This window comes from Pleurodeles waltl, chromosome 2_1, assembly GCF_031143425.1.
Source record: "Pleurodeles waltl isolate 20211129_DDA chromosome 2_1, aPleWal1.hap1.20221129, whole genome shotgun sequence".
NCBI lineage: Eukaryota > Metazoa > Chordata > Amphibia > Caudata > Salamandridae > Pleurodeles > Pleurodeles waltl.
The window spans coordinates 146,199,419-146,343,597 of NC_090438.1; positions in this window are offsets into that span (position 1 = coordinate 146,199,419).

The following is a 144,179-nucleotide window of genomic DNA, read 5'->3' on the forward strand; positions in this document are numbered from 1 at the left end:
TTTTTTGTTATTCTGGGCACTGTACTACTGCTATCCAGTGCTAAAGTGCAAGTGCTCCCATGTAAAATATATGTCTAATAGGCTTATCCATGACTGGCATATTTGATTTACTAGTAAGTCCCTAGTACAGTGCATTAGAGGTACCCAGGGTCTGCAAATCAAATGTTCCTAGTGGGCCTGCAGCACTGGTTGTACCACCCACTTTAGTAGCCCTGTAAACATGGCTTAGACCTGCCACTGCTGTGTGTGTGTCTGTGTGTGTAGTTTTAAACTGTCAATTCGACTGTTTGTGGAGCTATCCTGCAGTTGCTGCTTCTGCTTTTGAAAGGGGACAAAGACTGGGCTTCCTTCTTGTGAAGAATCTCCAAGAGCTTGAACTGAGCTTGCCTCCTGTTGTTGAAGTCTCAGGGCCATCAAAGACTTCCCCTGCCAGCACCTGGACTCTCTGCTGAGACACCTGTACTGCCAAGTGGTGCCCTATCCAGTTCCGGGACCTTTGAAAGGTGAATCTGGCAGACAAAGACTGAAAATCCATGCACAGACCACCGTGCCGGGACATTTTTGATGCACCTTCCGTGACGCTGCTGATAAATGACGCGCTACTAGCTTCGCTGCTGAAATCAATGCTCCACCTGCATCGGCAGGAAGTTCAACGCAACGCGGCTGGAGAAACAACACGCAACACCCGCTAACGGATGCTGATAATGGTGCAAAACCCACGCAGCGTGGTTTTGTGATACCGTGCAACCGGATTTTCAAAGCAACACAGCTGGGTGCGGAAAAACAATACAAAGCCTGCCCGGACCCGAGGTGCCTGACCAGATCAATGCATCAATCTCTTGTGGGAGAGAAGAAACAACGCACGCCAACCCGACCGGAGGAGAAACGAATCACTCTCTCGCTTGCAAGTGAAAAATCAATGCATCACTTACCTTTTTCGATGCACACTCACCCATGCAGCTTTATTTTGACTCTACCCAGGGACGTTTGAGCACTAAACTCATTCTCACTCTTTTCTAAGGATTAAGGGCCAGATGTAGCAAACTTTTGCGAGTCGCAAATGGCCCGAATTGCAATTTGCGACCCCGCAAATTCGGAAATGGGATGCAAAAATCCCATTTCCGAATCGCAATTTGCGACGCGAGCCATTACCGACTCGCAAAAATAGCGACCCCATTTTGCGACCCGCAAATAGGAAGTCGCAATTTGCGAGTCGCAAACCATATGATATAGCCACTCGCAAATTGCGACTAGTCGCAAAAAGCCCATTTTGCACTTCCAATTTACCACTAACTCAGAGCAGGTGGTAACCAGAACCAAAGTATAAAAGGAGACCCAGAAGGCACCTGGGCCACTCAAGATGGCGGAGATATATGTGATAGCAAGGAGGAGGAGAGCCCACGCCGCACAGCAGATGAGGAGGAGGAGCCAGAGACAGGAGAAGATATAAAGAACCTGACAGACACTTTTCCAACAAACTGAGGAAGAGATATATGATAAATACAGACTTAGCAGTGCAGCAATACTAGATTTAATAGATCTACTCAATCCGCAGCTTCAACGCCAGACTGTGCGTGGCAGCACCATCCCCACACATGTACAAGTGCTATGCTCACAGCACCTCTTGGCCTCGGGTAGCTATCAGGGGGTCATTGCCGTGGCAGGTGGGGTATCTCAAAGTGCACTCTCACGGTTCTTCAGATCATTCCTAGATGCCATACTCACACACATGTCCAGATACATATACCTACCCAGGAATGAGGCAGAAATCAACAGCACCAAGTTGGAATTCTACAGGATTGCCAACTTCCCGCATGTAATAGGGTATGTAGACGGGACACATATACAAATATGCCCTCCTGCAAATCTGGAATATCTGTTCCGCAACCGGAAGTGTACCCACTCACTGAACATCCAGGTGGTATGTGACGCCCATTATGTCATCACTGACATGGTTGCCAAATTCCCAGGGAGTACACATGACTCCTACATTTTCAGGCACAGTGGGATACACCAACGCCTAGAACGTGGGCAGTTTGGAGACGGATACCTCCTAGGTATAGCTGAATACACCTTGCAGACATACACACAGGTCAATGTGGAACCCATCTATGCCCAGCTAACATTGTACATTTTGTGACAAACAGGTGACAGTGCATATGCACTACGACCATGGATACTTACCTCATACTTAACACCCAGCAATGAGACAGAGAGGCGATACAACAGTGCACATAGGAGGACCCGAAATATGATAGAGAGGACCTTTGGACTGTTGAAGGCAAGATTCAGATGCCTCCACAGAAGTGGAGGTGCCCTCCAGTATGCCCCATTAACAGCATTCAAGATTGTTGGCGCATGCGCTATACTGCACAACATTGCCACCAGATGTGGGCTACATCTCACCCCAGAAGACCCAGATTCGGAGGATGACGAGCAAGAGCTACCACATCGCCATCATGGGGATAGAAGCATTGCAAATCAAGGCAGACAGAGACGGGACCACATTGCAAACCAATACTTTGGAAGGTACGTGGTAACTGTCACCACACACACGAATGTCACACACAAAGGGCCCAGGTGTGAAGTGGAACAAACAAGAACTTTAATGATGTGAACCAATAAACTATTTACAGAAACTACTGATCAGGGGCTGTAAAAGTCCACCTGCTATGAGGACACATTAACCTGATGTGCCTCCATTGTATGTCAGTGCGTAGCTCACACCCTACGCCGTGCTCGCCCAGCATGGCTGGTTCCTGGAGCATCTGCAGTGCCCTGCCGAGCACTTCCACTACGCAACACCCTGGTGTCTGTGGCTGATGCACTACTTATAGTAGAGCCCTCCTCACTGTCTTGCGGCGTGTCTGCCGCACCCCTAGCCACCTGTCGTGCCTCCATCATGTCGACTGCGTGGCTAATGCGTCCCAGCCCACGAGCCCCATCGCTGGCAAAGTGGCCCATGTCCACCTGTAGGCTGACTGTGCGGCGTGAGAGCACTGTGGTGTTTACAGCCAGCGGGACGATGGAGGCAGCCATGCGGTCTAGGTGGTGGATGAGCTGCCGGTCACGGCGCCTTGCACCCTCTCTCTCCGTGACAAGTTCAGACACCAGTTGTCTGATTGAGAGCGCAAGGTCACCTACATTGCTGTTTAGATGTTGTAGCTCTGTGTGGACCTGTTGCAGCCCTGTTGTTTGGTTTCTTTCCATGCACCGCATGGCCCCTGAAATAAGTCTCATTTCCCTTGTCTGCAGGCGCTGACCATGGATGAGTGCAGCCTCGGTGGCGGAAATGGAGGCGTCCCCTACTTCTCCCTGTTACACTGTAGGGACAGTGACATGTCGCCTGCGACGCAGTGGTGGTTCTGTGTCCTGTACACTGGCACTGTGGCTGGGACCGGCTGCTGCCTCAATCTCCAGTATGGCCACTGGTGCATCTGGAGGGCACTGTGGTTGGGTGGTGCAGGTCCCTGTGGTGGCTGCTCCTGGGTCCTGTGCTGCCTGGTGGCTGACCTGTGGCCCCTGGACGGTGTGGCTGGAGGTGGTGTATTGTGGGAGACCTGTGGGACATAGGGAACACACTGTCAGTATCTACCATCTGTTATATGCTTCCTAATAAACTGTTGCCTATCAGCTGCCTACTTGACTACATTGCCCATAATGCACCATTCAGGTGGTTGCTACTCTGAAATGGAGCTATTTTGGATGTGCATGCTGCTGTGTACTAGGTGGGTGGGGTTATGGCAGATATGGGTGTACATGCATGTCTCATGGTACTCACTGGTTGATGGTCCTGGCGCTGACGTGTTCATCTCTCCTATTCCAGACACTGCCTCTGGCTCCAGGGTCTCCTCCACTCTTTCCTCCAAGGGTGTGGGTGGTGGTATGGTAGATGGTCCTCCTCCAGTGCCCCTCATCCCCCGGAGGCGCTCTGCCACCCTCTCCTTGGTCCGGGAGTGCAGGTCATACCACCTTCTTTTGAGTTCCTCAATACTCCTGTGGCTCACACCCATTGAATTTACTTTGTGTTGGATTTCACTCCAAATCCTCCTTTTTTCCTGCTCTGGCACACTGAGGGCTGTTCTCCCAAAGAGTTGATCATGGTGCTGGCAGCATTCGTCCGTCAGCACCTCCAGTTCTTTTTCAGCAAATTTTATCTTTCTCTTCCTGGCTGTTTCTTCCATTGGAGCTTCTGTTCGTCCTGTTGGCTGTTCAGCAGTTGAAAATGGGTGTGGTCCTCCCTCCTCCCAGGTGTATTAGTAAACTTCCTGGCTGTGATGTCATCATCAAGAGCCAGAAAGTGTTTTCCAGAGTGTTCTGCTGCACCTGCATTCAATTTGCGGCACAGTCGCAATTTGCGTGTTCGTTTTTAGCGCGGTCGCAAAAAGTGACCTCGCAAACAGCGGACTCGCAATCTGCGGTGCGACTTTATTTGCGAGTCGCAAAATGAAGTCGATTTTTCTTGTTGGATACCATATTGCGAGTTGGAAATTGCGAGTCGCAACTACTCGCAATTTCTGACTCGCAATTTTTTCGCTACCTACATCTGGCCCTAAGACTCTTATTCTTTGAAAATTTATAACTTGACTTGTGTATGTTCTATTTTTGTTGTTTTGGTCTTGTTTTGTTTAGATAAATGTTCCCTATTGTTCTACACCTGTGTTGTGTCATTTTGTAGGATTTTCACTGAGTTACTGAGTGTGTTGGTACAAATACTTTACGCATTGCTTCTGAAGTTAAGCCTACCTGCTCATGCCAAGCTACCAAGGGGGTGAGCGGGAGTTAACCAAGGGTGATTCTACTTTACCCTGACTAGCGTGAGGGTGCTTGTTGGACAGGGGGGTAACCTGACTGCCAACCAAAGTCCCAATGTCTAACAATGGTGATCAGTGGTAAGGATTGGACTTGTGTTTGTAGTTGACATACAGTGATTAAGTGTACACTACTGTTTTCAGTGCCCTTGAGTCCTGAGACTCCTTGTGTGACGTAAGTCTTAGTACATGGACCAGTGGGATGCATTTTGCATGACATGATGAAGGGTAGGTACAGCGTCCCTGCACCATGGGAGGGTAGTGTCTGCATTCCTGTTGATAGATGGTGGAGACCCATAACTGAAGTGAGGGAGAATGGAGAAATAGGTACACACAAAATTTCTGTCTGGTCCTTTGTAGCAAAGGGCTACTGGTTAGTTCTTCCCGAGTGACAACAAAGGGTCTATGGTAGAAGTAAAAGGTAGGCCATAGTTTTCTCAATTTAAAGGTGTCAACGTTTCTAAGCAGGGCTGTCATTTTGTCTCTGCCTGATAACTTCTCAGAAAGAGTGATGACAACCAGGTGCTGAGATCTCATTCTTTATTGTGCCCTTGTTGTGGATATTTCCACTTGGAACCAGCACTATTGTCACTGCTGTGAGAGCCATCACCCAGCACAAGGGCTGCATTTGAGCTACTGCCAGGAAATTATACTTGAAGACAAACACTACAAATCAGCTCTGAAACCTCAATAGTGGATCCTTATGTCTAGGAAATTAGTGTTAACGTTGAACTGTGAAATGATTGATCAGTACGTCACATGAATGGAGGTAATAACATTTCTCTGTTTAGTCTTATTTCTTACAATATTTGTAATAAAATCAATGAATAAACATATCTGTGAGTTTCTTTTCCTCTGTGCCTTTGATGGCTACATGTCTTTCTCTGATTTAATGGAAAAATTCATTTAGATTCCAATTACTTTTATTTCAATTAAGAATAGCCTGTGGTTTCTCAACAGAAAGCTTCACTGATGGCCCGACAAAGTATGGGCTGTGAAAGGAAAGATTTTATACCATCTACCCTATTTAGATTAAAACCTGACTGTGAGGGACAAGAAAGAAATAATGATCCTGTCACTCTGGAGGAAAAGTCCAATCATGTGGGGTTATTTGCTTTATTGTTTTCCAAATACAAGCTCCTGCTTTGGGAGTTTGTTTATGTAAAACAAACTTTTTTTTAAAATGACTCGTAGCTGGCCATCATGTCTGACTGTGCTGTTCTTCAAATGTTTCATGCATAGACAGGAACTGCATTGAAAGCAGTTACTGTCAATGTAGGAAGTTGCTCACAGGGCCAGCGGACAACTCTAAATTTTGCATGTGGATATACCTCAGAATGTCCGATGTATTGTCCTCGGCCATCCCGAAATAGTGAAATCCACCCTTGAAACTCAAAAGCAGGTCCATAATTGTTCTAACTTTTGTCATGAGATTAGAATGAAGCCTCACAGTTTTACTGTGTTTGTCACTTCATAGGTGACCTAGGCAATTCTTTCTATTTTGACAAATAAACACCATAAATATGAGATGGCCCTTGGTTACTGGATAGCAACATTTTTATTTCTTGGTTTGCTTTTACAATTCATTGTTTTTAGTCTTATTTATTTCATTGAACTGAACCATATAATTAAATTTGAACCAAGTAATAATTCCTTGATGCACTGATTTACTGCAGAAAAGCGGGTGTTCTCAAAGCATGAAGCATTTTGCTAATCCTATATCTGCCCCTTTCACTATCCCATGGCTTTGTGAGAAAGGGCAGCGATATAGCTTTAGAAGAACAAAAATCTTTAACTAGCCTTGTAAAGTTTCTAATCATCTTTATTATTAGTCACACCTGGAGGTAAATCTAAATGAGAAGGAGCATTTGTGGAGCACAAGACAGCTCCATAAAGGTTTACCCAAGTCACTATGTCATGGTCCATGATGTAATGGGGTGGCATTCTGTGCCATATTTCTCAAAATGTCTTCAAAACATTCAAACATTTGGGACCTTTAGATCTATTAGTGCCAGCATCTAAGCCAGTTTTAGCACTAAGGGCCTAATTTTTTTGCTTGAATATTTTATTGTTTTTACTGTATTCAGAGTTGCATTACAAGCTCATAAAACATGCATATTGTATCAACAAACATTGTAGTGGGAGACAGCTTATAACACATAGGGGGTCATTCTGACCCTGGCGGTAGACTACCGCCAGGCCAACGACCGCGGATGCACCGCCAACAGGCTGGCGGTGCATCCATGGGCATTCTGACCGCGGCGGTACCGCCGCGGTCAGATACGGAAAACTGGCGGTGTCCCGACGGTTTCCCGCTGCCCTGGGGAATCCTCCATGGCGGCGCTGCAGGCAGCGCCGCCATGGGGATTCCGACCCCCGTACCGCCAGCCTGGCTCTGGCGGTTCTGACCGCCAGAACCTGGATGGCGGTAACGGGTGTCGCGGGGCCCCCTAACAGGGCCCCACCAAGATTTTCAGTGTCTGCCAAGCAGACACTGAAAATCGCGACGGGTGCAACTGCACCCGTCGCACCTCTTCCACTCCGCCGGCTCCATTCGGAGCCGGCATCCTCATGGAAGGGGGTTTCCCGCTGGGCTGGCGGGCGCCCTTCTGGCGGTCGCCCGCCAGCCCAGCGGGAAAATCAGAATTACCGCGGCGGTCTTTTGACCGCGCAGCGGTATTCTGACGGCGGTACTTTGGCGGGCGGCCTCCGCCGCCCGCCAAAGTCAGAATGACCCCCATAGACCTCTGCTAGGAGCATTCGCCGCATCATGTTTAAATGTTGTCTAGAGATGCTCCCACAATGAACAGATCTGTTACATAGCATTTTATAAAGGTAAAGATTCAGCATTATTAGTATGGGAACATTGTAACCACAACAACAGTTAACAACTCCATTTCAAGTTCCATCCCACCTCCCAATCCCATGGATTCCGCACATCTCACCCATTCAATTCTCTCCTTTGTGACCACAAGGGTTGTTTCCCTTCCGATCCACCAAGGCATCATCCCCTGCAAAGAGTAATGTAGACAGTGTATGTGTGTATGTGTGTCCCTAGAGGTACATCAGCCAATTCCTGTGTGCAGGCAGGTCATCCAGTCATCAACGATGCGTCATTGACCACAGCTGTTTCCCTGTCTGCCCTCCGGGCCAGCTCCCGCAATTTATTCAGCATCACATGCCAGCCAGCGGCCAGGGGATATTTAAGTAGGCCCAAGTTGTCTTTCCTACACAGTGCCATGCCCTCAGCCTCCGCCCACACTACGTGTGCTGCCAAGAGACCAAGATTTGGGAATCTCGATGCGGCTTTGTGTTTCTTGGCTCTGGGGAAGAGGCCTAGGAGGCAGCCTTCCTATGTGGACAGAATCGGATGCGACGTGTATTCCGATAGTCGTGCCGTGATGCAGCGCCAGTAAGTATTTAAGGAGGGGCAGCATATGGAGCAAGTCTGCCTCTTCCAGCATACAGCGGGTACAGGCGGCGTCTACTCGGTGGAAATATTTATTGAGTTTAGCCGGCATGAAATATAGCTCCTGTGAAGGATATAAAATGGGAAAAGGAGAAACCTAGAATTGCGCGGGTTGTTAGTGTGGCTTGACAATGTTACGGCCCATTCCCTGTCAGGATAGGCCCTGGCCAGGTGTACTTCCCAGCTGGTACGCAGCACAGCGCAAGTGCGGGCTGTGTGTATTTGAAGGGCATCAGTGAACCAACGTGCCAAGTGTTTGCCTTGCCCCATGACTGGCATATATTGTAAAAATAAGTGCGTAGGCGGCTCAGCTGTCATGTCTCCCCAGTGTCCTGATAGTATCGCTATCAAGGAATTGTATATTAAGAGCTGCTCTGTTGAGGTCTCTGCCGCCAACTTAGCAAATGGGATGAGCGTGCCCATGCTGTATAGATCCGCCAATATATGCAACTCTGCTGCGTTCCAGGGTCTCAGCTCAGCACCGCTCGTGAGCCACGAAACTCGTGGTGTGCCCACCAGTGCCAGGACAGGCACATAGAGGAGGGTTGCATGAATGAGGAGCAAGTTTCTGTGGTAGCAGCGGTGCACCACACCCACCAGGAGTTCCTCTGGCGTTCTTGGCTTTGCAAGAGGGTGGAAGAGGTGTAGTATCCCAGACATTGCCCAGGGTGGCGTTTTTGTTGCCATGTCAAACAACTGGGGACCGCAGAGCCACTGAGCCACTCACTGAAGCTGGTAGGCCAGATAGTACTGCTCCATAGTCGGCACCACTAGTCTGCCCCGATCTAGAGGCAGGTACTGTTTCTTCAGCGCTACTCTACAGTGGCCTCTGTTACAGATAAATTCCCTGATTTTAGTTTCCAGCTCCCTAAAGAATTTGGCCAGAACATAGTAGGGGAGATTGGAGAAATAGTAGAGCAGGTGAGGGAGAATCACCATCTTGAGGAGGGCAATTCTTCCCATCACTGAGAGTGGTAATATTTGCCAGAAATTCATCTGGGCTTGGATGGAGGTTACTGACCATCTAAGTTTGCCATCATGAAGATCCTCTTCCATGTGAAATATGTTGATGCCAAGATAGCAAAATGTTCTAGGCTGCCAGGGAATATGTGCCCAGGAAAGGCAAAGCACGGATCTGGCAGGTCTGGGTTGAAGGTGAACAGGCATGATTTCACCCAGTTGACCCATAGTCTGGTGAGTGCGGTGAATTTTTGCAGTATATCCTCAATTCCATCTGGGATGTTGTCAATATCACTAAGGTGTAAAAGGAGGTCATTCACATCTAGGAATACAGTATGTGAGCGGGCACCTAGTGGGATACTCCAGGACTCTTTCTGGTGGAGTTCAACTGCCAAAGGCTCCATTGCAGGGGAGAATAGCAGTGGGGAGAAGGGACAACACTGTCGGCTTCCTCTGTCAACCTTGATTGGGTCAGAAATGGTCACGCCAGTCTTAACCCAGAGCTTTGGTCGGGTGTACAACAGTTTTGCCAATTGCAGGAAGTAGGAGCCCAGTCCGAATGGTCACAGCGCCTCAACTATGTAGGGCCATTCCAGTAAATCAAAGGCTTTTCCAGGTCAAGCACCAGGTAACCTGCCCGAGGCCAGTCCTGTGTTGAGTATCTCATGACCCTGAATGGGCACCTGATGTCCAGGAATGTGTTGCAGTGCCGCCACAAAGCCATCCTGGTCGGGATGGAACAATCGGGGCAGCAGGAGCACTAGTCGCATTGCCAAAAATTGGGCCAGGATTTTATAGTCTGTGTTGAGCATCACAAGAGGTCTGTCGGAGCCCAGTTCCGTTGGGTCTCTACCAGGCTTCGGAAGGGATACTAGCAGCGCCTCTCGCTGTGATGCTGGTAGAGTCTCAATCTCCAACTGCTCTTCATAAAGGCAGAGAAGACGAGGTGCGATCACTGAGGAGAATGACTTATAGAACTCTGCCGGAAGGCCGCCAGGGCCCGAGGTTTTGCCTATAGTCAGTTTGTGTATACCGTCCTGTATCTCAAGAAGTATCAAGGGTGCATCTAATTCCTCCCTTTGTTCTTCCGTCAACTGGGAGTTTTGCTATACTTTTGACTGAGCCAAAATATACACACTGAAAAGAGTCAAAAAGATTCTCTGGAATGCACTTCTTAATCCGAAGAAGACATTGATTATAACTTTTCGCAAGGCTTGTGAAGGAAGGCTTAAATAGCCGAAAGTGTACTTTTAAAATGTGCAACAATGAAGTAAGACCATGTAAAAATAATCTTCAATGTATAAACAGCAAATATATACATGCAAAGATACAAACATGCATATTGATATATGTATATATATATTTATATACAATGCAAAGCAAATAATTAATAAAAATGCATCACCGTAGGGCCAGTCAGGTTCTTCATCTTTTTCCTGCCAGCAAGTTCAACTGCGAGAAAGAGAGATCTCTAGCCTCATGGGAAATTTATCAGACATTCGATGTCTAAAATCCTGACTGAGGTCTCTGAATCTCCTACTGTCGATCTGGGTCTCTTTCATAGCTTAAAGAACTGAAGAAGGAGCTTTCTCCTGCTTGCACAAGAAGTGTTAAAAAATGCTGGCTATTTTAGGTCAGGGTTGGAAGAAACAAGTTGAAACTGGACAGTTTCCCAAGGTGTCTCTCGCAAGCCTAAGCCGTTCCGTACTGTACTCTCCTTATTGTGCTGACTGACTAACTCCTCCATATTAAGTACTAGCTCTTTGGTGATAATATGTCCTAGCTCTTCGGTGAGAGCAGAATAAAAAACACATTGCATAACTGTTTGAAATAGGGTCTTTTGGTTGGCAGTCAGGTTTCCGCCTGTCCAAGCCAGAACCCTCACTCTAGTCAGGGTAAATGAGAATCACCCTCAGCTAACCCCCTTTAGCACATTTGGTAGCTTGGCACAAGCAGACAGGCTTAACTTCAGAGTTCTTGGTGTAAAGTAACTTAATAAAAACACTACAAAATGATGCAACACAGGTTTAAAAAATAGAAAATATTTATCTAAACAAAACAAGACCAGAACAACAAAAATCCAACATACACAAGTCAAGTTATTAATTTTTAAAACAAAAGAGTGTTAAATCCTTTAGTAAACAGTAAAAACACTGTTAGCGTTGAAAAGTACCTGGGTAGCGTGAAAATAACACGCACAGGGAAGTGCGACAAAAAAGATAAGCAGTGTGTCAAATTCTTACCCATAAGCGAGACCGTGCTTTGTTTCTCCTTCTCTGATTGGGTCGGCGTGCATAGTTTTTCCTCCCCGCAGTCTCGGGTCCGGGCAGGCGTTGCATCATTTTTCTGTGCCAAACATGGTTTGCGTAAAAAATCCTGCTGCACGCTATGAGCAAAACTGAGCAATGTGGGTTGTGACGTTAGCAGCCTCCGTCAGCGGGTGTTGTGCGTCGTTCTTCCAGCTACGTCTATCGATTTTTCAGCTGCGGTGCCGGTGGAGCGTCCATTTCTGCAGCGAAGCAGGCAGCGCGTCCTTTTTCAGTCGCGTCTCGGAAGGTGCGTCAACACTTTCCCAGCACTGTGGTCTGTGCGTGGATTTTCAGTCATGGTCTGCCAGATTTACTTTCCAAGGCCCCAGGAACTGGTTAGGGCACGAAGAGGCAAGGCAGGAGTTTCAGCAGAGAGTCCAGGTACTGGCAGGAGAACTATTTGATGGCCCTGAGACTTCAACAACAGGAAGCAAGCTCAGGACAAGCCCTTGGAGATTTCTTCACAAGCAGGAAGGCACACAAAGGCCAGTCTATGTCCTCTTGCACAGGCAGAAGCAGCAACTGCAGGATAGCTCCACAAAGCACAGTCTCAGGCAGGACAGCACTTCTCTGCTCTTCAGCTCTTCTCCAGGAAGAGGATCCTCTTGATGTCCAGAAGTGATCTAAAGTCTGTAGTTTTGGGTACCCTTCTTCTACCCATTTTGGCCTTTGAAGCTTACTTCAAAGGAAAGGATTTGTGAAATCCTGCCTTGCCCAGGCCACGCCCCAGACACACACCAGGGGGTTGGAGAATGCATTGTGTGAGGTCAGGCACAGCCCTTTCAGGTGTAAGTGACCACTCCTCCCCCTATCTTAGCACAGATGGCTCATCAGAATATGCAGGCTACACCCCTGCTCCCCTTGTGTCACTGTCTAGAGAGAGGTGCAAACAGCCCAACTGTCAAACTGACCCAGACACGGAATCCAAAAACAGGCGGAGTCACAGAATGGTTTCAGCAAGAAAATGCTCAATTTCTAAAAGTGACATTTTCAAACACACAATCTCAAAATCAACTTTACTTAAAGATGTATTTTTAAATTGTGAGCTCAGAGACCCCAGACTCCACATATCTCTCTGCTCCCAAAGGGAATTGACGCTTTAATCATATTTAAAGGTAGCCCCCATGTTAACCTATTAGAGGGATAGGCCTTGCAACAGTGAACACAAATTTCAGCAGTATTTCACTGTTAAGACATATAAAAACATTAGTACATGTCCACCTTAAGCATACACTGCACCCTGCCCATGGGGCTACCTAGGGACTACCCTAGGGGTATCTTACATGTAAGAAAAGGGAAGGTTTAGGCTTGGCAAGTGGGTACACTTTCCATGTCGAATTGGCAGTTGAAAACTGCATACACCTACACCACTAGTGCACTGTACTAGGGACGTACCAGTAAATCACATATTCCAATCATGGAAAAACCAATCCGCAAAACAAGTTACACAGACAGCATTTGCACTTTAGCACTGGTTAGCAGTGGTAAAGTGATCAGAGATCAAAAGCCAACAAAAACAGGTCAGAAAAAATAGGAGGCAGGATGGAAAAAGATTGGGGATGACCCTGCATAAGGAAAAAAGTCCAACCATAACATGTTTGTACGGAAAACTACTTGTTTCCTTAACAGCAGTGAAGCAGTGAAGCAGTGAAGCTAAGGCTAAGCCGAATAAAAAATGGAGTCTGTAATTGGTGATCACTAACATGACTGTGGACAGCTAAGGCAAGTGAAAAGTGGTGTGCCACCAAGTCAGTGGTCAAAATACAAATATCACTACACTGGGGGAGAGTGTTCAGGGAGAAGAACTTGTCATAGTCTGTTGAATGGGCCATTGCTGAGGAGCAGTATAGGGCAGTGTAATGGTGAGTAAACTCAGTGTGTATCTCACTTGGATTGTCGAGTATAGCACCTGCCGATGAGCGCAGTCCCACTATAGGGGTGCAAACTTGTTCCTGACAGATCAGCCAGGCCAACAGCCTGCCTGATCGATCAGTCACGGGGTGCATGTGGGCTGAGTGGGCAGAGTAATTAACGCATCGCAGCCTCTCTAATAGTGACACGTTCTGCTTGAGCGGACGCTAGCCTTCGGGCGTCTGTGGGGTGCTGTATGTTGTTATGTTTGTATGATGGTAGGGACCTTTTCACTCGGGTTAAGTCAGGGCTCAATGGATGTACGCAGGGTACATTGTGTACCCAGACAGTGCCCTCTTTTGAAGACCTTCAATGCCTCCCATTCAATAAGTCCTGACAATGCGGAACCAGTGTTGTGTTCAAAATACTCCAGGATCGCTATGTTCAACGATGCCTTAAACGCGGCATCGTCCAGGATCTCAGGTCATAGTCACCATATGGGGATGACCTGGGAGATGTGTCCTAACCCAGCTGTAGAAGCTGGAGATTATGATCAGAGTGAGTACGGCCTAAGTAGTCAGTCCTCAGAACTGCAGAGTTTCCGGTTGGCTGTGCAGAGTATTCTATCAAGCCGTACATGTAACTGATGGGGAGCTGAAAAAAATGAGTAGACCCTAGTTTCAGGATTACGCTGCCATCATAAGTCCAGCAGCAGCCAATGCTGGAGCCATTCCCGTAGCGCACACGGTGCAGAAAGATAAATTTGTTGCGAACAGCTGCCCTCGCCACCACTGCCGCAACCTGCCAACCTCTGACTGTGTAAAGTGCGTTTCCTGTAAAAGCTCTATGTGAATTGATGTCTCCTAAGGTATGAATATAATGAATATCGGCATGCTGACATGTGCATGCCGTTCACATTCCATGTAAGGATGTTGGTAGGAGTCAGTGCTTGAATGGCTCCCAGGAATCCCGGTCTCGGAAAGGTCCAACCCTACATGGCTGCTAGATCGGGTGCAGGGGGAGGGGAGGACGGGAGGCGCTCGAACTCCAATCGAAAGCAAAAGTACACAGCTTAAAACTAACTGCTGCCACAACATGGCAAAGGAAACTTAAATGCTGTAGAATACCATTAGAGCAGATGGACAACTACCAAACTATGGCCCTCATTCTGACCCTGGCGGTCGGTGATAAAGCGGCGGCCAAGCCGCCAACAGGCCGGCGGTCTAAAATATGCAATTCTGACCCTGGCGGGAACCGCCAACACAGCCCGCCAACTTAACACTCCGACCGCCACAGCGGTACAAACAAACAGCGCGGCGGTTCCCGCAAACAGCCCGGCGGCAGACAAAGTACCGCCCACCCTATTACGACCCACCAATCTGCCACCTTTTCCGGGGCGGGAGCACCGCCGATAAGAACACGGCGGAAACAGACTACGAACGTGAAAACGCTCACCTCTACGCACTCCACGCGAGATTCCGGCAGTATGGAGCCAGAGTTGCAGGTCATCCCCGCACTCCTATTCCTCCTCATATACCAGGAGCACGCCCGGCGGCGCGGAAGACATCGGTGAGTACGGCACCTACGACACAGGGGAGGGAAAAGATTACCGGCACACACCCACCCACCCACACCCACTACAACACACACATCAATGCATTCCCACAGATCACTGTCACAACCCACAAACCACCCCCCTCCGAAATAATGCAAAGACCAAAAGAAGAGATCATAAACGGGCAGATATATTGAAATATGTACACCATTAATCCCAATAAATAAATAAACTATGTACAAAATATATACAGCTACTAAATGTAGTCCAACCACTGTCCGTGGATCACAGGGGTCCTGTGCAAAGGGGCAAGGCCCAGTCCCACGACAAGAACTCCACGGAGAGAACACTGCAGGGGCATCAGAAAGAAAATAGGACAGGCACCTCAGGGGGAAGGGAAGGGGGGGCACCTCAGCCACTTGAGTACACGACGCCAGATCCACGAGGGGACTCCATGACCACTGGCCCATCCTGGGGAGAGCAAAGCCACAGTCCAAACAGTCCATACAGTGGGTGGCCTGCCCACTGGGCCATCCTGGGGAGAGCAAAGCCACAGTCCATACAGTCCATACAGTGGGTGGCCTGCCCACTGGGCCATCCTGGGGAGAGCAAAGCCACAGTCCAAACAGTCCATACAGTGGGTGGCCTGCCCACTGGGCCATCCTGGGGAGAGCAAAGCCACAGTCCATACAGTCCATACAGTGGGTGGCCTGCCCACTGGGCCATCCTGGGGAGAGCAAAGCCACAGTCCAAACAGTCCATACAGTGGGTGGCCTGCCCACTGGGCCATCCTGGGGAGAGCAAAGCCGCAGTCCATACAGTCCATACAGAGGGTGGCCTGCCCACTGGGCCATCCTGGGGAGAGCAAAGCCACAGTCCATACAGTCCATACAGTGGGTGGCCTGCCCACTGGGCCATCCTGGGGAGAGCAAAGCCACAGTCCATACAGTCCATAACAGACCCCACTGCCACTGGAGGAGGCAAGTTGGCCAGAGGACATCCTGCAGCCCTGCCCGAGATAGATCCTGCCCTGCCACGTCTGCCAAAGGGCCAGCGGTTCTTGCCCTGAAGGGCCCAGTTCAGCGGTTCTTGAGACGGCGGGGCCCAGTTCAGCGGTTCTTGAGACGGCGGGGCCCAGTTCAGCGCTCCTTGCCTTGAAGGGCCCAGTTCAGCGGTTCTTGAGACGGCGGGGCCCAGTTCAGCGCTTCTTGCCTTGAAGGGCCCAGTTCAGCGGTTCTTGAGACGGCGGGGCCCAGTTCAGCGGTTCTTGAGACGGCGGGGCCCAGTTCAGCGGTTCTTGAGACGGCGGGGCCCAGTTCAGCGCTTCTTGAGACGGCGGGGCCCACTTCAGCGCTTCTTGCCTTGAAGGGCCCAGTTCAGCGGTTCTTGAGACGGCGGGGCCCAGTTCAGCGGTTCTTGAGACGGCGGGGCCCAGTTCAGCGGTTCTTGAGACGGCGGGGCCCAGTTCAGCGCTCCTTGCCTTGAAGGGCCCAGTTCAGCGGTTCTTGAGACGGCGGGGCCCAGTTCAGCGGTTCTTGAGACGGCGGGGCCCAGTTCAGCGGTTCTTGAGACGGCGGGGCCCAGTTCAGCGGTTCTTGCCTTGAAGGGCCCAGTTCAGCGGTTCTTGAGACGGCGGGGCCCAGTTCAGCGGTTCTTGCCTTGAAGGGCCCAGTTCAGCGGTTCTTGAGACGGCGGGGCCCAGTTCAGCGGTTCTTGAGACGGCGGGGCCCAGTTCAGCGCTTCTTGCCTTGAAGGGCCCAGTTCAGCGGTTCTTGAGACGGCGGACGGTCTATGGCCAACTGCTAATTGCCTGGTGGTGCCCTCCTGGGCAGCGGGGATGGTGCTCCTTCACTGCCCACCTGGGCTGTGGGTGGTGGGGCCCTCCTGGCCAGCTGGGCTGGGTCCTCCCTGGGCAGCGGCTATGGGGGTGGTGGGCTCTCCCGGGGCAGCTGTGCCGGTTCCTCCCGGGGCAGCGGCTATGGGGGTTGTGGGCTCCTCCTGGGCAGCAGGCCTGCTGCCTGACCTCTCCAACTTGCTGCCCTTGCCCTCCTTAGTCGTCGGCCTGTGGCCCTTTCCTCCCTTTGGAGCTGTGGCTGGTGACTGTCTCTGGGTGGTGTCCGGGGGGGATGTAGAAGGCGGGCTCCTGCGGCGCCCCTTCCGCCTTCTGCTCCTCTTCCCAGGGGGTGGGCTGGCTGTCCCCTTGCTGCTGGGCGAAGATCCAGACATGCGGGCTGGCGGGCTCCAATACCCCTGCACCCATGTCAAGGGGGCTGCAGGGCTGGTGGTGGCTGAGGTGCTCTTCTTACCCCGACGAGAAGGAGGGGGGGGCTCAGGGTCAGGAAAGAAGTTAGTAGTGGCGAGGAAGAGCTTCTTGGGACAATGGAGAGTGGTAGGTACAGTGGGAATGGGAGTGGAGGGAGAGGATGTGGTTGTAGGTGAGTCACGTTTGCTGTCTTTGGGTGCAGGTGCAGGAGGGATAGGCTGTCGTGAGGTGGATGGCTGTTGGGTGGGTGGGTGGCTGCGTTTGTGTGGTGTGGAAGAGGGGGTGACAGACACAGTGGGAGAGGACACAGGGGACGTGTAAATGGCAGTGGGGGTGGTGACTGCACGTGTGCGGACTGGAGTGGAGGGTGTGCTGGTGATGGAAACACTGGCTGATGGTGAGGTGAATGGAGGTGTGAGTGTAGACGTCACAGGGAGTGAGGAGGGAGACGAGGAGGTGGGGGTCACAGAGGTGGTAGTGACTGTTGGCATGTCTGCATCGGAATGTTGCGTGTGTGAATGTCTGCGTGATCTGTGGTGCTTATGTTTGGATGAGCTTCTCTTGGGTGTTGAGGTGTGTGCAGGCTGGTCTGATGGTGTGGGTGGGACAGGCAGAGGAACAGGAGACTGGGAGGAGGGAGTTAGTAGAGGCAGGCAGGAGACAGGGACAATGGCTGCCGTCAGTGCTGAGGCCAGAGCCTGGAACGATCGCTGATGGGCAGCCTGACCCGAATGAATGCCCTCCAGGTACGCATTGCTGCGATGAACCTCCCTCTCCACCCCCTGGATGGCATTCAAAAGGGTAGTCTGCCCAACAATGAGCGTTCGGAGGAGGTCAATGACCTCCTCACTGAGGGCAGCGGGGGTAACAGGGGCAGGGCCTGAGGTGCCTGGGGCGAAGGAGATGCCCGGCTTCCTGGCAGAGCGGGCACGGGGCGAACGCGGAGGGGCTGCTGGGAGGGCGGAGATGGTGCGCTGGGTGGCGGCTGTACCTGTAATGGCGGGGGGCACGGATGGTGCCACCCCCGCAAGGGAGCCCCCTTCCGAGGACGTGTCCGTGTCGCTGCAGGCTCCAGTCGTCCCCGTCGTGGAGCTCCCCTCGCCCTCCGTCTCACTGGTCCAGTCTGACTCTGTGGCATGGCCCTCCTGGGCCATGTGAGATGCAGCTCCCTCCTGCCCCGATGCCACTTCTCCTCCGCCTGATGATGCTGATGCACACAAGCACAGAAAGACAAACAAAAAGGGGGGGGGAGAGAGAAATAAAGGGATATTGAGTACATGGATCTCCGGTACAGTTAGCGGACATGACAGACACAGATGCCCCCTGCACTAAGTTGCGCACTTGGGGTACGCTACGCATTCCGTGGAACATGGCCTACACGCCTAGAGTTGACAACTGCACCCATGGATGACACGGCCCAGGGATGGCTGTACTGACAAACTACTGAGGGTGGTGGCTGGGGACACAGGGGCTTACGGGGGTGCCCAGCCTACAGATATCGCCCTGGCCTAGGGGGACCCCCAGCCCTCCTCCCCCACCCAGACACCTCCACTGCGCGACAACAGAGTAGATAATGCTTGTACTCACCCCCTTGTGTCTGCTGTGCTGCCCTCACGCGCCCATCCAATTCAGGGTAGGCCACCGCCAGGATCCGGAACATCAGGGGGCTCAGTTGACGGCAGGCACCCCGCCTACGTTGGGAGGCCATCCCCAGCAGAGACTCGGCGGTCTTCTTGGTCCCGCGGCGGATGTCCTCCCACCTCTTGCGGCAGTGGGTGCCCCGTCGATGGTGGACCCCCAGGGCCCGGACTTCCTTGGCGATGACACGCCAAATCCCGATCTTCTCATGGGCGCGGACCTATGTGACACGTACAGGGAGGGAGAAATACCACATTCAAGTTTCTCAGCATTTTCCTTTCCATTGGCCCAACGCCCCCCATCCCCGCCATGCCCCCCGCCATGCCCAACATGCCCCCCATCCCCGCCAGGCCCCCCGCCATGCCCAACATGCCCCCCATCCCCGCCAGGCCCCCCGCCATGCCCAACATGCCCCCCATCCCCGCCATGCCCCCCGCCATGCCCAACATGCCCCCCATCCCCGCCAGGCCCCCCGCCATGCCCCCCGCCATGCCCAACATGCCCCCCATCCCCGCCATGCCCCCCGCCATGCCCAACATGCCCCCCATCCCCGCCAGGCCCCCGCCATGCCCCCCGCCATGCCCAACATGACCCCCATCCCCGCCAGGCCCCCCGCCATGCCCCCCGCCATGCCCAACATGCCCCCCATCCCCGCCAGGCCCCCCGCCATGCCCCCCGCCAGCCCCAACATGCCCCCCATCCCCGCCAGGCCCCCCGCCATGCCCCCCGCCATGCCCAACATGCCCCCCATCCCCGCCAGGCCCCCCGCCATGCCCCCCGCCATGCCCAACATGCCCCCCATCCCCGCCAGGCCCCCCGCCAGCCCCAACATGCCCCCCATCCCCGCCAGGCCCCCAAGCCAGCCAGTGGCCCCAAATCCATATTGAATTAAACTCACTTGTTGGTCTGGAGGACCGTAGAGTAGCGCATACTGGGGGAGGACCCCATCCACAAGTTTCTCCAACTCCTCTCCAGTGAAGGCAGGGGCCCTTTCCCCAGTCGCAGCAGCCATTGTCCCTTCCAGACCGAGGTCACAGCAACACTTGCAGTATAGGTCCTCTCCTGTGAAAGTTCAAGTCGCAAGTGGATAAGTAGATAGAAAATGGCGGTCACGTCCGCGGCGGTGCGTACCGCGGCGGTGCGTCCCGCCACCGCCGGCGCCCTTCGCCATTGGCTCCTGAAACCCATAGGCTTCAATGTTAACCAATGCGGCTTCGCGCCGCGGTCTTCGCCCGCCGCCCGCCGCGGTGTGCCACGCCAGCGCATTGACCTCACATCCCATTGTCACACTTCACAGGTCAGGCAGCCGCCATTTCCAGGGCCCACATGGCTCAATTTCAACTGCGTCACACAGGCCTAGGCCTTGCATAGCCACTCAGACACGCCATTCACTGCATAGAGAATCGTATACTGTGCTAGCTGTGAGTACGTACCTGTGGGTTGCCTGACTGTGTGCTCCATGTTGTCCTTCCTGGGCACCGTCCGCTGGGTTGGGCGAGGAGACGGATGAATCCTCCCGTGTACCGACCGCTGGTGGACCTGTCGACAATGGAAGAACGCCACATTATCCTGACCTACCGTCTTAACCGTGCCACTATCCATGAACTGTGTGCCCAGCTGGAGCCCGACCTGATGTCCCCCATCCGCCAACCCACAGGGATTCCCCCTCTGGTGCAGGTCATGTCAGTACTACATTTCTTGGCAAGTGGGTCATTTCAGACAACCGTGGGAATTGCTTCCGGGATGTCTCAGCCCATGTTTTCGAAAGTGTTATCCAGAGTGTTGTCTGCCCTGATGAAATCCGTGAGGAACTACATCATTTTCCCTGAGGTGGGCGAATTGGCTACAGTGAAGGGTGATTTCTACGCCCTTGGACATATTCCCAACGTAATTGGTGCCATTGATGGGACCCATGTGGCTTTGGTTCCCCCAAGAGACAGGGAGCAGGTGTACAGGAACAGAAAAAATTACCATTCAATGAACATCCAGGTGGTGTGTTTGGCTGACCAGTACATCTCGCATGTAAATGCCAAATTCCCAGGGTCAGTGCATGATGCCTACATCCTCAGGAATAGCAGCATCCCTTACGTGATGGAACAGCTACAGAGACACCGTGTATGGCTAGTGGGGGACTCTTGGTACCCCAACCTGTCGTGGCTACTGACCCCAGTAAGGAATCCCCGGACCAGGGCAGAGGAACGGTACAATGAGGCCCATGGGCGTACTAGGAGGGTGATCGAACGCACCTTTGGCCTCCTAAAGGCCAGGTTTAGGTGCCTGCATATGACCGGTGGATCCCTAATGTACTCACCTAAGAAGGTGTGTCACATCATCGTGGCCTGCTGCATGCTTCACAACCTGGCTTTGCGCCGCCAGGTGCCTTTCCTGCAGGAGGATGGTCGAGACGGTGGTGTTGTGGCAGCGGTGGAACCTGAGGAGAGTGACGAGGAGGAAGACGACGGGGCTGAAACAGACAACAGGGACAGAATCATTGAACAGTACTTCCAATAGGACACAGGTAACATTTCAAAGATAATTTAGTAAATGTTAACTACTCTGCAGCATCTCTGCTGCCTGTCTATTTGCCCCAGTGTATGATGACTGAGTTTTGGCTTTTCCCTCCCTATTTCAGATCTGGGGTCCCCACTACGAGTCCTGTGCTTCGTTTCCCCATGGACTACAGCTTTGTGGCAGCTGTTTGTTGACTTCACCATGTACAAGGACATATTTGCACTGTCATGTCAATTACAATCTATTGAAATCACAGCCAGACTCCTGATATTTTGGTGCAAAATAGGTGTTTATTGAAGTGCTCAAAATGGGATGGGTGGTTTCAAGTGGGTGGGGGCTATGGTGAAGGAATGTCCATGGCAGAGTCCAGAGTAACAGTCACACAGGTGCATTGTCCAGAGGCCTGTGGAGAGATGGAGCATGGGCAGTTCAAGGATGGACAGGGTGACAATGTGGGACAGTGGGATGACATCAGGTGGTATCCTTTGCTGGCGGGGGTCTTGACATCCTACTCTGTCTTCTTGCGAGATCTCAGGGCCCTCTTGCGGGGTGGTTCTTCTCCTGCAGGAGGTGGGGGTCTGGTGGGCTGCTGCTGTGCGGGGGCCTCCTGTCCACTAGCGCCGGCGGAGGTGGATGGCTGTTCTTGGTCCAGGCTAGTGGCAGGGGCCCTTGGGTGTTGTTCAGTGTCCGCCCTGCTGTTTACGAGGTCCTGCAGCAGCCCTTCCATGGTAACCAGGGTGGTGTTGATGGCTCTGATGTCCTCCCTGTACCCCCGATAGTGTTCCTCCTGCAGCACCTGGATCTCCTGGAACCGGGCCAGTACCGTCGCCATCGTCTCCTGGGAGCGGTTGTATGCTCCCATGATGGTGGTGAGGACCTCGTGGAGAGTGGGTTCCCTGGGCCTCTCCCCCCCCCCCTGTCGCACAGCTGCCCGCCGAGTTGCCCTGTTTCCCTGGGCCTCTGCCCCCTGGCCGGTGTGCCCACTACCACTGCCCCCAGGTCCCTGTTGTTGTTGGGGTGGTGGGTTATCCTGGGTGCCCTGTAGTGGTAGACACACCGCAGATTGACGCGCCCTGGAGACAGAGGCATGGGCCCGCTGGGTGGGAGCTGTGCTGGTGTTCCCAGAGGGGTTAGGGTCTGTAGTGGCCTGTGCCTGTGTGAGGGGAACCGACTGTCCAGAGGTCCCCGATGGTCCGGGCTGGTCATCGCTGTCCAGATCGACAGAGCTGCTGTCATCGCTGACGGCCTCTTGGGTGGGGGGTGTGGATAATTCTGGCCCCTCCGCCGCGGTGTGTTGACGGTCGGGTCCTGCAGGGGTATAGAGGTATGGTTATAGTTTCAATGTGTGGCATATGGGTGTATCTGTGGGTTCCCGTGTCCCCAAGTGCTGGCATTCGTGTGTGGGGGCTTTGGTGAGGGTGGCTTGTGGGGGGGATGTGTATATGCATTGGGCATGCTTTGGTGATGGGTGTCCATGCTTAGTGGACGCATGCAGGCCTAGGTTTTGGGATGTGTGGGTTGTGATGGTGAGACATTGGCGGGGAATAGGTGTGCTGGGGATGGTGGTGGGGGTGAGGATGGTGGTGGGGGTGAGGGTGGGGGTGAGGATGGGGGTGGGGGTGAGGGTGGGGTTCGAGGATGGGGGTGAGGGTTGGGGTCTGATTTGGCATGCAGGTGGGGGGGAAGCAGTATTGAAGCTTCAACTTACCAGTATCCATTCCTCCGCCGACTCCTGCGAGGCCGTCAGGATGCAGGATGTTCAAGACTTCCTCCTCCCATGATGTGAATTGTGGGGGTTGAGGTGGGGGTGCTCCGCCAGTCTTCTGCACGGCGATGTTGTGCCTGGATACCATGGAACGCACCTTCCCCCGTAGGTCGTTCCATCGCTTCCTGATGTCCTCCCGATTTCTGGAGTGCTGTCCCACTGCGTTCACCCTGTCGACAATCCTCTGCCATAGCTCCGTCCTCCGGGCAATGCTGGTGTATTGTATCTGTGTGCCGAACAGCTGGGGCTCTACCCGAACGATATCCTCCACCATGACCCTGAGTTCTTCGTCTGTGAAGCGGGGTTGTCTTTGGGGTGCCATGGGGTGGTGTGTATGATGTGTGGGGTGGAGTATGTGTATTTAAGTGAGTTGAGTGTGGTGGTGTGTGTTGTTTTGTGTGTGGATAGTGTGTGGGTGATGGTGTTGAGTGGCTGTGGCTGTTATGTTTTGGATGCTGGTGTCTCGCTCTTGTCTTCTTTACGAATTTTTAAGCGTAGGGGTTTGTGGGTGATGTGGGTGTGTGTTTTATATTGTAGTGTGTGTGTGGGAGTGGTGTGTGTATGTGTATCAGGTGTGTGGGATTCAAATCGTCCAATGTGGCTGAGTTTTGTTCATTTGTGTGTATTCTGACCGCGCCGGTGTGTCCCGCCAATGGAATACCGCGTTTGAATGACCGCCGCGTGGATTCGTGGGTCGTAATGGGATGGGCGTATTTCTGTTGGCGTGGCGGTGGAGGTTTGGTCACCTCCACCTTTCCGCCGACCGCTGGTCTGGCGGTCTGTTGTTGCGGTCGGATTTTCGGAGGTTTGCCTTCTGCGGGTCAGAATGACCGTGGCGGGTTTCCGCGACCGCGGCGGGATTATGGAGGATTTCTGACCGGCGGTAGGCGCCTTTTACCGCCGAGGTCAGAATGACCACCTATGTAACTTGCTTATCTGGCATTACAAATAAAGGACCCACAAACAACGGGGTGGAGGGGGGGCAATTGTTGGTCAGCAAGCTCTAGGGCTGAGGCCCCTGATGCGTTTCAGTCATGGGCAGCCAATGGGCATGCAGTGCAGCACCTAACTATCTAGCCGTGTGTTGCTCTCTGCCTTCCGGTCAAAGGATGAGGGCAGCACAGCACAAAAATTCACATAAGCAATGATTCAACTAGATCATGTGGAAGCATGGACAATATAGAGCGCAGCACGGCCCTTTAGTCATTTCTTATAACAACATTTCGCATAAAATTGCAGACTGAAAGTTCTGCATTTGACGGCTATAGAATCTAAGATTATATTGACTGCTGTCTGAGGTGTCACCGCAGGGGGGGTGGAGGAGCCAGTGTCAGAAAGCATATTGACGAAAGACCCGTTCTCAGCATCAGAGTCAACTAGTTCTGCTTCTGTGTCAGAAGTGGCCGGTGGTTCACTGATAGCCACTGCGTTCTGCAGCACCTGACATCATTCCTGTATAATCTGTTTCAGGTCAAGAGCGTGGCATGCATCCAGGGGAGGGGCGTCACGTTGTCTGAGTTTTTTCCTTCTGCTGAGTTGAGAGACCCTTGGGACCATATTGATACTTTTTGACGCAAAACTGCGCTAACACAGTTTTGCGTCAAAAAAATTAGCGCCGGCTAACGCCATTCTGAAACGCCATGCGGGCGCCATATTTATCGAATGACGTTAGCCGGCGTTAGCCGCCGGCGCCGTCTGGTGTGCGTTAAAAAAAACGACGTACACCAGGCAGCGCCGGCGTAGGGGAAAATGGAGCTTGGGCATCAAGAAATGGGGCAAGTCAGGTTGAGGCAATTTTTGCGCCTCAACCCTATTTGCGCCATTTTTTTTTCACTCCCAACCCCCATAGAAATGACTCCTGTCTTAGCAAAGACAGGAGTCATGCCCCCTTGCCCAATGGCCATGCCCAGGGGACTTCTGTCCCCTGGGCATGGTCATTGGACATAGTGGCATGTAGGGGGGCACAAATCAGGCCCCCCTATGCCACAAAAAAAAATAAAAAAAATACTTACCTGAACTTACCTTAATGTCCCTGGGATGGGTCCCTCCATCCTTGGGTGTCCTCCTGGGGTGGGCAAGGGTGACAGGGGGTGTCCCTGGGGGCATGGGAGGGCAGCTCTGGGCTCCTTCATAGCCCACAGGTCCCTTAACGCCTGCCTTTTGCAGGCGCTAAAAAACGGCGCAAAAGCGGCCGTACGTCATTTTTTTTGACCCGCCCACTCCCGGGCGTGATTTTTTCCCGGGAGTATAAATCCGACGCACATGCCTCGGAGTCGATTTTTTAGACGTGAACGCCTTCCTTGCATCTCATTAACGCAAAGTAGATGTCCACGCTAAAAAATGACGCTAACTCCATGGACTTTGGCGGTAGACGCGTCTAACGCCAAAGTATAAATATGGAGTTAGTTTTGCGTCGAAATTGCTTCAAAAAAAACGACGCAATTCCGGCGCAAACGGAGTATAAATATGCCCTTTAGTGTCACCCCCTCCGCCATTACCTCTTTTTTGCTGACCAAGTTCATTGATTCCAGCCACTCCGATGCTTCTTCTGGCGTGTTAAAGAGGTGAACCTTTTCATGGGCCACTACTCACAGCCTAGTGGGGAAGGGAAGGGAGTATGTTAGGTTGAGGGTGTGAAGTTTGCATTTCACAGACAGGAAGGAGGTCCGCTATTTTGTACAGCTATGTTTTAGTCCAGGAACATCATAACTTGTGCATTTTCAACCTGAAATGTTGGGCACAATCTCACCTCCTGTAAAATAATGCCTCTGTCTGTGATGTGTAACAGGTGGATCAGGAAAGGATGCAGGCCCACACCCGGCAGTCTGGCCCTTGTCAGGACTCGATAGGCACGTTCAATGGAGAAAAGTTGTTAGTGATCCTGCTGGAACCAGTTCTCAAAGCCAATTCACAGCAGAGGTGACTGTGTCCGAGCCCTCCATGCCCTCCAGAAGGCCCACAACATGGATGTTGTTTCTCCTGGAGCACCCCTTCGCATCCTCCGCACAGTGTTCCAGAGTTGCCAGCCTGCCCAATACTGCTTGCATAGAGGTTTCTAGTTGATTCGTCTTGGGAGCAAGCTCATCCAATCGGCCTTCCAGCGAGTGTTTTTTTTTCTTCCAGTTTTCGATGATCAGCATGGAGCAAGATGAGGTCACTGGCCACCTTATCAATCTTGTTCACCAGCAAGGTTCATGTCTGGTCCAGCAAGGTTCAGATGCATTCCACCGCTGCCAGCACTGCATCTAGTTTGTGGCCTTCAGAGTCCAAAGCCCCAGTTCTCAGCACTCGCTGCTTGTTCCCCATTCTGGACCGTAGGCAGCCCATCCCTATCAGCCTCGGGTCCCTGATGGCTTAGGCTCATTGACTCAGCCACCTCAGGCCGCAGCGGCTGCCAGGGCATGATGGTCCAGCAGCCAGGAATGCAGGGGGGCCCACTTACGTGTGCAGTGTGCGGGTCTTAGTGCGGCGCAGCACGAGCAGCCCTCCTCAAGGTGACAGCAGGCCCAAACTAGGGCATTGATTGACAGCGCTGGGCTACTGCGTGATTTCAAGTTTAGTCTCTTCTCCAGGGACTGCCTGAGGGCCTTCCTCATGTGTACCTTAAGTATGGTCCCTCCAATGCAGTCAGTGTCCCCAACAGGGCCAGTGGCTCAGAGCCGCAGCGCAGCGTGGGTTCAGGCTTCCAACTGTTACTGAATCAGTCCATGAAAATGAGGGGGAAGGAGGGGAAGAACAAAAGCAGGGGCCCCCTACCTCTGCCTTAGACCCAGTGCTGGTGGTCTTCTGGGCTCCTTTGTCACCAGCAGTGAAAGTGCAGGGAAAGTCTAGTGGTTACTGGCGCGCCCAGGCCACCAGTATCAGGCCATCCCCCCACGCCGTACTCCGGTAACTTCTCACCACTGCGTGGGCCGAATCATTGCCATCCCCCATACCCCTTCTTCCCGCCAGTTGTCAGGCCCTCATTGGGTCCACCTGGGCTAAACTGCGTAGGCTTTCCCGGCTGGACAACCCCTCACTGCTCACCACCCAGCTTCATGTTGTGTAGGCCTCGTTGGCTCAAGCGCCTTCGCTGCGGCTCCTCCAGCTGGCCAATCAGCACTGGCGGCTCCCTCTAGGCCCTGCTTGTCTGCATGCTGAGATGTGATGGCCAATCCCCTGCCCGATGTCAGTTAGGAGGCTGGAAACTGGGCCCGGCAGCGAGCTCCACTATCTTGCACCCGTCAACTTGGCTGACCAAGCCAAGCCCCCCTGATGCCTACACTAAGATCCTCATATTCCACATTTACAAAGTTTGTAACTACAAAAGTACTTATCATTATGTACAAGACCGTTTTCATTAGTTAGAAATTTCTTTAGAATAGTAAAAGTAGTTGTGAAATAGGAGGGTTTATGAAGGGTGATTCTTTCCTGCCCTTTCCTATTCAGACAGGAATTTATTGATAGCATGTGACTTTAATTGCTCTTGCAAACTTTTGATGAGCTAATGACTCAGAAGTCTGGGTAGTTACTAATTTGCAAAGGGGGAAGTGGTCCTCTAAAGACAGAATGTTGGTAACCTCGCGGGGAGATGTTTTCCAAAAAAATGTCAGCCAAACAGTGCAGAAACTGTACTATTCAGACAGTGACCAGGTAAATAGTGAAGTGTTTCTGTTATTTGCAAGGCTATCTGCCAAACAGCACAGAATCTCTAATATTCATCTAGTAGTCAGGTAAATATTTAAGTCTTACTGCTAGGTGCAACAGTACTGGACAAATGTGCAGAATATCTATTATTTAACCAGTGGCTGGGAAAATAGTTAAGTTTGTTTATTTTCAGGGCCCCCAGTTGCACAGAGCAGAATCCCTACTGTTTCACTAGCGGCCAGGTAAATAGCAGCATGTTTCTGCTATTTGCATGGTCACCAGTCAAACAGTGCAGAATTTCTATCAGCCGTTGGGTAAATAGTGAAGTTTCTCTGCTATTTTTAGGGCCACTAGCCAAATTGCAAATAAGTCACTATTCAACCCACTGTTGGGTAAAGAGTCACTACCTTCAATTATATCTTATTTTACAGAACCCCCAATGTAGAGTCCCATCTCTTTTACCAGGCTCAACTAAATTTTGTTACTGATGACAGAGATTGCAGGGCTCCCCATAGTAGCGTCTATTCACAATAATTAGACATCTTCAACATTTTAGAAAAAGCACATTATATAATAAAGCAATTAATTAACAATTACTGCCAGATTGGTAAAAACGTTTTGGATGGCAAAAATTGAATATATCCCTCAAGTCATTCTGCCCAGCCATTTTAACCAATATACAATACATTTCCCTTCACCATTTGCTGGTTTCCCAGAGACAAAAAGCAACATGAACCTTTATATATTTTGCAGTCTCTGCTTTATAAGCATTGAGAAAACCTTTTCCAGCCGACCTACCATTTTCTTATGCTGATACAAATAAAACATACAAAAATAGCAGTATGTAATTAATTGAAGAATCTCTCAGCCATTAAACAGTAGATTATGTGAATCGGAAATAAACATTGAGCATTGACGTTAGTCTAGTCTCAGGATTTAAAATGGCTCATAACTCATACTGATAGTGGAATATAGCTCAACCCATAATATGAACAATAATCATACATTCCCAACAGAAATACTATTGATTTAGAAATCAAGTTCTGGGAGCAAGATTCCTATTGAAGGATCATTTCTGTTTTAGAGTTTGAGGCTGTGCCTCTTTTGCTTGGTCACCCCTATTTTGTAGGACTGATGCTGCTGTTTTTTTAACTTGTTATACTGGGGCACTGCTGACCAGACTCAGCGTATGTGATTTGACACCAAAAACATGATACGATTGGCTAACTACTAATTGGTATATTTAACATTCTAGTAGGGTCATGGTATATGTTGCAGGAAGTGCACTACTGGCAAAGGAACCTTAAATCCTACCTGTGGATTGTAGCACATGTTTTGCTATCCACTAGCCTGGTAAAGGAAACATGGCTTCAGGCATACCTAGGTAGTCTGACTACTACGGCTTTTAAACCTTCAGGTAAACCTGTCAAAATGACCCTTTTTAACATGAAAGAAGCCTCCTTTCAAATATTTAATATGGCACCCCAGTTAGGCCTTGTAGCTCACAAGGTAGGGGACTTCGTATTTGAAAAGTAGCAGATGCAAAATTTTAATGCTAGAATGCATCTCCGGTGTTTAACTCCCAAAGGCTCTTTTCACTGTAAAGGGTTGTGAAGGGTCAACAGGAAAAGCTAGACTTCAGCTTGAAATATTAAGCCTGGTTTGGAACAAGTTACTGGAATGATTCAGCTGCAATTTTAATGTTTATTAAAATTCAATTCAGTGATGAAGTCTGATTTATAATAACTGTTTAAGAAACATGGCTTTAAACAACACATTTTACCTACCAGAGCCTCCAGTAGGTTTATTATCATTATCCTGCTAGGTGATGGCCATGCCTGTGTTTTCCTTGAATCGGGTGTGAAAACTGTATCCAGAGCAGGAACAATGGCGTAGGCCTTTTCACAGGACATCCTGGGGACAAGGAATGTGACAGAACAAGGTTAGGGAAAGTCATAATTCTTTAGGCATTCTGTAGCCAATTTGGTGCCAGCTCAGTGAGAGGGGGAACTGGCTGCAAAAACAGTTTTGTGTAGCTAAGGAGGGGTGATTGTTTATTTCTCTAAACACACTCCTGGCTGGCCAAAATTGTCAATGAAATTGTCAGGGTAGAGCCACAACTGTTTGGAGCAGAGGTCCAGCCAACATCAATTGCCAGGAAAATGGAGTTATGGTAGAGAATTGTCATCAGGCTGAACTCAGTAGGCAGCCATCTTCGCACAAGGAAGGACACCAGGAAGAGGTGTATTGACCCACAGGGGAAGGTGCGTTCCATGGCATCACATCGTTAGATTGCTGTGCAGAAGACTGGTTGTGGGGCCACCACCTCCTCCCCCACAGTTCACATTGTGGGAGGAGAAGGTCTTGGATATCCTGCATCCAGAGGGCCTGATTGAAATACCCAGAGGATCGGACTCTGGTAAGGAACTACCACTCCCCTGGCAGACATTTGTACTGTCCAGCATGCTTCCACACCATCCAAACACTCCCCAGTTCACTCTCTCCCACTACACCTCCCACAGAATCACCTAATGCCCCCTCTCCTGCATGCCACACCACCACCCAGCCCCAATACCCAAACAGTCACTGGCAAGTGCACAGATAGCAGTGCCAATAGCAATCACTATGACTCCCACAATGTGCTATCCCATCTACATCAAAACCTGCAATGTGTATTTTACATCACATCTCCTGCATGTATGACTATTGCACTAGCTACGCCAACTGGATGCCTGGACTGAGGGCCACTACATAGCAACAACAGCATTGCAATGGCACAATACAATGGCAAACAAGGCCAGCTATAGCACTGTAACCAAACCTAATGGCCACTTATCCAGATCAACAGTCCTGAAATGGACTGATCATGGCCTTGAAAGTAAGTAGGTATACTCCATGTACAACATGCACAGACACAACAAGCAACCTTGCATACACACATACCCTTCTCTCTCTTGGACCCCCTGCTGCAATGTACAGCCATTCTCACTCACATCTAGCAAGCCTGACTTAACACGAGCTAACAGGTCACACCTGTTGTGTGAACTGTCACACAGGACCTGAACCCACCAACCGAGCAAAAGTTACCTAGCCTGATTGAAACCAACCTCAATGGAGCACAATACAATCCACTATCCACAAACAATGTTTACAGCGCTTCATCTGTCATTGCAATTGCTGGGAATCATGTCAAGCCACTGTATGCATCAGACAAGGAGATAACCAATCACACGTCTACCATTTAACTCTCTCTCACTCCATCCACTGGTACCCCTGCCAGTGCCACCATGGAGAGGATACCAGAGGCAGCCAGCTCTCATCAGGATGAAGGCCTGAGTGATGACAACGCCTCTGGATGTCTGGACATTGATGAACTACCTCGCCCATCTAGGACACCTGGTCAGTCTACCATTCCCTGCTTCACCCTGCCCACATCCACCCCCCCACCCTGTGGCATCAACATCACAGCCGACACTTCATCCCCAAACCAGTGTCACAATGAAGGACCTGGTGACACTGGGAGTGGGCACACCATGCTGGGGCATAGGCATATGGGGACAGGGAGAATGGGAGGGAACCTGTGGGCCAGAGGACGGGGCACCCAAGGGAGTCAACTGACCAGCAAACCATCTTCCAAGTCCTAGGATGAGACTAACAATCCCAGGACAGGATGGCCCAGATCATTACCATGTTGGGGGAAACCAAAGGCTGCAGAGGGAATACCACCAGGAAATCATGCAGCATTGGCAGGCCCACAATGCCACCATGGCCTCCATTGCAGTGGTGCTCGGGGACCTCAGCACCACCCTCTGTGCTTCCTCTACCCACAAGCAGGCCCCTTCCACTAGCCACATCACATCTGAGCCTTCCACATCTGCTGCACCTAGTGGAATGGAGGCCCTGGCAGGGGAACCACATGCCTCTGGCACCACTTCCATTGTAGCTGAAGAACCACCTGAAACATTGGCATCCATCCAAACATCCAGCTGGAGCATATGCCACAGACCAAACTCACTGCCAGGAAGTGAAACCCTGCTGATTTCTCTCCCTTGTGTGCCACTGGGACACCCTGTTGATTGTTGAAAAACACTATTCCATTTTCCCATGGCCCTTGGACAGTGGACCCGAGCCACCTTTAGCTATGCCACCTACTCTGATGATTCCAACTACCATGACCCCACTCATCACCTGTTTGTCACAGTATGCACCATATATTTATAAATCACATTTCCCCGTATGCCCAATAAGCACTATTGATCACATCAACTGCAAATGTGTCTTTATTTGAACATTTACAAATGTCATGTCTGCAAAATGTTATGTGGGTATGGCCCATTAAACCAATAGGCAGTCTAATGGACAGCAGAGGGAGGCATCATCTGCAGGAGACACAGTACAACAGATGTGTCCCAGGTCAGATGTAAGGGAGTCACTATTCCACACACACACACTAGCGTATATTCCCTTATCCAACCTGCAAAAGAGACCATGACAGAGATTTCCATCAGGATAGAAGGCATGGTGCTACACAAAGCACATATGCAGTTCATAGTTATCCTGGCCAGTGTAGATTGCCACCAAAGCAGGGCACAACAGATATTATTTCTACATCACCAGTCTCAGGAACTACACCACAAATCACTGTAGCTGGCATCTGTCATGTGCAAAACTCTAATCTGTAAACTGTTACCAAAGGACAATGGCCATGAATGCTCAGGCCATAGGTAGCAGAAGCATTGATTGACATTACAAAGGCAGTCCTGGAATTACATGAGAACAGGAAAATACAGGACACAGCTCAGTACAGGTCTGTCCATAGGAGATGTGAATCTAGCAACCTGCATTGAGTACAAATGTTAGAGAAGATGCATTTTAACTCAGCACCTTATATGTAATCAGTCACCTTCCTAACACACACATAGGGATAGGAACACATTACTTTACCAGTGATGATGCAAATGAGGAGGACCATTGTCACCAATCAATGTGGATGTACAGCACCTGAAAATACCTGTATGTTACTGGAAATACTGAATGATGAGTTCAGTCCTAGAGTCAGTTGTGTCGTAGTTTGGACTGCTGGTTCAAGGATGACAGTACTAATGTTTGTAGGTGACTATGCCTATCCTATAACAAGTCGCAACTGTAATCCCAACCCCTCCGGCTCACTAGCAGTACCTCACCAAAAATCCAAACGGATAAAGGTGATTTGTGGCAGCCATTACGCATGGACTCAGAAGTATGACATCTCAGGGAGTGTCGTGGTTAAACGGAGATTACCCCTTTCTCACAGATATATCATGTCTCAACCAAACACAGGCAATAACGAAGATGCAGTATTGTTTCAGTAGTTTTTATTTAATACAATGCGGTAAATTGCATGGGCTGCAATGATTAAGATAATGAATAGTGCAAGAAATAGAACTGTAAAGACGAGAGTCATGATTATGAAGACTCCCACCATCTTGGGTCAGCATGAAAAGACATAAAGTGGAACATATATCCTAGTACCCTATCATAATAGGCCTAACCTTCTACCTAGAGGAGAGCTGGGTATGTTAAACCTAATCTTCCAATGCCATGTCCCTGAAGGAACCCCCAACCCTTGTTAACTTGAAATTAGGTCTCGAGCTCAGACTTCGGAAGAACACGAAGTCGGGGTCAGCTTCAAGGCGACGTGCAGCATCGAAAGCAGAAATGGTATGTGGTCGGAATCCTTCTGATTATCTGTCTAAAGTATGATGTATTTATACAGATCTACTTGGACCCCTGACATAGGTTGTTCCAAAACAATAGATAACACAGCATGCTTGGAACGGTAATTTCTAATGTGAGCACCTACAGTTTGTTTGTCTTTGTCGTATGAGTTGACACCTTAGCGCAGTTACACTGATAACATAACTCTAAACAAAAGGGCCTAACTATAAACAAGGCAGCCATCTTAGAAGAATTAATTAAATAAATGGTCTAAGACAGAGCAAGCTAAGTAGGTTAAAAGTCACTAGGTGACGGGGGCCTGAGTCTGCATGCCAAAGGCTAAGCTAACTCCTGTTATCACATTAAAACAAACTAAGATTCACTACAGTTGCACCTTTCTCATCTGCCTCCTCATCACTTTCCATGTCTGCATTATCATCCACTGGTCCAGCTGCCTTGTCATTATCAGCTAGCAGGGCAAGATTGTGGAGAATGCAGCAGGCAACTATGATCTGGCATACCTTTTGGGAAGTATAGAGGAGGGCACCTCCAGAGACGTCCAGGTACCTGAATCTGGATTTCAGAAGGCCAAATGTCCTTTCGTTTATACGTCTCATCCTGCCATGGCCTCATTGAAACAGAGTTCTCCTTCTATGGCAGGGTACCTCACTGGTGTCAACAGCCAGGGAAGGTGAGGATAGCCAGAGTTACCTGTGTGCATAAAGGTAGGACCTGTAACAGTACAGGTACAGCCACAGAGAAGAAGGTGATCAGAGGTGCCATAACAAGAGATACACATCCAAATTCATACATACCAATGAGCCAAGCCTTCTCTGTGTGTAGTCATGACATCATGTGTGGGACATTGCTATTCCTCAGAATGTATGAGCCATGTACAGATCTAGGAAACTTGGCTGTCACTTGTGAGATGTACTGGTCTGCCAGACACACCACTTGAACATTAATCGAGTGGTAGTTGTTCCTGTTCCTATACACCTATTCATTGGCACTGAGAGGGACCAGGGCTATATGGGTGCCCTCTATGGCCCCTATCACAGGGGCCATAGATGTGTCCCATATCACATTTGGATGTTCGGATGTTTGCCTTCACATAGGCCAAATCCTATATAGGTACTTCAATAAAGCATACAGTACATTCTTCAACACAAGACTGAACATGGCTGTGACATCCATGCTGTCAAGCTCACTGCATTCTGAAAGGAGTCTGAGGCAAGAAAGTGTAGCACTGACGGGGCTTTTACTGTGGAAGGGATTGCATAGGGATGGCGTATGCCAGGCAAGAGATCAGGCTCCAACTGGGCACATAGATCCATGATGGTCTGACGATTCAGACGATAGGTCTGGATGATATGCCTGTCCTCCAGGGTTGCAAGGTAAACTAGTGGATGGTACACTGGTGCATGTCTCAATCTCCTCGTGGTATCTAGGATAGAGAGTAGAAAATGTACAAAGAGAAAAGCACTTCAAACTTGTAAGGAGAACATGTCATCATTGCACACACACCTAACACTATAGACGTGCCGCACTGCTGACACATACTGTAACAGGCATGCTGAAGCGGCTCGGACACCATCGTTGCTGCACATTGCTGACCCTGTAAATTGTTTGTGACACACATCACATGTTTAAGGTACCATGTGTGGCACACTGACCTGTACCGAACTGATCATGAATATAGTCATGCTATATACCTATATGGTTTCACTGCATATGTGCCTCTGAGTATCTGGAAATGCACATCATCTGACATCCGACTATATCACGTCACTGTTTCATGCGCCTACTCTGCAGTTTGGCTAAAATGTGTATGGCACACTTATTTAGGGACAGCAAGTTATGATATCTGCATAAAGTGGCAGCCGCCTGTCCTGCTGCACAGGACAGTTGGAAGTGACCTAAGTCTGCCGGCGTATGTCATCATGGCTGTAGGTGGTCGCAACCGTCATGCAACTTCTCATTGGTTAACATTGCTGCCTATGGGGGACTGGGGCCAATAGTGACCACTGCCGGTGGTGACGCTCCTGTATGTGGTGACCGGAACTAGCTTTTACTGCAGCCTTGCTCACTTGACTCCTGACACTCCTGCGAGCAAGACCTCCACGACCTGTGCTGCTATGTTCTGTCTCTGAGAGCCGTCATGCCACATCCTGCAAGTGAGAGGGCCCCAGCCTTCACCAAAGAAGAGCTGGAGAAGCTTGGTTCGGTGTTCTACCCCTATATGAACAGCTATATGGAGCGCCAGAGGAACAGGTGAGCTCAATGCCATGTGAGCCGAGAGGAAGGGTATTTTTTGGGCACTTGGTAAGTAATAGGTGTATTGTCCAATGCTGTTGGTACGGTGCCAGTGTACATGAATTTCTCCTTCTGTCTTTGTCATCTATGCAGGTGAACACCTATCAGAAGAAAGGGATGTGGCGTGTCATCACCAAAGAAATGCAGACCCTGGGGATCCACAGCTGGCGAAGCATCCATTGCAGAAAGCGGTGGGAGGACCTGAGTCGCTGGGCATGGAAGACCACGGGGTCCAGCTGGAGATGTCTTCCTAATGAGGAAGGGGTGCCCATCGGACCCTGACCCCAATAAATCTGGCAGATATCTACCCTGAGATGCATGGGCATTTGAGGGCAGCACAGCAGCCACAAGGGGGTGAGTACTGACAGTATCCTGGGACTTGGCTGGGCTTAAATGGGATTAGGTTTCTCACTGCAGGCATCAATTGGAAATGGGTATAATGCACCCTGGCTGAGTATGATTAGTAGATGTGTTGCCATTGTTTACTGTCAATGGAGGTACATCTCCCATTGCTAGACCTCTCTTTGTTTGAAATGTGGAGATGGTCTAATGACATAAGCATATGTGTGACTCCGTCCTGCCTTTATAATGGCTGTGAGTATTTGTATCACCCTAAACATTGAGTATGACCAGCTCCACCCGTCTGCATTTGTGTCAGTCCACTCCCATTTGTGTAGCATACTTGTATATGCTACTGTGTGACTCTTAATTTCTCACAGGAACTATATACATCATGTCTAGTAATGGTATTTACTAAATGTGGGGCTGCCATTACAGTTCCACCACAGACATGGCCTTCATGGGACAGAATTATTGGCTTGGTAGCTGTATAGCCATATGTAGGTGGTCTGCTGACTGCAGGGTATGTGGAGGTAGCTAAACTGGGATGCAGATATATGTTCAATTGATGAGGTCTGGTTGAAGACATCATGCATTCCTAGGTGCAAGACTTGTGGGGATGTAACCGTTAAACTAATGGGATGGAACTAGAGGTGGTAAGTGCCTTGGCAGATCTCGTATTTGTGACCATGGTATGAATATGGCATGTATGACAATGCCCTATCTATTGCCATGCCACATTGCTGAGTTACTGCCTACATCATGCCCTCATGGTTAGTTGGGCTGGGACATTTCTGCTTTCCTTGGTCCAGCTGAAGTGGCAGATTAGGAGAGTTTGGACTATTGCATAACACATTGGAATGTTGATGTGATTCGAATGTTGCATTGAGTCTCCTCAGACTGCCTCATGTAGAAGTGGCATGTGTAATTGATGTACAGGCAGTGGTGTTCGTCCACGTGTGCCTAATGCATTCAGACATTTACAGTCTGAGATGTGCTTTGTCTGGGCTCTGTGACAGGTATCATCATTTCTGGAATGGTGTGTGAGGGTGGAGTTGTCATGTTGCACAGTTACACTGGTGTAACTGCATGCGTGGTGGCATTATAAGTGGGCCATGATTTGATATGTGATTTTCTGAAGTACATCTATTGTGACACTGCACTCAGTTATTGAGTATGGATGTGTCAAATGTGCTATATGGGCCATTGTAGATGCACTTAGCAGTATGATAAGTTGTGATATATGTGTTTGGTGTCTACTGATCTGGCTCTGTGATTGGGTCAGACTGCTCACATGGCTATACCACAGACTCATATTGTACACAAGATGTTACCTGTTTGGGTGTCTGACTTGTAATGTCTAAATCTGAGTTGAGTTCTATATTCATATTACTGTACAGAGTGTGTGGTCTGCCATGTAATGTGACAGGCAGGTACTGTGTGGTCTGTGAGTTTAGTTGTGTTCACTACAATGGATATATCACAGAGGGCATGGACTGAGAAGATGTGGTAACTGTAGAGGGCTAAAGGGTTTTGTTCAGTCAGCTGCATATCCAATGGATGATAGGGGTATGGAGAGGTATGATGTGTATTCAGGCATTCAATTGTCACTGCATTAAGGACATTGTGTGTCAGCAAATATGGCTTTGGTTGTCATCATGTGGATGACTCCATTTGTGCCATCCTACTTAGATATTGATGTAGATGTGAGGGCTGGCATACAGGTGTGGGTAGTAGTGACATGTTGTGATATTATGTTTGTAATATGTATTGTCACCTATGATGGCCTAGCCATGATATGTATTGTCACAGATGTGCATGTTTACCAATGTGTATGAGAGCTATATGTTAATCCATTTTTATCATATCTCTCTCTCTCTCCCTCCCTTTCTCTCTATTTGTGTGCATCAGTATCAGGCGAGGGAGAAGGGGCACAGGTGAGTGGGAAAGCAGAAGTCCATGGGACTCAGGAAGCTGCAACCAGCGAGAGCAAGGGATCCAGTGGGATGGAAGGCGAGGGGAGTGCCACGTGGGAGACTGTATCTACCACCTCTTCTTCAGACTCCTCCTCCAGTGGACAGTCCCTGGTGGTGGCGGACCCATTTGGGATCACCTCAGCACCATCTTTGTCTGCCACCCCCCTTACTAGCACCGCCTTTCCTGTAGCTCCCAACCCAGTTGCCCGTGCCCCCTCACCCAGGAGGGTGGGCATATCGTTCACTGCAGGCACCTCTGCCCCTGCTCCAGTCAACCATGCTGCCCTCATTGAGGAGGCTATTGCCCTCCTAGGGTCCATATCTGTGGTTCAGTCCACCATTGTGAATTCCACCCGGGGACTGGCAGCTCAAGTCCAGCAGATCACTGCATTCCTGGAGGGCATTCACATCCCCCTGGCTAGCCTCCAGAGATTCTTTCAGGCTCTGGCATGCACACTGACTGCAGCCAGTCACCCTTTGTCTACCATCACCCCTCCACCTACCTCTTCCCAATCCCCTCTCCCCAAACCCAGCCAAAGCATACATATACATAGGCATGCATCCACCTCAATTGACAAACACAGGTATCACAAGACCCTCCACCGGCATGCATACCAACAACACCCACCTGTAGACACACCAACATCCACTACCTGTACTGACTCCCCCACCATCCCCTCCTTCACAGACACTACACTGGACACACCTACAGCCACCACACCATCATTCATGGATCCAGACCCCAACACCTGTCTTACCAATAGTCAGAACTATATCAGACCAGCAGGCATCCATCCCAGCCACCACATACTCACCCACCACAACCACCAACACCCCACATGCAGCACATATACCATACCTGCAGACACCCCTCCAACAGTCACCCATCCAGCATGGTATCCCCTTGCACCTCCTTCCCCTCCTCCCAAGACATATAAATGTCCACACTCACCCACCCAACAGACAACCAGCACCCACAACAAGTCCACGTATGCACATGCACCAAAGACATCCACACTGATACATCTTACAACCACTCCCACTCCCTCCACTCCCAAACCCTTTTGCCATGACCACCCTGTGTCTAAGAAGCATTTCCTCTCAGAGTTATCCTTGTTCCCTACTCCTCTCCCACCCTGTGATACCTCTAAGTGCTCTTTTTCCCTCCCCAAGTCCAGCCCTTCCACCTCCCAGTCCTCCCAGTCCCTCTGCTAGTGCCCATGCTCCTCCCCCTGCCAAGAAGACCACCCCTCCCCAGCCCAGGCCCAGGGACCCCACTCCCAAGCCATAAATCCCCCCTCCCAAACCCAAGCCCAAAGACACCCTCCCAAAAACAAGCCCAAATCCCCCATCCGAATCATTCAGGTGCCTGCCCACCCCCTTGATGCCCCTGGCTTGCGGAGGTCATATTGCAGTCAGGAGTCAAGTAGGGGCACACCGAGGTGCCATTTGTGCCTTTGGCACTTTGGACTGGCCAATGGCCTTTTAATTGTAAATATGTTCATTTTAGATCATATTTCTATTTATAATACATCTGGCCCAACCTGTTGTTGGATTCGATGATAACATACTTGTAATGCCTTTCTTTCCACATGCCTGTTTAGTGTTTGTGAGCTTTGGTTTGTGCTTGTGTGACACGTGTGTGTGTGTTGGTTGTGCTAGCTGTTTTTGTGGGTGTGGCTCTGCCATTTGTCCCACTGTCATTGCTGTGAAATACATGTATGTAGCAAAATTGTGTGTTGCTTGTGTTGACATGTGTAATAGTGGTTGTTGTATGGTTGTTGTGTGTGACTCCAGGTGTCTGGTGATGGCTGTGTCATATGCGTTGTGTGTGGTGTTAGCGTGGTGTGACGTATGCTTCACTGTATGGCAGTGTGATTGTGTTTATTGGTTGTCTGGTGTTGTTACATGTTATTGTTAGTATGCGTTGTTATGTGGAGGTGTGTAATGACATCGCTTGGTGAAGCATATGTGTAGTTGCGGTTGTGATGCAGTTGTATGATTCAGTGCTGTTGTGGATGGTTGTGTTAGATGGTGCCGGTGTTGTGTGTCTGAGGGCTGGTGTGTGTATGGCACATGTCTGTTGGCCGTGGTATGTGTAGTAAGGGTGTGCTTGTGTATAGTATGGGTGTGCATGTGTGTATATAGGCTTGTGTGTATGTGCGTATGGGTGTGTGGTTACGTGTGTGTGTCACCATCGCATGCCGTTCCGGATGTGGATGTTGTGTGTACATGTGTCGTTTGGGTTTTCCCTCCAGTGTGAGATAGGTGTGTATACTCACAGTTGTTGTCTTCATCGCTGGTTCTGGAGTGGTTGTGCCAGCAGGAGTAATGGGAGGACTTCCAGTTTAGGTTCCATGGCGGCTTGAGTCAGGAATGTGTTCCAGAAGGTGAGTGTTTCCTTTTATAGAGTTTCCGCCCTGGTTTTCATGATGGTGTGCCTGCGGCAGAAACCTTGGCAGTGTGCAGCCTCGTAATATGTCCAGCAGAAACATGGTCCCCGCCGGCCTGAAGATGCCGACCATGACGGCATGTCTGCTCTGTTGGTACTGGCAGCTGTTTGGCTGTTTTCTGTTGGGAAGACAGCCATGTTGATAATTTGGCAGGCTTCACTGCCGGCTCGTGCTAGGACTGTTGCTGCCAACATGGCGGTCATGAGACCGCCAAACTCGTAATGATCCCCTTAATGTTCGTATTTGTATAGGTTAATTTGTAGTCTTAGATGGAATGGCATGGTTAAGATTGCAAAAACATGAGCACCCCACTTATCCTTTCAATTAGATGTGCACAACACACTGTGTGGTTTGACTATTGAATTGGGTCAGTTGGGTCAAAGGCAGAGCTGAACTCACTTGACTCCCCTATGTTTATACCTACACATGGTACTATATATCCTATTTATTGACGATTGTGTTTTTTGACTGAAATAGTGTATTGATATGTTAAATTTAATAGGATCAATTATTGTGAAGTATTGTAATACTGATACTAGGTTGAGCTCTTTTATGGTTTTGAACCGATTAAAGATTATTCAGATGTTGCCTTCCATTTGAAATTACAAACATTTCCTGTGTGCAATGTTCAGTGACCAGGTGGTACAAAAGATAATGAATTAAAAAAAAAACAACAAAGGTTGTTGAACACTAAAGGTTTGACCTTGACTAAAGGGATACAAAATGCAAAGAGGGCAGAGATTACAGATGAAGGGTTGAAGGAGATGGCGTCTGGTGATGTGAATAAAGTAACAAGTGTGCGGAAGGTGATCCTTAAAAAGTTTTGGGGAAAAAAATATATATGGAGAAAGAGTTGCTGAGCATTGAAACAAATAATTATTATAAAAACATGCTGGCGAAAGCTAATTTTGCAACAAGTTCAGTTTGTCCTGCTGCTGGTAAGATATGCAGGAAGTGCAAATCTAAGGTACATTTTGCTAGGATGTGCAAGGACAAGGGTGGAAATGTATCATTAAATTAAAAAAATGTGGTTGCTTTCATTGAAAGTATTGATGGAAATGACATACCACAGGATTTTCTATTGCAGGTCAATGAAGTCGGAACTGTGAACCAAACAAATACTTTTTATGTACCATAACTGCTGATGATGGTGAAGTTCAATTGATGGTTGATTCAGTAGCTTGTTATACTCTAATTGTGAAACATCAGCTTAACAGGTTTATCAGTTTTGAAACCACCTGAGGTGATTTAGGATGGCAGGGTGTCATTGCTCAATCTGCATGTGAGAAAACTGGGCTGATTGCAAAGGTCTCCTACATTTTTGCCCCTGTTTTTCACTTTTTTGCTGGTGTTTTCCTGGCTCTGCTGGTGCCCTGGGTACTACTAACCAGTCCCACGGCCTGTGCTCTATGTAAAATGAGTATGCAAATTAGGCTAATCATAATTACCTATTTCAACCTACCTATAAGTCCCTAGTATATGGTAGGGCATGTAGGTTTAGGGACCCCAGCATAGGTAATGCACCCATAGGTCCAGTGCTGGGTCGCCCAGAGTCATTTTAAAAGCAGGCCTGCCTTGCTGGCTGCTTTTAAATTAAAGTTACATTCAAACTCAACTTTGGATCTAAAAGTACTTCCAAAGTCTTAAACTACCTTATTTTTACATATAAGCCCCCTAAGGTGTACTCTAGGTGCCCCCAGGGTTGAGTGCAGTGTAACTATAAGCAGGGACCTTATGAAATGTGTTATATAAGTCCTGGTGAGGAAAAAAAACCTCATTGTAGTGAATAGGCTCCATAGGCTCACCAAAGGAGCTAGATAGGACGAGTTTGGCCTCAAACTGATTGTAATAATAAATGCAACAACTTGCTTCAGCTCTGTAGTGCCTTTCTCTGATTGACCAGACTCTGGCAGCCTGGCTAGGCTGCTCTGATGAAGTGTGAAGTGGCCCAAACTGAACACAAATGAAGAGCCTGGGGGAGGAGATCTGCCTGTGGAGATGGAGTAAACAGAATGAGGGGGGAGCAGCCAAACTAGACTTTAAAGGAAGGAATAACATTTGGAGCAGGTCAGGATTCCACCATTTCAGCCAGACCTATCCTTAAAAATTCAGTTTCTGCCATTTTGGATTGTTAAGGAATGTTGATCCCTGGGATAGATTCTTGCCACACTTCCCAGGAAGTGGTCGTCCAAGGGGGTAGAAGCCTGCCTCTTATTGGACAGTTGTCCCCTTCCTTTTACCTCAGGAGCAAGGATAAATATTGCATAGCTGCACCCAGACCTCAGATTCCTACAAGGAACAACATCAGAAGAAGAAGTACAGCCCTGCTGGATCACTGACCTGCACCTGGAAACTGCACTCTGAAGGACTGCACCAGCTTCACACTTGGGCTTTATCACTAAAAGGAATTTGCCTGTCTTCAGTTGGTTCAAGAAGGGACTCCCTGCTTGCTACAGGTAAACAATAGCTAACCAGAGTCCCCTGCATCAAGTCCTGCAAGAAAAGCCCAGCTGACCAGTATCCAGTGGACATTTGAGGATTCTGACAAGGTGCATTTTGGGAATTGTAGTCCCAATTCCCAAGGAACAACTCAGAGCTTCTGGAACCTGGGATCAAGTTGTGGACTCTTCAGGGACCCAAGAAGCACCTCTGGAAGATGATCCAGAAGTTTTGAGAGATTTAGAGCAACTGTTGTAAACAGCTGCATAAGTTGAAGAGGTGCAGTGTGGAAGTTGTAGTCCCAGACCTCAAGAGGCAAACCAGAGCCTCGGAACCCTTAGCTGCTGCTGTCAACCATTTTCCTGTATCAAGAAAAAGATCTGAAAGTAAGTCAACAGAGTTACATCATGGGTGGCCTGAACTCTGGACTTTGTCCCTGGTCAGTGTGACATTTTTTAACTCTTAGAACACTATTTGCTTCTGAGTGCTAGAATTACATTTATTCTTTAACGCCTTCACTACCAGGCCTTTTCCTCCTCAGGTGCCAAGCCTTTTTTGGGTCAGTTCGCACTTTTGCCCTCATAACTTTTTGTCCACATAACCTACCCACGCCCAATTTGCAACCTTTTTTTCCAACATCCTATGGATTCTAGAGGTACTAAAACTTTGAGGGTCCCCCTGAAGGAGTCCAAGAAATTTGCCAAAATACAGCAGAATCTGAAAAAGCTATTTTTCAACACAATTTTTGCATTTTACTGGGACATACCCCATTTTTACTATTTTTTGTGCTTTCAGCCTCCTTCCAGTTAGCGACAGAAATTAGTATGCAACCAATGCTGGATCTCAGGAAGCTAAACATTTCTGGAAAGTAGACAAAATTTAGAATTCAGCAAGGGGTCTTTTGTGTAGATCCTATCCGGTTTTCCTACAGAAAATAACAGCTGAAATAAAAAATATTGAAATTGAGATGAAAAAAAACAGCCATTTTTCTCCACGTTTTACTCTGTAACTTTTTCCTGGGATGTCAGATTTTTTAAAGCAATATACCGTTACGTCTGCTGGACTCTTCAGGTTGTGAGGATATATAGGGCTTGTAGGTTCATCAAGAACCCTAGGTACCCAGAGTCAATGAATGAGCTGCACCTTGCAATGGTCTTTCATTCTAAACAGGGTATACAGCAGTTAATTTTCTGAAATATAAAGAGTGAAAAATATGTATCAAGAAAACCTTTTTATTTCCGAAATGGGCACAATATAAGGTGTTGAGAAGCAGTGGTTATTTGCACATCTCTGAATTCTGGGATGCCCATACTAGCATGTGAATTACAGGGAATTTCTCAAATAGAAGTATTTTTTACATACTGTCTTACATTTGGAAGGAAAAAAATTAGAGAAAGACAAGGGGCAATAACACTTGTTTTACTATTCTGTGTTCCCCCAAGTCTCCCGATACAAATGGTTCCACACTTGCGTGGGTAGGCTTAATGCTCGCAACACGGAACGCAACATGGACACTTCACATTTTTACATTGAAATCAGACATGTTTTTTGCACAGTCCCTTGCTGTAGATTTTGGCCTCTAGCTCAGCCGGCACCTAGGAACACCCAGGGGAATCCAGGATGGGGTGACTTGTGGGGTTCTTACCAGGTTCTGTTACTCAGAATCCTTTGCAAAACTCAAAATTTGGCCCAAAAAAACTTTTTCCTCATGTTATGGTGATAGAAAGTTCTGGAATCTGAGAGGAGCCACAAATTTCCTTCCACCCAGCGTTCCTCCAAGTCTCCCGATAAAAATGGTACCTCACTTGTATGGGTAGGGCTAGCGCTCGCAACAGGAAATGACCCAAAACACAACATGGACACATCACATTTTCCCAAAGGAAACAAAGCTGTGTTTTTTGCAAAGTGTCAAGCTGTGGATTTTGGCCTCTAGCTCAGCTGGCACCTAGGGAAACCTACCAAACCTGTGCATTTTTTAAAACTAGACCCCTAGGGGAATCCAGGATGGGGTGCTTGTGGGGCTCTCACCAGGTTCTATTACCCAGAATCCTTTGTAAACCTCAAGATTTGGCCCAAAAATATATTTTCCTCAAATTTCAGTGACAGAAAGTTCTGGAATGTGAGAGGAGCAACAAATTTCCTTCCACCCATCATTCCCCCAAGTCTCTCAATAGAAATGGTACCTCACTTGTGTGAATATGCCGAGTGCCCGTGAAAGGAAATGCCCCAAAACTCTATCTGGACACATCAAAATTATCAAACACAAAACTACCTGTTTTTGCGGGGGCACCTGCGTTTGGTCCTAGGATCAGCAGCCATATCACATTTTTCACACATTTCTGTGTGGGATCACCGCACCGGGAAAAAATTCCTACCACCCATCGTTTCCCTCAGTCTCCCGGTAAAAATTATCCCTCACTTGTGTAGGTGGGCCAAGTACCTGTGACAGGGAATTTCCAAAAACATGTTGAAACTAGGGGGAACCAAAGCAGGTCCAAAAGGGCAGTTTGAAAAAAATAATAATAATAATTGGCTGACAAGTGGGGCAGAAGTTTTATCGGTATAGATAAGACAATGCTGGGTGGTAGGAATGTTGTGGATACCTGCAGATTCCGGAAGGTTCCATCACAAAAATTTATGATTTCCAGCAAAGTTGGAGGTTTGTAGGGTATTGTGGGTAAGAAAATGGTGTTGGCGTACATGTGAAGCACACCACCCAGATGTTTAGTTTTCAGATGTGTCTAGGTCTTGTGGATTTTTCTACTTCGCAAATTCCAAAAAGTGCAGCCCTCACCATTCCAAGTGGGACGATTTTGAGAGTTAGCCAAGCTCTTAAGGCCCAAATGTAAAACAAAACCACAAAATAATCAAATGTCCTCTTGCTTGCCATGGGATAAGGTGTTTTAGTGTGCGGTGGGAGAGCTGAAAGACTGTTACCCCCTTCAGTTGGGTTTGGGGTGGGGGCATAACCATGCCCATACTGGTTGGTGGCCACCACCACATCTTTTATTTTTTTAATTCCCTGGCTTCTAGTAGACTTTCTGCCCCCCCCGGATGTGGATCGGGGATAACTGGGCAGAACAACTTTGCCCCATTTTTTTGGGGTAGGAGTATGACCATACCCCCACCCTCTTATTTTGAAAAAAAAATCTTCCATGGTCTCTGGTGGGCTTTCGCCTTCTAAAAAAGGCCGATATGGCCAATAGTAATGTGCCCCCATGGGGAGCAACCCTTGGCCAATGCGCTGCCTTCCCAAACAAAACACACACATGCACACAAACCAATCCCTGGTGGCTAAGTAGTTTCTGCCCCCCGGGAGCAGATTGGCCTAATGGAAATAGGTCAATCTTCCCCCAAGGGGAGCAGAAATGGTTTAAAATAAATTTGCCCCCCAGGGGAGCAACCCTTGCCTAAGGGGTCGCTCCCCTTGCGTTAAATTGATGCAAAAAAAAAATCCCTAGGGCCTTGTGGTTTCTGCCCCCATTGGGGGCAGGTCAACCTAGTAAAAATAGGATGATCGGCTCCCAAAGGGGGCAAAAATGGCCTAAAATAAATTTGCCCCCCAAGGGAACGATCCTTGCCTAAGGGGTCGCTCCCCTTGATTGAAATTGAAACAAAAAAATAAAAATCCCTGGTATCTAGTGGTTTCTGCACCCCTTGGGGACAGACTGGCCTAATACAAATAGGCTGTTCTGTCCCCAAGGGGGGCAGAAATGGCCTAAATACAATTTGCTCCCCAGGGGAGCGACCCTTGCCTAAGGGGTCGCTCCCCATATATATAAAAAAATAAACTAAACAAAACAAATATATATCCCTAATTATAATAGGCTGATCTACCCCCAAGGGGGGCCAGAAAAGGCCTAAAAATAGTTTGCCCCCCTGGGGAGTGGACCTTGCCCAAGGGTCCGCTCCCCTCATTCAATAACATAAAAAAAAAAATCCCTGGTGTCTATTGGTTTCTGCCCGCCCTTGGGGACAGATTGGCCTAGTAAAAAGAAATAGCCTAAAAGTCATTTTGCCACCCCAGGGAGTGACCCTTGCCTAAAGGCTTGCTCCCCACATATAAAAAAAATTAAATAAACAAAAAAAAATGTATCCCTGTCTAGCGGTTTCTGTGACCCCTGGGGCCAGATCGGCCTAATGATAGTAGGCCGATCTGGCCAAAAGGGGGGCAGAAATGGACTCTCCTCCCCTGGTGAGTGGCCCTTGCTCAAGGGGCCGCTTCCCTTATTCAATTACACACACACAAAAAAAGTCTGGTGTCAGTGGGCATTGCTGCTGAGAGAGACATAAAAGGAGAGGAAAGGCCTTTCCTCTCCTTTCATGCCTCTCTCGCCCCCTCCACGTGATCGGAGGAGAAATGTTTTTGCAGCTCTGAGGGGTAGGCCTCTGATGTGGTCAGCCAACAATCGCACGCTGATGTCATCAGAAGCAGCAGGGGGCTCAGGTAGGTGGGGGTGGAAGGGGAATTGATTCCCCTTCCCTCCCTGTACTGGGGGTGCTAAGGCAAGGTTCATGGGGGGAGCGCCACCGCTCCCGCCATGAGCCAGTCCAAGGACGTAACGATTATGTCCTTGACACATCAGCGCCGCAGGCAAGGACGTAACCATTACGTCCTTGGCTGCAAAGGGGTTAAAAATGCATGTGTCCCATTCCCCTTATCTCATTTGAATTGTTTTGGTGCCATTTTAAAGATAAAAATATAGGCCCTAATTACAAACCTGGCGGTTCAGCTATTCGGATCACAGGTGCAGGACACCTCCATTGCTAGGAAGATGGAGTTATGGCGCAGAATCGTCGACAGGGTCAACGCAGTGGGACAGCATCCAAGAACTAGGGATGACATCCGGGAGAGGTGGAAAGACCTACGGGGGAAGGTGCGTTCCGTGGTCTCCAGACAACAGATTGCTGTGCAGAGGACTAGCGGTGGACCCCCACCTCCTCCCCCACAACTAACAACAGGAGCAAGTATTGACAATACTGCATCCTGAGGGCCTCCCAGGAGTAGGAGGAGGACTGGACTCTGGTAAGGCAAATATTTACTACCTTATCCCCCCCGCCCCACCTGCATGCCATCACATACTCCCACCCTTAGGCTCACACCCATCACCCCAACAACCCACAGATACCCCACCAACACAACCCACACATCCCAACACCAACCCTACATGTAACAGCAATGCATGGACACCCATCACCCAAGCATGTCCACTACAGATACCCACACAGACCCCAAACCACACAAGCACCTAGACAAGAATGCAAGCACTGGAGTACAGGGTCGCTCACCGATTGCACACGATGGCACACACTAGTGGGGTTGGGGTGCCACAGAGCCTGCCTCACAAGGGATCTTGCCTACAAAGCTCGCCCTGGCCTAGGGGAACCTACTGCCCACCTCCCCCACCCAGACACCTTGTAATGCGCACAAAGTCAGCAGAATGATGGTGTACTCACCCCCTTGTGGCTGCTGTAATGCCCTCAAGCGTCCATCTAACTCCGGATACGCCACCGCCAGGATCCGGAACATCAGGGGGGTCATGGTGCGACGGGCACCCCTCCAACGTTGGGAGGCCATCCCCAGCTGGGCTCCGCCGTCTTATTGCTCCAGCGGCGAAGGTCTTCCCATCTTTTCCGGCAGTGGGTGCTCCGTCTGTGGTGGACCCTCAGGGTCCGGACGTCCTTGGCGATGGCACGCAAAATATCCTTCTTCTGGTGGGCGCTGACCTAGAGGTATAGTACAGGGGAAAAGGAAAATCTTTACCCGTCCGGACCGTCATCCTCTTTGTCCCACGTTCCCACCCCTTGCCCTGATGCACATACACTCACCGTCCGCACATGCAGGCCTCAGCCCCCCGTATCTTCCATCCACACCACTCAAAACAGGCATTGCCCATGCAGCATTCTCACAGTGTACTCACCTGTTTGTCTGGAGGACCGTGCAGTTGTGTGTACTGAGGGAGGACCCCATCCACGAGTTTCTCCAACTCCTCCGTGCTGAAGGCAGGGGCCCTTTCCCCAGATGCACAAGCCATTGTCTCTTCCAGACTGAGGTCACAGCAGCACTTGCAGTGTAGGCCCTCTCCTGTCGAAGATCAGGTATCGAGTGATTGAACAGATAGAACATGGCGGTCACGTCCGCGGCGGTGCGTACCTTCACCACCGGCGAACATCATCATTGGCTTCTGGGACCCATAGGGCCCAATGTTAACCAATGCAGAATTGCGCTGCGGTCTTCGACCGCCTACCGCGACGGTGTACAATGCCAGCGCAGTTACCTCACATCCCATTGTCCCTCTTTACAGGTCAGGCAGCCGCCATTTCGGGGGCCCTCATGGCTTTATTTTAACTGTGTCACACATACCTAGGCCTTGCCTCTACAATCATACAGGCAAAATTCGGGTAATCAATGGTATTCTGAGTAAGCTGTGTTTACGTACCTCTGAGTTGGTTGACTCTGTGTTCGCTGTTGTCCTTCATAGGCACCATCCGCTGGGACATGTGAGGATATGGCGGCATCCTCCGGTGTACAGACCGCTGGTGGACCTGTCAATGTCCCAGCCTATGTTTTCCAACGTGTTGTCCAGAGTGTTGTCTGTCCTGCTGGAACACATGCGGAGCTACATCGTTTTCCCTCAGGTGGAGGATTTGCCCACAGTGATAGGTGACTTCTATGCCCTGGGACATATCCCCAACATCATAGGTGCCATTGATGGGACACATGTGGCCCTGGTCCCCCCACGCAGTAGTGAACAGGTGTACAGAAAACCAGAAGAGTTATCATTCGCTGAATGTGCAGATGGTGTGTTTGGCACACCAGTACATCTCCCATGTTAATGCCATATTCCCTGGCTCAGTGCATGAGGCTTACATCCTGCGGAATAGCAGCATCCCTTATGTGATGGGTCAACTCCAGGGGCACCGTATGTGGCTATTAGGTGAGCACCTGGAAGCAAGTCAGTGGGAATAGTTGTCTGGGTCTGGGGATATCTCTACAGGTTAGTGTGTGTCTAACAGTTGTCCCTCGCCATTTTCAGGTGACTCTGGTTACCCCAACCTGTCATGGCTACTGACCCCAGTCAGGAATCCCAGGACAAGTTCAGAGGAATGCTACAATGAGGCCCATGGGTGGACTAGGAGGATTATAGAGCGGACCTTCGGCCTCCTGAAGGCCATGTTCAGGTGCCTCCATATGACAGGGGGTTCCCTATTCTACTCACCAAAGAAGGTGTGCCAGATCGTCATGGCATGCTGGTTGCTTCACAACTTAGCTTTGCGACGACAGGTGCCTTTTCTGCAGGAGGATGGTCCAGATGGAGGTCTTGTGGTGGCTGTGGAGCCTGTGGACAGTGAAGACGAGGAAGCAGAAGAAGAGGACATCAACAACAGGAACTCGGTTATCCTGAAATAGTTCCAGTGATACACAGGTAAGAAAACAAACCTGCCTACTACATGTACTTTAACACTACTACCTCTCTACTGTCTGTCCTTTTCACCCAGTGTATGGTCACTGAGTTGTCACTTTCCCTTTCGATTTCACAGATGTGGGTCCCACTGTGTGACATCTGCTTTGTTTCCTCATGGACTAGAGCTGTGTGACAAAGGTATGTTGACATTACAATTGAAAGAGCATTTTGTCACTGTAATTGCTAATACACTAGTCCGAAATCACAGACAGACTCCAGATTGTTTTGTGCTTTAAGGGTGTTTATATAAGGGCTCAATATTGGAGGGTGCTGTAACATGGTGAGGGGTGATGGTGGAGGAATGTCCATGGCAGAGTCCACTCTATTAGTCTCACAGGTGTATTGCCCATAGGGGCATAGGAAGTGGACCTGGGGCAGTTTGAGGATGGACAGGGTGACAAAGTGGGACAGAAGGATGACATTCAGGGCGGTCTCATTTCTTGGCGGGGGTCTTAGCATCGTTCTCTGTCTTTGTCTTGGATCTCAGGGACCGTTTGCGGGGTGGTTCTCCCTCTGCAGGGGGTGGGGTGCTGGTGTGGTTGTCCTGTGGCGGTGCCTCGTGTCCACTAGCGCCGGCGGAGGTGGTGGGCAGTTTATCGTCCAGGCTAGTGTCAGGGGCCCCTTGTTGTGCCACAGTGTCCCTCCTGGGGTTGAGGACTTCCTTCAGCAGCCCTACAATGGTGCCCAGGCTGGAATTGATGGATCTGAGTTCCTCCCTGAAGCCCAAATACTGTTCCTCCTGCAGCCGCTGGGTCTCCTGAAACTTGGCCAGTACCGTTGCCATCGTCTCCTGGGAATGATGGTATGCTCCCATGATGTTGGAGAGGGCCTCGTGGAGAGTGGGTTCCCTGGGCCTGTCCGCCCCCTGTCACATAGCATCCCTCCCAGTTCCCCTGTTTCCCTGGGTCTCTGTCCCCTGAATGGTGTGCCCACTGCCACTGCCCCCAGGTCCCTGTTGTTGTTGGGGTGGTGGGTTAGCCTGGGTTCCCTGTAGTGGTGGACACACAGCTGATTGACGTGTCCTGGGGACAGAGGTATGGGCCTGCTGGGTGGGTGCTGTGCTGGTGTTTCCAGAGGGGGAAGCTCTGTGTTGGCCTGTGACTGTGTGAGGGGAACCAACTGTGCCGAGGTCCCAGATGGGCCGTGCTGGTCGTCTAGATCCAGTTGGACAGAGCTGCTGTCATCACAGTGGGCCTCTTCTGTTGGTGGTGTGGACATGTGTGGACCCTCCTGTGCGGTGACGTTGGTTAGGGGTCCTGCAGGGGTGTAAAAGCATGATTATTGCATCTGGGTGTACCATGGTGTGCAATGGGTGGGTGACCGTGTACCCCAGTGTTTGAATTCCTGTGTGGGACCTTGTGTGATGATGGTTTAGGGGGGTGTATGGGTATGTGCCATGGCCATACATTGGTGATGGGTGTCCATTCTTTGGTGTTGCATGCAGGGCTTGGTGTTGGGATGGGTGGTTTGTGTTATTGGGACATTTGTGAGGAGTAGGAGTGATGGCGTGAGGGCGAGGGTGGCTGTATGTGATGGCATGCAGGTAGGGTGGGGGATGTAATAGTTAAGATTTGACTTACCAGAGTCCATTCCTCCAGGCCCTCAGTATGCAGAATCGCCAAGACCTGCTCCTCCCATGTTGTTAGTTGTGGGGGAGGAGGTGGAGGTCCGCAGCCATTCCTCTGAACTGCAAGGTGGTGTCTGGATACCACGGAACGCACCTTCCCCCGTAGGTCGTTCCACCTCTTCCTGATGTCATCCCTATTTCTTGGGTGCTGTCCCACTGTGTTGACCCTGTCCACTATTCTGCGCCATAGCTCCATCTTCCTAGCTATGGAGGTGTGCTGCACCTGTGATCCGAATAGCTTTGGCTCTACCCGGATGATTTCCTTCACCATGACCCTGAGCTCCTCCTCAGAGAACCTGGGGTGTCTTTGCCGTGCCATGGGGTGGTGTGGGTGATGTGTGGGGTGGTGTGTGTTGTGATATGTAGAGTTATATTTAGTGGTGTGTTGTGTGGGGTGTGTGGATGTTATGTGGGTGATGGTGTTGTGTGCCTGTGGATGCTTGGTTATAGATTGTAGTGTCTCTCTCTGGCCTTCTTTCAGGATTTTTGTCTTAGGGGTTTGTGGGTGATGTGGGGGTGTGTTTTATATTGTATTGGATGTGTGGGAGTGGTGGGTGTATATGTATCAGGTGTGTGTATTTCGAATTGTCCAATGTGGATGTGTTTTGTATGTTTGAGTGTATTTTGAGCTAATGTGTATCGCCAATAGAATACCACGGTTGAAAGACCACCGTGTGGATTCGTGGGTTGTGATAGTGTGGGCGAATTCCTGTTGGCATGACGGTGGAGGTTTTGTTTTTGCCAGTTTATCACTGACCTTTGGTGTGGTGGACTTGTGTGGGTGTCTCAATTTTGGCGGATTCCGATCTGTGGGTCATAATGTCCGTGGCGGATTTCCACAGCCGCGGCGGTGTGTTGGCGGTCTTCTGCACGGCGGTAAGTGGCTTTTACCACCAATGTTGTAATGACCCCCATAGTTAGGCTCCTGTGACTTTCAGGTGTGCAGCAATCCGACTTAGGTCTTGTACTCCATGGGCATGTGATAAATTCAGGAACTATAAGTGCATGGCGTAGTGCAGAGGGCTGCTGTGTCTGTTGTGTCCCCCAACGGTAGTGGTGTTGCATGCACTGAACATGTCTTTCTTCTGTCTTCCCCCCCCGTTTTTGTGGTCTCCATGTTCTTGTGTGCAATAGCATCATCAGGCGGAGGAGCAGTGGCACCGGAGCAGGAGGGAGCTGCATCCCACTTGGCCCTGGAGGGCGAAACAATGGAGTCTGAAGCCACCAGTTGGACGGCAGGTGAGGGGAGCTCCACGGCGGGGACAGGAGCAGACAGCAGTGACAGCGACTCCTCCTCTGATGGGAGCTCCCTTGCGGTGGCGGGCCCCTCTGTGCCCCCACATCAACAGGTACAGCCGCCACCCCCCCTACCAGCACCGCCCTCCGAGCAGCCCCTCAGCGTGTGCCCCGTGCCTGCTCACCCAGGAGGGTGGGCATCTCCTTCGCCCCAGGCACTGCCCCAGTCAGCCCTGTTGCCCTCAGTGAGGAGGCTATTGACCTCCTGAGATCCCTCACTGTTGGGCAGTCAACCATTGTGAATGCCATCCAGGGGCTGGCAGCCCAAATGCAACAGACAAATGCATTCCTGGAGGGCATTCACACTGGCTTGGCGGCCCAATAGAGATCAATCCAGGCTCTGGCCTCCTCTCTGAAGGCAGCCATTGTCCCTATTTACACCCTCCCCCCTCCAACTTCCTCTTACCAATCCCATTCCCCTCATCCCAAAACTATCCCAAAAACACAGTCAGACGAGCAGGCGCCCAGGACAACACACAAGAGTGGACATGGCAAACACAAGCACCACACTTCATCCCACAGGCACTCACACAAACAACATCCAGAATCAGACATACCAACATCCACTGCCTCCACTGTGACCCCCTCCTCCTCATCGTCCGCCTCCCTCCCAGGTGCGACTACACTCACACCTGCATGCACTATATCCTCATCCATTACCACCATCACCAACACACCTATCAGTACACATCCCTAACTGGCAGTCACCACCCCCACATCCATGTACCCCTCCCCTGTGTCCTCTCCCACTGTGTCTGTGCCCCCTCCTCCCAAAGTACACAAACTCAAGAACTCAGACAACCAACAGCCATCCACATCACAACAGCATCCAGCCCATGCACCTACACCCAAACACAGCAGACCGACACCTCCTACCACCACTCCCTCCGCCTTCACTCCCAAACCATCTCCCTCTTCCTGACCCAATGTCCCTAAGAAGCTTTTCCTCGCCAACATTGACCTCTTCCCTACCCCTCCCCCCTGCCCCTCAAGTCAGGCCAGGGTGGTCAAAACCCAGCCAAGCACCTTAGCCACCCAGTCCATGGGCACTGTAGTGCCCCCAACTACTCCAGGTGGAAAAGGATCCCGGCCACCAGCCAGCCAGATGGACAGGGTGCCAGCCCCAAGTGCATCAAGGAGGGGCAAGGAGGCAGCCCCAGCTGCAGGAAGGAAGGGCAAGGAGGTAGCCCCAGCTGCAGGAAGGAGGGGCATGGGGCCTGCAACAGCAGGCAGTAGAGACAAGGGCCTGGTGCAGGGACTCAGTCAGAGCCCCCACCACCAACCATGGTGGTGCATCTGTTCAAGGCTGCAGGCGATGAGCTGGAGCCTACCCCCACCACTGCCAGAACCGCCACCAGAACCGCCACCAACAACAGCAGGCCCTGTGGGCAGCCGACTGAGGCTGCAGGGGATGGGCTGGAGCCTCTCCCCACCACTGCCAGCTCCGCCACCAGCAGCAGCAGCCCCAGTGGGCAGCCGTCCGAGGCTGCAGGGGATGGGCTAGACCCTCCCCCCACCACTGTCAGCTCCACCATTAGCAGCACCACTGCCACCACTGAGCAGCCTTCACTGCCTGCAGACAGTGTGTAGTCCTTCATACATGGGCTGTTGTGCAGCCTGGCCCCTGCAAATCCTGTGGGTCTGACACCCAGGTGAGAGACTGTGACCTTGCACTCCCCAAGATCTGCATCACTGGGCACAATGCCCCCTCCAGAACCAGTGGAGAAGCCATCCTCTCACCCCATCCGCCACAGGATGAAGATCACTGGGCAAAATGCCCCCTCCAGAACCAGTTGAGAAGCCATCCACTCAAGAGACTGTGGCCTATTACTCCCCAGGACCAAGCACAGGGCATATCACCCACTTGAGAGACTGTGGCCTATCATTCCCCAGGACCAAGCACAGGGCATCTTGCCCACTCTCTGTGGCCTTGCACTTCCCAGGACAGAGCACAGGGCGTGTTGCCCCCTCCAGGACCAGTCGCGTTGTACCATCTTCGGGCTGAGGTGCTCCCCATTCCCCGTTCCCATGAGGTGCCTGCCTATTTTTGACCTGATGCCCCTGTAGTGTTCTCTCCGTGTTGTTGCAGGAGTGTGGCCCACGGACATTGAGGACTGGGCAGTGTCCCTACATTTGTAAATATGTATATACTTGTTGATTTGGATGCACGTATTTATTCTATTTTATCTTATTACACTCACTTTAATCAGTTCCTTTTGTCCTTGCATTATTCCTGAGGGGGATGGGGTGAATATGTAATGTTACTGCATCTGCTTATGTGTATGGTGTTGGGGGTGGGGGTGGGGGTGTTGCGTGTTTGTGTCACTCTCTTCTCCCCTCCCCTGTGTGCTAGGAGGCAGTACTCACCGTGGTCATCTTCACCGGCATTGGTGTTTGTAGTGGAGCAGAACGTAGAAGAGCATGGGAAACACCTGCAACTCGGACTCCATGGCGGCGTGGTTCCTCCTTCAGTCTCCAGAGGTGAGTCTTTTCACTCCTTTGCAGTGTTTCCGCCATGCTTTTGATTTCGTTGGTACCGCCCCGGAAAAGGTGGCGTATTGGACTATCATAATACAGTGGGCTTAACATTGTCTTCCGCCTGGCTGTAGGCGGTTACCGCCGAGGTGCCTGTTGATATCGCCCTGGCGGTCGGTGTGTTAAAGTGGCTGTCTGTCTGAGCGGTTTCCGCCATGGTCATAATTTTATAGTCATATCCGCCGGCCTTTTGGCAGTATCACCGCCACTATATCATCGACCGCCAGGGTTGTAATGAGGACCCTAGTGTGTGACCCCTCATGGAAACCATTTGACACTTATGTCAAGAGAAAATTCTGCATGGATGCTAGCAAATTTGGATTTGGGCAGATTTATTACAATGCCGAGCTGGGAGAGAATTTACTCTAGCCTATGCATTAAGACCTTCCGTGCTGGAAACACAGAAATTATGGAGATAGAAGAAAGTCATCTTATGGAGAGCTTCTCTTTGCTCGACTCATGTCTGCAATTCAAATGCCCCAAGGAATTAATAAAACTTGATTGCAAAGACAAGAAATTTAAAACATAAACCGTAATGTGTTATTGTATTGGTCAGGTTGATAAATGTGTTACCGTTTCATTTTTCACCTAGTACTGAACACATAGAACTTTTGATGAAGCCTATTTCTTTAGTATGGGAGCTGCAAAATTACACTATTAATGTGCACCAAATCATTCTTGATAACAAATTACAGTTTTTTGCTAGTTATTTTTTCAGCATGGCTTGTGCAAACCAAATCTGTGTGCATAGTAGCTTATATATTGCTAGCAGATCAGTCTTCTGCAACACAGTTTGTTTAAAGCACAATATGTTGCAGGTTATCCTGAGTTTGTTAAGAAGAATAAACTTTTCTGTAGTTGTTGAACACTGCACTACATAGGCTGTATCATGATGACTTTGCCCAGACTGCCTGCGGTGTTTTGTAGACCCTGAGGTCTCTAAAGCTCAAAAATATATCTCCATTTTCTCTGAGTTAATGTAAGAAATTTAGATAGATCAAGTAGGAAACAGAGAAAGTTAATTGCTGCTCACTATTTTCGACTTTTTCTGTGTAAAGGTCGACATATTAAATATATATGTTTGGAAACCTCAGTCACAAAACACTTGTCTAGCTTTACCCACAGCCATCATTATACAGCTTCCTTAGGTTACGTTGTTAAGCACATGGTGCATTAAGCACCATCTTATGAGAAGGACCTTGGTAACATTAGCAATGTACATGATAGAGTATGGTATTCCTTGTTCAAGAGCATTCTCCTCAGGTTGGTCTTTTAGAGTGGTTGAGCCATTCCCACAAAAACAATGTTGGGCTGTAGAGTTCAATTATGAAGAATACGACTCTTTGTGGGTGATCGCTAATAACTGTTAAACATGAGGGTTTGGGGATTCAAACAGACACTGTCAACAAACTCATATTCAAGTTTGTTATAATTTACTATTCTGTGGTGTGATTATTTATTGATAAGAGAGGAAGTAGTAGTAGGCTTGACTTCCCTCTCTCTTCCCTTTTTTGTACACAGTCTATGATGAAACTATCATTAACGCTATACTCAGAACATCCTTTCCAAGACCAGATAACTTGCTCACCTGGTAGCTCAACACCTGCAGGGGTCCAGGAAGCATTACATGGGCTGAGCCGTTAAAACTCCAGGGACTAAGAGGCATTTTTATACTTTTTGGTGCAAAACTGCACTAACGCAGTTTTCCAACAAAACGTTTAGCACCGGCTTGCACTATTCCTGAGCACCAGATGGGCACCATATTTTTGGAATGGTGCAAGCCAGTGCAAAGGGTAGGCTAGCGTAAGAAAAAATTATCGTTAGCCGGCAAGGGGCTGGCAGTATGGGAGAAGGGGGTTTGCACAAAAAAATAACATTAGGCTGGTTAGAGTTTAAAAAATGACTCTAACCAGCCTAGCGTCATTTTCTGATGCAAAACCATTCATACCACATGACTCCTGTCTTAGAAAGGACAGGATTCATGCCACCACCCCAATGGCCAGCACAGGGGACCAGTGCCCCCTTGGCATGGCCATTGCACCCTGTGCCATGCAGGGGGCTCCATGTTTTGCCCCCAATGGCACTTTAATAAATTTAAAAAAACATGTACTTACCTATACTTACCCTACTTACCTGGGATTTGGTCCACCATCCTCTGGTGTCCCTCTAGTGTGGGTGGGGGTGTTCCTGGGGCTTGAGGAGGGCAACTGTGGACCCATTCCATGATGTTTAACCATGAACAAGGGTCCAAAGGTCCCTTAACGCCTGGTCTGATCCAGGCGTTGAATAAGGATGCAAAGCAAACTTTGCACCAATATTTAGAACCTCCTCCCACCCGTGTGTCATTTTAGCATGGGGGGTATAAATATATGGCTATGGGGTTAGCACCATTTTTTAGATGGGAACACCTACCTTGCATCTCATTGACACAAGGTAGGTTCACACATGTAAAAAATGGTGCACACCCCAATATTTTGACCCTAGACGTGTCTAACGTCAAAATATAAATATGGAGTTAGTTTTGCACTGAATTTGCATTAAAAAAATGACACAAATATGGTGCAAATGGGGTATAAATATGCCCCTAACTATACTCCTTTTGGTCTAGCTAACACAGATCCATGTTGTAGGAATATTTACATTGTTTGAGGTTTTTCTTCTGGATATGAGTCCTGGAACTACATGTGGTGAGCTGAATTAGATCTCGGGGGTCCCAGAACGTGTCATTCAGAACTACAAAGATTCATTTGGTATCAGTGTAATAACAAAACTTTCACACTACCTATAGCTTACTTTACTCGTAGAGGCAGAAAAATATATACTATTAATTAAGAGAAGACTTCTTATATTGGCTTTTCCTAGCACAGATGAGGTGATTCCTTTGAGGGAATGTTCTCTCTTGGTTATAAGCAGAAGGATAAAATTTAGAATAGAGTACCTTTTGGTGGAAGTGTGCTTGATTCAATGAATAATATCTCGGACAAGGATGGGAATTAAAAAGAGATGACAAAATATGTCTAATCTGGAGTAGGATATTCAATTGTATGGTGATGATTTGGTCAAACCTTTTATTTACAGAAATATTTTAACATGGATGTAGTTCTTGAAATATCATACAGCCTTGGTTAAGGATTTATGAACCGCCCAAAATGTTGCTTTAGTAACACTTGTAGTACAGTTCAAATAAATATGTTACGGATAATTTTGCAGCAAAAGCTCTGTGGTATCTTACAGTGAACACCAGTGAAAATGACATGCTTAACACTGTATTTGTTGTAAATGTAGGAAATCATTGCGTCCTTTTAGAATTCCTAAAGAAAAAATTCAGGGTTGAAGAGATTTGCCTAAATGGCAAACTTGTTTTAAAGGATATTTCCATCATTATAGGACAGAAATCCCTTAATATATTATGGATTCTGAAAGCCCTTGATGGGCAAATCTACTCTGTTGAAAAGGGAATTTGAATATTTATGTTAATATAACAGATGTCATCATAAAACTACCAAAACGGGTCCTTTTGGAGAGAGGAGAGTTCAATGGTCGAGATGGCTTCGATGAACTCTGGAAAAAAGTCTGACAATAATGTGATTGATCCGATTCTTTACTTATGTACGGCAATTGAGGACTGAGGACCGAGACAATATAGATCTGTTCATGTGAACCTTAATGAATATTTTAAAGAATGTGACATGCACTGTCTGATTTTATACAAATGCATATTTGAGGTAAAACAATTACCTAGACTTTGCTTCTGTACAAGAAATATTGTAATCCATTGAAGTGCAATGAATATCAATTAATTCTCGCGAAATTGCAATTAAGATAAAAAAGTTTAAAAAGGACGGATTGTAGAGGTAAAGCTGCTTAGACTATTTCTTTCATTGTTTTTTTGGGGGGGGGGGTATACTGGCTGAAGTAACCCATTTTGTGTGTTATAAAGCTGGGTAATATGATTATTAGAAAATATTCTATGATGATATGGAAAGCATCCGATGTACGTGTTTAACACGTAGCCAGTCACACTTCTCATATTCAGCTTTGCTTGATATTCTTCTTTCTGAAGCCTGTATTTCGCTGCAATACTTAGAGATAGACTTTTATTTAACGGTGTGAAATAGTTCCATCCTATGGGGATGAATGCTCAATTAAAAAAAATCCTAACAATAACTTCAATACAAACAGAATTTTTGTGTTATATGGAACGAAATTAATTCGAAAATCACTTTTTCTTTCGGTAGAGCAAGTAGAACATAAGTTAGACCTGCTAACAAAGGACAATAACAGTTATCTAAAACCCACTGATGAGCCTTCCCTGGAATATACATAGAACTTCAATGCCTGCCCCTCAAAAATCTATGTTAATTTATTCACTGTATTTCTAAAGCTCTAAGATGCAGGACTCGCTGAGGCAATAAAACACCATTAAATCAAGACACTGCAAAAGTAACTTCATCATAGGAGGAAACAAGAACCATATGGGACTCTGTTGTTAAGTAGTCTGATGGGCCACATTGGCCCCAACTTGACTCCCACAAGTGCAACTGTACTCCACCTCATAGGGGCAACAATGGGGCATCCAGGCACCTCAGGGAACAGGGATCCGGGGCGGTGGGGGTAGGGACTTATGACTGGGAGGGGGGCTTAGATTTACGTTTGGAAGGTGGAGGGGGCTTGGGTTTTGGGCTTGCAGCTGGTAAAGCGGACCTGGCTTGGGGTGTGGCAGATGTTCCAGGACCAGCACGGGGTCTCTTTGTCACAGGGGAGCTAGCACAAGAATGGGAAGGGCAGACAGGGGCGGCTGTGACGTGGGAGGAGTGGACAGAGCAAGGAGGTGTGCATTTTTAGGGGCGAGACAGGGTGGGCCAGTCGGTTCAAATAGGTCTACACGGGATAGGAAAAGTCTCCTAAGGGCAATTGCGATGGACCTGGAGGAAGGTGTGGGAGTGGAGATAGAGGGAGTGGTTGTAAGAGGTGTAGGTGTGCCTGATGTGGGTGCAGGTGACTGGACAGTATGCTGAGGTGTGGTGGATGTGTGATGGGTGGGTATTTTGGTGCGTTTGAGTGTCTTGGGAGGAGGGGGGTGGACACAGTGGGACAAGACAGGCAGCCAGTGTAAATGTATGTTGTCTGGGTGTTTGCAAGTCTGGTGATTGTGCTACATGTGTCAACTAAAGTCGTTGTGGTCAGTGCAGGTGTGGTGTCTGGGGTGCATGAATGGATGTGTGATATTGTGGTGACTGCAAGAATAGGCTCAGCAACATTGAATGAGGGTGCAGTGCATGTGGGTGTGCATGTAAAGGGATCAGACAGGGAGGCGGAAGAGGTGGACACACTGGTGGAAGTGGATGTTGGTGTGTGTGCATGTGTATGTTGGCTGTGTGTATGCCTGTGGTGGGAGGTGTGGTGCTTGTGTTTTGAAGTGTGCTTCTTGTGTGTTGAGGTGTGTGCCTGCATGTCAGAATGTGTGCTTTGGACTGGTGAGGGCAGTGGGGTGCTGGAAGGGGTAGAGGTGGTTGGAGGGGGGGATGGAATGACCAGGGACACTGGCTGCCATCAAAGAGGATGCCAGAGCCTGAAAAGATCTCTGTAGGCAAGACACAGCACCGTCAATGCCATCCAGACAGCCATTTGTCTGCTGCACCTCTGATGCTAGCCCCTGGATGGCATTGACGATGGTTGTCTGCCCTACAGAGATGGTCCTCAGGAGGTGAATTCGCTTCTCCATGAGGGCAGCAGGGCTGACTGGGGCAGGGGATGAGGTGCCTGGGACAAAGGAGACGCCCACCCTTCTGGGTGAGCAGGCACAGGCAAGTCGGTGGAGAGCAAATGGGAGGGCGGTGATGGTATGAGGGTGGTGGAAGATGACACAGTGGGGTGGGCCCACTAGGGTCTGCCACTGCCAGGGAGCTCCCATCGGAGGAGGTATCAGAGTCACTACCTCCAGTGGTAGTTGCCTCCCCCATGGTACTCCCCTCGCCCTCCGACCCACTGGTTCCCTTGGCATCGGATGACTCTGCCTCCGTGGAACCATGGGCCGATGCATCCCCACTCGCCAGTTCCACGGCTCCCTCGCCAGATGATGCTGATGTACACAGACAACACAAGAGAACAAGGACGGGGAGACAAAACAGGAGAGACACTTGTAAATAGCTGAATGGAGGTACATAAGTGGTGCACACATACACCCACCCTAAAAATATTCCACCAGGCAGCACCTACCACTATACACATGTCTATTCCCCTGACTAGTGGCCAGAACCCTGCTCTACAGCCATTCCCCACAGCACTGAAGGACCTGACGTACTGCAGACTTGACCCTGACAACCCTACTTCCCACAGGGGCCATTATGCAGATGGACATCAGTCAGAGTCCCTGCCACTAGACAGCATACATATGACCGCACATACACATCCATCAAGGAGCCAAGGTATGGTATTTGTACTCACCCCCTTGTGACTGCTCTGCAGTCTTCAAACGCCCATCTAGGTCCGGGTACGCCTCCGCCAGAATGCTTCTCATAAGGGGGTCAGTGCCCGACAGGCACCCCTTCCTCACTGGGAGGACTTCCCTAGCTGGGCCTCACAGATCTTCCTCACCCAGCACCGCAGGTCCTCCCACAGCTTCCTGCAGTGGGTGCTCCACGGGTTGTAGATCCCCAGGGTCCAAACCTCCCTGGCAATGGCCTGCCAAAGTCCCCTCTTCTGATGGGCACTTACCTATAAGGGACACACAGAAAAAGTAACACTGAGGTCAGACAATGGGCAATAATATACAGCTGGCTGTAAGTCCACTATCAGACGGACATTTTAAACAGCCTAACAGCACACACACATGCAGCATGTCAGGAACACAGGACTATACAATGTCACTCGTGCACACGTGTATACAGCCATCTACTACCATTACCCACATCCATGCCCCCCAATCCTTCTACTCACCTGTACCTCTGGCCGACCGTAGAGCTTGGCATACAGGGGCAGGACCCCGTCCACGAGCTTCTCTAATTCCTCGTTGGTGAAGGCCGGGGTCCTTTCCCCTGCCACATGTGCCATTTCCATGACCAGAGACAGGACACAGCAGTACACTCAGTGGAGTACCTGCATGCATGAGATCCGGGAGTCAAATGAATTTGGGGTGGCGAGTTGGCGTACGCACAGTGGCGGTGTGCACTGTCTCTGCCGGTGGTGATCATGATATGCTAACAATGCCCATTTACAACCAGTTTAACCAATGAATTTGCGCACAGCGGTAAACACCTCCTTACGGTATTACGTCAACCGCTAGCCGTATGAGGTCACTTCCACAACAACACTTATGGGTTACAGGGGGCAGACATTTTGGCCTTAACTACGCAGTTGTAAAGTGCTCATCTGCACCATGCAGGCCCTATTGTTCTCTAAACACCCATAGGCATGAAACAATATAGATTAGCTCACCTGAACAGTCCTGCTATATCATTCTGGTCATGTTGCTGTAATGTCACACATACTATGCATTTGTGTTGTCGACAATCATGCCAGCAGTGCTGAATAGGAAACATTGTGTGCAGATGTATGTGTGTTCCTCACATGTGTTCTATACTCCTCCTAGGTACAGACCCTTGTGACGAGGGAGGGCCCCATCGGTGTACAGACCACTTGTTGATTTGCAGACCATGGTGGAGCGTCACATCATTATCAATTACAGACTCACTCGTGCTGCTATTCATGAACTTTGTGCATTACTGGATTCAGCACTGAGACCGGCTAATCGGAATCAGCATGCCATCCCTACTGAATTACAGGTGCTCTCTGCACTCCATTTCATGGCCACAGGCTCATTTCAAGTGACAGTGGGCACGGGTGCAGGTTTTTCACAGCCAATGTTTAGCATTATACTGTCCAGATTCCTGAATGCATTTGTATGACACCTGCAGTCCTTTGTGAGGTTTCCCCAAAGTGCTGACCTCCCTGCCATCAAGTCGTACTTCTATGCCTTTGCCCTCATACCCCATGTGATATGTCATCCCCCCAAGAGTCAGTGAACAGGTGCACAGAAACAGAAAGAACTTTAATTCCATGAATATTCAATTGGTGTGTACTGCAGACCAGTACATCTCACATGTGAATGCCATGTTCCCTGGCTCAGTCCATGATTCCTTTGTGCTAAGGAACAGTAGTGTGCCACACAAGATGGAACAACTAGAAGGGGACAGAGGATGGATCATAGGTAGGTGTGTCTGACACTTAGGCGGTCATTCTGACCCTGGCGGTCATGGACCGCCAGGGCCGGGGACCGCAGGAGCACCGCCAACAGGCTGGCGGTGCTCCCAAGGGCATTCTGACCGCGGCGGTATGGCCGCGGTCAGAGACGGAAAACCGGCGGTCTCCCGCCGGTTTTCCGCTGCCCTGTGGAATCCTCCATGGCGGCGCAGCTTGCTGCGCCGCCATGGGGATTCCGACCCCCTCACCGATATCCTGTTCCTGGCGGTTTTGACCACCAGGAACAGGATGGCGGTGAGGGGTGTCGTGGGGCCCCTGGGGGCCCCTGCAGTGCCCATGCCAATGGCATGGGCACTGCAGGGGCCCCCGTAAGAGGGCCCCTCAAAGATTTTCAGTGTCTGCCATGCAGACACTGAAAATCGCGACGGGTGCTACTGCACCCGTCGCACCCTTCCCACTCCGCCGGCTCCATTCGGAGCCGGCTTCCTCGTGGGAAGGGGTTTCCCGCTGGGCTGGCGGGCGGCCTTCTGGCGGTCGCCCGGCAGCCCAGCGGGAAACACAGAATAACCGCAGCGGTCTTCTGACCGTGCAGCGGTATTCTGGCGGCTCCCGCCGGCACCGCAGTTACCGCGGCCGGCTGGAGTCAGAATGACCCCCTTAGTGCCACATAGCAGACAGCCAGGCTGTCTGCCACTGAGGGTTGTCATTGTCAGTCCTGTTTTGCCCTCTTTTTTAGGTGATTCTGGCTACCCCAACATGCATTGGCTCCTGACACCACTGAGGAATCCTAGAACAGATGCAGAGAGGAATTACAATGAGGCCCATGGACAGACTAGGAGGGTGATAGAGCGCACAATAGGTCTCCTGAAGGCTAGATTTTGTTACCTACATATCTCTGGTGGTTCCGTGGCCTATGGGCCTGAAAAGGTGTGTAGAATAGTGGTGGCCTGCTACATGCTGCAGAACGTGGCTGTGAGGAATTCTATCCCCCTCTTGGAGGAGGAGGGTGCTGTATATCCAGACCTGCTTCTTCAGAGAGGGGATTAGAGTGATGGTGATGATGAGGAGGGGGACGATGTACATTCCAGGACCCAACTGATACAACTCTACTTCCAGTAACTATATGGGACTAATTGAGGAGATTGCCATCTGTGCAGCATACTATCAGTGTGCCTTTTCATCCAGAGGGGTGTTGGGTCAATAGTCCTTGCCAATGTGACCAGGTCTGCATAGGGCATGTAACATTATAGTATAATAGTTCGACACATCTGTAGGCACAACCTCATGTTTTGGGTGTTGTGCAATTCCTGCTACTCAGATAAGAATAAATGATTTCTAATACATTTGCATCCATACTTCACTTTGTTTAAACATTATGGCAGGGGACATTGTAATAGGTGAACTGGTGTTTTATTTGGTGCAGGGATTACATTGTGCAGTTTAAATTGATGGGGGTGAGCTACTGGTGATTGTACAATATGGCAACATGGTTGCAGCATTTGTTGGCAGTAGTGGTATGTCCACCTATGTTTTCCAGTGTTTGTTGTTGTTTTCACACGGTTTGGTCGCTGGTTCAGTGGGACACTTGGAGGACAGTTCTTGCCAGAGTCACTTCTTTGAGGGGGCCTTGGTATTGGCAGGTGTTGCTGTCCCATATCTGGGCCTTAGGGACCATTTGAGTGCCTGGTATTGGCCTGTACGGGTTGAGATGCATGTCTCCTGTGTGTCCTGAGATGGTGAAACATGTTCCATTGCTGCTGCTGCTGTTGTTGTCCAGTCTGTGTCCTGGCCTGTAGTAGGGGCTTCCTGGTCTGTGTGGTCCTCAGGCTGTGTTGGGACAAGGTGCAGCAGCGCACCTGCTATGGTGGCCATTGTGGCATTGTGCAGTTTCCACTGCTCCATGGCCTTTTGGTGGTGTGCTACCTGCATCCTTTGACTCTGCTCCAGGGTGGACACTATCTGGGCCAATCTGTCCTGGGCATGGTGATATGCTTCCAGGACCTCAGAGATCACATCCTGGGCTACAGCATCAATCCTGTGGCCTCCCCCGGGCTAGTGGTGCCCTCCCACTGGGCCTAGACTCCTGTGCCTGTGTCCCCTGCATAGGTCTGGAGGTACCAATTGTACCGGGGCGACCATCTTCCGGCCTGTTGGTAGGGGGTGACTGTGGCCTCTGTCCAGGTGTTCCACCAGTCTTTGGCCTGGATCCACATGTGTGGAGACGGTTGCCCTGGGTTGATGTTGTTGGCTGGGTGGTAGGGGTGTCAGTGGCATCCTGGGTGGGGCTGCTGGATGATGACAGTCCAGGACTGTGTGAGGGGCCAGGGTGATCGTCAATGTCCAGGGTTCCATCCCCAGTGTCCTGGGAGATGCCTCTGTCTCCCTGTGGGGCACTGTCCATCAGGGTGGCATGGGTGATGGTGCCTGTTGGGGGGAAATGGACATGTCTGTTACAACTGCATGATCGGATTGGGTGCACAGGACTGGGCTTTTTTTTGCAGGTTTTCACACTTTGGGGCCATGCAGGGTGCCTTTGTGAGGTTTGCATTGCATTTTGCTTTGGATGTGAGGGTGCACTGTGGGTGGTGTAGTCCCTTGTGATTCCCTGCAGGGGTAGGTGGCTGTGCACAGGGGAAGGGATGTGGGCCTGTTAGTGGGTTTGTGGGCATGCAGGGTGACTGGGTGTTGTGAACGTGGGCTGGGTGGGGTAGTGGTCCTGGTGGCTGTTGGAGAGGTGGGGTGGTGCATGCATTACAGGTGTGATGGATATGGGGTAATTGTAGATGACTTACCCGAGTCCATTCCTCCAGTGAGTCAAGTGAGTCCCTCAGGGTGCAGAATGGCCAGTACCTTGTCCTCCCAGTCAGTGTAGTCGGGTGGTGTTGGTGGAGGTCCTCCCCCAGTCTTCTGGACTGCAATGTTGTGCCGGGATGCCATGGACCTGACCTCCCCACGCAGGTCATTCCATCTCTTCCGGATGTCATACCTGGTGCGTAGATGATGTCCCACTGCATTGACCTTGTTCACTATTGTCTGCCATAGCTCCATCTTCCTGGCGATGGGTGTGCTGGACCTGTGCCCCGAATAATTGTGTCTCAACCTTCAGTAGCTCGTCCACTATGTTTCTTAGCTCCCTTTCTGAGAAGCATAGGTCTTTGGGGTGCCATGGTGTGTGTTGTGAATGGTGTCTTGTGTGGATCTAGGTGAGGGTGCTGTTGTGTGGTTGGGTGTGTGAATCGTATGATGTGGCATTCAGTGTCTGCCTGTAGTGTTGTCCGTGTGGCTTCTCCTATTGGCGATGCAAAGGATTGTGGGGTGTGTCTGTGAGTGTTTTATAGTGTTGTGGATGTGTGTCAGGTGTGTGGGTTTCAAACATGCCAATGTGTGCATTTCTTACTGTTGGGTCCACTTGCAACCTGTAGCGGTCTGTACCGCCAATGGTCGTTCGGCTTCCACTGACCGCCGCAGTGATTTGTGCTTCATTATTCACAGTGCAAGGTGTTTGTGTGCTAGGTGGTGGCGGGGTTGGAGGTCCAGCATTTCCGCCGACATGGTCCTGGCGGTGACTGGTGGCAGGGAAATTTTTGTTGGTTTCTGATTTTTGCATCATTATATGGCAGGTTTCTGTTCACCGCCAATGCCGGTCTTCTGTTCGCCGTCGCCACTGCAGTTGACGGTGTTTACCTCCGTGTTCATAATTAGGTCCTTAATCTAACAAAGGGGAAAGGTTTTTGAGAAACAATAAAAGAGCGCATCCACTGGAAATCACGTATTATTGACCCGGCCTCTTCCGTTCTGTCCCCCCCTAACTCATTTTCACTTATTGCCATGACCAGCCATTCTCAGATAAGAATTGAGTTGATACATACAGCGGAAAATGCGTGGCATTCGCAGCTGTTCTGTGTTGTTTTTTGCCTTCAGTGCAAAATCAACACCTAACTTTGAAACAATTTGTACTGTTGTGAAAAAAAACCTGTAAAGAGTCTTTTTTTGTTTGGATGCATGCCAAATAAATGTTCAAATAAGAAAACAAACCTAGAATGATGTTCATGTAGCAGCAAAAAGCTTATGTTCGACAAATTTGTCAGAACATCTTGGAAACAAAACAGCAACAGCTGTCATCTGAAGGTGTAATTTTAAAAATACAGAATAATATTCAGTACATATTTAGGAAATCAGAAATGTGTTAATTTAAATTGCAGTCTTGTAGAATTGATCATCCTCTATGTGTCCCTACTGCAATATGTAGAGTTTTTTCTTATGTTTAATCCCAATGGAGTGACCATGAGTCATGAACAGGAGGGCCTTAATTGTAAGGGGCTAATTTACAAGTGGCTTGCACCGGTGGTGCAGGCTGTCATTCCATATTTACATGACCACGCAAAGCCACTTTGATAGGCTTTTCATGTCCTTGTAGATATGGAGTAAGGCAATGCAGCACAAGTCGCTGTGTTGCCTTCATTTGAGTCAAAGAAGCATTCTTTGGGTGTTGTGGTGGGTGTTCCCATGGAGTTTGACGTATTCCCAGATTTTCATGGTTTTGTAAACCTGGGAGTGCATCAAAGCCTATGCCACCGTAGGGGTGGCTTAAAAGTATCACAACGGGGAGAAATATCTTTATCTCGCCCAGTTTTTCCCCTATCTATGTGTGCTGCATTTCACAGCACACATAGAAAGAGGGAAACTCCTCTCATGATGGTTTTTGTGCAGGAAATGTTATGTCCCAGTACTTCAGGCAAATTTAACACCATCTAACTTCATCAGATATTCCCTGCCTCCTCACCCTTCTGCCTGCACAGCTAAACTGAGGGTGCAGACTAGCTGCACATGGTGTGGCCCTGTACCATGCTGATATCCTACTGGACCTGCATTGGGGACTCACTTAGGACACTGACTGAATTCCTGCATTGGGAAACAGTTTAACTTTGCGTTTTTGGGGTGGAACCCTCAAACTAAAACCTCCAAGCCTGAATTAAGGTGTGTTAACTTAGCGCTTCTACTTGCCAAATGGCAGATTACATGGCACTGAAAATCGTCAATTGAGCCCCTGATGTCAGACTGGCGGGAGGAAGTGTGGTGCTGGGGCTCTGCTGAGAGTCATGCACTGCAGAAGGAGGAATATGGCTGCCTGCCTAAGCAACCTACAGCTATGTTGGGGATGCCCTGCTGGAACAATTTAAAGCCCAGGAGAAGGAATCAGCTTAATCCAACCCTACACACAAGAAAGGATATTCTTTTCTATCCCTGTCTATGACCATTCCCCTGATATGGTTTGTTTTCATTTAAAATTTGTGTTCAGCTTTCTGAGTGCCACAAAGGAAAAGGAAGTCTCTCAAACACATACATTTAAGCTCAAGATCAGATGGACTCGAACTTCATGTGGTAGTACTGTTGGGGGGTTGTTACTTATGGGGTTGTTTATTGCTGCTCTAATGCTTCATCCCTGTAACACGCTTATTAATATGTTTCGGTGCTCTGCGTGTAGCTTACTATGATTTATGTACCTGCCATGCTCAGTCCTAACTGTAAATGACTGATATCACCCTGTTGACACAAGTCGATATGTAGGCTGTCATTTATTGTACCAATAGCTGTTACTGTCTCATGAAATGCAATAAACTGTGTTTAAAAAATGTCCCAATACTACAGTGAGGGGGCATCCCAGCATTACACTTGAATGGCTCCTATTCAGCCACAGTGCACTGAATGTGGTGCTGGAATTCTTCAAATCTATAAATCTAATGGAAACAAGACACCTGCCAAAGAGGCACAATAACACCTTTAAAAACAGGTATGCCCCTCAAAAGACTAATTAGTCTACCACCCAGCTTGAATGTTACCTTGAGTACCTTGACCTTGCATGGATTGACAATACCCAGAAAATATAATTTCCTAAGCATATACTTATTGCAGCCATAGAAAACAACCTCACAAGTGGGAAGTTCTCTAGCAGAAAAGGTCTTATTACTGATTAGTCTGTAGCATTTCAGGATGCCCTTGTATCACACCTTTCTGCAATGCTTCATAAAACACTGAGTTAGGTTTGCTTCTCTCCACTGCTAGAAATTCCACTATAAATGCTTATATTAAAACCATATAAGAATAGCACTACTCATATGCTGCTGTCCCTAATAAATACTACCAACAAAATATTCCCTTGTATTATATCCCATCAGCTTAATCCTCTGGTGGCAGAGAGAATACTTTCTGATCAAGCAGAATTTATACCTGGTAGGTCTACCTCAAACAATTTGCATACCCTGTTTGCTCCAATGCAACATGTAAATACTAAGGGCCATATGTACAAAAGCTTTTTCCCATAGACACAGAATGTGTAAAATCCTTTGGTACGTCTGGCCCTAAGATCCCACATTTGACCTTTTCTTCTAGGTTCCAAAAAGGTAATTGATTCCCTGGACTGGCCCTTTATGATGACAAATTGCACAGAATTGGGGTAGAAATGTACTAACTTAAAACATTTTAGAAAGTTCTATATGTGAACCCTAGGCTAATGTTGCAATAAATGGAAGCATGCCTGATCTCTTCATAGTTTTCAGAGGTGCATGGCAGGGTAGTCAGCTTTTCCTACTCCTGTTTGTCAATGCTCTGAAACCTCTGAATACTATGAAAAAAGATGGCCAGCTGGGCGTAACTCATAGCATCAGAAGTTTGTTAGTATAGCTTAGTGCCTATGAAAGACTGTTATACCCTAACGTAAGTATCTTGCACTATACTGCAAGACATTGTTTTTGTAAATTCTAATTCAAATGTATTGGTTATTGTGTTTGCATTCTACCATACAATAATAGAAATATATACAATATAAAAAACATGAATCAATAAATACATTAAATCACATAAATCTGTCACCTTTATTTTCAGTGCTTGAAATGGAAAAATTAAAGTGCAGGTACTCTGTGCCAGCGTACCTGCTTGTTTCTGAGAAGTGCCGGTACTCTCCAATTAAATGTATTACGTTTTTCTTGAGATGTGCCGGTACTCTCCCTCTCAAAATAAAAAAGTGCCGGTACTCAGTACCGGACAGTACCGGCCCATTTAAAGGATTGGTCTGTGGGAACAATAACAGCCAATAAAAGCGGCAAAGTCCATAAGACCCACAACTTCAGGTTAACGTGACTTCTAAAGTGCGAGTGTATGCAGGAAGTGTGCAGTAAGTATAGAGACAAAAATTACAAGCACCATGTTATCAACATCATCCTTCTGCCTAGGAATAGCATGTCGGCATGCTAGGTTACATAAGAATCCCATAAAGCAACAGCCTCCTACCAATTGTGTTGGGTTACAGGACATGAGCAGTAGTGCCCATAAGCGCAGCAACTACTAATCAAAATCCCCCTGGAATACAGGTGTGCAACTTTTATAAAAAGACATTTAGAGGTATGGAGTTCATAACTATACTGTATACATCCTTAACAGAGCTTAGTCAGATTGATTGGGCAGGAACCAGGCCCCTTATACATGACCAAGCTAACCATTAATATGAGGCGATTGAATCAAAAATACATTTATCATCTGTTCTAAAACAAAATGGTCAAACTGTTCCATCATAATTCATCTCATAATTTCTAAAAAGGGACACATGCGTCCTTTTACGTTCTAAGAGGTATTTAGCATAAAACAGCAAAAAGTGCAATAAATTGTCTTTCTCCCCCCAAACTGCATTCACATTATTCGCCGCTTGTGGGAAGCCTTGAACACTTAACACGATATTAAGTTGCCAGCATTGTACACAACCTAATTTTGATATAAAGTGTGTGTTTTTGTTCAGGGTAAATCAAATTCATGTATAACATGTCAACAAGGTCATAAACATTGCTAAAATAGTACACTCCCAGGCCTAACCAGAGAAAGTTTCCTCTCCTGTCTGGGCTCGAAATAGAGTTCGTTGATGCTTTTTACAGTTCCCTGACTTATGATTCTTGAGTCAGTCCAAAGTGACCCCAGCTGTAATTCAACTAATAGGTGTTTTATGTGAGACACCCAAGTTTTTCTACTGTGGGTACCAGCGTGATTGGCATAATCCAGGATTTTGCATAGTCTGCAGCTTTAGGGTTCAGGACAACTATGGTGTAATACTGTTTTTAGAGCTGCTATCTTTGTTATTGGTGTGTCCCAAACCTCCCTGTAAAGTTCCAACAGTGGGGCGCCAGGGCCCAATCTTGACAAGGATATGAGAAAATAATACTCAGCCGTTTGTACCATATTTAACTTCCCATACTACCAGAGCTTGGCCCCATAAAGTGCTGCTGCTACCGTCTTAAGTCTATAGATAGGCAGAAGGGTGCTGATACGTTTTGCACCTGCTTTATGCCTAAACTTTAAAACTGACTTGTAGGTCTGACTTAAGGTTGTAGTTGCCTTATGTATGCATCAGTTCCATTTCAGATCCACAGCAAACCGCACCCTCAGGTAATCAAAGTGTTTTACAGACTATCAACTCCTGGTGTATCCTCATCTTCTGCTGGAGACTGGCAGTGGGTCTCAGCGCCATGCTCTTTGTCTTGCTTCTCTTAATAGACAAATACTTATTTTTGCAAAAGTTCACGAAGCTCAGTATTAGACTGTAGATTGCATTTTCGGTCTGTGTCAATAGGACTGCATTTCCAGAAATAGCAGTATCAGGACCTTTGTCCCTGCTAAAATGGGGATGTCAATGTGGTCCACATTGTTTAGGTATAGACTGAAGAGCAAAGGGACTAACGCACCCCTGGTGAGCTACCTTTTCTACGGGGAAGGTTTCAATGCACTCTCCCTCCAGTCCATAACTGACCCTAGCTGTATTATCCTTGTGAAGTGTCACTATTGTATGTACTAGTGTAGTGACCGCCCCTATCACTATTAACCCCTTTGCTGCCAGGTCTTTTCCTCCTCCTGTGCTGGGCCTTTTTGTGGCTATTTGGGGTAGTTCACTCTTAGGCTCTGATGAAGTTTTGTCCACATGAGCTATCCATGCCAAATTTGCATCCTTTTTTTCCAACATCCTAGGGAATATAAGGGTACCCAAAGTTTGTGGTTCCCCTGGAGGAGACCAAGAAATTAACCAAAATACAGCTGACATGTTTTTTTTATTTTTTTTTAAATTGAGAAAAAAGGGCTCTAGAAGAAAGCACGTTTTATTTTTCTTCTGAAAATGATATCAAGAAAGGGTCTACAGTGCTAAAATCACCGTCTTCTCAGCTTTCAGGAACAGGCAGACTTGAATAAAAAAAAAACATTTTTCAACACAAATTTGCCATTTTACTGGAACATACCTCATGTTTACCTTTTTATGTTTTCAGCCTCCTTCCAATTAGTGACAGAAATGGGTGTGAAATCAATTCTGAATCCCAGACAGCTACACATTTTTGAAAAGTAGACAGAATTCTAAATTCAGCCAGGGGTCATTTGTGTAGAACCTTCAAGGTTTTCCTACAGAAAGTAACAGCTAAAATAAAAAAAATATTGAAATTGAGGTGAAAAAAGAGCCATTTCTGTCCACTTTTCTTCTATAACTTTTTCCATCTATAGCAGATTTTTAAAAACAATATACCATTATGTCTGCTGGACCTTTCGAGTTCCAAAGATATATAGGGCTTGTAGGTTCATCAAGAACTCTAGCTAGCCAGAGCCAAAAAATTAGCTGCACCTTGGAACAGGTTTTCATTGTATACCTGGTATACAGTGATTAATTTGGTGAAATATAAACAGTGAAACAAAGGTATCAAGGAAACCTTTGTACTTCCAAAATGGGCACAAGATAAGGTGTTGAGAAGCAGTGGTTATTTGCATATCTCTGAATTCCGGGGTCCCCATACTAGCATGTGAATTACAGGGCATTTCTCAAATAGACCTCTTTTTTATACTCTGTCTTACATTTGGAAGGAAAAAATGTAGAGAACGACAAGGGCCAATAACACATGTTCTTCTATTCTGTATTCCCCCATGTCGCCCCATAAAAATGGTACATCACTTGTGTGGGTAGGCCTAGTGCCCGCAACAGGAAACGCAACATGGCCACATCACATTTTCACATTGAAACGTGACTATTCTTTTTGGAAAGTGCCTAGCTGTCGATTTTGGCCTCTAGCTCAGCTGGCACCTAGAGAAACCTATCAAACCTGTGCATTTTTTCAAACTAAACAGCTAGGGGAATCCAGGATGGGGTGACTTGCGGGGCTCTCACCAGGTTCTTTTATCCAGAATCCTTTGCAAATCTCACAGTTTGGCAAAAAGAAAAACGCTTTTTTCTCACATTTCAGTGCTGAAAAGTTCTGGAATCTGAGATGAGCCACAAACGTCCTTCTACCCAGCACTCCCCCAAGTCTCCCGATAAAAATGATATCTCACTTGTGTTGGTTGGCCTAGTGCCCGCAAAAGGAAAAGCCCCAAAACACAACATGGATTCATCAAATTTTAACATTGAAAACTGATGTGTTTTTTGGAAAGTGCTTAGCTGTGGATTTTGGTCTCTAGCTCAGACGGCACCTAGGAAAAAGTACCAAACCTGTGCATTTTTTTAAACTAGACACCTAGGGGAACATGTGGTGCTCTCACCAGGTTCTGTTACCCAGAATCCTTTGCAACCTCAAAATGTGGCAAAAAAACACTTTTTCCTCACATTTCAGTGGTAGAAAGTTCTGGAATGTGAGCGGTGTCACAAATTTTCTTCCACCCAGCATTTCCCCAAGTATCCCAGTAAAAATGGTAGCTCACTTGTTTGGGTAGGCCTACTGCCCGCCACAGGAAGTGCCCCAAAACACAACATGGACACATCAAATTTTTCTTCTGAAAACTGACCTGTTTTTTGCAAAGGGCCTAGCTATGGATTTTGGCCTCTAGCTCATCCGACACCTGGGAAAAATAGCAAACATAGAAATTTCTGAAAACTATACTCCTAGGGGAACCGAGAGTGGTGTAACCTGTGGTGCTCTCACCAGGTTCTGTTAACCAGAATCCTTTACAAACCTAAAAATGTGGCCAAAGAAAACACTTTTTCTTCACATTTCGGTGCTGCAAAGTTCTGGAATCTGAGGGGAGCCACAAACTTCCTTCTACTCAGCCTTCCTCCACATCTCTCGATAGGAACTGCCCCAAAACACTACGTGGACACATCAAAAACTACCTGTTTTTGTTGGGGGGGGGCTGCTTTTTTGGTCCTGGGCTCAGCAGCCAGCTACGTTAACCTACCAAACCCAGACATTTCTGAAAAATAGACACCCGTGGGAGTCCATGGAGGTGTGACTTACGTAGATCCCCCAATGTTTTTTTACCCAGAATTCTCAACAAACCTCAAATTTAGCTATAAAAATCACATTTTCCCCACATTTCTGTGTGGAATCACTGCACCAGCCCAAATTTCCTACCACCCAATGTTACCCTCAGTCTCCTGATAAAAATGATACCTCACTTGTGTAGGTGAGCCAAGTACCTGTATCACGGAAGAGCAAAAAACATGTTGAAATTGAGGGTAAATCAAAGCTGGTTCAAAGGGGCAGTTTGAAAAAAAACGCTTTTAGGCTGAGAAGTTGGGCAGAAATTTAATTGGTATTGATGGGATAATGCTGGTGGTAGGAATTTTGTGGATTCCTGCAGATTCTGGAAGGTTCCATCAGAAAAATTTAGGTAAAATGTGTGATTTCAAGCAAAATTGGAGGTTTGCAGGGCATTGCAGGTAAGAAAGTGGTGCAAGGTGCATGTGAAGCACACCACACCAGATGTTTAGTTTTCAGATTTGGCTGGATCTCGTAGATCCAAAGACTGCAGCCCTCACCATTCCAAGTGGGATGATTTTGAGAGTTAGCCAAGCTCTCATGGCCCAAATGTAAAATCAAAACCCAAAATAAGCAAATGTCCTCTTGCTTGCTGTTGAGATAATATATTTTGGTGTGTGGGGAGAGAGCTGAAACACTGTTACACCCTTCAGTTGGGGAGGGGGCATGACCAGCCCATACTGGTTTCTAGCCAGCACCCCACTATTTTTTTTTTTAAATTCCCTGGCATCTACCAGGATTTCTGCCCTCCCGGGGAGTGGATCCGGGGTAATTGCCCCATCTGACTACCGGTGGACACAACAACATTGTCCCCATTTATTTGGGGTGGGGGTATGGGCATACCCCCACCCTCTTTTTCAAAAAAGAAATTCTTCTCTGGTGTATAGTGGCCTTTCTGTCCCCCTTGAGGGCAGATGGGCCTTACAAAAATAGGCCCATCCACCCCCAAGGGGGGCAGAAATGGCCAACAGTAATGTGCCCCTATGGGGAGCGACCCTTGCGCAAGGGGATCCTCTCCCGAACAAAACACACACATACACACACCAATCACTGGTGATTAAGTGGTTTCTGCTCCACTTGGGGGCAGACAGGCCTAATAGAAATGTGCAAATGGGCCCAAAGGAGGGCAGAAATGGCCTAAAATAATTTGCCCCCATGGGGAACGGCCCTTCCCCAAGTGGCCGCTCCACCTATGTAATATAGTAAAGAAAAAAAATCCCTGGTGCCTAGTGGTTTCTGCCTCCTTGGCAAAAATGGCCTAAAATAAAATTGCCCCTCAGGGGAGCAATACTTGTCTAAGGGGTCGCTCCCCACCTGTAAAATATATATATATTTTTAATCCCTGGTGCCTAGTGGTTTTTGCCCCCATTGGGGCAGATCGTCCTTAAAAAATGCCCCCCAGAAATGGCCTAAAAAATGCCTCCCTTGGTGAGCGACCCTTGCCTAAGGGGTCGCTCCCCTTATATGTAAAAAAATAAATAAATACTTTGTGTTTAGTGGGCACTCCTGCAGCACAATTGTTTTACGATTGTGCTGCAGGACTGCTCAGAGAGACATGAAAGGAAAGAGAAGCCTTTCATTTCCTATCATGCCTCTCCGATCTCCCGCACCCCCTGATCAGAAGAGAAACAAAAGCTTTTCTTTTCCTCAGCTTCCAGCGCAAGGGGGGGTGACCTCTGATGAGGTCAGCACGCAATTGTGCGCTGATATCGTCAGAGGTCACTGGCGGGGCTTGGGGGGTGGGTCTGGGTGGCAGAGGAAGCGCTTCCCCTGCCATCCCTGCCCACGGGAGGGGGGTGGGAGGCCCACAGGGTGAGCACTAGTGCTCTCCCCGTGGGCTGATGGCAAGACGTAATGGTTATGTCCTCGGCACAGGAGCACTGTGCCGCAGGACGTAACCATTATGTCCTTGGCACAGAAGGGGTTAAAAGTCTCCCTACTTTCTGTTGACCTACGGAATCTAGGGCTGCCTTTAGGTTGATGATGGTTAGATGTAACAGAGATTTCCTTTTAATTGTGTAAATGTACTAGACATTATATAAAGGCGTATTTCCTGGTTGTCCCAACCAGTTCTCTAAACTGTGCCTGAGCCTCTGTTTATATATTCCGACTATCTACCCAGGTTTGCAATCCATTTAAGAGGATCTTCCCAAGTATTGTCCCTGCCCTGTCTAAAGAGAAATTTGGGGGTAATTAGAAGGATTACCATGATCACCTTTCTTAAATATGGGCACTTAAACAGCTGAACACCATGATGGTGGAACCTGCTTAATTGTTATTGCCAGGTTAAATACTTTGGCAAGAATTCTGGCCCATATTTCATGGTCCTGCTGATGGATATCAGCAGGCACTAGGGTTAACCTGGTGCCATATGCTTTTTCATACTTTTCATAGCCTGCTCCACTCCAGGCACCAGGATATTCGATAAGGGGTTCTCCGCATTTGTAGCCTCACTAAAGAAATTAGGAGGGGGGGTGACAGGGTTATCGGCCTTATACAAAACAGTGAAATGCTTAACCCACTCATCTGGACCAATGTGACAGTCTAACAAGATTGCCCCCCCTTCTCTACACGAGAAAACTCCAGAATCTTTTTGTGTTTCTAATAGAAGAGAACTCTCTGATCTCCATGCATAAAGCATTTTTAAATGCCAGTTTCCTGATGATTAAGACATCTGTATATTCTTGCTTGCATAATCAGAAGTATGCTTCACTCTGTAAGCTGTGATGTGTAGGATCAAGGCTTAGGAAACAGTTCTTTTCATAGAGTAGCAGTCAGCATCATACAAGCCATACCTGTTACCACTCGTGGCTCACAGGTTATAAAGGGGGAGGGCAGTGCAGTCAGGGGGCTTGTGGGGAAATAACCAAATAAAAAAATAAAAAAACATTTACCTTCCTGCGCTGCACTGCGCCGCTGCATCACGCTGCTCCTCTCTGCAGGCTCCAGGCACAGGCTCCCAGCTTGCCCTGTGCCAATCCTGACGCAGCTCAATACAGCATCAGGATTGGCTGGGAGTGCCCAGCCAGGGTGCTCCCAGACAGACTGGGAGCCTGTGCAGGCTCTCTCCAGCCTGGCAACACAGTTGCCGGGCTTGAGACAGCCTATTGTGCATGTGTGTTGGGCCAGCCTGAGATGGCCGGACAAACACACATGCGCTTTGAGGGGAGTGCACAGTGCACTCCCTTCATCCAGGTCATCCCACAAGGCCCCTCCCCTTTCACAAGGAAATAATAATCACTCTACTAGGCTCTTTTATGATCTTGATGCAATTCCTCCTGACATGGCTTCTGTTTGTTCAGCTTTCTCTTCTTCAGGAGCATGAGTTTTTGTACAATATTTTGCTGGGTTCATCTTAACCCACTTTTATATCCCATTCTACTGTTGAATATAAAGTACTCTCGGGTCCTTTCCTGTCCTCCACATCCCTCAGAAGAAAGATTGGAAAAAAAGCGGGTTAGTGTCTGGTTATCAGTGTTCTTTGTAGCATCTGATCGTGTTTGCTAATGATATCTCCTCTGCCCTGGCTCGAAGTAGGGCTGGCAAATAGTCATTTTAGCGAGTACACAGTTTGTCTGTTTTCTTTCCTTCTTTTATTATGCTGTATCCTCCTGCATCCCATTGTTTTTACCAGTCTCAACAGTCTCACTTATTTCCTTCCCATCTAATACATTTGTGTTCACTTTTTGCATTTAAGTTTTAGTTGACCATAGATTCATACCATTCTCCTTAGTGTTTCCATCTATTTCCACCCTCTGGTTGGTGGTACTAATATAATTACTACCGAAGTTGCTTACTTTTTCCTCATTTTGTTTAAAATTCTTGGCTGGAGATACTTCATCCAAGAATACATAGGAGATACCGAATGCTGTACTAATTTTTCAGTGTGCCACTTTGTCATCCCCAATCATCTAGGTGTCTGTGACCACACTTCGTTTGGATAACACTACAGCACACAATAATTACGTCAATAGGGACACTATGTGATCCAATTTCCTACATATTTCTCCACTATTTAGGGAATGGATGACAATACCCAATGCAAGACGCTCATCGCTTCCGAGATGATTCATTTTTGGGTAACTTCTTCTTTGCAAGGTGAGCTCCCAGGATTGTCAGTGATCGTGTAACTGTTGTCTGTAATATTCAAGAAGATCAAGTTGTCTACTTGCACTCCCTCAAAAAGAGTTTCTCTTGCTCTCTACAAGACATTTATCAGGCTCATATGACCCTCTAAGCCTTCACTCAGTGCTACATCCTCTTTGATGCTACCAGCTACAGTGTCAGTCATCTCCTCACTATCAATTGCATTGACCGGTAGAGCAAGTAAGTATGGCAGGTCAGGTAAGGTGTACTCCATAAAAACTAGCGTGTTGGTAATTAGGGGCTCTCCTCCTTAAAATCCGAGATCCAAGTAGTCAGTATGAACTTCAACAACTCTGTGGTGTGTACATCCTAAGGCATCACACTTAAGAGGATGGATATCCAAGAGTTCACCCTCAATATTGTTCTTCTTTGAAGGGCAACCATAGGATTTAATTCTTCCAGTTCCAGTTCCCCTCTTTGCTATCTCAGCCACATGATTGATGGGTGATTTACAGGATCCAGACGACCCTAACAAACTGTCTGGGACACCATGTTGCTCACTCAGTTCAGCTTAGCTATCCTCTTTGTGCTTACTATTATCAGTGCTCTCCCTTTCCTCTCCTCCTGTACCCTCCTCTACATTACCATCATCATCATGACCACAATCTGGCATAACATACACCTTGTACTGAAGCACCCTCAGTGCGCCTTGTATGTAATTTCTATCTGAGTTCTGACTCTGATCCTGGCTAGCCACTATGAGCATTAAGGGCAGGTGCTGAATCCTTCCTGATCACTTGAAAAAAACTCATTATAAGCTCATGGTTAGCACAGGGCTCTGCTGGAGCTTTAATGCCAAATTCTTGAGCATCGGTTGATGGAGTAATTTGCTTCCTCTGGGACAGCATCTTGCCTTTAGGTAAGGACATAATTAGTTTATTATACACCCCTGGACCGTCTTAGAATTGTCTGGTCTCGCCTGACATGTCTACTTCTAATTGTCATTGCACCTCACAAGTAGTTGAACGCCAACCAGTGATCTAAGGGCTGGTGGCTTTGGTTCACTCTGTTCACTCATGTGCAGCTGTTGAATTCTCCAACTCTGGCAGATAAAGTGCAGATAGTGCTCTGGTGCAGAATGGCAGGCTGCTTACTTGTGCACTTTGGTCTCTGAACCTTGAGGTCTTAAGTCACAGGTCCCTCTAGGGCTGTACAGCTTGGGTTGTGCAGCTACCTCCTGAGCAACTTGTACATGCCAGTGCAAACCGCAAGCCACCAGGTATAGCGATTGACGTCGCTATTCCACCCGCCTCATGTATGGAAGACACTCACACCACAGCACTCCTAAAAAAGCCCTTCCCCGGCAGATAGGTGAAAGTGGGTACTAAGTGGAGTGAGTCAGAAAGTTGAGGGGCATGGGAGGTTACCCCAGAGAGGACGTGCGCAACACGAGTAACACGAGACCTGCATTTGGCATCTGGCTACAGCTATGGTTCAGGAACTGCGGGGGCTCCTCCTCTAAGATAGCAGTTGCAATCACAAATCCTCACAATCTGAATCATTTCTCTGATGTGACGATCATGCTGCCCAGGCTGCAATACACTTACTCCTGCCAAGTGCCGCCAGTGAGTCTGAGTGACCCAGTTCCCGGCACAGGTCTGTGTCTCTTGTCACTTCCTCGATACAAGACATGTTTAATTTTAGGCACTGATCAGTACAAAAATTGGAATAAATCATTTTTTTCCTGATTACCCCTACTGTGGCACAGTTCAGCTTTGAGTATCCGATGAGATGGTAAACCACCTCTGTTATGTGTATGTGAAATACATGATAATCAGGATGCAATTGTCTCGGAGAATTGAGGCACAGTGCTTGATTGACAGGTGCTTGATGGCTGACCTCTAGATGAGAGATAAGTTAGGCTAATGTTATCTATAATAATGGGAAAAATATCCCTGAGAGCCCTGAGTAAGAGCTGCTATGTCTTTTCCGCTGGCAAATGTCTTTTTTTCTAAATTACAAATACTCTTGCTGTGTGAAGTTTGAGATACAGACAGGTCTAATTCGGATGTAAAAAAATCATCTGATAGTACTCTGGCCCTGATTTAGAACTATTATTATGCAGCACAAACACATTTTTCTGTCTATTGGTACCACCACTTTCTTCATTTACCCTCTTTGGTGGAAACGAGAGATCACACTGATGAATGTACATTCTGAAAAGGGTTAGTTACCGCTATGCCAAGATCTGTAGTTTTCATTGACACTAATATTAAGACCAATTTCACTTGGAATATGATTGTGAAACATTTCAGGACAAATAACCTTCTCCCCCTGCTTTTCTGATAAAAAAAATCCCTACCTTTTACTCACGCTGAAAGCACCAATGCAAACCTTCTGACCTGTGCTGCGGTTCTGTGCATAGTTCATTTCTATGAAGCAGTGTTGAAATTGATTGCTGTGCGATATAAAGACTGTGGTACTGACTTGCTTACTATGCAGTCACGTATGTCATATGCTTTAGATGCTATCTCAAGAATTTGCTGTGCCTGCACAATTTGGCCCCGTCACCCAAGTTAATATTGCCTGGTTAGTAAGAATACGTGTGTCTCCCTTTCTACTGTGGTGACCACCTTGCACGGAAATGAGACACAGGTCCACGCTTACAAGTAATTGATGCAGCACAGCTAGTCACCTTGTTACGCTGTTAGACCAGGACATAGCAGGAATGTGCTGTATTTTACAAAAATGTGTTCTATTGCTGTTTCTGCCTTTTCCCAGGATTGTGGAAAATAAACTTTTTTTTTACTTTTTTACTTTCAGACCGAGGGCTTCCTCTGGGACACCCCCAAACTGGCTATGAGGCAGGGTTTATGTTTTCTCGGCCCCTATATATATATTTAGACCTTCCCTAGCTCCTGTACCCCCACACCTGCAATTTACCCCAACCTTGCCCAACTCCTAGGGTAAAGTCTGCCCCTGTCACTTTCCCAACCTATCATCAAACCTGACTATAACTGCAGGATCGAGGACTGCTGGTGTTATTGACCTTTAATTCTCACCCTGCATTACGAAAATGCTCCCTTCACCACAGATTCAATCATTTTTAATATAGCCCATGGTCATGAAATTATTAAAGACAACTTGCAACCTTTACAATTCTCATTTTATGACTAGCCTTAGTGCTAAGAAAGTGATTATCCATAGTTCATTCTGCCATTGCTATAGTGTGGGGTGGGACATTTTAAATTAATAGCATGAGGTTCCAGCTAGCCATATTGGTTTCATGATGGAAATAGCCATTATGACCACAGATAGCTATCAGTGCTCCTAACCTTAGTTCCTTTGAAAAGCAAATGGGAGTTGAAAGTCTGAGGGAGCTGACATATGTTCAGGACCAGCCCTTCAGGACTTCTCTCAGGTCACAGCAAGCAGGGTCTACTCCTCATCTGCTCCCTGATAGGTCCAGAAATTGTTCTGAAGAGGGTGCCTTGGGCTGGCACATTCATGCTTGGCAGCTAATAGTGGGTAGGGGTGACTCCTAGTCTCTCCCTAACTAATGGGACAAAAGTTCCCACAGGGAACCCTGCCCACTTACGAAGCAGTTTCTATTGGGTGAAACCCTCTTCCGCTTTGTGAGGAGCCTCTGTGCCTATCCCAGATATGTGCCAGGATAATAAGCAGTCCCCTCCTCTGTGGTCACTCAAAACAAGTTCTGGTGTACCTCTCCTCTTAGTGGGCCTGGTGCCAGGCTGACTAGGGGGACATATTCTGGTGTTCCCCAGGTGTCACTGGACATTTTCTTATGACACAGCAGGCCTTTTTGAAGTTAATTAACCCCATGAGCCCATCCCAACTGGCCTTCCTGCCAGGTGAAGAAAAACACATCCACACAACTGAGCCATTGCTACTGCTCCATGAGCAGTTTTCACTCTGCATTAAGGCCAATCAATGACAGGACAGCCGCTGGCAGGCTAATATAAATTAGCCTCAAGGAGATTCTGTCAGGAAAAAAGATCCTTAACAGCATTGTTTTTAGAATTGTCTGATACAGCAGCTTAAGATGGTCTCATCACACAAATGACCAGTTAGAATGAGTGTCTATCTCCCAATCACCTTTTCCTGGCATAGCCGCCTCTGTGGAAAGCAACAGCCTATCTAATAGATTCACCGCTGATAAAAACACAGCGGAAACAGCCATTTCGAAGGGAAAACGCTCACCTCTACACACCCCACGAGGAACGAGGACACCATGGAGCCGGAACTCCAAATCCTCCCAGCTATAGTCTTCCTGCTCCTCTACCAGGAGCACGTACGCTGGCGCAGTAGACAACGGTGAGTACTGCACCTACGACACAGGGAAGAGGGGAGGGAAAAAACAGTGACACACACACGCAACACCCCCACCCCCACCCTCACCCACTACAACACACACACTAATACATATCTATACATCACAGTTAAACCCCCCAGGCCCCATGGAAGAATGCAAAGACAAAAGGAAATGACTGTAACCATTGAAATATATTGAAATACAGCAATCAAAAATATATACACACTAAAAACTATTATATACACCAAATTCACAAGTCCAGGCATTGTACCAGGCATTGTCCGTGGACCACTGGGCCCAAAAAACATGGGCAAAGCCCACACCGGATACCTGACCTCAACGGAGAGAACACTGCAGGGGCATCAGATAGCAAAACTACAGGCACCTCAGGGGGAAGGGAAGGGGGGCACCTCAGCCGGATGAGTGCACCACGCCAGATCCACGAGGGGGCTCCATGCCCACTGTTCCATCCTGGGGAGTGCAAAGTCACAGTCTCTCAAGTCTCTACAGTGGGTGGGTTTCCCACTGTTCCATCCTGGAGAGTGCAAAGCCACAGTCTCTCAAGTCTCTACAGTGGGTGGGTTTCCCACTGTTCCATCCTGGGAGTGCAATGCCACAGTCTCTCAAGTCTCTACAGTGGGTGGGTTTCCCACTGTTCCATCCTGGGGAGTGCAAAGCCACAGTCTCTCAAGTCTCTACAGGTGGTGGGTTTCCCACTGTTCCATCCTGGGGAGTGCAAAGCCACAGTCTCTCAAGTGGATAACAGTCTCCACTGGTTCTGGAGGGTGCATGTTGGCCAGAGTGCTTCTTCCTGTGCAGGAATGAGGTAGTGGATGCATGTCTCCACTGGTTCTGGGGGGGGCCTGGTGCCCAGAGTGCATCGTGCAGCCCTGTCCGACACAGATGCGGCACTGCCCCTGCCGTTCATGGGCCAGCGGTGCGTGAGATGGCGGTCCCCTGTTCAGCGGTGCTTGGGATAGCCGTGCCCTGTTCAGCGGTGCATGAGATGGCGGTCCACTGTTCAGCGGTGCTTGGGATAGCCGTGCCCTGTTCAGCGGTGCTTGGGATAGCCGTGCCCTGTTCAGCGGTGCATGAGATGGCGGTCCCCTGTTCAGCAGTGCTTGGGATAGCCGGGCCCTGTTCAGCGGTGCATGAGATGGCTGTCCCCTGTTCAGCGGTGCTTGGGATAGCCGTGCCCTGTTCAGCGGTGCTTGAGATGGCGGTCCCCTGTTCAGCGGTGCTTGGGATAGCCGTGCCCTGTTAAGCGGTGCATGAGATGGCGGTCCCCTGTTCAGTGGTGCTTGGGATAGCCGTGCCCTGTTCAGCGGTGCTTGAGATGGCAGTCCCCTGTTCAGCGGTGCTTGGGATAGCCGTGCCCTGTTCAGCGGTGCATGAGATGGCGGTGCCCTGTTCAGCGGTGCTGCCCATGCCGGGGTGCTCATATGCCATCTGGCTTGGGCCTGGCGGGCCCTCCTGCCCACCTGTCCTGTGGGTGCCGGGGCCCTCCTGGGCAGCTGTGCTGGGGCTTTTGGTGGCCTCCTGGGCAGCTGTGCTGGGGCTTTTGGTGGCCTCCTGGTCAGCTGGGATGGGGCTTGCGGGGCCCTCCTGGCCAGCTGGGCTGATGGCGGTGTTGTCGGGCGTGCTGCCCTTCCCAGCCTTTCCTGCTCTCCTGTGGCCCTTCCCCACCTTGGCCGGTGTCCCAGCTGCCTCGACACTCCCGCCGGGAGCCCTGGTAGGGGGGGCTGGCTGTGCTGTGGCTCCGTAGCAGACTGGCTGCCCTGGTGGGCGGTGCACTCCAGTGTCCATGTACGACATGCACCAGCAGGCCCGGGGATGTAGTGGCTGAGGTGCTAGCTCTTGGCCTATGACATGGACGGGGTGGGGGAGTTGAGGGAAAGAGGTTAAGTTTGGACAGGAAAAATTTTTGGGGAGCAGTGGGACGGGTAGGTGTAGTGGGTATGGGAGTGGAGGTTGGGGTTGTAGGAGGTGTAAGTGGGGTGGCTTTGGGTGCAGGTGCCTGGGCTGTAGGCTGTCGTGAGGTGGATGGCTGTTGGGTGGGTGGCTGCCTGCGTTTGTGTATCTTGGGAGGGGGTGGCACAGACACACTGGGAGAGGACACAGGGGACGAGTAAATGGCAGTGGGGGTGGTGAGTGCACGTGTGCGGGGTGTTCTGGTGTGTGTGCTGCTGAGGGACTTAGTGGCTGAAGATGCTGTGCATGCAGGTGTGAGTGGAGACAAGACTGGCAGGGAGGAGGGAGACGTGGAGGAGGGGGACACAGTGGAGGCAGTGGATGTTGGTATGTCTGTATGTGGATTTTGCTTGTGTGACTGCCTGTGGGATGTGTGGTGCTTATGTCTGCGTGAGCTTCCTTGGGTGTTGAGGTGTGTGCAGGCTGGTCTGATGGTGTGCTTGGGATAGGCAGAGGTACCGGGGATTGGGTCTGGGTGGAGGAAGTTGGAGGGGGGAGGCTAGACACAGGGACAATGGCTGCCATCAGTGCTGAGGCCAGAGATTGCAGGGTTCGATGAAGGGCAGCCTGACCAGAATGAATGCCCTCCAGGTATGCATTAGTTTGGTGCACTTACCTTTCTACACCCTGGATGGCATTCAAAATGGTAGACTGCCCAACAGTGAGGGACCTGAGGAGGTCAATGGCCTCCTCACTGAGGGCAGCAGGGGTGACTGGGGCAGGGCCTGAGGTGCCTGGGGCGAAGGAGATGCCCACCTTCCTGGGTGAGCGGGCACGGGGCAAACGCTGAGGGGCTGCTGGGAGGGCGGTGCTGGTGCGGGGGTGGCGGCTGTACCTGTTGTTGCGGGGGGCAGAGATGTTGCCGCCACCACAAGGGAGCTCCCATCAGAGGACGACTCCGATTTACTAATGTCCGCTCGTGTCCCCGCCGTGGAGCTCCCCTCGCCCTCCGTCCCACTGGTGATTTCAGAGATGGTAGTGTGGCCCTCCATGGCCATGTGGGATGCAGCTCCCTCGTGCTCCGGTGCCACTGCTCCTCCGCCTGATGATGCTAATGCACAGATGAACAGGAAGACCACAAAAAGGGGGAGGGAAATGAAGAAAGCCGTGCCTTACGGAGGGGCCTCGCCTACGGAATTCGCCCTGGCCTAGGGATACCCACAGCCCTCCTCCCCCACCCAGACACCTCCACAGCGCGCAAAGTTAGCAGAATGTGAGAGTACTCACCCCCTTGTGTCTGCTGTGATGCCCTCACGCGCCCATCCAACTCGGGGTAGGCCACCGCCAGGATCCGGAACATCAGGGGGGTCAAGGTCCGACGGGCACCCCTCCCACGTTGGGAGGCCATCCCCAGCTGAGCCTCTGCCGTCTTCCTGCTCCAGCGGCGAATGTCCTCCCATCTCTTCCGGCAGTGGGTGCCCCGTCTGTGGTGGACCCCCAGGGTCCGGACGTCCTTGGCGATGGCACGCCAAATATCCGTCTTCTGGTGGGCGCTGACCTATATGAAATGTACAGGGGGAGAAGAAAAGTACTTACCTTCTGCACCATCAATGTGAGTGGCACCCCATCCCTACCCTTGCCATGTGGCACATGCACTCACCGTCGTTTCAAGCATGCATCAATCTCTCCCCCCCCCCATCTTTCATCCACCCCACTCAACACAGGCATAGCCCATACAGCATGCTCCCAGTGTATTTACCTGTTTGTCTGGAGGACCATAGAGTAGCGCGTACTGGGGGAGGACCCCATCCACAAGCTTCTCCAACTCCTCCGATGTGAAGGCAGGGGCCCTTTCCCCAGTCGCATGAGCCATTGTCCCTTCCAGACCGAGGTCACAGCAGCACTTGCAGTGTAGGTCCTCTCCTGTCGAAGATCAGGTATCGAGTGAATTAACAGAGGGAAAATGGCGGTCACGTCCGCGGCGGTGCGTACCGCGACCGCCGGCGCACATCGTCATTGGCTCCTGAGACCCATAGGGTCCAATGTTTACCTATGCAGCATTGCGCCGCGGTCTTCGACCGCCTACCGCCACGGTGTACAACGCCAGCGCAGTTACCTCACATCCCATTGTCACACTTTACAGGTCAGGCAGCCGCCATTTCAGGGGCCTACATGCCTTACTTTTTGTACTGCGTCACACATACCTAGGCCTTGCACCCACACTTATACAAGCCATTCGATGGGTTAAGATCCGTGTTTTTTTAAAGCTGGGGTTACGTACCTCTGGAATGTTTGACTCTGTGGTCGCTGTTGTCCTTCATAGGCACCGTCCACTGGGACATGTGAGGAGATAGCGGCATCCTCCGGTGTACAGACCGCTGGTGGACCTGTCGACAATGGAGGAGAGACATCTCATCCTGACATACAGGCTTGACCGTGCCACTATTCTGGAACTGTGTGCCCAGCTGGAGCCAGACCTGATGTCACCCATTCGCCATCCCACAGGAATCCCCCCTCAAGTGCAGGTGCTGTCAGTACTCCATTTCCTAGCAGGTGGGTCATTTCAAACAACAGTGGCCATAGCATCAGGGATGTCCCAGCCTATGTTTTCCAACGTGTTGTCCAGAGTGTTGTCTGCCCTGCTGAAACACTTGCGGAGCTACATCGTTTTCCCTGAGGTGGAGGATTTGGCTACAGTGAAAGGTGACTTCTATGCCCTTGGACATATCCCCAACATCATAGGTGCCATTGATGGGACCCATGTAGCTTTGGTCCCCCCCCCACAGGAGTGAACAGGTGTACAGAAACCGGAAGAATTATCATTCCATGAATGTCCAGATGGTATGTTTGGCAGACCAGTACATCTGCCATGTGAATGCCATGTTCCCTGGCTCAGTGCATGACGCCTACATCCTGCGGAATAGCAGCATCCCTTATGTGATGGGTCAGCTCCAGAGGCACCGTGTGTGGCTAATTGGTGACTCTGGTTACCCCTACCTGTCATGGCTACTGACCCCAGTGAGGAATCCCAGGACTAGGGCAGAGGAACGCTACAATGAGGCCCATGGGTGAACTAGGAGGGTGATCGAGCGGACCTTCGGCCTCCTGAAGGCCAGGTTCAGGTGCCTCCATATGACAGGTGGGTCCCTATTCTACTCACCAAAGAAGGTGTGCCAGATCATCGTGGCCTGCTGTATGCTTCACAACCTGGCTTTGTGACGCCAGGTGCCTTTTCTGCAAGAGGATGGTCCAGATGGTGGTGTTGTAGCAGCTGTGGAGCCTGTGGACAGTGATGAGGAGGAAGCAGAGGAAGAAGACATTGATAACAGGGACTCTGTCATACAGCAATATTTCCAGTGACACACAGGTGAGAACACTTTTTTCACTACTACATTCACTTTCACACTTCTACCTCTATCCTGTCTGTCAATTTGAAGTAGTATCTGCTAACTGAGTGATACATTTCCATTACGGTTTCACAGGTGTGGTTACCAACGTGTGTCATCTGCTTGCATCCTTCATGGACTTGTGATGTGTGACATAGGTATGTTGACATTACTATTGAGAACGGATTTTGTCACTGTCATAGCTAATACACATTTCCAAAATCACAGGCTGACTCCAGATTGTTTTGTGGTTCAAGGGTGTTTATTGAAGTGCTAATTATTGGAGGGGGTGGCAAAATGGTGATGGATGATGGTGGAGGACTGTCCATGGCAGAGTCCAGTCTATTAGTCCCACAGGTGCATTGCCCATGTGGGCATAGGAAGTGGAGCTGGGGCAGTTCCAATATAGACAGGGTTACAAAGTGGGACAGTGGGAGGACAATCAGGGTGGTCTCATTTCCTGGCGGGGGTCTTGCCATCTTGCTCTGTCCTGTTCCTGGATCTCAGGGACCGCTTGCGGGGTGGTTCTCCATCTGCAGGGGGTGGGGTGCTGGTGTGGTGGTCCTGTGGCGGGGCGTCCTGTCCACTAGCGCCGGCGGAGGTGGTGGGCAGTTCATCATCCATGCTAGTGTCAGGGGCCCCTTGGAGTGCCACGGTGTCCCTCATGGTCTTCTGTATGTCCTTCAGCACCCCTACGATGGTGCCCAGGGCGGAGCTGATGGTTCTGAGCTCCTCCCTGAACCCCAAATACTGTTCGTCCTGCATGCGCTGGGGTTCCTGAAACTTGGCCAGGACCGTTGCCATCGTCTCCTGGGAGTGGTGGTATGCTCCCATGATGGAGGAGAGGGCCTTGTGGAGAGTGGGTTCCCTTGGCCTGTCCGCTCCCTGTCGCACGGCAGCCCTCCCAGTTCCCCTGTGTTCCTGTGCCTCCATCCCCTGGCCGTGTGCCCACTACCACTGCCTCCAGGTCCCTGTTGTTGTTGGGGTGGTGGGTTATCCTGGGTTCCCTGTAGTGGTGGACACACAGCTGACTGACGTGTCCTGAGTAGAGAGGTATGGGCCCGCTGGGTGGGTGCTGTGCTGGTGTTACCAGAGGGTGGAAGGTCAGTGTTGGGCTGTGCTTGTGCGAGGGGAACCGATTGTCCCGAGGCCCACGATGGTCCGGGCTGGTCATCTGGATCCAGTTGGCCAGAGCTGCTGTCATCGCTGTGGGCCTCTTCTGGGGGTGGAGTGGCGATGTCTGGACCCTCCTGTCTGGTGACGTTAGGTAGTGGTCCAGCAGGGGTATAAAAGCATGATTATTGCATCTGTGTGTGTCATGGTGTGCAATGGGTGGGTGTGCGTGTACCCCAGTGCAAGCATTCCTGTTTGGGGGCTTGTGTGATGATGGTTCAGGGGTGTTATGGGTATGTGCAGTGGGCATGCTTTAGTGACGGGTGTCCATGCTTAGTTGTGTCATGCAGGGCTTGGTGTTGGGATGGGTGGTTTGTGTTATAAGTACATTAGTGAGGAGTTGGAGTGATAGGGGGGTGAGGGTGGGGGTGTGTGATAGCATGCAGGTAGGGTGGGGGATATGATAGTTAAGATTAGACTTACCAGTGTCCATTCCTCCACCGACTCCCCCGAGGCCCTCAGGATGCATAATGGTCAAGACCTGCTCCTCCCAGTTGTGGGGGAGGAGGTGGGGGTCTTCCACCAGTCCGCTGAATCGCGATGTTGTGCCTGGAGACCACTGAACGCACCTTCCCCCGTAGGTCGTTCCACCTCTTCCTGATGTCCTCCCGATTTCTTGGGTGCTCTCCCACTGCGTTTATCCTGTCGACGATTCTTCGCCATAGCTCCATCTTCCTGGATATTGAGGTGTGCTGCACCTGTGATCCAAATAGCTGTGGCTCTACCCGTACGATTTCCTCCACCATGACCCTGAGGAAAACCTGGGGTGTCTTTGGCGTGCCATGGGGTGGTGTAGGTGATGTGTGGGGTGGTGTATGTGGCGATGAGTGTGGTGATGTGGAGTGGTGTGTGGAATTTTGTGCGTGGATGTTGTGTGGGTGATGGTGTTGTGTGCCTCTGTGTGGTGGGGTTGTCTATTGCTGTGCTCTCTCTCTGTCGCCTTCGTCTCTGATTTTGGGTCGTAGGGGTTTGTGGGTGAAGTGGGTGTGTGTTTTATATTGTGTTGGGTGTGTGGGAGTGTTGTTTGTATGTGTATCAGGTGTGTGTATTTCGAATTGTCCAATGTGGCGGTGTTTTGGAGATGTGTGTGTATTTTGAGCGCGGCGTTGTATACCGCCAATGGAATATCGCGGTTGAAAGACCGCTGCGTGGATTCGTGGGTTGTAATAGCATGGGTGTGTTTCTGTTGGCGTGACGGTGGAGGTTTTGTTTTCGCCAGTTTATCACTGACCATTGGTGTGGCGGACTTGTGTGGCTGTCTGAATTTCAGCGGATTCCGAGATGTGGGACATAGGCCCATATTTATACTTTTTGACGCAAAACTGCGCTAACGCAGTTTTGCGTCAAAAAAATTAGCGCCGGCTAACGCCATTCTCAAGCGACATGCGGGCGCCGTATTTATTGAATGACGTTAGCCGGCGTTAGCCGCCGGCGCCGTCTGGTGTGCGTTAAAAAAAACGACGTACACCAGGCAGCGCCGGCGTAGGGGGATATGGGACTTGGGCGTCAAGAAATGGGGCAAGTCAGGTTGAGGCAATTTTCTCACCTCAACCCGATTTGCGCCATTTTCTTTCGACTCCCAACCCCCATAGAAATGACTCCTGTCTTAGCAAAGACAGGAGTCATGCCCCCTTGCCCAATGGCCATGCCCAGGGGACTTCTGTCCCCTGGGCATGGTCATTGGGCATAGTGGCATGTAGGGGGGCACAAATCAGGCCCCCCTATGCCACAAAAAAAAAAAAAAAAAAACTTACCTGAACTTACCTTAATGTCCCTGGGATGGGTCCCTCCAGCCTTGGGTGTCCTCCTGTGGTGGGCAAGGGTGACAGGGGGTGTCCCTGGGGGCATGGGAGGGCACCGCAAAAGCGGCCGTATGTCATTTTTTTTGACCCGCCCACTCCCGGGCGTGAATTTTGCCCGGGATTATAAATCCGAAGCACATGCCACGGAGTCGATTTTTTAGACGGGAACGCCTACCTTGCATATAATTAACGCAAAGTAGGTGTCCACGCTAAAAAATGACGCTAACTCCATGGACTTTGGCGCTAGACGCGTCTAACGCCAAAGTATAAATATGGAGTTAGTTTTGCGTCGGTATAAATATGCCCCATAATATCTGTGGCGGAAATCCGCGACCGCGGCGGTGTACTGGTAGTCTTCTGCACGGCGGTAAGTGGCTTTTACCGCCAATGTTGTAATGACCCCCATTGTGTTTAGTCCACATTAGTTACGTCTGTGTTGCTTAGTCTGTTTCAGCATTCTAAAATGTAAACCTTAAGTGCAGGACTCTATTGGTGATTAGCAAGGCATACATAGTACAGACTTCACCCGGGATTCCAGTCAAGCCTTCATGCTGGAGGATTTGCAAGACCTTCTCTTCCCAGGGAAAGAGTTGTGATGGGGGGAGAAAAGAACCACCATCAGTCTTCTCGGCCTCCAGGTGACACTTGGAGCCCAGTGAACAAACCTTCCCCCATGGGTTATTCTTCCTTTTCCTAATCTCCTCCTGTGTGTGCAGGTTGTTGGCTACTGCATTTACCCTGTCCACTTTTTTGGACCACATTTACCTTTTCTGGGAAACAATAGTAGCATTTTGGACTTGTGCTCCAAACAATTGTGTCTCTACTCTAATTAGTTAGGCCCTCCTATGACTTCGGCGGTCTAAGACCGCTGAAGTCACGCCTGCCACCTGACTGCCAGTTTTAGCAGTGTTCACACCAAAATATTATGGCTGCTGGCTGCTCTACGCCACTATGTGGCGGGGAAACTGCCAGCAGCCATACTGGGTGTGGATGTGTGCATGTATGTATGTATGTGTGGTGTGTGTGTGCATGTATGCAAGTGTGATGTGTGCGTATATGGATGGGATATAGTACAGGGATGGGGAGAGAGGGAGTCTCTGCTTGGGAGGTGGGGATCTTCTGATAGGGTCGGGGTGGGGGCCTCTGACATGGAGGGGGGTTGGGGAGTCTTGTAGTGGCAACAGGAATGGGTATTCCTGTCACCAGTATCCTTACCACCAGGGATTTCGTGGCAGGGCTTCTGCCACGGAATCCCTGGCGGTAAGGATACTCAAAATACCATGTGCAAAGTTAGGTGGACTACTGGTTCGTAGGTGGTCAACCTTCGTCTGGCAGTCTTACCCCCTGGCGGTACATGTGGTGAACTGGCTGCAATGCAGCCAGTTCACTACAGTTGTCATAATTTGGTGGTCCTGCACTGCCATGCTGTTGGCAGTCAGGCTGCCACCGCCGGCGTGGTGGGGCAGGACCCCCAGGGTCATAATGACCCCCTTAATCTACAATGACAGACAACTCTCATTGGGGATTTCTTCTCCTTGTCATTGTGATTAATTATGAAAAAACGAGTGCCCAGAAATGTGATAAAAAGCAATAGTAACAAAAATACAGAGAAAGAGTAAAACAGAAAGCAATCTGGCTCCTGAATGAAAATTCCTGCCCCCAAATAATCTTCTGGTGTGTAATGACAAAGGCTCACAGTCTTAAATGGAGTGTGTTTTATAGTGTGTTTTGCATGTGTTCACAATTGTTCGATTTTCAATTGGTATAGACTACTAGACTTCAAACAAAGGCCATAGCCATGGTATCATACTGAACGAGTCCTGCCACAGACTCCTGCCGTCATTGGCCCGCCACTGACACACCACCAGCACAACTATTTAATCTAAATAGGCTTGGCAGGATGCCATTGTCAAGATGCTAATCATCAACATTGGAGTCCACTGTGTCGACTGACTCGATGCATCTGGCATGACAGGGTACACTCTGTTGTGGCAGTCTGTGACTTTGCTGCAATGCATCTAAATACTGCAGTGGGGGACTACCGACGTGACAGTCTTTTTAGGCCTTCTGCCAATGTCACAGTAAGACCACCAAGATCTAAATCAAACACTCAGTCTGGGGCCAAGATGGTGGGAGCCTTTTCTGTCCCTGATGTTCTGATCAGAAGGGCAGCAAATTAGTCCTTGGAATAACTCTGGTAGTCCTGGGTTCAAGCAGTGGAACAGGGCTGAAGAAGCAGACAGGCAGGCTCCTGAGGGTAGAAAGCAGGCTTCACACAGTAGAGCAGTATTCCCAGGAGCAGCAACACAGTTTACTGAAGTATACAGGAGGCCACAGCAGCCAGCTGGTCCTCTAAGAGTCCTTCCACAGGTCCAGAAAGTGAACTGAAGAATGGGTCTGAGGCTCCTATTTTTACACCTAGTCTTCTTTAAAGTAAAGAGAAGCTTCTAGAGATTCCTTATGAAGGGCTTGTAATTTCCCACCTCACCGGCCCTAGCTCCAGCCTAGCTACAGGCACAATGGGTTAATGTGAAATACTTTGTGTGAAAGCAGGGCACAGCCTATTTATTTGTAAATGGGGCTGGGCCCAGCTCCACCTTCCATACTGTCAGTGATGGCCTATCTAGGCACACCCAATTCCTCTATTGTGTGGCTGCCTGGGAGGAATATACAAACTCCAACTGCTGACTACATCCAGTCATAGGACCCAGGAACAGTTTTAAAAAACAGGTAGTTAGGGTAGGCGAATGACAACTTTCTAAAAGTTGCATTTTCAAAATTGTAACTTAAACTTCACCTTTACCACTGAAGACAATTGTAATTTACAATTTTAAGATGTCAAACCTGAATTTCCGATCTGTTCCTAATCAAAAGTAACCCTCAATAAATGTAATAAGCCAATCCAATGTTATCCCATGGGAGAGGTAGGCCTCACAGTAGTGAGAAATACATTTGTAAGTTTTTCACTGCCAGGACATGTAACACTTATAAGTAGATGTCCTACCTTTTAATTGCAATGCTTCCTGCCCTATGGGCTTCCTATGTCCTACCTTAGAGATGACTTGTATGAGGTAAAAAGAAGGGTTAGGACTTGACAAGGGGGTTTTGTGCCAAGTCAAATTGGCAGTTTAAAATTGCTTTAAGGCTGCAACTTTTAAAGGTCTGCTTAAGGGAATGGTACAATAGGTGCTGCAAGCTCACTAGTACCATTTACTTTACTGGGTATATGGTATATCACTTTACTAGGGGCCTCTGTGTAAATTAGATATGCCAATCAGGTGTAAAACAATGTTGCTCTGTTTGATTAAATAATGTGTATTTTGGGAACTAGCACATAAAACATAACATACATCATAAAAGCTTGATCACATTTTAAAAATGCTAAATGCATAAACTTGTTCTTAAAAAAATGTTTTTAGAACAACCAGGTGATGCAAGGCAGGTATATAAAAAACGTATAATGCAACATTTGGAACTGCAAATCTCAATTGGCCACCAGCCATTTGGTTGGAGTGAAGTGCATGTACAGAAGAGAGTTAAGATAACACATAGCATCAAAGCAAGAATCCCCCTCCTATTTGCCATACTCTATATAAATAATGGATAAGTGTAAAAACTATGGTAGAACTGGTGCCAGATCATAAAAGGCAGAATTGCTCCCTGAAATGCCTCATGCTAAAGGCAATGCAGAGTGGCTTCATCCAGGTCACCTCAGCCTTTCACCTCGGCCTTTCATATGTGGAACAGAAACATCCTCAGTCATATTATCACAAAATAGACATAAACATGATTTTTTACAATTAGATTTCCAGTTACATGTGTACTTATTAACCAGTAAAGTGCCCAACCTTAATTTTACAAACAAGATACAAGCCTGAGGAGGTTGAGTTGCATCCAGTAATGATTCCAGTTCAGATGCAATTTTGATAGATAATAATTTTCCCAGGACCACCTTGCCCTCCCAGAATTGAACATTTTATTGATGAGAGATGACCTTGTTCCAAAAGGCAGCTTTTACTTTGATCTTGGTGCTTTTATCAGTTAATGGGGGGTTACTCCAGTAGGTGCTTAAACCTAGATCATTAAGCTGTGACTTGATGTACGAAAACCATGGGATGAGATGCACTTAGCCCATAATAAGAATTTCCTTAGCAGCAGGTCTATAATGCTGCAGCTCCGAAGTTTGCTTATCCTCTTGAGCCCTGGAGCCAATAAATAATGGGATTATAGAGGTGCTCTGGGACAAGTCAAATAGAGATCTCAGGAAACTATTTTCCTTAATGGCCAGACATCCAGAATTTTCAACACCCCAGATATCTGTGCCGTACAGGGTGGCTGTCTGTACCTTTGCTCTGTACACTTTAATTGCCGGGGAGAGAGATTTGGGGGTGGTAGCTATATATCTCTTAACTGGCCCTGATGCAGCCCACATACATTTATGGATGTGGGATTTCCAAGGGCTAGTTTTGTCTAATCGGACTCATAAAAATTCTAATTTATCTATGATTTGCAGGTTTGACAACCTCATCTGAAACCCACCCTTTTATGATTTATGAGGTTTGAACATGATGATCTTTATTTTAGAGGTGTTCACCTCTATGCCACCCAAAAATTAACAAACTCATTTAGCAAATTCTGAACTTCACAAGAAGCGCAGGATAACAGAAGATTGTTGTCTACAAATAACAATGCAGGGATGAAGCAACCACCCAGCCTTGGAGAATCAAGAATGCAAGCTCTCAGATGCTTAACTGCATCATTTTCATACAATGAAAACAAGATTGGGACGAGAACACATTCCTGATGAACTCCTTGTTTTACCATTATGCAATCAGTCAATTCACTTCCCACCCCCATCTAACTTGCACATAGTTACTCTTGTGTAACCTAATAAGTGTGTGTAACAATGTAAAGTTTAGTCCAATATCGGCAAGGGTGGACCACAATAGTTGTCTGGGTGCAAGATCAAAGGCCGTCCTAAGGTCCACAAAAGCAATGTATAAGTGATCCTTACAGAGCCTAGTATATTTCAAAACAATTACATTTAGTCTAAAGATATGGTCAATCGTGCTCACCTTGGGGCAGAAGCCTCCCTAAAATGGAGAAAGAATATCAGTCTCTTCAATCCAATCAAGTACTTTGTCCAGGACTTGGCAGCATAATACCTTCTGAAAGTTATTGATTAGACTGATGGGCCTTTAATTGCCTTAAACCGTTTTTTCTCCTTTTTTAAAACAGGGGAATAATCTTGGTGCCATGCCAAGAGTCTGGGATTTTTCCACCAGTAATGATCCTATTTGTAGGTTGTTGGAGGGTTATCCCCAGACTTTTTGCCTTCCTCCTTCTCTTTTTTTGACCTCTTTTTTGCTGGTTTCTAGACTCTGCGCACTTTACCACTGCTAACCAGTGCTAAAGTGCATATGCTCTCTCCCTATAAACATGGTAACATTGGATCATACCCAATTGGACTATTTAATTTACCTATACCTCCCTAGTAATGTGCACTGTATGTGCCTAGGGCCTGTAGATTAAATGCTACTAGTGGGTCTGCAGCACTGGTTGTGCCACCCACTTAAGTAGCCACTTCCCCTTGTCTCAGGCCTGACATTGCAAGGCCTGTGTGTGCAGTTTCACTGCCACTTCGACTTGGCATTTAAAAGTACTTGCCAAGCCTAAAACTCCCCTTTTTCTACATATAAGTCACCCCTAATGTGTGCCCTAGGTAACCCCTAGAGCAGGGTGCTGTGTGGGTAAAAGGCAGGACATGTACCTGTGTAGTTTATATGTCCTGGTAGTGTAAAACTCCTAAATTCGTTTTTACACTACTGTGAGGCCTGCTCCCTTCCTAGGCTAACATTGGGGCTGCCCTCATACATTGTTGAGGTGGCAGCTGCTGATCTGAAAGGAGCAGGAAGGTCATATTTAGTATGGCCAGAATGGTAATACAAAATCCTGCTGACTGGTGAAGTCGGATTTAATATTACTATTCAAGAAATGCCACTTTTAGAAAGTGAGCATTTCTTTGCACTTAAATCTTTCTGTGCCTTACAATCCACATCTGGCTAGGTTTAGTTGACAGCTCCTTGTGCATTCACTCAGACACACCCCAAACACAGGGTACTCAGCCTCACTTGCATACATCTGCATTTTGAATGGGTCTTCCTGGGCTGGGAGGGTGGAGGGCCTGCCCTCACACAAAGGACTGCCACACCCCCTACTGGGACTCTGGCAGACAGGATTGAACTGAAAGGGGACCTGGTGCACTTCTTAGCCACTCTTTGAAGTCTCCCGCACTTCAAAGGCACATTTGGGTATAAAACAGGGCCTCTGCCCTACCACCTCAGACACTTGCTGGAGAAGAAACCTGAACCAGAAACTACATCCTGGCAAGAAGAACTGCCTGGCTGCTCAAAGGACTCACTTGTCTGCTTTCTACAAAGGACTGCTGCCTTGCTGTTGGCCTGCTGCCTTGCTGAACTATTGTCTGGCTGTAAAAGTGCTCTTCAAGGGCTTGGATAGAGCTTGCCTCCTGTTCCCTGAAGTCTCAGGATCAAAAAGACTTCTCTTTTTCATTTGGACTCTTCATGCGCCGAAAATTTAGACGCACAGCTTGCTCTGTGGCGAGAAAATCGCCGCACGCCGACGCTGCTCGACACCACGCCTATGGGGCAACTGGAACTTCGATGCACGGCCTCGCATGGACAACACCGCCCGACTTCCAGAGGGGAAATCGACGCGACGCCTGCCGTGAAAAAGAAAATTCCACGCACAGCCTCCTGGAACGAAGCGCAGCCGGAAAACAAGCTGGAGAATCCACGCACAGACCCTGGGACATCTGGTAATCCCGCGATCCATAGAAGGAGACGGTCCGTGTGCCGGAAAATGACACACGTCTTACCCGAGTGTGAAGGGGTGCAACCGAGGCACACACCATTTTTCCTCCCGTAGAACGACGCACGTCTCCCGTGTGAAAAATAACGACGCAAGTCCGTGTGTGAAGGGGCGTAACCGACGAATACCACATTTTTCCACGCATCTCCTCTTCTGCGGCCCTCTGCAGAGATTTTCCACTCCAAACCAGGTACTTTGTGCTTGAAAGAGACTTTGTTTACTTTTTAAAGACTTCAGACACTTTATTTCAATTTCTAGTGATATCTTTACAAATTCATATTGCATCTTTGATCGTTTTGACCTGCAAATACCCAGATAAATATTATATATTTTTTCTAAACACTGTGTGGTGTATTTTTGTGGTGCTATATTATGTTATTGTATGATTTATTGCACAAATGCTTTACACATTGCCTTCTAAGTTAAGCCTGACTGCTCAGTGCCAAACTACCAGAGGGTGGGCACAGGATAATTTGGATTGTGTGTGACTTACCCTGACTAGAGTGAGGGTTCTTTCTTGGACAGAGGGTAACCTGACTGCCAACCAAAAACCCCATTTCTAACATAGGTGCATTTATACATGGGCCCCAAACAGCAAGCTCAGAATGAAATAGATCACCTGGCACTTTGTCTGTGCCCAGGACCTTCCCGTGTTGCAGGGACTGTATTTCACTCAAAATTTCATCCATTGTGAATTGGATAGAGTCCCTATGATTGATTGACCCCAAAGCCTGAACATTAGATGTGCTATTGTATTCTCCTGTGCAAGTTGTTGCGGTCATTTCTGTGAAATGGTCCATCCACTGTTGCAGTTGCACAGATCATTTTGTGGGACTATGGATTTTAAGGCTGCCATGTGCAAATATTTGCCAAAAGTACTTGGAATCCCTATCTTTCAATGCCTCGACCAGAGCCGCCCAGTTTGTATCAATCCAGCTCTGCTTGGTAGATGATGTGATCTATTTATATTTTGTGCAAGCTACACTGATTTCCTCACAATATCCACGCTTTACAGCCTAAAAAGGCAGCTCCTTGGATATGCGGCACTCTTTTGAGTACCATACTTTTGGCTGATAAACTGGCCCTTTTTAATGAATAAATTCCTTTATACAAAGATGATACAGGGACTTGAATACGTCATCATGAAGGTGTAATAGGGGGACTGTTTCATAGGCATAATTAATGAATGGATCCAAAGTAATATTGAAGCTATTGTAAATTCGCAGTAGGATATCACTTTCAAACCATAGTTTCAACCATTTAATGGATGTCCTCTTATTACCCAGGGTAAAGGACGTCTCTAAGAGAGCGCTGAAGTAAATGGTGGCCCTGAACAAATTCCCCTTCAATATCAACTTGAGGGAATTGTGGTCACTCTCCGGTCTGGACAGGATTTCAAAGTCTACACTGCATGCCAGAGATCGAGATCTAAAATTACATAATCAATTCTACTCTGGCTGTCTACTGCAGAGACCCTCACCAGTTCTATTCCCTCCTGTACTTAGTTGAATTACCATGTTTGTACTGTGCTGAACCACTGAACTGACCCATGGAGAACCCTTCTCCTCAACTTTGGACCCAATCTGGAGAGCACCTAAATTTAATTTGTTCACAAATGCATCCTAGTAGGCATACAGTACCACTTTGGCCAACACAGTGATGTGGCCAATTCCACCCCATGTATTGTATTTTTGTCCCAAACCCAGGGAAAACTCTGGCCAAAAGACAACAACAAGCAGGTACCCAAGGTTTGAGGTTTATTCTGGAGGGGTCTGCGAAAATGCCATACCAATTTTCTAAAAATTGCATCAAGAAAACCCTTTCTGTGATATAATTATTTTTCCTCCCACCTTTACCAAACAAACAGAGGGGAGAAAAACATTTTTTACCACTCTTCCTGTAATTTTCTAAATGGTGGTTAGTATTTCCTATTTTTGTTGTTCATTAAAACTGAGATCAGAGATGTGAGCCCAGGCTGCACCAATAAAAGATATGTATCTCTGAAAATTACACAACTTCTACAAAGGAACACTTGGTTAAGCTGTTCAATGATTTCCCAGACCTTAAAAAACGAATTATTGACATACAGATATAGTGAACTTTATTTCTATCCATTTTTTCATGATATATGAATTTGAGATATGTGTACCACACTGAATTGTGGATTATCCATAATGCCAGGTTATCTAAGGGAATTTTTTCAACTTTTTCAAAGTTCATTTTTTTAGCACACTGATTTACAAAAGCAAATAAAAAATTAACAGAAATTATGCAAAGAAAATGTAGAGACATTCAATATATAATAACAAATGTTGCACCAGAGTGATTTGCAATTCTGGGTGTGAGGATAAGACCTCAATTTCATCTGCAGTGTAAAGTTAGTATGGGGGATACACAGATCACATCCTCTATATATAATGGAATTTCATATATCAAAAAATCTAGATGACTTGTATTTTGTAGATATATAGGTAAGTTGGTTTTGATAAACCAGTTTTATGCAACATGAAAGACTGACCAGTAATACAAAGAGCAATGCCAAGCCCTTCTCTCATGACAGTGATTCGCCTTTTAATGAAGAGTGAAATACTTCCCTACTCAGAAGCAATAGAACAGGTTTTGCTGGATGGAAGACCTGGAAGATAAATTACTGGCCACTTCTCTTGGAATGTGGCAGAGGAGAGAGGATAAGAACACAGATGCCATAACAAAGGACAAGACTGGAGCCTGACCCTTTTGAAATGCTTATACTAAGAAGGAGCTGCATATAAAAGGTGTTTGAGATTTTTAATAGTAATCCTGTTTCTGTTCACAGTGGATGAGAAGTTATCATGGAGGGTTTATCAAGGGTGTATCGTCACTTCAACAAGGCAGACATTTGGATGAGTTTGAGAGCTCCAGACACTGGGACAGGGGTTTTAGTATCTTGGAAATCCCAGAGAAGTGTGCTGTGGGACAGTTTGCTGGAAAAACAAGTAGGAGCTTTTACGAAAATTGACAGACAGGTCTGTGGAAATTCTTTGGTGATTATGTTAGAAGGTTTAATCACTCACTAGCTTGCAAGCATAAAACATTGACTTCCCATTATCAGTACCTCAGAGCATAACTGGAGATGCAGAAGAAATAAATTATTTTTGGAGCTGTCAAAAGTCAGGCTCACTAGTAGCATTTAATTATTTCTTGTCTCAGATGGAAATGCATATAATTTCTAGTCAAGCATCACACTGAGAATTTAAGTAGAGTCTCTCAATAAAAGGTTCAAGCAGGATAAAGTCAACCTCACAATGAATCCAAGACATCAGGAAAGAGAAAAGCACAAAAAGGGTCGGAGTTAAAGGGCTCTCAAAGAGTCCAGCAAGCTTATTAAGTCTCAGTGTGTCTCACTGAAACAGTGTCTGTCCAATCTAAGGGCCTGACTTAGCTATTGGTGGATGGGTTATCTGTGACAACGGTGACCGGATGTTAGATTGTGACAGCTGGAAATCAATAACCATTGTGACAAGTAACTTGTCCACCAATATCTAAATCAGGCCTGTAGACTGGAACCACATTTTTATAACATTATACATGGAAGAAAATTAGAAAGCATGAGTAGGTAATTTTCCACTTCAGCCAATCACCATTTAAAGTACTCATGTGAATATCACTGCTTCCATCAATATGGCAAGTTTTAATGAAGAACATTCTAAATACACAATACATTTAACTATTTTCTAAACAGTGATGAAACACTTGAAACAGTTTCATTTTCACATCTTTCGAGAAAAGCCTTATTCATAAAGAAACATTTTTAAGATTAGTCTAACATTGTAGTAGTTATTTTCGTAGGTTAAATGGTCATGAAACAAAGTACTAATATCCTCTCTATTCATTCCTTTGTTACTATAGGACATTTGTATCATGAAATGTTACAGTTATAACCATTGCACATGTCAACATTAACAAAGAGGAAAGAACAAAGAAAAAGAAAGAAGAAGGAATTTGTCCTTGTTAGCAGCTCAGCCAAGTTCTTGTCCTTGTGCAAATTTGAAATGCAAAACCCACATTTAAATGCCGTGTTTATTTAAGGCCTAAAAAATATTTTCCTACAGGTGAATAATATCATGTTTTTTTACTTTTATAAAAGACTTTCCTTCACTGTATAATTTGTGAAAATTCATCTGATCAAATATCTGTACACCAGCAGTGGGGATAAACATTAATGATTTTAGCGCAATTCCATCCTTCTTTATTTTAGATATATAGTGTAGGTCTCATTATAGCAGACAAGGGGCCAGATGTAGCAAACGGTTTGCGAGTCGCAAACGGCGAAAATCGCCGTTTGTGAGTCGCAAACCTGAGTTTGCTATGCAGAAATGCATTTTGCGAGTTGGGACCGACTCGCAAAATTCATTTCAGAGTCGCAAATAGGAAGGGGTGTTCCCTTCCTATTTGCGAGTCGGAGTGGTATGCAACTCCATTTGCGACCGCGTACTCGCAGTTACCATCCACTTGAAGTGGATGGTAACCCACTTGCAAATTGGAAGGGGTCCCCATGCGACCCCTTCCACTTTGTGAATGGACCCCAAAATATTTTTTCAGGGCAGGTAGTGCTCCAAGGGACCACTACCTGCCCTGAAAAAATTCCGAAACAAAAGGTTTCGGATTTTTTTTTAAGTGCAGCTCGTTTTCCTTTAAGGATATTTACAAGCAGTCACGGACATGGAGGTCTGCTGACTACAGCAGGCCTCCATGTCAGTGAGTGCCCATAGTCGCTTTGGGGCGGCAATTTGCGACCCACCTCATTAATATTAATGAGGTGGGTCTTTGCGACCCCATAGCGACTCGCAGATGGTGTCTGAGACACTGTTCTGCATAGCAAATTGCGAGTTGCAATTTGCGAGTCGGAAGGACTCGCAAATTGCAACTCACAATTTCAAACCTACCTACATCTGGCCCCTAGTCCAGAGACTGTTGCTGTCGGGAGTGTAATGTGAAGCATGAGGTGTTGCAGACAAGAAGTAACAAAATGTGAATGGTTAAAACCAGATTAAGGAAACGAGGATGTAAACTGAGTGGAAGCAGGGACATGTACTACTGTATAGATTGCATGTTTACATGACGCATATTTACCTTGCACCTTATGCAATACACAATTACACACATTTGTAGTGAGAAACAGGGGGGTCTGCGGAGAACCCACATATCCCTCATTGTATTTGGGGGGTCGGTTTCTCAGAACCCAACAACCTGACTCTAATAATAACAAGATCTGAAAATGTCATTTAAAGGTTAAGGGTGACTATCCATGGAAACCCTTATCTGTCAAGCTGATATGATACATTTGAGCCCGAATAAGAGGCTTATCAAAACAGTTTCCTTTGCCCTCTTCCATTTTCTCCTCTTTTGCCACTGCTTTGTTCACAGATTACATTTTTTGTGTGAGTTTATATAGATCTCAGCATCGTAGGATATCCCAGGGGAGCTCGCTGTAAGGCTTTTCCTTTCAATGCAATCGCTTCAAAGCTGCCTCGACGTCCATGTTGCCCCTTGGTATGTGATTTGCAGTGTCTCTGTCCATACACATGCAAATGTGACCCTTCTGATCATGGAAACTGAAGAAATTCAATGAAATGTGGTGCACAACTGAAGAATTACAGATTCGCTGTTGGAATCTATCTTTTTGGGCCTTTTACAATATGGCCAATGGAGATCCGAGGTTACATTGTGTTCTCTTAACAGAGATATATTTCACACAAAAAGGGATTTTATAGCTGCACCAGAGGGGATGATCTTTTGAAATGTGCGATGTGCACAGCTGCACTGAGTTTCTGATAGAAAAATAGCAGCAGGCTAGTGCAGCTACGAGAGAATAAACATGCTTATGAAAACACGAACATGCTCCTTCGGCTCCAGGCTGAGCCTACAGTTTGCATCGTTTGTTATTCAAGAGAGTGCAGAACATCTGCAGTGAGTGTAAACCTGTTTATTTAACTGTGCTGTATAATTTAAAGTCAAAGAATTCTCAAAACCTGGAATTATGAAATAAAAAATAAAAGTGCCATTTCACCTTCGCGGGGAAGCATCACACTTCTTCATTTCTAATAACTATTCAAAACTGATTGAAGCAGCAGGGACCCCCGGAGGCTGGCACCCACTGCTTTTTTAAAAAAATCAAAACATTTCTGAAAGTGGAATCAACCTTTTATTTCCTACATTTACATCAGAGAATTCTGCAGATGGGAACTGCTGGCTGGGCATCCTGCGGGCTCTACAACTGGCCACTTCATTTGCATAAACCGGAACATGCAGCTTTCACAAAACAAATGCATCAACTCTACTTCTAAACTGAATCACCAAGTCTGTGGCAGAGTAAGCGATTTCATTTCACCAACCATAATGTAAACAGCCCTTAATTTGCCAGCGCTTTTTATCAATTCACGGACCAAAATTACTTTGCATATCTAGGTTCAGTAGCCGAGCCGCGCTAAACTGGGCAAGCCCAGGGTTCTTTTCGGGAATGCTAGACCGGTGTAGTTGCAGATTGGTTCCCTGAGTGGTCAAACATATTTATCTACTTAATTTGTTTATTTTGGCGATTTAGAGAGAGTTTCCCTGGCCCCGCGAGGTAGAAGAGCACTGAATAGAGAGCACCACAGGATCAAATAAATAGCGTGGCGGAAACAGGACAGAGACCAGAGAAATAAATACAAGGAACAGACAGATCATTATGCTTCCTCCATCTTTCCAATTCCTATCCTGACATATTGAGGTTTACCTCATTTCGCAGACAGATTTAGACTATCCTAACTAACCCCAACTAAGTTTTTAAATACCAGAAGATTCCCCTGATCCCAATCCAAGAGTCTGCCCATTCTGACTGGTTGAAGAACCACCCCCAGAGCCTCCTTTTTTGTCTATGTTTTGGGGCGACACCATTCCTTTACTAAGAAGCGAATGGGAAATATTGTTCTTTCTAGATTATTGTTTAAATGTTGATCTCTATTATACAGAGCATGCAATAATCGGTCCTTTAGTCACCACAGGATCTTGTTCAGCTGTTGCTTGGGTCAGTGTACAATGCAGATCCTGCTATGAAAGTTTTGCAGCAAGCCCCCTCCCCCGTCAACCTCATCCCCCTGCAGTGGCCCCATCTTACGGGCAGTTGAACCATTGTTCCCAGAATGAGGGTGCGGTGTAGGAAAAGGGGAAGTCATTAGTTAGTAGACTAAAGGCCCCATTGAGGCGAAGAGATGAGAAAAAGTTCAGCAAATTACTAATAGGATGGGTGGGAAAAGTGCAGGTCTTCTTGCAGTAGTAGTTCATGATCTCCCTGGTAGTTTGTACCTGCCACTTGTGCATTGTCATGACTATGAGCCCCTGTACTAACACATGTCTCATATGTGCTTTAGCGTGGCACACAATCAAACATAGGCCCCATGCTGACTGCTGCCAACATACAGCCGGCGCAGCGGATTACCGCTACCCATATTATGACACACACATAGCAATCAGTCACTGTACAGCCACACACACAATGGCGCCAGTCCAAAGGTCAGTGATAAACTGGTGGTACCAAAACCCACACCGTTACGCCAACAGAACTACGCCCAAAACATTATGACCCACAAATCACCAGGGCAGACATTCAATGGCGCTAAACCATTGGTGGTACATATTGCTGCACCCAAAATACACATAGTCAAACAAAACAACACTACATTGGACAATACAAACTATGCACACCTGACACACATACACACACCACACCCACACCACTGTAAATCACACACACATACACTGCCCACAACCCTTTACAAATAAATAAAAATTGCCAACTGAGAGAGATAGACCAAGAGCACCCACAGAACCAGAGACACATAACACATCACCCATACATCATCCACGCACCTTACAGCACACACGCCAACACATCAACCCACACACCCTCACTCACACCACTCACACTACACCCATGGCACCACAAAAACACCCCAGGTTCTCAAAGGAGGAGCTAAGAGTCATGGTGGAGGAAATCATCCGGGTAGAGCCACAGCTACTCGGATCACAGGTGCAGCAGACATCCATCGCTAGGAAGATGGAGCTATGGCAGAGAATCGTGGGCCGTGTCAACGCTGTGGGACAGCACCCAAGAACTAGGGATGACATCAAGAAGAGGTAGAATGACCTACAGGGGAAGGTGCGTTCCGTGGTAGCAAGACACCAAACAGCAGTACAGAGGGCTGGCGGTGGATCCCCACCTCCTTCCCCACAACTAACAACATGGGAGGAACAAGTCTTGGCAATCATGCATCCTAAGACCCTGGTAGGAGAAGTAGGAGGACTGGACTTTGGTAAGTCTAATCTCTAGTACTATCACCCCCCTACCTGCATGTCATCACAAACCCCCACTCTTACCCTCACTCCCATCACTCTACCACCTCACACACACCCCACCATCACAACCCACCTATCCCAATACCAAGTACCTGCATGAAACACCAATGCAAGGACACCAATCACAGACCTGCATGGACACCCAGTACTAAAGCATGCACACGAGAGGGAAACAGCTAGCCCACCAAATGACAACTCACACAAGGCAAAGCTGCCAGGGCAAAAACAACAATAGTGGGCAATACACCCATGCACAATATGTCACACGCAGAAACAATAACACTGCATTTACATTCGTACAGTTCCCCCACCTAACATCACCAGAGAGGAGGTGCCAGCAACACCCAGTCCCCCCACAATGATAACAGCTGCTCTGGATGCCTGGATCTGGATGACCAGCCTGGCCCATCAAGGATCTCCGGACAGTCGGTTACCCAGGCATGGTCCCATACCACCGCAGAGCCTAACCCCTCAGGAAACACCAGCACAGCACACACCCAGCAGGAGCATACCTCTGTCCGTAGGACACATCAATCAGCAGTATGTCCACTACTACAGACTACAGGGACCCCAGGACACTCCACAAACACAGGACAATCAGGGACCTGGGGTCAGTGGCAGTGGGCACACGGTTCAGGGGACAGAGGCACAGGCAACAGGGAAACTGGGAAGACTGTTGTGCGACAGGGGGAGGACAGGCCCAGGGAACCGACTCTCCAGGAGACACTTGCAGGGATCCTGGGAGCATACCACCATTCCCAGGAGATGATGCGCCAGATACTGGACAAGTTACAGGAGACCCAGCGGCTGCATGACGGATAGTACCTGGGGATCAGTGAGGACCTGAAGGACATCAACACCACCCTGGTCACCATTGCACGGGTGCTGCTATACATGGCCAACACCATGAGGGAGGCAGTGGCACACCACTGGGCCCCTACCACTAGCCACACTAATGAACAGCCCTCCACTTCCGCGGCCGCTACTGGACAGGAGGCTCCGCCACAGGAACAACAGGCCACTAGCACCCCACCCCCTGCAGAAGGATAACCACCCCGCAAACGTTCCCTGTGATCCAGGCAGAAGCCTGAGAACATTGCCAAGACCCCTGCCAGGAAATAGGACTCTCCTGAATGTCACCCTTGTGTCCCACGCTGTCACCCTTTCCACCTTGAACTGCCATTGCTCCACCTCCTATGCCCCCTTGGACAATGCACCTGTGATACAAATAGAATGGACTCTATCATTGACTTTCCTCCACCATCACCCCAGCCCATTACACATACCCCTCTACTTATTGGCACTTAAAAATACAAGTATGAAGTCTGGCAAATGATTTAACTATGAATTTGTTTAACAAGCTTTAAACACTGCAATACAATTGTACATGAATGTATACATTGGAATGACCTGTAGTAGGCTGCAGTCAACACGCCAGGAGCCAGAGTGGGGCACGGATATCTGAAAATAGAGATGCCAAAGGGTACATTATGACGCCATACAATTGGGAGAAGCTACCTGCCATGTACAATGTCAAACACAAAACTGTCAATTTAAAGTGAAGTCACAGTGTCTTACCTGTGTGTCACTGGAAGTGCCGTCGTATTATTGCTGTTCTATTGGCCTCATCCCCATCCTCTGCCTCCTCATCTTTACTGTCCACAGGTCCACCATTGCTTCACGCCTATCTCCAGCCTCATCCTCCTGCAGAAAAGGCACCTGGCGTCTCAAGGCAAGGTTATGCAACATGCAGCATGCCACGATGATCTGGCAGACTATCCTGTGTGAGTAGCACAAGGATCCACCAGTTAGATGGAGGCAACAAAACCTGGCCTTCAGGAGGCCAAAGGTCCTCTCGATAATCCTTCTTGTCCACACATGTGCCTCATTGTAACGTTCCTCTGCCCTTGTTCTGGCATTCCTCACTGGGGTCAGTAGCCATTAGAGGTTGGGGTAACCAGAGTCACCTGCAAATATAGAGGGACACCCGTTAGAAACACACTTACCCTAAGAGCCTACACCATACCCATACATCAACATCCACTGGGTGGGAACCAGGGCCACACCCGCTGCCTCTGGAGTTGAGCCATCACATATGGGATGCTGCTATTCCTCAGGGCAAAGGCATCATGCACAGACCCAGGATACTTTGCTTTGACATGGGAGATGTACTGGTCCACCAGGCACACTATCTGCACATTCATGGAGTGAAAGCTCTTTCAATTTCTGAACACCTGTTCATTTCTCCGGGGGGGGCAAATGCAATATGTGTACCACCAATAGCCCCAAATATGTTGGGGATATGTCCCATTGCATATAAAACAGCTTTCACTGTGGCCTCCACCTGGGGGAAAACGATGTAGCTGTGCATGTGTCTAATCAGGGCAGACAACACTCTGGTCAGCACTATTGAGAACATTCAATCAATCAATCAATCATAGAATTTCTAAAGCACTCTACATACGCGTGAGGGTTTCAAGGCGCTGGGGGGGGGGGTGGGCTGGGGGGTGCTGCTGCTACTGATCGAAGAGCCAGGTTTTGAGGAGTCTTCTGAAGGTGAGTAGGTCTTGGGTCTGCCGTAGGATGGTCGGGAGGGTGTTCCAGGTTTTGGCGGCGAGGTAGGAGAAGGATCTGCTGCCGGAGGTCTTTAGTTGGATGCTGGGAGCAGCGAGGGTGGGGTGGGGAGACACGAGGACAGCTGGGGGGACTCTGCGCATGCGGGGAGTGGACCACTGGCCAAGCAGGTCAAAGGTTACTCACCGTAGCACGCAGTGACCGCCATGAAGACGGGGAGGTGGGACAGAGGAGCAGCTGGGAGGCAGGAACGAATGGGGGCTCGAGGGGGGCGGGGCCGCAGGGACTCAGCGGCGGGGAAAAGGAGACGACTTAGGGGAGCCCTCCCCTTTTTGTTTTGTCATCCTGCCCTTCTGTGCATTAGCATCATCTGGCGGAGGAGCAGAGGCACCGGCAACGGAGGGAACTGCATCCCACAATCCCACAAGGCAGCTGTTCCCAATTACGGATACCGTGGTAAACAACATGTGGGAATACGGCAAAACATCAGTTAGTGCTTAGCGTTGACTGCAGGAGAGATCTGTTTCTATGTCCAGCCTCCCAGCCTCCCCTGGAGCCTTCACACTGCACCCAGCTACAGCAAGGATATCCAGCCTGACCTCACCTGGAGCCTCTGCTCCTGGCTCAGCTACAGCAGGACCTCCCACTGCCGATTAGCATTGGACTCAGACTTCACGTTACCATCCCTTCACTACCACGTTCTAACCAGCATCCTGAATACCTTATTTCTATGGCTGCAGTTTTTCTTTGGTGGCAATTTCCATTCTTTAGCCCCAGCGTCTTCCCTAATTGGCATCTTGAGGAGATAACATCAGTTCCTGCAAAAACAAGAAGAAAGGACTAAGTCCTGCAAGAAAGGTTAGCTCACTATTCTTAGTCCAGAATTACAAGAAGCAACTTCTAACAGTGCCAGAATGTTAAGACTTAAACACTGTGGCAATCTCTGCAAGAAAATTAGGAGTTTCCTCTTTTCATTGGTTAAATGCAGCCACGCTACACATGAAACTAATATGTAGTGGCTGGTTATTTTGTGTTCACTGGTTCTTGGAGTGATGTACTTCTACACAATAGTGAATTGAACTGATTTATTGAGAGAAGTGATTTCAGTAAGTGTTTCGCATATGAAAGACAGTCTTTTTGGATATGTAACATGTAAAACACAAAGCACAGGGTTGATATTATTCTATGTCTGTGTTTGTTCTTTCCTAGTTACCCATAAGGTATCATAGAAGATGCACTATTCCTAGTTACCCATAAGGTATCATAAAAGATGCACTACTTCAACTTAACATCCCTCAGCCCTGGCAGGAAGTCTAATTAATCCTAACCAAACTCTACAGCAGATAAGGAAGTCACTCTCTCTCTTTATTATTTTGTCACATCCTGCCTTTCCTCCTGGAGGAGTACCTGACACAAGGTCTCATCCTTGATCAGACGCTGCATCAGAAGTGACTGGGGGTCCCGCATCGCCTCTGTGGATATGTGCTCCAGGTGAGTGGCCCAACATACATGACTTAAGTTTGACAGCAGTCCTGTGAAAAAGTTCATATTATTTTGTTAGTAACGGAACTGGTAGATGTCAGAAGTATTTGTTGACTACTTGATTTCTGTCTGTACTTCCATTGTAGGAAAACCACCTAAATTCCTGCATGGATTTTTGTACAACAAAAGCAATGTCCTGTGGACTTAGATTAATCACCTGATGAACATGACACAGAACAAAAGCCAGTCATGCAAACCCTCTCATTTGCTGAGCTTTAACAATAGACTTTACTCAGCACTGGCTATTGCATTGAAGGCTTGAAAGGTTTGCCTTTCCTCTAAACAATCTAGGGAGTCAGATTAGGTGCAATCAGATATAGATGAAGAGGAGGTGCAGAATCAAGGAAACATTTTATCTAATATTATCCAACATCTTGTGGAGAACATTGCTTTTCCTGATCTGTCTCCTATTTAATTTCCATTGGGTTTTTTTGTGCAGAAAAAGTGGCCCATAAGTAGCGATTTGTGTTGCTTTGCAATATTTTGTGCCATGGGGATTTCAATGGGTGGTACTTGGGCTTCCCAGCACACCTATCCATGGTTTTTGATGCAAAGCTCTATCTACTAAAATTGTTCAACTGGCCTTTGCATAAAAAAATTATGCCTCTTTGAGACAGGTCTAAAGTTGGAGAACTAATGTTGTTTCTACTAACACTTCACATATGGCATGTGTTCCACACTGTCCAGTGCAAATCCAATGTGCAAAAGGTGTATAGGTTTAACCCTACACCCTACAGTACAAAATCTATACTAGGTGTCATGCACATACCATTGCACTATGGGTGCAAATGTATTGCATGGCACCAGTTAGCCTGTTAATGTACCAGCGCAGGGGAAGACACTATCAGGAGGCCATATTCATTAAATGTGGCTCTGCTCCCTCCCACGGCGCAATGCAGTGCAGCAACTTTTTTTCTATATTGCTTTGCAATATCATTTAGTAAATCTGCCCAAAGGCTTTTTTGAACCGTATCAAAGAAGGGAGCCTGAGAGCCTTCCACTTAATGTGCCTGCAGAGTTTTGATATTATAATATTTCCTTGATTCATTAAACTGTGATAACCCCCTGCACATTTAGGTAATAGCATTCTTTGGTCAAAGTGGATCAACTGCCTGCTGGCCTTTCATCTGAAGGATATACCATCTCTGAGGATACCTCTCGTAGATCATGGCAGACAAAAAGAAGGATGCTACCATAAGGAAAACTTCCTTTACCTATAGGCTTACCATAGGCCACAATCCTGTGCAATATGTACTGTCCAACAGGAGGACATTCAGGAATGTGTAAATAGCATGAGCCATCTCTTGATGAAGAAAGAGCAGGTTCACTTTTTACATTTCTCTTGATTGCCTTTGTACATTTCTTTTGAGTCTTCAGTAGCTGTAACTGTCATATTGAGATAAGATCCTGGAAGGTGAACAATTCTCAAAAACACATTTGTAACTGTTTTTCACTGGGCCAAAGTCTTGAACCCACAGTTAAAGTACCCTACAAAATGTTCAGGGCAGGAGAAGCTCATGAATCCAGCTTGGCCTGCTTGTAGCTTTGGTTTGCATCAAATATTTGCTCACCCTTCTTCTAGAACATGTGAAAACTCTTTAGAGGGCAGTGCTGTGGACTAGGGAGTCGCAAGTTGCAGTTCAAGCCAGCTGCAACTCCTTACCCACCACCTCCAGTTTATCATCATTCTGTGGGTGTTGTCTTCTGTCTTTTGCCAATTCCTGGAGGTATTCTGTAAATGAATCTTAGATGTTGTGTATACTGGTATGAAGATACCAGATACTGTTCCTAGAGGTTCCAGGGGTGATCTTCCATTCTACCATGCCCTTCATTTTGCACTCTATTCAACATTTGCCCTTCATGGTCCTGTCTGCCATTACAATCTACTCGAGGGAATTCAGGATTTATTGGGCAAGATATAGAGGCAAAAGTGCCAGAGATGGAGAAGGTGATGGGTTGTTATTAATTCTTGTTTGTAGCACAAAAACATAAAGTTTCAGGACTTTCATTCAAGATGGTGACCATTCAATCCATCTATCATTTGTTCTCTGCCAGAGATTTTCTAGTTTCCTGGTATCCTTATGATGCAAACCCATATGTCTCTCTTTGTACCATGCCTTAGACAGATCTCTGGTTCTGTGTCCTGGGACAACATTATCAGTTCCAGGCTTTTCTGTTTGAAATGGTCTCCACTCCAAAGTTGTATGCCAAGATATGGCTTTTTTGGTGGGCATGCTCTATTACTGGGTGGTCCAAGTCATTTCATATCTAGATGAGTGACTACTTTTTTCCTCTTTTCTCTCCAAGTGTTTTGAGAATTTTCAGCTGAGTTATGAGGCTCTGCTTTCTCAAAACTCACAAGATCCCCCGTGAGGATTTCAAACTTTACAGTATATCATTCTACTATTCAATACAGACCTGAGATGGGTGTTTCTTGTCCGTAAAAGGAAAATTGTTCATCAGTTCAGAGCTGATTGCAGGTTTGGGACCACATGGTATCCAGCCTTGTAGTGGTTCTTTGAACCTACCTCAATTTCAGCCTCTGTTCCATCATCCACTGGGTCAACAGAGCCTTTCCTCAGACCATTATGATGCCATGTCTCTAGTTACACCACATATCAGTTGCTTCTTCAGTAGTGGTTTCTTCCGCAATGCTTGTACAAGGGAATCTCATTGACTTCTCCTTCCCCTTTGGTATTGACCACACATTGCCAGGAGCAGGGTTTGGGGTGCAACTTTGGGCAAAACTTAGATATGATACAGAAGAGCTCAGACAGAATTTGTGCCTCTATGGAAAGCAATTATGGATCACATATGTTGGGAGTGATGAAAGCAAATTTATTTTAGCTTCTGTTCATGTGGGCTGCTGCGTTTAAAAGTGATTTCAGAGTGGCTCTTGAAACCCACTGAAAGTGATGGGAGGAATGCTTGCAAGAAGTCCAACTACTGGCAATCACTCTGGACAGCCTTCCAATCCAGGGTTTCATAATGGTTAACATGGTCTCACCATGCTGCAGTTTAGACTGTTTCTCCTTTCAGTGTGATAAAGTATGAGCTGCATTCCTAGATTTTACAGTTGAGATAATGTGTTTAATCATTTCAAACCTCATTTGGAATGGTTTAGTTAAAAAGAGGAAACTGGCTTCCAGGAATGAATCATAACTTGATATAAGCACTCCTTGCACAGCTTCCAGTCACACCAGCTGTCTGCACACCAGGATACCTCTACAATGGCCTCGAGGTTAACAGCCTGACCCCGGAAGAAAGAAATCAAGCTTTAACTGACCTCAAAGCTACAGGATGGATGGCAGAAACTTCAAAAGACGCCATTTCCAAAGAGTTCATCTTCAAAACATTTAATCAGATTGAATTAATGTCGGACTCTCAGGAGAGTGTTTAAAAACGTTTATGAAACCGCTCTCCTTGCTTATTTGATATAAAGCCCTGATAAAGTCTTTGGGAGCAACTCTCTCACAGGACGAAACACTTGTTGGCTGTTGTTGTAAAGGACATTATACTTTAAGAATAAATTGACAACTTTGCCTTTTATCCTGGTCGGATTTATGTTTGATTATCAGGAACACAACACCAGGACGAAAACATATGAACACTGAGCTTTCAATTCACGAGTGCCTTGACATCTGTTTGTTGTTACTTTGTTTCTATTCAGAAACCTGGGAGGTGTGGGGGGATCCTCCTGTCGAGAGCACCGTGTATATTGTATGTATCATACTGATACTTGGTGATTTACTGTGAGCGCTGATTCCTATGACTATCCTCCTTTTCGTTGCTTTTTCTTTAAGTACAAGTAGTTCTTAATATGGGAATGGGATATATAGCGATTACAGTGTAACACTAACTACCTGTAGGCAATTGGTCCAAAGGGAATATTTATCCACTGTTGATATTTACTGTGTGCAGTATGTGTTTCATCCACTGTAGTGCAATTCACTTAGGGTGTCAAGTAGACATAAAATAAGGTTGTCTTATGTCATGACAAAAACTTCCCTTGTGATCTATTTTACAGGAGATGAATAGAGCACACAGGTATTATTTATTCTTACCTCTTTGCATGCTAGATATAACAGACATGCTATAGAAAGTAGGGTTTTGAAGACGGTTTCACCTGAAGAAGGCCAGAGGAAGAAAGACTTGAGAAATACATTTCCTGGCAGGTTCCTCGCGAATGGCTGAAACATGTTGGCATACTAAACAAGTTGTGGGATCCATTATAAATCCATTAGACCATGGTCACCCTCAGGATAGAAGTGGGTACATTTGGTTTAACCCGATCCAGCATCATCCCTAATAAAGAAAAATATTTGGATACAAGTTGAGGTGGTTTTATCTTTTTAGCACACTGGTACCCTTTTGACCAGCAGAGACTTCATAAGGATCTCCCTGCCCTAGTAGGGGCCAGTTTTTTTCCTGGGACTATGGTCGAGATGGCGGGGTTAGTACTATCTCCACCTGGCAGGTTGGACTAGCCAATGATGAAGACTGACACTATTAAGTGGGTGAGGCTTTTCCATCCATAAAGGGGAGGCCCTCCAAAGTAGGGTGTAAGCACATGGTAATAAGTAGGAGTCAAAAGAGGCTTCAAGAGTGAATGAAAGCTTCATCCTCATTTTTAGTGATTTTGAGTGAGGTATTAGGAGTGGGTGGAGTCTGATAGATTATTTATCCTACCTCTCTGAAGTGATTTGCACCACCAGTATCAGTCAAAAAAAAATGAGGTGAACAGGGCTAAAAGTATAACTTTCTTGCAATCAATACTAACAATAAACAACAGAGAGATAAAGCATTTATTGTGGTTGAAAATGTTCCGAAAAAGTAGAATCGGTTGGTGATATTCAATTCACAGTGTTAATGAAAAAAGAGATCAAAGGTAACCATAACAATTGAGCATCATGAAAAGTAGAACATTGAGAGAGAAAAATACTGTCTAATTTAGGATGAGAACACAATTCCACTAAGTCTTATATTACACTTTAACTGAACATTTCTACTTAAAAACAATTTGTTTAGATGCAATTGCAAGGAAATTTCAAGTAACTTACAGTCAGAAAAGGAAGAGGTAAAGTGATTAGTTAAAGTGCCTAAAAAGAGAAGGAAAATACAAAAAGAGTGTTGTATTTTAAATATTCCTTTGATTTGTGACCAAACTTTACGGCAAAATTAAAGTGTGTTGGGTCACATAAACAGATTATGTATAATATTGCTTTTGGGAAACTCACAAGACCAGCATTTAGATGAGGTATTCACTGAACATTGTGAACATTGCATGGGGGTAAAATAAAGTCTATAGTACATAAAAAACAGGGCCTGAGTAATACTAGCTGTAATAGAAGCGTTTTAGATATGTGACCAAACGCTATCCTAGAAATAAACTACCCAGTTCACCCCATGGTCATTTTCCCAAAGGAGTTCACCTCTGGACTTGGGTTGAGTATTAGTGGAGGATGACATAGTTTATTAAATAATAGCAGGTCAAGGAGTAGCAGTTTGAATCTTGGTTAAGTCAGAAGGATGCCATATTGAGAGAGGGGTTTCTTGGAAGAAGAAAAGAACATCTAAGACAGAATTTATGAGAAATGAGAAACAGGTGTGGAAAGATTGAGGACATTGAAATGTATGTCTAAAATGTGGAAAGGAGATAAGGGCATCGTTTTCAAGTAGTTGTGATATCCGCAGATTACCTTTACTTTCCCAAAAACGCAAAGAAATTGACCTGTTATGAATTTTAACAAGATTATTATACCATATAGGCGTATTGAAGAAAAAAGCAAGTTTCAACGAAACACGTGAAAGTGGACCTTATCAAGGAAGCAGTATGTTTAAAAATAGGGGATGTAAGAATAGAAGTTTGAGAAAAAAAAGATAGGACTTCTTTTAGAAAAAAAGGGACGAAGTAGAACTTTCTCTACCTCAACCCATAAAGGAGACAAGGGTGAGGTCACATCAGAAACCAAAAGGAAGCTTGGCATAAGCCAAACGCTAAATGATAATGACTAAATTCTTGTAAGTTCACACCACCTTCATGCTTTGATTTTTGGAAGAGAGATAGGGAAGCTCTTGCTTTCTTATAGTTCCACAAACATTTTACAAGCACTTATTTTCTTAAAGATAGCTTTGGGAATATGGACCAGCATCATAGATATAAAATATATTAAGAGAGGAGAAACCATCATTTTAATTGAGTCGAGATCACCCCACCAAGACAAAAATAAGAGATTCCAAGAAGACAATATACTATCAATTTTAGTATAACGTTCCTTAAAATGAATCATAGTAGTTTCTTGTACCGATTTGTTAAATCAAATACCTAAGTAATTAATCTTGAAGGATGATGCCCTCTGAAAATCAGCTTCTATAAAGGAATGCTGAGCTGTGTATTTATTTAAAGGAAGAATATCTGTTTTATCTTGATAGATTTTATAACCCCAGAGTCAAGGGAAAAATAACCTGTGGATAAGGATGTTTCTGGGGATGAAATAAATAAGAGAAGATCATATGCAGAAGCTGATAGTTTTAGATGCCGATCTCTAGAACGAAAACCAGATATGGACGAATTTCAACAGATATGAGAAAGGAAAGGTTCTAGAGCAAGGATAAATAATAACGGGGAAGAGGATAACCATGTCTAACACCACATTGGAGAGGAAAATATGGAGAAACTACACCATTAACAACAACAGACAGATGTGAAGATTGATAGATAAGGGAGCTTAAGGCAATGATTTTGGAGCCAAGTCCATGCCAAGCTAACAATTGTCACCTACAATCCCAATGAATCCTACTAAATGCTTTATCTGCATCAATTGTTATTGCAGCAAGCAGTTTTAAGGAGACAATATTTACTAAGTACATTGTGAAATAGCCTTGTGTTATCCAACCCCAATTGTCCTTTAATGAATCCTGATTGCTCCTTTCTAATAAGATGTGGGAGAAAGGATTTCAAACTAATTGCCAAATGTTTTTCATAAATGTTGTAGTCTACATTTATTAATGAGGTTGGCCTCTAATTTTTACACAGAGTGGGATCTTTGCCATCTTTATATCTCATACATATTGTGGCTTCTTGAAAAGAACTGGAAGTGAAAACATAATCAGTGAAGTGGTAAAACAAGTTTGGCAAGTAAGGAAGGATTATATTTGGAAAATGCAAAAATAATTCTACAGTAGAGTAATGTGGTCATGGAGTTTCTAATTTTTTTAGTGATTCTAATGCTTCAGAAATCATATTGTGTGTCAGCTTCATCTCTAAAGAAGCAAAATCTAAATGAGAGTTATTAGAGAGAGAGAGGACTATTGTAAATAGACTGCAATTTGAGAAGGTTGTACTGGAGTTTCCGGGGTATATAAAGTTTTATAGAAATTAACAAATTCATCTATAATAGCACTGTATTTATTTAGTAAGACTCCCTGTGTGTTGAGTAAGTAATCTATCTCAATTCACTGCTTCTTCACTTTCAGATAATTAGCCAGCAATTTACCAACTTTATTTCTCCCATCAAATAAAGAGTGTTACATCTTAACAAGATGGATGAGGCATATTAGTGGATAGAGTGTTAAAATGTAATTTTGCCTTTAGTGAAGTTTGAAGATCAGTATTTAACTTAGATGAATAACATTTTATATTCCTTGTTACAAACTTAATTTTTCTTGAACACATAAGGCCTGATTACAACCCAGATGGTCTATTGACCGCCAGGGTCACGGTGGCAATCTGACCACCACCAAAATGGTGGTCTGACTGCTTTGGCACCGGTCTGACTGCCACATTATGACAGCGGCCATAGTCGGACTGCCAGTACCGCCAGTTTCCCTCCACAGCACTGTTTGGCCAGTGCTGGTGGTCCTAATCTACCAGGGCGGCGCTGCAAGCAGCGCCACCTTGGGGATTTCAACCCCCCTCTCCGTCAACGGTTACATGGCAGTAACACTGCCATGTAAACGAGGGTGGAGAAGGGGTTCAGGTTGCAGCAGTGGAGCCCCTGCACTTCCCATGCCCCCCAGTCCAGCCCGGTTGCAAAGTTCACTGTCTACAAAGACAGTGACCTTTGTGACGGGTGCTGGTGCACCCTACACACTACAGCATTGCAACTGGCTCGATTATGAGACAATGCTGTAGGCTGTTTCCCACTGACCCAGTGGAAAACTCATAATGGGGCCCGTAGGGAGGCGGTGTAAACCGTCCGCCAAAGTCATAATGATCCCCAAAGTCTGTGATAAAAGAGGAGGGGTAGTGAAAGACTCATTAATCAAAAATAATTATTTTCTTTCAACAAGGAATTGTTAAATTACTATATATGAGACTCAGTTTCCGGGGGCACCAAGTCCAAATCTGTAATAACTGTGGCAGGATCTAAGAGTACCATAAGTCTAACATAGGATTGTATTATATGTTTTGACAAAAGGTTGGAAGCAGAGATGTGGTCCAATCTTGAAAGGGTACCATGTGTAGTGGAATAAAAAGTGTAATCTCGGGTAGCAGGAATAGCGATTCTCCTACAGTCAACTAACGCTCCATGGGAGGTGGTGGAATTGCTGATGCATTTTATGAGGAAAAAACTGAACCTGGGATTGTCTGTCAAAAAACATGTCCATAACCTGGTTACATTAACCTCCCATTGAGTGTGCACCATTATATTGTATCCATTTTTGAACTACTGTGGGCAAAAAGCTGAAATCAGGTTGTGTTGGGGCATAGACATTAAATACAGTTAAAATCATTTTGTCAATCAAAAGTTTAATAATAATCCAACTACCCATGTGTTAGAAATGGGATTTCTGGTTGGCCGAGGTATGCACCCAGGCAAGACAGGAACTATCAACATCGTCAAGGTAAGTCAGACACACAATTCAGACAACCTGTACTTACTCTCTGGTAGTTAGGCATAGAGCGGTCAAGCTTCTCTAAAGAGGTAATGCGTAAAGTTTTTGTGCAACACATCCACACACACAGTAACCCATTGATTATGCCATGAAAAGACTCCACACAGGTTTATCAAAAAATTGAATATTTATATGAATAAAATAAGACAAAAATGACAATTAGTAAATCATGAGTTATTCACTTTTGAACACATCTAAGCATTGCCTAATTCAACATGGTTCCTTTTAGAACCTTTATGGTAAATCATTGGTGCGAGAATGATATAATGTTAATATTTGCAAAATAAGACTAAACGCTTCCTTATGTGGTTTGAAGAGGGGACAGAAATGTGACCGAATAACTTAACTACAGCTGCTGCAATGTTTTGTGGTCAGCAGGAAGAACAACATGACCTCTGTGTTCACAGTACTTTCGTGGATGTGCAGCACTGAGCTGGTAGTCATGCTTCAGCACAGCTCGTCGATTAAGGTGCGACACACAGCTCTTCGCCCCCATAAGGATCAGAAAATGTGTGACCAGTGCATCATGGTTGTCAGGGCATTCAGATGGGGTACCCAGAAGTGCTTGTGTCAAGAAGCACTGCTTCTCAAGTGCTCTGCAACAAGGAGGTGCTCGTCCGTGGCATGCTTGAAACAGCAAAACAAAAAAGGAAGGTTCACGTATGTAGGGCAATGCATGGGGGAGATGAAAGACACTCTTTTTAGACACCCAAGGAATAAAAAAGGAAGGTTCCCTCTTGTAGGATAGTGTGAGGGGCTACGATCAGACACCACATGCGCTCCTCAGATGTGTCAGCAGAAAACAGGCATGATCTGGCAACCCAGAACACTTGAGCTGGTCTTTAATGTCCCTGAGACCTTGGGGAAAACAAGGGGCAAGCCCTTGGAGACACTCTGGGATTTTAGCTCTTAGACCTCAGGCAGGGCAGAGGTCATCAGGCAGCAGGGGAGATCAACAAAGCAGGACAGCAGTTCCTGGGGAAGGTCAAGCACAACAAAGTGGCAATCTTCCAGTGCAGAAGCTTTTACTCCAGCAGGGTTTCTTTCAGGTCCAGCAATGTACAGATTTCATGGGGACAGCGCCACAGAACTTATACCCAAAAGTGCCTTAGATTTTGTAGATGATTTCAAAGGATCTCTCTGAAGTGCACAGGTCCCCCTTTCATCTCTCCCCTGGCTCCAGATTATCAGTTGGAGGTAATCAGCCCTTTGTGTGGGCTCAGGCCACTACCTTTTAAAGTGTAAGTGTGAACCCTTCAGATCCTCCATGCCCACGAAGACCCATCATTAAACAGATGAATGCAGGTGCTGTGGAGTATCCTGTCATGTGGGAGTCTGGATGCAATGCTCACATTTAGCTGTCACCCAGACCAGACATGTATTGGAGAGAGGCTGTCAGACACACAGAGCAGTTAGAATAGAGAAATGCCCACTTTTTAAAAGTGCCATTTCTAAAATTGTAATAATAAATGCAACTTTACCAGTAAAGAGGAGTTATCATAACAATTCCAGTGATTTGAAACATGATGCAGCTACTCCTTTCTGATCAGGAATTACAGCTTAAAAGTATATTAAGGAATTCAGAATGCTAGCCTATGAGAAGAGCAGGCCTCACAGTAATGAACAAAACAACTGAGGGAGTATTTCATTTCCAGGACAGGTAAATTGTAAAAGGAAAAGTACATCTCCTGTGTTTGAGCTACATGGCACTCTGCTCCGTGGGCTATCTAGGGCCTGTTAAATTGTTAACATAAATATAACATTAGCAGGATAAACAGATTATCTAAAAGTACAAATGAAAGACACAGCAAAGCATTATAGAAAATGGTAACATGTAGAGGGACCCTTAGAGTCACTCTGGGTTCAAGTGGTAGAGGTCCGGTCATTCTCACCCAGGCAGAGAGGGCAGTAGGCAGATCAGAACTGCACAAAAGCAGTTCTTCAGAGTAGCAGTCCAGCAGGGTTGCAGTCCTTTCAGCAGCACAGCAGTCCTTATTCCTGGCAAAGCATCGACAGGTCCAGAAGTATACTGAAGAGTTAGTGTCTAGGGTCCAATATTTATACCAGGGTATTCCTTTGATGTGGGAGAAGCTTCTAGAGGTTTACCTTTGAAGTCCCCAGGCATCCTGCTTTCCCTGTCCTGGCTTCAGAATAACTATAGGTAGCATGCAGTCCTCTTGTGGAGGCAGGACAGAGCCTATTCAAGTTTAAGTAGAGTTGTGCTGAGCTCTGCCCTTCAATCCTGCCAGTAATGGCCCATCCAGGCATAACTGAGCTCTCTATTGTGTGTGGCTGTGTGGGAGGAATACAAAAAGTTAAACTGTCAGGTACATCCAGTCATGTGATCCAGAGACAGGCTGCAGACACTAAGGGGCATTTAATGAGAGGCTAGCGCCTACATTGTACCGCAAATTGTGATGCAATGGCGGTGCAAGCATTAAGTCAAATTTATAAAACAACTTATTTGTAAAAATGCTTTGTTTTTTTTAAATGTAGTGTGAGGCAAAAGCTGCGCCGAAAGCAACTGCATCAGACAAGATTTAATATATGCAATGTAGATGTCCCTCCCCCCACAAATCTGACACAACTGTAATGCAGTAGTATTTATTGGTTTAAAACTGCTTTATGCATCTTCGAGAAGTGTAATGGAAAGCCTGCAATGTGTCATAATTGCTGCACATCGGCAAACTCGGCATAGGAAATAACGCTGTGGGATAAAAACCTGAACATCACAAAAGAAGCTCAACTATGCCATGGGTGTTGTCATTCTACCACTAGGAGTAGCGAGGAGACCACCACCATGTAGGCAGTGAAGGAGGTGGGAGCAAGTGTTATGGCAGCTCATATCCCTCATTGACCTCAGGGAGGAGGAGGTCATCCAGTTTTACAGATGGAAGAGGGAATCCATCTTGGCCTCTAGACCCTTCCACACTACAGCCACAAAATTGGCAGATATATCACAGGGAACATTATCTGCCTTTCTCCCATCTGTCTTGGATGCAATAATCAAAGTGACCCCCCTGTACCTACTCTTCCCCAAAACTAATGAACAGGAACTGGAGACCAAGCAAGGGGGTCTACAACATAACAGGATACCCCCATTTGCTTGGTGCGATTGATTGCACACATGTGCAATTTGTGCCCTCTGCAGACACAGCACCACTCTACAGGAACCACAAATCTCAGTGTTCTCTCAACGTCCAGGCATTTATCGACCTTTAGGGACTCATCTTCAACATTCTGGCAAAATACAAAAATACCCATGACTCCTATGTATTCCACAACAGGCCAATATGGGAATGCATTACTCTTTGGTAAGGAAGGAAGATCAATCAATAGGTCACCTAAATATAAGTGAATGACTGAACACCCATTTGTGTGTTTGCATCATGTGTGATGTGCACCTAGAGGTAATATGTCACGCAAACATTTAGCCAATGGTGTCCAAATGTGTGATTAACTCACAGATTCAGAAAAAGAAGGTTGTTGAAACATCCAGTACTAGGTGTTGGAACCAGTCATACTGTGTGAGCTGCTAGAATCACAAGTAGTTTGAAGTCACAGCAAACCAATTGAAATAATTGAAGGCATGTTAACTTCACATCCAATAAATCTCTATTATTCAAATCAAACATTGTGTGTTGTATGTGTGAGTGTCACTCCAACGATATGGTCAATCACATCTTGTCAACTAGATGTAGACCTCAACATGTGTAAGTTATATTCCTTAGCTGTTTGGAAACATTTGGAATATCCCTAGCTCTGAACAAATCTATGTAGCAAGTCAACCATCTACCTGCATTTTCCTGCATCAAAGTGTGTAACGTGCTGCTACCTATGCTGCACCAGATACCATCATAGATCATGGAGGCATCTGTCATGGCCAAAGGCCTAGTCGTAGATTTAGATGTCAAAGTGTCTATTGTAAAAAGAAATATTCAGGCAGCTTTGGGGATCCAGAAAAAAACTACACATGCAGCAACTTCCCAGGGATAAATGATGTAAATACTACATTTGCTGAAGTACCATTTGTAAGGAAAGTAAGACATGGAAGATGTCTGCCAACTATTTCATCATGTTAGGAAGACATGCTGGCATAAATGGTGGTGGAGAAACAAATATCATTCAAACTATGATGCAATGGTGGTGTTATGTATAAAATGTCCCCTGCATAGTAAAAGTTGTGTACCCATGGCCTGAGTACACAACTGTCTTGTTGTATGATCACTAATGCTAGTATATCAACATAGGAGAAAATGGAATATGCGCCTATGCCATTACATAGGCCTCTTTCATGGATTGCAGTCTGGTTAGACCAGGAGGGCCACCAAAACACCAAGGGGTAGATTTAAGAGCCCCTGGCACCTTCTTGCGCCCCACTAGTGTCATTTCTTTATGCCAATCTAGTCCAACGAGGCCAAAATTGCCACACAAAGTTTACAAAGTGGTGCAATGAATGCATTGCTCCACTTTGTAACACTTTGAGCTACATCATGCCTGCCCCAGGCAAAATGTATGCAAAGGGGGCATTCCTCCATGAGGGAGGCCAAAGAAATGGTGCAAAGAGACCTAAGAGATTTCTTTGCATCATTTTTATTGGCACTTTTAATGCCTGCTCAGAACAGGTGTGAAAAGGAGGCACATGATTGTTTACAAATAGGACTTAATGGGCTTTGCAGTATTAGTGTCAAAATGTTTTACGCTAATCCTGCAAAGCTCTGAACTAGTGTAAAAAATGTTGACACTAGGGGTCACATGTATGAAATGCAGGTTTTGCAGCTCGCAAACTGCCTTAAAACCATATGTACAACAGTGTCGAAGACGCTGTTTGCAATTCGCAAGGGGATCGCAAATGACCTACCTATTCATGAGGTAGGTCGCAATTTGTGACCCCATTGGGAATGGCCTCCCTCACAGGGATGGTGGCCTGCTGGAGACAGCAGACCACCATGTCTGTGTCTGCTTTTTAATTAAAGCTGTTTTTTTTTAATGCAGACCGTTTTCCTTAAAGGAAAACAAGATGCATTTAAAAAACAAAAAATTAAAAGTTTTCTTTTAATTTTTTCAGAGCAGACAGTGGTCCGTAGGACCCTGCTCTGAATGAATATTTTCGCTACCATTCACAAAGGGGAAGGGATCCCATGAGGACTCCTTCCTGTTTGCAAATGGGTTAGCACCAGTTTGAAACTGGTGCTAACTGTGATTGTTTTGCAACTGCATTTGCGGTCACAAAACAATCATACATGGGTCTGTGGCTTGCAATTAGGGAGGGAACACTCTTTCCTAATTGCAACTCTCAAACCCTTTTTGCGATTCGGTAAATAGATTATTGAATCCCAAATATGGGTCTGTACTTCCCAAATTGCATTGCGCACGTCACAAATGGCCCGATTCACCGTTTGCGATGTGCAAAATGCTCTGTACATGTGGCCCTAGTTCCCTGACTACCTACATGGTGAGCCATATCTTAGATACAGCACACACATGGTGGAGTTAGGGAGGCAGAAAGGGTCGCAAGTAAAGAGGTGCTTCAATGGGTGCAGCGCCACTTTTTCTTGAATCTGGCCCCAAATCTCATAGTTGTGGTATGCTGCTGCCTTTGGCAGGATCAAACCCCGGCAAACAGGGTGGGTGGCAGCATACTATGTAGTTATTAATAGTACTGAACATGACCATGCAACCCTGGATCTCTGCAGTGAGGTCAAAAGTTTCACTCACCTCTTATAAAGTTCTGCATTGTGTGTTTTACTCACCCCTGCCTAGCATCTATTTAAAAAGTGACTGCATTTTTCAGTTATAAATATGCACAGTGTCCTACTGGCCACTAGGAGCAAGAGACCTGCTCTTTGTAAATGCAACACTTTGAAAACGAAAATGAAAAAAGTTAACTTGCTTATAAGTTAACTTTTCATTTTAACTTTCTTTGTTTTAAAAGCATTGAGAAACATCATTTTGTTCTCACCTTCAATACTGAGTTGGCAAGGACTTTTATTTAAGAGGTAAATACCTTAGGCTTCAATTCTTCATCTTTGTGCCCTGGGTCATAAATATGACTCCAGCACTGCTCCTTTTCAGGCCCTGCTGTCTGCAGCCTAACCATAATAATTGAAAATAAAGACAGACTCCTCTTAACTTTATAAGGAAAAACATGACCCTGTGCTTATTTAAAAATGTACTCTAGGCTGGGAGCTCGTGATCTACTGGTTGGAGACACCTGGTCTATAATCACATCCTATCTCTATGGGGACATATGCTTCAATATAATTTAGCATTCATTTTGTGGAGGCTATCACCACATAGTATCTCTGCAAAGACATCAATGTCTATCCTACATGACTGTTCCTACAGGAACATAACCTTGACAGCCCTCAGAAACCTTCTCTACAGGTCCATAATTGTATTGTATTGTATTGTAATCATATTTGAATAGCGGTTACTACCCCTGACGAGGCGTCAAAGCGCTTTTCGATGAGTAGCACGCTACTCAGGAACCCAACAAGAATTAGTGATGGATTAGTATGGGAAATAATGAGTACAGTTTTAGTATTATTATGAGTTAATTTGAGCCGCGGATATGAGAGTTTGTTAGTTAGATTGACTGGAGTAATGGAGGGGTGGAGGAGAAAAGAAATCCAGAAGTGTTAATTGGGAGTATATCCTTCATTTACTCAACCCAAAGGCTTGGGATGAGTAAAGGGGGGTGGAGGAGGGAAGAGTATGTGGAAGGGTTAGGAAGAGCATAGTAGCAGGGTGAGGTAAATGTGGGAGAATTTAGTAGGGTTGTGTGGGAGGTCACAGTAGTAGAGTGAGGTTTGGTGAGTTACATGTGGAAGCGGAGGGAAGAGCTTAGGCAGAGTTATTTAGGAGATGAAAGTAGTAGAAGGGATTTGGGATGAGTCAGAGTGAGAATGGAGGATAGTTTGATAGAGACATGACATATGATGACGAGTAGATAAGTGTGATAAGATGAGAGCAGGAATTCATAGATATCTAGTATAACAACCCATCCAGGAGCCATGCAATGATCCACGAACATGCCAAGCACAGAAACAACATATACACATACAGACATATATATACACACACACACATGAATACACACACATATACACATACAATACATAATTAGAACCATGGGTAAAAAATACTTAGTCAAACAGGTTTAAAGAGTGTGTGTGTATTTTATTGTTATGACATAGTAGCAATACATATTTTCTAAAGAAACTATAAATAAATAGAAATATACACATAATCTGAAACAATATTTATCAACATAGGCATATGCAGTTCATAGTTGTTTGAATATGGTGGTTATGAAGGAAAGAGCCAACTCTTGAGTAGTTTTCTGAAGACAAGAAAGTTATCTGTTAGTTGGGGGTAATGAATTCCATAGTTTGGCTGCTTGGACGGAGAAGGATGTACCACCTATAGTCTTTTTCTTGTATGGTGGTGTTCTAAGGCGGAGTGGCAATCTTGAGAGGAGGTTTCTTTGTTGGATGTATTTGGTAGTTTTCTTTCTGATAAAAAGTGGTCCTGTTCCATGTATAGCTTTGTGGGTGATACAAAGCAGCTTGAAAGTGCATCTTCTGGCAACGGGTAACCAGTGTAGTGCTCTCAAGGCAGGGGAGATGTGGGCTTGTGGCTTTTCATGTAATAGTAGCCTGGCTGCGGAATTCTGGATACGTTGTAGTTTGTTCATAACAGATAGAGATGATCCATGGTAGAGGCCATTGGTATTATCCAGTTTGGATAGCACAAGCGAGATAGTAGCTTGCACCTTGTGTGGAAATCCGAGGAGGGGGAAGATGCGTTGTAAAGTCTTCAAGGTGATGAAGCTTGTTCGTGCTAATTTGTCCACTTGGGCATTCATAGTTAACTTAGAATCCATGGTGATTCCTGGTTTTTAACTTCCTTGGATAATTGAGGAGGTGGTCCGAGATCGTCAGGCCAGACGCACAGAAGGTCATAATTTTTCCAGTCACCACATATGAGTATTTCTGTTTTGGAGGTATTTAGTTTGAGATGGCTTCAGGTCATCCACTGATCAACGGCTCTGAGGCAACTGAAGATTTGTGAGTTTTCAATGTTTTTGGGGGCATTCTAATTTAAGTAGTATTTGTGTGTCATCTACATAGTTGTAGCACGTGAGATGGAAATCATTGATCAGTTCTGATAAAGATATCATGTAGATGTTGAAAAGCAAAGGTGAGATGATTGACCCTTGGGGGACCCCTGCTTTTGTGAGGTAGGGTTCGGACGAGAAGGGGGGCGAGTGGATGATATTAGATCTTTTTTTAAGATAGGAAGTAATCCAGTCGAGAGCAATCCCTTGTATGCCAGCTTTGTGGAGTCTTTGAGTTAGGGTGTCATGGTCAACCGTATCAAAGGCAGCTGAGAGGTCCAAGAGAAGTAGTGCAGCAACTCCATTGCGGTCGACTGTGTTTTTAAGATCATCCCAGATTGCTATGAGTGCCGATTCAGTGCTTCTTCCTGGGCGGAATCCAGTTTGGAAGTCTAAAAGTATGGAATTTTCTTCAATGAATTGTGACATCTGGGCAAATGCTGCTCTTTCTATCAATTTGCCCAGGAAAGGTCCATTTGTGATTGGTCTGTAGTTGTTGGGGTTTTGCGGGTCTAGGTTTGTTTTCTTTAATAAAGGTCATATGTATGCCTTTTTCAGGTCTACAGGAAAACTTCCTGAAGTTAAAGAGTTGTTGATGATTCTTCTTACAGGTATGGCAGAAGAAGTAGATAGAAGAATGTTCTTGAAGATTTGTGGTGGGCAAGGGTCAGAAGGGCAACCAGAAGGTCTGCTTGCTTTGACCAAATCCATAAATTCATCCTGGGATATTTGTTTGAAGGACTGTAGAGGTTGGGTTGGTTTATTCTTGAAGGGTATTTTAGGAAAGGGGTTGGTGCTGATGGTTTTCTTCTGTTCTAAATAGGAGTCCAATGTGTCTGCCTTTGTTGTGTAGTGACTTGCCAATTTTTTTGTGAAATCTTGAGTAGTGGGATGACTTCCTTCCATGCATGTAGGTTTTCGAAATTCATTGAGAATTTTATAAAGTTCCTTTGATTGTATATTGAGCATTTTGAATTCTGTCTGAGTAGTACCTTTTTTTAGCTTTTTTGATTGATGATTTGTATATCCTGTTAAGTTTGTGTAGCTGCAGTTTGTCTTGACTGTTGTTTGTTTTGAGCCAGGTCCGCTGCAACTTTCTGATTTGTTGCTTTATCTTTTTAAGTTCTGTGTTTCTCCAAGGTGTTGGTTTTCTTTTGTTGTGTTTAGTTTTTCTGAGTGGTATTAGGATATCAAAGCTTTCTGTAGCCACTCATAAAGTTTTGGCACAGAATTAATTGTATCTAGATCTGTGTTTGCTGTTAGTTGTGTTCCTAAGTGATCCAAACTGAGTTTGCTCCATGGTCGATAAATATATGTATGTAAGTAGTAGTGGGGTGTGTTGATTTGTGGAGTTGTATGTCGGAAAGTTATCATATGGTGGTCTGACCAAGTGATTGGCGTGATGCTATGAATAGTAACTAGTTCAGGCTTAGCAAAAATGACATCTAGGATGTGACCAGCGATGTGCGTGGGATTGTGTACAATCTGATGTAGGTTCAATGCGACTAGGCCAGTGGTGATAGCTTTTGGATGGGGCATATTGGGTTTGTCAAACCAAATGTTTAGATCCCCAAGAATGCATAGATTGGAGTATAGTGTAATAAGGTTTGAGACTGTGTCTAGAAAAGCATCTGGGAATGTAGAGTTGGTAGGTGGAGGTCTGTAAAGGAGGAGAAAGTTACAGGAGGAAGTTAGAGTAGGGTTGCATCTGGTAAGGAGGGCTTCACAACCTTGTATGGAGATGTTGTCTGTTTTACTGAGGTTCAATGCCTGTTTGAATATAATAGCTATTCCACCCCCTTTCTTGCCTACACGGTTTTGAGTGATGGTTTGATAGCCCGGAGGAATGGCTTCGTGCAACACTGGTGCCATGTCATCTCCCAACCAGGATTCAGTTATGAATAGTAAGTCAGGTTGTGTGTCTGTGAGCAGGTCATAGATATGGTGCTTGTTTTTTGAGAGTGATCGAGCTTTTTAGAAAAGGTGTGTTAGTGGTAGTGTTGTTTTGTTTAGGAGAAGGGTAAGTAATATAATGTGAGCTTGAAGCAGGAGTGTTGCTATTTGTGATAACTGTTTGAGGCTCCAGGTAAGGGAGAGATTGTTTAAGAAACAAACACTGCAATAGTGCTGGGCGCGCACTCTAAAATCAGGCTTTTTTAAAGGCAAAAATACAGGGGGGCAAATAGTTTTTAAGCACAATCTAAATCACAGAAACAGATTAAAACAGTCTCCTAAAAACACACTCTGCAAGATGTATGTAGCCTTTTTACTTAGAAGAGAAAAAAGGGGGGGGGGTGTGCCACAATCTAGCAAGGCAATTCACACAGTCACGGCAAAAACAAATAAAAAAAAAACACCACTTTAAAAGAGGCCAGGCTGCCTGAAACACAGAGAGTCCACAGTAAAACAGACACAGGTAGCTGAAATAAACACTTTTGAACATATAATACTATTTACCCAGAAGAATCTCACGGCTCCTCACCTAGGTTTTTTTGCAATCCTTGAACACTGGGCTGTATCAGGACACAGGGGAGATGCACGGAGGCTATCACCACATAGTATCTTTGCAAAGACATCAACGTCTATCCTACATGACTGTTCCTAAAGGAACATGACCTTGACAGCCCTCAGAAACCTTCTATACAGGTCCATAATCACTATCTGGGCCTCCTTATTATCAATTACTATCTATTTGGTGTCCTGTGTTTCATGATAATCCCCAAATATAATCACATACTAACTCTGTAGGCGCCTGGGCATCACTGTGATCACATACCATCTCTGCAAGTACATAAGCAGGATTAATGTAATACACCATATCTCCGGGAACTTGCAGATTTGTATCATAACACTCTCGATTTGGGAATTTAAAGATTACTTTGATCACACATTATCTCTGATCGGTCTTGAACATGAATATAATAACACATATCTCTGTGGGTACTAGAGAGTGACTAGAATTAAACACCATGGGGGTCATTACGAACTTGGCGGGCAGCTACCGCCGCCCGCCAGGCGGTAACCGCCGTGCGTCCGCACTCACGCGGCCCCCATTATGACATTCCCGCTGGGCCGGCGGGGATGAGGCCGCATCATAGGAGCCGGCTCCTAATGGAGCCGGCGGTGTTGCGGCCGTGCGGCCGTGCGACGGGTGCAATCGCACCCGTCGCGCTTTTCACTGTCTGCTATGCAGCCAGTGAAAAGCTGGCCGGGGCCCTGTTAGGGGGCCCCTGCACTGCCCATGCCAGTGGCATGGGCAGTGCAGGGGCCACCAGGGGCCCCAGGACACCCCTTACCGCCAGCCTCTTCCTGGCGGTGCAAACCGCCAAAAACAGGCTGGCGGTAGGGGTGTCATAATCCCCAGGGCAGCGCTGCTTGCAGCACTGCCCTGGCGGATTATCACCGCCGGGGCTAAAACGGCAGGAAACCGCCGGCCCCGGCGGTGCGACCGCAGCACTTCTGCCGCGGTCGTAATAGGGCTGGATGCACCGCCAGCCTGTTGGCAGTGCTTCCGTCCTTTTAGCCTGTGACCGCAGCAGTATTCTGTGACCACACAGAGAAATCCGCCACTATACAGACACCCACACAAGTTCGCCAGACCGAAGGTCAGTGATAAATCGGCAGTAGCAAAATCCACACAGTTACGCCAACAGGAATATGGCCACAGTATCAGGACCCACAAATCACCAGAGCGGTCTTTCAACTGCGGTAAACCATTGGCGGTACATACTGCTGCGCTCAAAATACACACACACTTACAAAACTACACCATATTGGACAATTCACACTACACACACCTGACACACATACACACACAACACCCACACACCCAATCCAATATAGAGCACACACCCACATTACACACAACCCCTTTCAGCGGAAAAAAAAAGATAGCAAGCAGAGAGAGACAAGCCAGGAGCACCCACTCAATCAGAGGCACAAAACATCATCACCCATACACCATCCACGCACCTCACACCACACACCCCAACACATCACCCAACACACACTCACACATATCACTCACACCACATCCATGGCACCCCGAAGACACCCCAGGTTTTCAGAGGAGAAGCTAAGGGTCATGATGGAGGAAATGATCCGGGTAGAGCCACAGCTATTCGGATCACAGGTGCAGCAGAGGTCCATTGCAAGGAAGATTGAGCTATGGTGAAGAATCGTGGACAGGGTCAACGCCGTGGGACAGAACCCAGAACAAGGGACGACATCAGGAAGAGGTGGAGTGGCCTAAGGGGGAAGGTGCATTCTGTGGCTGCAAGACACCAGGTAGCCGTACAGAGGACTGGCGGAGGACCCCCACCTTCTCGCCCACAACTAACAACATGGGAGGAGCAAGTTTTGGCAATAATGCAATCACAACACTCTCTATGTGACGACTTGAGGATGATTATGTTATAAGGAACGGGGTCCCTTGCTCTGAAGTATGCACTATAATTTTTAAATAGAAATACAATGAGGTCTATGTACAATCTCAAAGTAAAACATATTTATTAACAAGAGATCTTTCAAAGGAATTAGGAAAATGAGCCATAACATGCAGAAACTAGAATAGGTTGAATGACTTTCAGCATCTACAAAAAAACAAAAACATAAGAGTGAGTAATGAATGTCGAACACAACATTATGCAAATATCCATTAGCCATCCAATTATAAATCATTAAATGAGTTAGCCTACTCTAACTCATTCAATGATTTATAATTGATTCTTTGTATGAATATAGGTTGAGCTGGAAATGTGTGCGTGACAAAAGCATGTGCAGAATGCATGTGCCTGTGCAAGATATACACAACACATAGGATGAAACGTGGTACAGTGTCCACATGGTTACTGTGTATGTTTGGTGTGTGTTTAATGTGACACACTTAAGTACAGTTCAAAGGGTGTGTAGAATGAAACAGACAGTGAATGTGTGTGATGCATGTCAGTATGCTGATGGTAACACATGGATCATAGTATTGGTCACCAAATGACTTGTGACTGCTATGCGTGAAAGCAAAAGGACAGGAATGTGCTATATCAAATGATATACAATGCATTCTTGCCTTTTCCACAGTTCTGGTGGCATTTTGGCTGCCCAGTGCCAACGCAGGTACCCTTGCACCATGAAGCAAGGATGCATGTGTTGCATCCAGGAATGTGTTTGTACATGAAAGGACATCTTCCTGAAAACAAATCCTGAGAGGCATATTCCTCCATCTACATGTGCTAAAAAATGCAGCACACATTGAAAGAGGAAGCAACAAGGAGAAAAACATTTATTAGTACTTGTTATGCGTCTCTTGGGAAGGCATATTTTCCTGGTGCATTCCCAGTTCTACCATATCTGGTAAATATAGGAATGGGAACCATGGGAGTTGTGTGAGAACAACCATACAAAACACATGGAACACCTTTCCAGGGCAGAGTAAGGCAATGCAGCAATTTGTGGTGCATTGCCCCACTCAGGACACAGCAAAGTGGCCTTGTTGGGCTTCATAAATCTCATTTAGGACTTGTGTTGGTCATGCGTCACATTGTGTGGTCCAAAAGCTATGCAACTCTGCTTGTGAATAGGCCCCTAAGTGATATGAATGATGACCAATGACCCTGCTTCAGCACCTGGACACTGCCATCTGTAGCTCTGACCTGCCAAGTGGTGCCACCCCAGTCCAAGACCTATGAAAGTGGGCCTAAGGTGTTAGATTCAGCAGAAGCCTTGCTTCTACAATAGTTCCTGTACATTCTCCCTGTTGTGCATGTAGTGCTGGTCTGAACCCATACATCGCAATATTTGCTCAGGTTGGAACCCACGCATCACCACCATTGCATGGAACTGACTGTACTGCAGAAGTGCTACTCCACAGTATATCAATTATGAAATGTCCATTTGCATAGCAATGCATCAGAAAAATTGGTCGGAAAAGTACTGGACCCACCTAGGAAATGGCACAATGGGTGTGACAGGCTGCATACTAGGAAGTGTGAATGTTAGTTTTACTTTCTCATACAGTCTATTAGTTTGTGATAGGTTTTGAAAGTGTGTTTGAGAGTGTCTAGTTGTTTGGAGTGATTTTTCTATTGTCTGTATCTTGTTTGTTCCTGTGTTTTGTGAATTTTATACCTTTTGTGTATTTTTGCATTATATTAGTATTAGTCTTTGTATTGTTGGGTGTACATCTATTTTGGGTTTTTTGTAAATTAGGGGTATGTCTCAAGGACAGGAAAAACTGGTGGGAGTGTGTGTGTTAGCACGAGACCAGAATATTGGGAGTGGGGGGCACAGTCATATAAATTAAACATTGTTGAGCTGACAATAGAGGCTGATCTGGTGGACATGCTGGGACAGGAGATAGAAGACCCTGTAAGTATGTATGTATGTACCATTGGCATCTAGTAATGTCGCTGTAGCAGTCATGCACTTTTGCAGAACCTACACGTTGAAGGGCCATAATTTGAAATGTTGTAGTATTACATCGCACCATGCAACTTGCATTATGTGAATTGCAATGAATAAAGTGAAAATATTGAAGCAACATACGGGCAAATTGTGTGTCTCAGAGTGGCTACATATAGCCAGTGTGAAGCAACACAGAGCCAATGGCTGCATTGCCATACATTGGCCCACGGGCTGTTCAATGGGTTGTGGGTGGATGATTACATCGAACACGTATATAATTATAAGCATTACCTGATTTAACAAATGTGTATGAATAGGTAATGCTCCAGAAAGGCCTGACCTCCACTGTTGATGGATAAATAGGAAACATATGTTCAATCTTAATTTATGTTTAACGATCCATGTGTGCTGCATTGTGCAGTATACATATACTGATTGATATGCCTTAGGCAAATGTAAATGTGCAGGAATGTGGACATTATAGGACAAAACCAAGCAAACAAAATAAACCTGCTTACAAGGCATGCACCCTTGTAAAACATTACAGAGCAGCATGCATTGCTGCTAGTCAGCACTCTCTGCACCAGTGCCAGGATAACTCTTACAATGTCACGCATGGTGTATACCTTTCCTTTCCCTTCATAGCACCACTTCGGTCTGTCTGTAGCCAATGTTGTCACCCATATGTCCTGGTGCAAGGGGGCCAGAGATGATGCAGACCAGCACTCCTGAAAACATCACCTGCCTGAGGTATGCTTTAAGCATGTGATGATAGATACCGCTGACCTACCTCGCCGCCAAGGCCTGGAACACCCTCCCCACCAACCTGCGACAGACTCAAGACCTACTCACCTTCAGAAGACTCCTCAAGACCTGGCTCTTCGACCAGTAAACACCAGCTCCCCCAGCGCCTTGAAACCCTCACGGGTACATAGTGCGCTTTATAAATCCAATGATTGATTGATTGATCTGACTTTCAATATCCAGCCAGTTCAGTCCTGCAAGGTGAGTAGCTGCATCCCATATTAATACAATGTATACATATGTGTGTCAAGAGTATTGAATATTTCTTAAACACTGGGATAACATAGGGCCTGATTTAGATCTTGACGGTGTTACCACCAAGCCACGGCGGCCCCGAAAACACTGTCAAGTCAACGGTGTTCTGCCTGCGGTATTTAGATGTATTGCGGCTGAGCCAAAGACTGCCACGATGGAACGCCCTTCTTAGCTGTCAGATGGGCAGGTTCCAGACGACCATATTTAGATGTTTCAGCTGTGCAGGCGGTGTCATACCGGGAGGTTGCTGATGGAGGGAGACTAATGCTGGACACAATGGACAATGATAGTACAGGTAAGTCACACACTCTGCCTTAGCCGTATGTGTCCCCCTGCACTACACACCATACAACACACTATGTACTCACCTTCATCCATTGCCATTCCAACACCACCTAACCCACACATACCAAACACACCTATTGCCTTACATCCATGACACCACATACACACACACTATGGACACTGTACCCACACACGACACATCCACAACAAACATCACAACTACACACTCAGCTACACAAATGCACTCACACAAGGCACAAATACAAACTTCAAGACAATGGTGGTCATTCTGACCCTGGCGGTCTTTGACCGCCAGGGCGGAGGACCGCGGGAGCACCGCCGACAGGCCGGCGGTGCTCCAATGGGGATTCCGACCGCGGCGGTAAAGCCGCGGTCGGACCGGCACCACTGGCGGGGTCCCGCCAGTGTACCGCCACCCCATTGAATCCTCCGCGGCGGCGCAGCTTGCTGCACCGCCGCGGGGATTCCGACCCCCCCTACCGCCATCCAGATCCCGGCGGTCGGACCGCCGGGATCCGGATGGCGGTAGGGGGGGTCGCGGGGCCCCTGGGGGCCCCTGCAGTGCCCATGCCACTGGCATGGGCATTGCAGGGGCCCCCGTAAGAGGGCCCCTACATGTATTTCACTGTCTGCTGCGCAGACAGTGAAATACGCGACGGGTGCAACTGCACCCGTCGCACAGCTTCCACTCCGCCGGCTCGATTCCGAGCCGGCTTCATCGTGGAAGCCTCTTTCCCGCTGGGCTGGCGGGCGGTCTGAAGGCGACCGCCCGCCAGCCCAGCGGGAAAGTCAGAATTACCGCTGCGGTCTTTCGACCGCGGAACGGTAATCTGACGGCGGGACTTTGGCGGGCGGCCTCCGCCGCCCGCCAAGGTCAGAATGAGGGCCAATGTCTGCCACACAACACTCACTATAATGTTGCACACAGCAACACAACATACACAACAACATCAATCCCACATACAAGTGACACACATACAGACACAACCACATGCAGTGGTCCCGACCTCCGGTGCAGTGCCCACCCAATGTACCCTATCAATGCGGATTTCCTACATTCCAGTCCAGCAACGGGGGAGTTGTGTTTTCTCCGTGGGTCAGTAGCAGCAGCGACAGCAGGTCTTGTCCAGTCAAAAACAGAAGTCGAATTGGTGGACAAGAGAGGTGTATTCCTCCTTTCCCCTCAATCCACCAACTCAAGTGTGGAGGTCAGACTACCACTTTTTGCTAGGCTGTAAGGCACATCCAAATCTGCACAGCAGGAAAGGTGGCTGGGGTCCGGTCATCAGCTACTTTTCATTATGGCGTCATCAACGTGGGTAGTGTTTCTTGGCAGAGACGGTGGGATGAATGCGGGCGCTTGCCTATGGGACCACCAACATCCAAATATGGCTGGCTGACCATCATGGCCGCAGGAGACGTTTCAGCTGTTAAATCAATGGCGGGACCGTTACTGCCAAGATCTTAATCAGGCCCATAGTATTTATTATGGAATTTGGACCGTGTGTAACTGCATTATTTACACTGCAATGTCCAAAACTTTGTCTTCTAGGTAGACATGTCCCACTTAACCAGGGTGAGGGACCCCAACACAACCAGAAAGTTTACTAGGTACATGGGTGTAGTTTATTGACATCTGTGTGCGATTCATGTGATTTGGAACATTGTAAAGTATATTGGGCAGTATCAATCACCAGCAACCAATTTACAATTAGTGTACCAACACAACAAAACTTGGCCACAGATTCATTTTGAATTGAGAAAAAAGGCATATTATTGTGAATGTATCAGCAATGCAATGTAAGCAGGCCCATAGGACACGTGCATGTTGACATATGTGGTGAAGTTAGCGTATCTATAGTCTTGATGCATTTGGCACATGAAGTAACAACCGGTGCATAATCTTCAGATGTTCAACACAATCAAATTTTGTCGTACCCCAACTGGCACAAAAGTAACAAACCATGTTTCAAAAGATGTAGCAGCAAGGGTAAATGACTGTCGCTAAGCTTATGTGGGCAGGTTACTGTTGCCTATGTCCATATTTGTATATGTCACTGGTTCTGATGATGTGCAAAAATAATACACAGACAGTTACCAAGTGTGAACAGAAAAGGGTCATGAAATCAGAATAATACACAATGTGTGTTAATATGCCACAAATATTCCTTCGACCATGCAGCATACATGATCAGACGTGTTGCATACATTTGACCTCTCCTGCTACATAATTCCAGTGTGACTGACTATAGGTATGGCTAAAGATTTCTGCTGATTAACACAAAATGTGTGTTGACACATACTTGTCCCTGTAGCTAAGAGTCAAATCCAAATCCAAATCCAAATTGTTAAATCATGTATCAGGAGGGAAGCCATCACAATCAAACCATTTTTACTATGATAGATGTTGTAATGTTGTTGTAATATGGCAAAGTTTTACCAAATCATGCTTTTGACCCCAGACAGAAAACAAATGGCACGTCATCATGTGTTTCTGTAAGGATGTTAGTACATTATCATAAGTACTTATAAATCTTCATTTACTTAACACCCGGAGATATGGTTGGTTTAATCCAGCCTCAGGGGTACTTAAGCCTCCATCAGAGTAGTCCACGTCTTCACTATTTAAAATGGAGTGACAGAAGAACATATACATTGATGCCCTGGAGGCTATAGACGTGTTACCCCAGGCAACCATGGTGTTGTACAAATCATTACCAAAATGCCTGACGTGCACATTGTGAGTGTGAATGTACACATGGCATGGTTCCGGTCATATGACTTTGCAGTTCTTAACTGGATGTCAGCCTTCATTTCTCTTTGCAATGTGTATATTATGGAGCACATTGTGCAAATATAATTGCTGTTAATCCTATGGAGCGTCAATAGGACTCAATTAATCAATTTAGGCCCTCATTACGACTTCGGCGGTCGGGCACCATCATACCTCCTGTGCTGGCAGTATGATTTCCGCCCTATTAGGAGTTTCCTGCTGGGCCAGTGGATGAAAACAGTGTTTCTGCCCGCTGGACTAGTGGAAAACTCACCACAACATTGAAGCCGGCTCGTAATCAAGCTGACGGCAATTTTGAGGTGTGTCGGGCAAAGTAGCACCCATTGTGCATTTCACTGCTCATAATTCGGGCAGTGAAATGCACAATGGGGTTGTGTATAGGGGCCCCTACACTGTCCATGCCAAGTACATGGGCAGTGCAGGGGCCCCGCCACCCCCATTCCACCAGCCTTTCCATGGCAGTGTTTACCGCCATGAAAAGGCTGGTGGATGGGGACTCGTAATCCCCAGGGCAGTGCTGCTTGCAACCGCTGGGACTGCCAGGCTGCAGGCTGGCTGCACCTGGCGGTGTTGGCGGTATGATCATGGCGGATCAGCCAGGGTCGCAATGGGGCAGTGGGACCACCCTGTCTTCGGCGGTCCGACCACCATTGGGAGGCGGGCGGTCTTAACACCGCCAGCCTCGTAATGAGGGCCTTAGTCTCCTTGGCATGGGTTAGCCAGCTGGACAAATGCACTATGTCTGCACATGGAATGCATTGTAATGCCAAATTCAGGCCCCTTATATCCCTAATATTCAATTTCTGGGAGGTATTCATATAATGCAAGGTATAAAGTAATGTGTTAACGTTCACATGCAGGAATGCACTGTGTTAGCAGCATGCAGCACATTGCACTGCTTACCTACCAGTATGGTACGTTAGACTGGCTAAGACCAATGCATTCAAACCGCATCATGGTACAATGACCCCTGCATTATATGCCACAAAATTCTTGGACATATGAGTACTCCAGTATGCATACCTACACTCCTGAGATGCATTGTCTTTTTAAAATGTGCACTGACAAATGCAGCCCTGGGAGAATGAGTGTACAGAAATATGTTTAAGTAATGTTCGCCATGGTATTACTACAAGTGTACACCAGAAGCTATATGTGAGATTTTAGTGTATTTGGCTGATGGTAAATTGGTAAAATGATCACACATGCAAGTGACACACATATGGACACAACCACATCACCCACTCCACATCCTTCCACCTCAACCAGCCAATACACACACACACACACACACCACCATACATGTACAGACACATATACACAACAGATAGTACAAACCTACCCATACAGGTTCCCTTGTAATACGCACACATAGACACCATTGTCCAGCGTGAGTATACCATCATTGTGTGCCAGCATTCATTTTGCAATGAATGATGACACCACAATGACAGTTGTGTATGGGTGTGATTTGCCTGTTGTGCCCTCCTGTCCCCAGCCAGGTGCAACACAATTGTCACCTCTAGATATGCATGTCACAGTGATTAAAAAAATGACAGTAGAATGCCTATGCCTGCAGTGGTCCCGACCTCTCGTGCAGTGCCCACCCAACATACCCTGGCAATGAAGCATCCCTACCTTTGAGTCTGGTGACGGGAGAAGAGTTTTCTCTATGGATCAGTGGCAACAGTGCCAGCAGGTGTTGTACAGTTGTGTCCTGTCAAATAGGGGGGTAGAACTGGGGAAAAAGGTGAGATTTCACTCCCTTTATGCCCTAAAACCACCAGCTCAAACATGGATGTTGGACTGCCACTTTTTTCTTCGCTGTAAGGCACATCCAAATCTGCATGGCAGGATACGTGTTTGGGGCCTGCTGTCAGCCACTTTTCCCTATGGAGATATCAACCCTGGCAGTTTTTCTTGGCGGAGATGGTGGTTCAAATGCGGCCTTTCATCTATGGAACCGCCAACACCTAAATATGGTGGTGGACTGTCACGGTGGCAGATGGGGTTTCAGTTGAGAAGTCAATGGTAGGACCATTACTGCTAAGATCTAAATCAGGCCCATACTCCTGTGCGTGACTCACTGTTCTGAATTATATAGTTTTAATTATACTGTGTATACATTTCCATATTGTATACTTAGACTGACCACATTTGACTCAGTTTGCCTTGTTTGAATGGGAGATGTCTTTGTACTGAAGGTATAGTGTCCATATCTGTATCTCAAATGTTGGTGTTGGTCTGGACAGCCACATAAGATTGTATAAAATTGTCAGCCTATTTTTGCACACATCATGTACATTTACAACTGGTAGATTTCTTTGCGCCATTTTTTCAGCACCCCCTAATAGGGGAACACCCCCGTTCAATACATTATGCATGGCACAGGCACAATGTTGTGCAAAAGTTAGAAATTTTGCACGGGGAAAACACCACCTTATCACCGCCTCAGCATAAGAAAAATACACTAAAGCGGCGTTAAAGTAGCACCAGGCCCTTCTAAATCTGGGTCCAAATGCTTAGGTCCCCAAGAATGCATAGACTGGGTATACTGTTATAATGTTTGAAACTGTGTCTAGAAACGTGTCTGGGAATGTTGAATTGCTAGGTGGTGGTCTATAAGGAAGGAGGAAGATACAGGAGGAAGTTGGTATAGGGTTGTTTCTGGTGATGAGGGCCTTGCAACCTTGTACACAAATGTTGTCCATTTTGCTGAGATTTATTGTTTGTTTGAATATAACAGGGAGTCTACCTCCTCTTTTGCCTATATGGTTTTGTGTGATGTTTTGATAATGAGTCAGCTATGAAGAGTAAGGCAGGTTGTGTGTCAATGAGTAGGTCGTATATGCTGCTTGTTTTTAAAGAGTAATCGAGCATTTATGAGTAGGCTGTTTAGAGACTGTGCTTTGGTAGTGGTGTGATTTTGTTTTGTAGAAGAGTGAGCAGTATATTTTGTACTTGTAGCAGGTGTACCATTAGTGATAATATCATCTATATGACGGTCGCAATAGTGTTGTTTTTCTATATTGTATTCCTCATCCAGCAGGCTTAGAAGCCATTTAATTAGGTCTGTGTATGTCCGTGGTGGAGATGGTGGTTGAGAGTGCAATGGTGAGTTGTGTTGTTTTGTAGAGTAGCCTTTTGTGTAATAGACATAGGGAATATGAAATTGTGAAGAGTGGCATGTTGTTTATTTTGTTTGTGTCTGTTTAGGGTGGAAAGAGTATGGGTTAGGGGTGGTGGTAGAGCTTGTGGGTCATATTTTATGGCTCTAAATTGTGCAATGGATGGGTGGCGGGTGAATGAATGTTGCTGTGTTGAGGTGTTTGTGGTAGATGTTGGTGAAGATCAAGAATTTGGAAACAAAGTTTGTTCAGGATTGGTATTACTTGTGTAGTCATGAGGGTAGGAGTGGGTGTGACAGAAAGTATTAGGCAATCATATGTGATTTTGATGTGCTGGTGTGTGTGTTTTGTTTTTATGGAGTAGTGAGAGGAGATATTGATGTATTGGCTTTCTGTGAAGGATTTGTATATGAAGTAGTACTGGTGAGCGGTATGTTAATAGTACGTGGGTGGTGATTTGTTTTGGCAAAGAGTGTATGTAGTGTAGAAGAGGGGATGGACAAGAGTTATGAGTGTTTGTGTTAGATTTGATCGTTGGAAGTGGTAATTTGTGTAGTGGAGTGGAGTGCAATGTGATCATGCAACACTGACTGTGCCATCCACTTGAGCAGGACTTTAACCATATCTCAGGTCTGCCTTTGCAGCCTGTGTGTACAGTTTTAAACTGTCATGTCGACCTGATGAAATAAACCCACTTGCCAGGCCCAAACCTTATTTTTTAATACATATAAGTCACTGCTAGCATGGGCACTGTATTTAAAAAATAAGATAGTTATTTTTTAGTTTTACATGTCCTGGTAGTGAAAAATTTGTACAAATCATTGATGTTTGATGTTTGTACCAAATTGCTTTATCCTAAACAACACTTGTTTCTTGTGTTCCAATACCAGTGTACTGTTGTATCACGAGTGAGATAAGAAGTGAACCTCATTCTTCCCTGAAACTAGAGGACAGAAACCAGCTGAGAGGCATTCCCTGCTGCAAACTGCATAATCCACCATGTCCTGGGGCCAGGTACAAGGTCTTTCTGCTGTGTTATTTCTTCTCTCCTCTCCATCCTAACTACCGTCCCCCATCTTGAGAAATTGCCAGGAGCCTGGCCAAACAAACAGCTACTGAGAGTAATACAGGGAGGGATAGGGACTAACATCACTCCTATAAGGCACCAGTTTAGCAGGTGAGTGACACAGCAAAAACACTAACATCTGTACCATCAGCTGAAAATGGGGAGAACCCCTCAAACCCTTGGGAGTTCTCTTCACTAAGGCAGAAAAACCTGGAGATATCACTGACCTCTGCCCTATCTGGCACTCACTGGCCTTGATAGATATGCTTTCCCCCTGCAAAGACTGAAGCACTTCCACAAGGAGGGATAGGTGGTCCTCCCAGCTAGAACTGAAGAAGACTGAAATGTCATATAGATAGGCAGCAACAAAGTTTTCCAATCCTGTCAGGACCTGTTTGACCAACCTCTGTAAGGTGACGGGGTGTGCTTCAATCCAAAGGGCCTTACCGGAACTGGAAGTGAGCTTTTCAGGGAGAGAAAGCACACTATTCTTTAGCCCCCTCAGTCCAGGCAACCTGCCAGTACCCAGAGGTTAAGTCAAATGTGCTGAGGAACTTGGCAGCTCCCAACCGATCCATAAACTCATTGGCTTGGGTGGTGGGGTGCACTTCAGTCTTGGTGACTGGAATCAGTCCCCAGTCATCCATGCAGAACCTATGTTCCAGGGTGATACCTGGATGGGCAGCCGTGGGGAACAACACCACTTGGTTTGACCAAGGACTGTTTGAGGGCTCAATGGCCCCTAACACCAGTGGTTGGAGACTTCCTCTTTTATGCTAGCTCTCAACTTGTCAGATAGCCTGTAGATGTTACTCTTTACCAGCTTACTGCCCCCAGTATCAATATCATGGGGACAGCATGTAGTGAGTTTAGGGGTAAGGGAAAAAAGAGAGGCAAATTTCCCCAGCAACTGGTCCCTCTGTTGCTCCAGAGGCAGGGTAGGAGAGACCCTGACATGCTCC